Here is a 116,832-nt window from a genome sequence, read left to right on the forward strand (position 1 = left end):
CAGCTCTGACCTTTCACCGCCCCCCCCATTCCCGGCTCTGACCCTCCCCCCCCCCGCCCATTCCCGGCTCTGACCTTTCACCCCCCCACCCATTCCCGGCTCTGACCTTCCCGCCCCCGCCCATTTCCGGCTCTGACCTTCCCCCCCCCCGCCCATTCCTGGCTCTGACCTTTCACTTCTTCTCAGCTGCCTTCCCTTTCTCCAATGGTCCACTCTCCACCTCCAGTCAGACTCTTCCTTCTGCAGCCCCCTTGACCCTTCCCACCCACCTGGCTTCACCTAGCCTCCGCCCCCACCATTTTATTCAGGCATCGCCCCCCCCTTCCTTCTCAGTCCTGAAGACGACTCTCCGCCCAAAGCATCACCCGTTTTACTCCTTTCCATGGGTGCTGCCTGATGTGCTGCAGTTCCTCCAGCAGTTTGTGTGGGTTTACAATCGGTGGGGGCTGCTCGAAGGGCTATCTCGTGCTGTGTCTCTAAATCGATAAACCAATTACTATTTTGTATTTGCTGGGTGGGGAGGGAGGTTCTTACCTTGAAAATTCCAATCCAGTCGTTCTTATGGGGTGTGATCCTGGGGTTGCATTTTACAGCAATGTCTCTCGTGTACTGCATTTCTACGTTGACAGAGATTACTCGGACGAAGGTGCTGGAGTACAGTGAAGAGGTGCCAGTCAATGAATCTTCGTTCATGGTGTCCAGACTGAGCAATAAAGAGAGAAACAAAATGTATTTAGCCACAGTGTCTGAGATCTCCTTCCTAGGGGGAGAAAAACACCTTTATGATGCAAGACCACAGATGTAGGAACAGAATCAGGCCACTTGGGACTGCAGTTGGGAGGGTGAGTAGTTTCACGTTCCTCGGTATACACATCACCAAAGATCTCACCTGGATTGTACACACCGGCTATGTGGCAAAAAAAAAGGCACAACAGCGTCTCTTCCACCTCAGGCGACTGAAGAGGTTCGGCACGAGTCCCCAAATCCTCAAGACCTTCTGCAGGGGCACCATTGAGAGCATCCTGACTAGCTGTATCACTGCCTGGTACGGGAACTGCACCAACCTTGATTGCTGGTCACTGCAGAGAGTAGTACGGACAGCCCAGCACATCTGTGGATGTGAACTTCCCTCCATTGAGGACATTTACAGCAGCAGGTGCAGAAAGGAAGATCATCGGGGACACCAGTCACCCCCCACCCAACCATAAACTGTTTCTGCTGCTTCACTACCACAGCATTAAAGCCAAGATCAATAGGCTACGGGACAGCTTCTTTCTTCGAACTGGTGCTGGCATCCGTTAGTCTCACGAGACTATGGATCCACGCCTGGAAGGTTTCCAGGGCGCAGGCCTGGGCAAGGTTTTATGGAAGACCGGCAGTTGCCCATGCAGCAAGTCTTCCCTCTCCACGACACCAACGTTGTCCAAGGGAAGGGCAAGGGCCGATACAACTTGGCACCGGTGTCATCGCAGGAGTTGCCAGAATGAGGTTGAAGGCAGTGTCGGATTGCCTTAGGGACTCCAGCTCCCGATCTGTCCTCAGGATTTACTCTCGAAGCCTTTCCCATGAGTGGGTATGGCCACAAGGCAGCCGAGGTTTGAAAGCAGAGTTTTCCCCCTCTTAGACGGACTGTCTTCCCAGGCTGATGAGCTCAATCTACCTGAAGCACTGGTTTTAAGGCAGTAGGACCCGCCTTCGCCCCTTCTCCTGTCAGTACAAACAGTTCCGCTGGGCTTAGAGGCTAAACCACACGAGAAGGCCAGGAGTTGAACTTGGTTGTCAGAGGCTATTTGAGTCATATGCCGTAAGGAGCACCTTTAGGTAGTGGGAGCTTGTCCCCATTACCACTCCTCGGCTTGACAACCTTAAGAACCAAACTTCTTCAAACTATTAGACTTTTAAATTCACATGTCTGTACACTGCGATAGAGTCAAAGATTTTTACTCCCTCACGTTGTGGGATGGATGCAAGATTTAAATAGAAGCAAATTAAATTCAAATCTCCTCCACCATTCCATCGAGGCTGATATGAACCCAAGAAACAGGAGCAGGAGTAGGCCATCTGGCCAGTCGACCCTGCTCCACCATTCAATAAGATCATGGTTGATCTGGCCATGGACTCATCTCCACGAACCTGACTTTTCCCCATAACCCTTAATTCCCCTGCTCTGCAAAAATCGATCCAACCTTGTCTTCAATATATTTACTGGGGTAGCTTCCACTGCTTCATTGGGCAGAGATTTCCACAGATTCACCACCCTCTGAGAAAAGCAGTTTCTCCTCATCTCTGTCCTAAATCTACTCTCCTGAATCTTGAGGTCATGTCCCCTAGTTCTAGTCTCACCTATCAGTGGAAACAACTTTCCGGCCTCTACCTTATCTATCCCTTTCATAATTTTATATGTTTCTATAAGATCTCTTCTCATTCTTCTGAACTCCCGTCCCAGTCCCAGGCAACTCAATCTCTCCTCAAAATGTATTATTCCCCTCAACCCCATTCCCCTGCCTCCTCCTTGTATCTTTTGACACCCTTGCTATTTACAAGACTGGTGACCTCAGCCATTATCAATACTCTTCAGAGATTATCTGCCTGGCGTCAGTGGTCGCATAACCAGGACTTGTGATCTGCACCGGCTGCTCATATGACCATCCATCACCTGCTCCTGTGGCTTCATGTGACCTAGATCTGGGAGGGTGTGGGGGGGGGGGGGGGGCTAAGCAGGTGCTACACCCTGCCCAAGGGTGACCTGCAGGCTAGTGGAGGGAAGGAGTGCCTTACACCTCCTTTGGTAGGGACGTATCTCCACCCGCCACCCGGAAGGCGGCAGTGGCAAATTACTTCTGAGGAAAAGTATGCCAAGAACAATCATGGTCAAGGACTGTGATTCTGTGAAATAAATTCCATAGATTCATCACCCTCTGCCAAAAGAAATTCCTTTTCATCTCTGTTCTAAAGGGAGGATCTTCTCTTCTGCGGCTGTGCCCACCATGTTCACTCTGTCGAGGCCTTTCACTATCTGACGGGTTTCAGTCAGATCCTCCCGTCTCAACTCTGGCGAGTACAGGCCCAGAGCAGAGCATTCCAATGCTTCTCACACGTTAACCCTTCCATCCCTGGGATCATCCCCGTGAACCTCCTCTCTAATATCAGCACATCCTTGCTCAGATAAAGCTCCCAAAATTGCTCACAATACTCCAAGTGAGGCCTCACCAGTGCCCTATAAAGCCTCATCATCACATCCTTGCTTTCGTATTCTAGTCCTCTCGAGATGAATGCCGACATCATATTTGCCTTCCTCCCCGATGACGTATCCAGCAACTTATCCTTTAGGTAATCCTGTGCGAGAACCCCCAAGTCCCTCTGTACAGCGGGTTTTTAAAATTTTCTCCGTTTCGAAAATAGCCCATGCCTTTACTCCTTCTACCAAAGTGCATGTCTGTACACTTCCCGACACTGCATTCCATCTGTCACTTCTTTGTCCGTTCTCCTAATCTGTCCAAGTCCTCCCTGCTTCCTCAACACCACCGGCCCCCACTACCCATCTTTGTATCGTCCACAAACTTGGCCACAAACCCAGCAGTTCCGTCATCCAGGGATGAGAGCGGGAGAGGTGAGGGAAGGATCTGAACACACGGATTGCTTTTTAAAAAAATTAATCAAATCTGATCCTCATTTATCACCAAAGAAAATGAGACCAACTTGGATCAGTCTGTGCAAGGAAAGAAATTCAAACACAAGTGACATGAAAGGGAATGAAAAAGAAATTGCAGGGAACAAACTGTTTAAAACAGCCAGAAACACTGCAGCAGACCAGCATTCAAGATGGACAATGGTGGCAGACAGGATCTCATGAAAACCTGACATTCTCCTGCCATTAATCATTCGGCATCTATTCAGTCAAAAAGTTGGGACCAGGAATCAGACACAGTTTCTCATATGGAGAACAACAGATCTGACAACACACAAGGTGTACATTATGTGTGTGTGTATGAGAGAGAGAGACACACACACAGAGCGAGGGAGGTTAAAAATTTGCAGAACACTGCAGTAATTTTACATATTGTACTGCACTGTAGCCACACAAAATAAAACAAGTTTCATGACATATATGAGTGACGATAAACCTGATTCTGATGTGAGTCTCCATTGTGGACTGAGAGTGGGAAGGGGGGGCAGGGAGAGGGGAATCATGGTTGGGAAAAGGGTGGGAGTGGGAAGCATCAGAGAGACATTCTGTAATGATCGGTAAACCAATTGTTTGGAATCAAATGACCTTGCCTGGTGTCTCAGGGCCGGGTGTGTCGGTACCCCCGCCAGACACACCATCTCTGCCACCTGTCCCCGCACCCCTACGGCGGTATTCCACACGCAAAATTCCCAACATCCCTTTGCTCCCGCCGGATTTAAAAGCACGCTCTCAGTGCACATTGACAAACACAGTACTGTGTGCAGAAGTCTTGGGCACCCCAACTATATACAGGCGCCCGAGATGTTTGCACAGACTGTAAACAGCAGAATTAAGCCATTCAGCCCATCGAGTCTGTTCTGGAAGAGGAGAGAAAACAGGGGTACAGTTGAGCAGTGATAGGATCAATGTTCAGGCTGTGATACAACAGAAGGGTGTACATTTCATAGTGTGCCCAACTTGCTGGAACACAGATGGAAAAATCATATAACTCCCATGAACGGAAAATCCACCAGGGTGGGGCAGAAAAATCTGTAGCAGTAAAATTATATCCCAACAACTGCCCAACACATTAACCAAAGAGAATAAATGAAATGTCCAAATCACTTCTACTGTTTTTGTGTGGGGGAGATAGGGGAAGGGGGGGTTGTGGATTGATGTTCAATCTGACGTTTCCCTGTGGACGATCAGTTAGTTTTTGTGTGAGGGAGGGGATTGATGTTCAATCCGACGTTTCTGTGTGGTCAATCAGTTAGTTTTTGTGAGGTGGAGGGGATTCGGTGGGGGGGGCGGGTTTAGGGTTTGATGTTCAATCTGACAGTTCCGTGTGGACAATCTGTTAGTTTTTCTGTGAGAGAGGGGATTGGCGGGGCGTGGTTTAGGGTTTGAGATTTCTGTAATTCAACAAACCCCTCACATTCTTTCTCCTAGTTCGACAACCTCAGCTTCCAACAAACTCCCTCTGCCCGTGAATGGGCATTCTAGCCATGCCCAGGGTTTAGTCTCCTACCCGATGTATTCAGCGAGAGGCCACCTCCTGTGTCAGTACATGTATCCATACAGCACTCTATTTCCTCACTATACCAGACACGCATTGCCTGAGTACTCACCTGGATTCCGTGGCCTTCATCCTCTCGGCAGCCCAGCCACTTTCAACAACATGAACAACCTCAGCCTGTTTGGCAAGATGCCTCCAGTTTGTTGTGGCTTCGTCGTGGCAAACTGCCTCTCCAATGCCATGATGAGTCGGACTGTGTTGCCCGTCATGCTGCCTCCAGAAGAAAGGCAAACGGATCATGTTTCAGAGCAGCTAAAAGACGTTCTTATCTCTGCTCCCACCAGAGCCTCCTCACCCATGGCTCCAGGGGTGGGCTGAAGGAGATACCCCTCGCCCAGCCGTCAACTTCAGGTACCTCAATAAACTCAGAACCACCAATGCATCTGAAAGCTGCCTCATGTGCTCCAGGGAGTGAAGAGGCAATGAATCTGAGCAAACCAAAGACCTCTTCTGCAGGTCTCCCTGGTTTTCAGTCACTTCGTTACCCACTGAAAAAACAGAATGGGGAGATCAAATACGAATGCAATGTGTGTTCGAAGCCCTTCGGTCATCCATTTAACCTAAAAGTATGTATTTTGTCTACAATCTTTCTACTTGTAGGAACAGGCACAGGCTTGCACTCTCAGCTCGGGCTACTCTTTGCACTGGAACTCTCATGTGCTTCCTCACTGCTGCCAGGGGTAGGACATGCAGAAGCACATCACTACTTGTGTGAAGGGCATTGTTCCCTCCTTCCCTCCTCCAAGAAAGGGATTATTTGTGCCTGTTGCACCGCTGCCATTCCAACCCACCATTCCAGTGGGACTCAACTGTCAAACAGCTGGACATCAGCTCCCAGTTGTGGAGTCTTGACTGTCGGTGTGACAGGGGGTGGCTCGTCAAGAATCCTGTCAGGGCTCTCTCTCTCTCAGTCTTTTCTCCAGAGGGAGAGAGAACGATCAGAAAACTCGGGTCTGACGGGGAGATTTCTCTCTCTCTCTCGCTGATCTTTCGGCAGAATGAAACACTCTCTGAACGAGCTGTCCCGAGGCTCCTCAAAGGAGGATCTTCCAAAAGGGAGTTCGGGGGCTGTGACTGCCAGCCACGGGGAAGATGACTGCGAGACGCCGCAAGACGCTTCCCAAACCGACACCGTAATTCTCTGCCATGCCCGTGAAGGCCGGGCCAAGACGATGAGGCGGAAGAGGTAACGACCAAATAAATGGCAGGCAATCCGGTATTGGGTGGGTGGGGTGCGTCCATTGCCGGTAGTGTTATCGGCGGGTGGGAGGGTGTTTGTGGGTCGGTCCGCTCATCATCCAAGTCGGGTTCTTAAATTTAGCCTCAGAATACACGGTCGACCCTTGGGAGCAGAGATGAAGGAAAACATTTCCACCATGGACTAGATGGGCCGAAGGGCTCGCTTATGTACTGCAGTTCATAAGGAAGCGGGGTTTGGGGTTTGATGTTTAATCTGACGTTTCCATGTGGACGATCTGTTAGTTTTTGTATGAGGGAGGGGATTCGGGGGGGGGCGGTGTTTGGGGTTTGATGTTCAATCTGACGTTTCCGTTTGGACAATCTGTTAGTTTTTGTGTGAGGGAGGGGATTGGGTGGGGTTTGGGATTTGAGATTTGATGTTCAATCTCACGTTTCCATGTAAACGATCAGTTCCTTTTAGTATGAGGGAGGGGATTCGGGGGGGGGGGTTGGGTTTGATGTTCAATCTGACGTTTCCATGTGCACGATCTGTTAGTTTATGTGTGAGGGAGGGGATTTGGGGGGTTTCAGATTTGATTTTCAATCTGATGTTTCTGTGTGGATGATATGTTAGTTTTTGTGTGAGGGAGGGAATTCGGTGGGGGGGGTTGGGTTTGATGGTCAATATGACGTTTCCATGTGGACGATCTGTTAGTTTTTGTGTGAGGGAGGGGATTGGGGGAGGTTGGGGTTCGATGTTCAATACAACGTTTCCATGTTGACGATCTGTTAGTTTTTGTGTGAGGGAGCAACTGGGGGGGTTTGGGATTTGATGTTCAATCTCCCGTTTCCGTGTGGACGATTTGTTAGTTTTTGTGTGAGGGAGGGATTTGGGGTTTGATGGTCAATCTGAGTTTCCCTGTGGATGATCTGTTAATTTTTGTGTGAGGGAGGGGATTGGGATTTGATGTTCAATCTGACGTTTCCATGTGGACGATCTGTTAGTTTTTGTGTGAGGGAGGGATTCAGGGGGTGTTTGGGGTTCGATGTTCAATACGATGTTTCCCTGTGGATGATCTGTTAGTTTTTGTGTGAGGGAGGGGATTGTGGGGGTTTGGGGTTTGATGTTCAATCTGACGTTTCCGTGTGGACGATCTCTTAGTTTTTTTGTGAGTGTGGGGATTGGTGGGGGGGCAGTTAGGGTTTGATGTTCACTCTGATGTTTCCGTGTGGACGATCCGTTAGTTTTTCTGTGAGAGATGAGATTGGGAGGGGGTTTGGGGTTTGATGTTTAACCTGAAGTTTCCATGTAGACTATCAGTCCGTTTTTGTGTGAGGGAGGGGTTTTGTTGTTTGATGGTCAATCTGAAGTTTCCCTGCGGATGATCTATTCGCTTTTGTGTGAGGGAGGGGATTGGGGTGGATTGGGATTTTATATACAATCTGACGTTTCTGCGCGGACAATTCTATCTCCTGTGATCAGAATTCCTATCTCCTTTACCACAGCATTGGAGAGGGATAGTCACAGACAAGTTAGGAAAACGTTTAATTGGAGTAAGGGGGAATATGAGGCTATCAGGCAGGAACTTGGAAGCAGAAATTGGGAACAGAGATTCTCAGGGAAATGTACGGTGAAGTGTGGCAAATGTTGAGGGGATTTTTGCGTGGAGTTCTGCTTAGAGACGTTCCAATGAGACAGGGAAAGGACGGTCGGTAACAGGAACCGTGGCGTAGAAAGGCTGTTGTAAATCTCGTCAAGAAGAAAAGCTTACGAAAGGTTTAAGAAACTAATGATGGAGATCTGGAAGATTATAAAGCCAGCAGGAAGGAGTTTGAGAATGAAATTAGGAGAGCCGGAAGGGGCCATGAGAACTTCGGAGCACCCCGAGGTGTCATGGCGCCTTGCCGTTGGCGGCGTTACCGTGGCCCCCGTTTGAGGTTGCGAGGAGAGCGAGTCCCACCTGACGCGGAATTATTGGGAGCCCTTTCGGTTCCCGAGCCAGGCGCTCGGCCTGTGGCGGAGTCTAACTGGCCGGCCAACCATGCCTGGTGTCGGTGACTGGCCTCGGCCCCATTCGGACCAAAACCGCAGCCGAATCTGTTGCTTTGCCTCGGGTCTGACGGGGAGATTTCTCTCTCTCTCTCGCTCTGATCTTCCGGCAGAATGAGACGCTCCCTGAACGAGCTGTCCCGAGGCTCCTCAAAGGAGGCTCTTCCAGAAGGGAGCTCGGGGGCTGCGACTGCCAGCCACGGGGAAGATGACTGCGAGACGCCGCAAGACGGTTCCAATCCGACACCGGAATTCTCTGCCGAGCCCGTAAAGCCCGGGCCGAGATGATGAGGCGGGAGAGGTAACGACCAAATAAATGGCAGGCAATCCGGTATTGTGTGGGTGGGGTGCGTCCGTCCGTCGCCGGTAGTGTTGTGGGCGGGAGGGAGGGTGTTTGTGGGTCGGTCCGCTCACCATCCAAGTCGAGTTCTTACATTTAGCCTCAGAATAGACGGTCGACCCTTGGGAGCAGAGATGAAGGAAAACATTTCCACCATGGACTAGATGGGCCGAAGGGCTCGCTTATGTACTGCAGTGCTGCCTGCGGAGGGCCCTGCTCGGCCAGAGGGCGCCGAGTCTGTGGAATGCGTTGTCACAAGATGGCGGACGAGGCCAAGACATTGGGTGTGGCCAAAGCGGGGTTGGTGCCGCCTTGTTGAGTCAGAGCTTCAGAGGTTATGGGGAGAAAGCTGGAGACTGGCGTTGAGAGGGAAAATAAAGGATCAGGGATTAAATATTACGTTTTCCTGTACTAGGAACTTGCTGTGGTGTGTTTGTCAGGACTCAACATATGAAAAACATTCAAAAATTACAAAGAATTGACTTTATTTCTTACATCCTTCACATACATGAGGAGAAAAAAAATCCTTTACGTCATGTCTCTGTCTAAATGTGCCATGTGCAAATTATACACTAATTTCCTGTGCTCCTTCCTAATGGTTGAGGGGTAATAAATGTTTCTGAACCTGGTGGTGTGGGTTCTAACGTTCCTGTCATTCCTTCCTTATGTTTGAGAGGGTAATAAGTATTCCTGAACCTTGTGGGGTGGGACCTGAGGCTCCAGTGCCTTCTTGCTGATGGTTGAGGGGTAATAACTGTTCCTGAACCTGGTGGTGTGGGTCCTGAGGCTCCTGTTACCTCCTTCCTGATTGTTGAGGGGTAATAACTGTTCCTGAACCTGGTGGTGTGGGTCCTGAGGCTCCTGTACCTCCTTGCTGATGGTTGAGAGGCAATAAATATTCTTGAAACCTGGTGGTGTGGTATCTGAGGCTCCTGCACCTCCTTCACTTCTCGTTGAGGAGTAACAACTGCTCCTGAACCTGGTGATGTGGGTCCTGACATTCCTGTACCTCCTTCCTGATGGTTGAGGGTAATAAATATCCCTCACTCACTCTCCCCCTACCTCCTTCAATCTCCCATTTCCTCCCTCACACTCCCCCTCCCTCCCGCACTCTCCCTCCCTCCATCACTCTCCCTCCCTCCATCTCTCCCCTCCCTCCCTCATTCTCCCCTCTCCCCGCTTCACTCTCCCTCTCCCCCTCACTCTCACTCTCCCTCTCCCCCTTCCTCTCCCTCTCCCCCTCACTCTCACTCTGCCCCCCCCCACTCTCCCTCCCTCCCTCACTCTCCCGTCACCCTCTCTCCCTCACTGTCACCCTCTTCCACACTCTCCCTCCCTCACTCTCCCTCACTCCCTACCTCACTCTTCCCCTCTCCCTCCCTCCCTCACGCTCCCCCTCTAACTCCCTCACTCTCCCCCTCTCCCTCACACTCTCCCTCTCTCCCTCCCTCCCTCTCCCCCTCTCCCTCCCTCACTCTCCCCCTCTTACTCCCTCTCCCCTGTCCCTCCCTCCCTCACTTTCCCCCTCTCCCTCCCTCCCTCACGCTCCCCGTCTCTCTCACTCTCCCCATCCTCCTGCCTCCTTCACTCTCCCCTCCCCTTCCCTCACTCTCTCCCTCCCTCCCTCACTCTCCCCCTCCCTCACTCTCCCCTCTCTCCCTCACTCTCCCCTCTCTCTCTCTCTCACTTTCTCCTCCCTCCCTCACACTCCCCCTCCCTCCCTCACACTCCCCTCTCCTTCCCTCAATCTCCCCTCCCTCCCTCACTGTCCCCCTCTCCATCCCTCACCCTCTCTCCTTCCCTCACTCTCCCTCCCCCTGCCTGACTCTCCCACTCTCCCTCCCTCCCTCACTCACCCCCTCTCCCTCCCTCACTCACCCCCTCTCCCTCCCTCACCCACACCCTCTCCCTCCCTCACTCTCCTTCCCCCTCCCTCCCTCATTCTTACTCTCCCTCCCTCACTCTCCCCTCTCTCTCCCTCAGTCTTCCTCCCTCTCTTACTATCCCCCTCTCCCTCCCTTACTCTCCCCCTCTCCCTCCCTCACTCTCCCCTTCCCCTCTCTCCCTCACTCACCCTCTCTCCGTCCCTCCCTCACCCCCTCCCTCTCCCCCTCTCCCTCCCTCCCTCACTCTCCACTCTCCCTCACGCTCCCTGCCTCTACCCATCTCGTTCCCTCCCTCTCCCTCTCTCCGTCCCTCCTTCACTCTCCCCCTCCTTCCCTCACTCTCTCCCTCCCTCACTCTCTGCCCATCCCTCAATCCCCCCCTCCCTCCCTCAATCTCCCCTCCCTTCCTCTCTCCCCTCTCTCTCTGACACCCCCTCCCTCACTCTCCCTTCCTTCATGACTCTCCCCTACCTCCCTCGTTCTCCCCTCTCCCCCTCCCTCCCTCCATCCCTCAATCTCCCCCTCCCTCAATCTCCCTTTCCCTCCCTCTCTCCACCTCTCTCTCTGACTCTCCCTCCCTCACTCTCCATCCCTTCATGACTCTCCCCTACCTCCCTCATTCTCCCGTCTCTCCCTCCCTCACTCTCTCTCCCTCCATACCTCATTCTCCCCCTCTCCCTGCATCCCTCACTCTCCCTTCCTCCCTCCCTCAACCTCTCTCCCTCCCTCACCCTCTCTCCCTCCCTCACTCTCCCCCTCTCCCCCTCACTCTTCCCCCACTCATTCACTCTCCCCCTCCCTCACTCCCCCTCTTCCTCCCTCCCTCACTTCCCCCTCCCCCCTCATTTTCACCCTCCCTCCCTCACATTCCATCCCTCAATCTCCCCATCTCCCTCCCTCACTCCCCTGCCTCCCTCACTCTCCCCCCTCCCTCAATCTCCCTCTCCCTCCCTCTCTCCCCCTCTCTCTCTGACTCTCCCGCCCTCACTCTCCCTCTCCCTCCATCACTCTCCCCATCCCTCTCTCACTCGCCCTCTTCCTTCCAACCTCATTCTTCCTCCCTCCCTCACTTCCCCCTCTTCCTCCATCCCTCACGCTCCCTGTCTCCCTCTCCCTCTATCCCTCACCCTCTCTCACTCTCCCCTCACTCTCTCCCCCTCACTCCCATCTCTTCCTCCCTCCCTCCCCTCTCCCCCCTCATTTTCCCCCTCCCTCCCTCACTCTCCCTCCCACATTCTCCCCATCTCCCTCACTCTCCCCCTCCCTCCCTCACTCTCCCCTCCATCCCTCAATCTCCCCCTCCCTCCCTCAATCTCCCTCTCCCTCCCTCTCTCCCCTCTCTCTGACTCCCCCTCCCTCACTCTCCCTCCCTTCATGACTCTCCCCCTGCCTCCCTCATTCTCCCCTCTCTCCCTCCCTCATTCTCCCTCTCCCTCCCTCACTCTCCCTCCCTCCATACTTCATTCTCCCTCCCTCCCTCACTTTCCCCCTCTCGCTCCATCCCTCACACTCACCGTCTCCCTCTCCCTGCATCCCTCACCCTCTCTCCCTCCCTCACTCACCCTCTCTCCTCCCTAACTCTCCCCCTCTCCCTCCGTCACTCCCTCTCCTCTCACTCTCATCCTCCCTCCCTCACTCTCCCCTCTACCTCTCACTCACTACCCCTCCCTCCCTCAACCTCTGCTCGCTCCCTCACTCTAACCCTGTCCTTCCCTCCCTCACTCGCCCAGCCTCCATACCTCACTCTATCTCCCTCCATTTCCCTCTCTCCCTCCCTCCCTCACGCTCCTCGTCTCCCTTACTCTCCCCATCTCCCTCCCTCACTCTCCCCCTCCCTCCCTCACTCTCCCTCTCACTCCCCTCTCCCTCACTCTCCCTCCCACCCTCACTCTCCGATCTCCCTCCCTCCCTCACTCTCCACCTCTCCCTCCCTCACTCTCCCCCTCTCCTTCTATCCCTCACTCTCCCCTCGCTCCCTCACTCTCCCCCTCTCCTTCCCTCACTCCCATCTCCCCCACCCCCTCTCTGAGACCATGGACCGTCACATGTCCCCTGACCATATCCCCCCCCCCCCGAGAACATGGACCGTCACACGTCCCCTGACCGTGTCCCACCCCATCTCTGAGACCACGGACCATCACACATCCCCTGACCGTGTCCCACCCCCTCTCTGAGACCACGGACCATCACACGTCCCCTGATCGTGTCCCATCCCTCTCTGAGACCACGGACCAACACACGTCCCCTGACTGTGTCCCACCCCCTCTCTGAGACCACGGACCATCACACGTCCCCTGATCGTGTCCCATCCCTCTCTGAGACCACGGACCAACACACGTCCCCTGACTGTGTCCCACACCCTCTCTGAGACCACGGACCATCACACGTCCCCTGATCGTCCCCCACCCTTCTCTGAGACCACGGACCATCACACGTCCCCTGATCGTGTCCCACCCCCTCTCTGAGACCACGGACCTTCACACGTCCCCTGACCGTCTCCCACCCCTCTCTGAGACCACGGACCATCACACGTCCCCTGACCGTCCCCCACCCCTCTCTGAGACCTCGGACCGTCACACGTCCCCTGACCGTGTCCCAGTCCCGGGGTCAGACACAGAGAGGAGCTGTGCTGACTGAACTGGGAGAAATCGAGGCAAAACTACTGGATAAAGTTCGTGGAATACTTTGGAGGTGGCTCTAAATGTCTCTTGGACAACCGAGTGAGTGACGGTGCTGGTGTGGAAACTCGGTGTGGAGTTTTACTGGCGGTTTGGGCTGGGTTTGTTGGCGGCTGCTAACTGCGTAGCTCCCAGCTGCGGCCGCTGGCAACTCGCCAGGAAGCCGGTTCGCTCCAAAACCGGAGGCAAACGCCGTCGTTCCCCCCCATTGACAGCGGGGCAACGTTCCTCCTCCATTGTTTTCCTGATTTTCGTCCGGTGTTGGTGCCGGAGCATCTGGAAGGACGTTTCGGCCTCTCCCGGCCTGGGTCTCTGCAAGTCCGACGGAGCCTTTCCTGGCGTCGAGCCAGCGAGGCACTGTCGACTGCAAACTTTCCCGGCCAGTTATTCGACTCGTTCCAGGACATCTAACCGGCACCGCTGTAGGATTCTCGGACTGGAAAGAGCGCCAACATGCCGGACCGGTCTCCAGGGAGTCGCGGGCCTTCAGGGAGTTACGCAAGGGCGGCTGCCTCCCCGGCCTCGGACAACGCCCTTTTTCGGTCGGTGAAGGTGGAACGTGGGGTGCAATGTATTTTGCGCCCTGGAATGACACTAGAAAAGTGTACGGAGGCAATGGAGGACCTTGTTGGGAAAGGTGGTATTCTGGCCACCGAGAAGGAGTTCGGAAAGGCGGTGTTTTATCTGGCGAATGAAGAGCTAGTGCACCGGGCCCTAAGCAGGGGAGTCACGGTAGACAACATCTTTTTACCTATGGAGCTGGTGACGGCCCCCACGCAACGTATCGTGCTTGGGCATGTTAAGCCTTTCATTCCAAATGAGGACTTGCTACCCCCACTGGCCCGTTTAGGGCAAGTAAGGTCAGAGATCACTGCCATCCGACACAAATTTAAGAGACGCACCCTCCGCACCGTAATCTCTTTCCGGCGTCAGGTTTTCATGCAGCTGGAAAGGGAGGACGATGTTGAGGGCCGGTTTACTGTCCGGCACGAGGGAGTGGATTATCAGGTGTACTGGAGCTCCGAGCGCCCGCGGTGCCATGCGTGCAGGGGGGTGGGGCACTTTCGGAGGGACTGTCCTGCCGCCCGGAACCCGAGGGAGCCCATTTCGGGCACCAGTGCCCCAGCTACCTCTGCCCCTGATCCTACTCCTGCGCGTGCGTCTGCGCCTGCATCTGATCCTGCCCCCGCCCGTGATCCTGCCCCAGCCCCTCACCCTGCCCCTGCCCCAACCCCTACCCCTACTCCTACGGTTGGGTCGGTCCCTGCTCCTCTCCCTGTGGTTCAGGTGGGGGACGGGGTGGAGTCTGTGCGGAGTAAGAAGGCAAAGGGGAAATCCAAACACAGTAAGAAGCGGGCCTTTGAGGCTGCAGAGCTCACGCCCATTTCGCCTGAAGTGGAGCGTGGGGCTCGGGGAGGTGCACAAGCAGACGGGGCGATGGAAACAGAAAGCGCCGCCCCATCGGTGAAGCCTGCACCTGTGTGCTCCTCCGGTGTGAAGAGGAGAAGGGAACGTTCCCGCAAGAGGGCAGGGGATGTAGATGCGGAGGAGTCCCAGGAAGGGGTGGGAATCCGGGTAGGGGTTGGTTCTAAACCTGAGTCGCCAGATGTAGCCACCAGTCCTGGGGAAGATGGTGTGGTTGTGCAAAAAGCTTGTGATAGCCCTGTTTGCACAAATGAGGCAGCCCTGGAGGCCTCCACCCAGGACCTACAAGTCAGCGCCTCTCTGGAGGCCAGTGTACCGAATAATGTAAGAGGAGACGAGACAAAGCTCTCTCATTCTCAGCACCAGGCTGCTTGTGAATCCCTTGGACCAAAGGTGCCAGGTTCCCCTTTATGCCTGCCCCCTGGGGAGGGCGTTTTTCTGTGCACGTCGACCCCAGCAATTAATGACTTGCAGGGAGTCCCTGGGGATTGTCCCTCCACTGTCGCAAATGTGGATGAGGCTGATGCGACGGTAGAGCGGGCAGGTAAGAGCGAGGTGCCCGCTGCACGGTATGGGTCACAAGCGCAGCCATCTTTTGGAACATGCGGGGAGGCCGATGGGGATTCTGTCTGCAGTGACGGGTTGGAGGGGGACTCTTTCGATAGTGAAATAATGGACATCCTCACCCCTCCTGAGAAGTCCCCATTGATACCTGTAGAGGAAATTAAGCATTTTATTCTCACCTCTGAGGGTGCCAAGCACCGGCCTCAACTAGCCTCGCTACGCTGGCCCAGCATGCCGAGGCTGGTGAGGTCCCTGCGAGTCATCCTCGGACGAAAGGGAAAGAGGAATGCGGTGGCGGGGAACGACAGACGGCAACTAAAATCTTTCCTAGATGACGTAGTAAGGGACATTAGAGGAGAAGCAGCCTCGCTCCTACGGGGGATGGTGGGTCACAGGGTGTCGCTGGTACCGCTCGAGCCCGGAAGGCAAAAAGTAACCTTGCTTTCTTTCCGGACAGTGTGGTGGAGGGCGCCTCCGCTCTCACCGAAATGGGCACAGCTGCTGAGACCTAGTGTGCTCCCGCCATGAAGCTTACCATAGCTAGTCTCAATGTAAACGGCAGCAGGGGTCCTCTTCGCAGGCATAACAATCTCTCAGCCCTCAGGGATGGGAGGTATATGGTGAGTTTCCTGCAGGAAACCCATACCATCCCTGGGGACGAGTCTGCTTGGCTCCTGGAGTGGCGGGGCGGGGTCTACATGAGCCACCTCAGCTCCATTTCTAGCGGGGTGGCGATCCTGTTGGCCCCGACCTTCCAGCCAGTAATTGAAAGAGTCCAGGACGTTGTGCCCGGCCGTCTGCTCCACCTGGTTGTGCGCCTGGATGGCGTACCATTGCATTTTATCAATGTGTATGCTCCCAGGCGCGGTGTGATGCAGACGCGCCTATTCTGCCAGCTGTCCACCCTACTGAGCTCCATCGATCCTGGGGATTGCGTCATCCTCGGGGGAGATTTCAATTGTACCCTCGAGGCGGAGGACCGTTCGGGCCTCCAACGCGACCCAGCATCGGCAAAAAAGTTAAAGGAGCTAGTCGGCTCCTTTGACTTGGTGGACAGCTGGCGGAATCTTCACCCCAACTCTAGCGCCTTCTCGAGAAGGTCTAGAGAAGGAGGTTCCAGGATAGACCGCATTTACATCTCTCGGGCCTACGTCTCCCGCGTGTCGGCATCCTCCATGCGGCCGGTGTCGTGCTCGGATCATCACCTTGTGTGGATGGAATTTATTCCACTACACCCTCGGGTGGGATCCGGGTATTGGCATTTTAACAACCGGCTGCTGGAGGACAGCCGATTCCGGGATTCGTTCCGAGCTTTCTGGGTCTCCTGGAAGGAGAGGCGGAGAGAGTTCTGCTCCCTACGGCTATGGTGGGATGTGGGCAAAGCCCACATCCGGTTTTTATGTTGGGAGTACACTAGGGGGTCGACAAAGAGGCGGAGCTCTGAGGTTGAGCGGCTTGAGAGAGCGTTGCTTGACCTGGAGTCCCGCCTCGGTCCGACCGCTGGAGACCAGCAGCTGTGGCAGGAATACCAGGAGAAGAAGGACGCACTAAGGAACCTGCAGCTCCAGCAGTCCCGAGGTGCGTACGTGAGGTCACGGATCCAAATGCTGCAGGATTTGGACCGTGGCTCACCCTTCTTCTACTCGTTGGAAAGGTGGCGGGGAGTTCAAAAGCAGCTAGTGGAGCTGCTGGCTGCTGATGGCTCCTCCATCACGGACCCTGATGGAATTAACAACGAGGTCCGTTCATTCTATCGGTCCTTATTCTCGCCTGATCCGTCAAATGCGGAGGCGTGTAATGAGGTCTGGGAGGATTTGCCGAAGGTCAGCCCAGAGGACGCAGTGCGTCTGGATGCCCCCCTGACTCGGGAGGAGCTGTCCACTGCCCTTCGGCAACTCCGGAGGGGCAAGTCCCCTGGTTTGGATGGACTGAGTGTTGAGTTTTATCAGGGTTTTTGGGATGTCCTGGGGGATGATTACAGCCTTGTCCTAGGGGAGAGCCTAGCCACCGGAGAAATGCCCCTCTCATGGCGGAGAGCTGTTGTGGTCCTACTGCCCAAGAAGGGAGACCTCCGCCTGCTAAAGAACTGGCGGCCGGTCTCCCTCTTGTGCGTGGACTACAAGATCTTCGCCCGGGCAATGGCCAACCGTCTGGGTTCGGTAATTGGACAGGTGGTCCATCCTGACCAATCTTATACAGTCCCGGGCCGCTCCATCCAGGACAATGTCCACCTAGTACGGGACCTGATCCACCTACTCCAGGAGACTGGGACCCCGGCAGCGTTTCTTTCTCTTGACCAGGAGAAGGCTTTTGACCGGGTGGACCACAGTTTCCTGGTGGGCACCCTGCAGGCTTTTGGGCTCGGACCACACTTTGTGGCCCAAGTTCGGCTCCTGTACTCTGCCGCAGAGTGCCTAGTTAAGATTAACGGATCATTGACAGGACCTATCCACTTCCGAAGAGGAGTGCGTCAAGGGTGACCCATGTCCGGTCAACTGTGTGCGATCTGTGTCGAGCCATTCCTCAGCCTTCTTTGGCGAAGGCTGACAGGTCTGGTTCTGCGCGAACCGGACATGGGGGTCGTCCTCTCGGCCTACGCCGATGATGTACTCCTCATGATGACAGACCCCTGTGACCTGCGGAGGATGCGCGAGTGCCAAGATGTTTTCTCGGCGGCATCCTCTGCCAGGATCAACTGGGCGAAATGTTCCGGACTCTTAGTAGGCCAGTGGCAGGTGGACTCCCTGCCGGAGGAGATGAGAGCTTTTGAGTGGAGCACCAGACGTCTTCTCTATCTGGGAGTCTACTTGAGTCCTTCTGGGGAGACCTGGCTGGCGAACTGGCAGGACCTGGAGACAAAGGTCATGGCCCGGCTAGGGCGCTGGTCAGGCCTTCTCAGGGTGCTTTCCTATCGAGGCAGGGTGGTGGACATAAACCAGCTGGTGGCCTCCATGTTGTGGTACCGAATGGTCACCTTGGCCCCCCCCTGCCCCTTTTGTCGCAAGAATGCTGAGGAAGCTAGTGGACTTCTTCTGGGGAAACAGGAAGCACTGGGTCGCTGCAGCGGTTCTGAGTCTCCCAGAAGGAGAGGGCGGACAGTCGCTGGTGTGTGTACGCACACGACTGGTGGCTCTCCGCCTCAGGACGCTGCAGAGATTCCTGTACGCCGAGCACCCTCCCAGGTGGCACATGTTGGCGACTTTCTTCCTCCGGAGGGGCTACTGTCTTGCCGAAGATATGCAGCTACCACCGGCGGGCGTCAGCCGTGCTGCTTTGCAGAGGCTGCCCGGCTTCTATCAGGACCTACTGAGAGTCTGGAACATGGTTGCCTCAGGCCGGGAATCCCCTCCTCTGGCAGAGGGCGGGGTCCTGGCCGACCCTTGCCCTGTCTCAACGGATGTCAGTGCGGCTCAGGTGTGTGGAACGACTCGGGCTGAGCTGCTCGTCGGGCCCAGGCCCCGCAGCCTTACCCGAGAGACGAATCCACACAACTTGAGCCGTCTTTCATCAACACCCACAATCCCATTCAGGGATGCAGGCAGGAGGTACCTTTATGGGCTGCTGCTCCACACCCTCCACTTCCTAGCATTTGTCCACCGTCCCGACACGCCATGGCGGTCGGTCTTTCCACCTGGAGGTGAGGGGGGTCCCCAGTGGAAGTCCCTCAACAAGGGAGTCCTTCCCATGCACCTTGGGGATCTCGGCTGGAGGGTGCTGCATAAAGCGGTGCCCTGCAATAAGTTCTTTAGTTTGTACACGGATCTCCCAGCCGCGTGTCACTTCTGCGGGCTGGAGGAGACCGTGTACCATATGTACGTGGAGTGTGTGAGACTGCAGCCCCTTTTCGCGTATTTGCGTGGGCTGCTTCTCGCCTTCTGGTTGCATTTCAGTCCCACCCTATTCATATATGGTCATCCATATGAGGGGGGCACAGAGGGATGAGGATGTCCTTGTCAACTTGCTCCTGGGGCTGGCGAAAATTGCCATCCGTGGCTCCTGGAAAAGGGTGGCAGGAGGTTCTCCCCGGGCGGACTGCCTGGCTATGTTTAGGGGGTATGTTCGAGCCCGGGTGAACATTGAAAAGGAATACGCGCAGTCCACAGCGACCGTCGAGATGTTCCGGGACCGTTGGGCTCCGCGGGGTGTAAATGCCATCATTGATGAGGATGGCAATATATTGGTTTAACATGTATTGTTTGTTTGTAGTGTAGTAAATATGTTAGTCACTGGTTTTGTAAATATTGTATAGCACGGACATTTGTAATAAAGTTAAAAAAAAAAGAGGGTCAGACACAGAGAGGAGCTGTGCTGACTGAGCTGGGAGAAATCGAGGCAAAACTACTGGATAAAGTTCGTGGAATACTTTGGAGGTGGCTCTAAAAGTCTCTTGGACAACTGAGTGAGTGACGGCGCTGGTGTGGAAACTCGGTGTGGAGTTTTACTGGCGGTTTGGGCTGGGTTTGTTGGCGGCTGCTAACTGCGTAGCTCCCAGCTGCGGCCGCTGGCAACTCTCCAGGAAGCTGGTTCGCTCCAAAACCGGAGGCAAACGCCGTCGTCCCCCCCACCCCATTAACATCGGGGCAACATTCCTCCTCCATTGTTTTCCTGATTTTCGTCCGGTGTTGGTGCCGGAGCATCTGGAAGGACGTTTCGGCCCCTCCCGGCCTGGGTCTCTGCAAGTCCGACGGAGCCTTTCCTGGAGTCGAGCCAGCGAGGAACTGTCGACTGCAAACTTTCACGGCCAGTTATTCGACTCGTTCCAGGACTTCTAACCGGCACCGCTGTAGGATTCTCGGACTGGAAAGAGCGCCAGCATGCCGGACCGGTCTCCAGGGAGTCGCGGGCCTTCGGGGAGTTACGCAAGGGCGGCTGCCTCCCCGGCCTCGGACAACGCCCTGTTTCGGTCGGTGAAGGTGGAACGTGGGGTGCAATATATTTTGCGCCCTGGAATGACACTAGAAAAGTGCACAGAGGCAATGGAGGACCTTGTTGGGAAAGGTGGTATTCTGGCCACCGAGAAGGAGTTCGGAAAGGCGGTGTTTTATCTGGCGAATGAAGAGCTAGTGCACCGGGCCCTAAGCAGGGGAGTCACGGTAGACAACATCTTTTTACCTATGGAGCTGGTGACGGCCCCCACGCAACATATCGTGCTTGGGCATGTTAAGCCTTTCATTCCAAATGAGGACTTGCTTCCCCCACTGGCCCGTTTAGGGCAAGTAAGGTCGGAGATCACTGCCATCCGACACAAATTTAAGAGACGCACCCTCCGCACCGTAATCTCTTTCCGGCGTCAGGTATTCATGCAGCTGGAAAGGGAGGACGATGTTGAGGGCCGGTTTACTGTCCGGCACGAGGGAGTGGATTATCAGGTGTACTGGAGCTCCGAGCGCCCGCGGTGCCATGCGTGCAGGGGGGTGGGGCACTTTCGGAGGGACTGTCCTGCCGCCCGGAACCCGAGGGAGCCCATTTCGGGCACCAGTGCCCCAGCTACCTCTGCCCCTGATCCTACTCCTGCACGTGCATCTGCGCCTGCATCTGACCCTGACCCTGCCCCCGCCCGTGATCCTGCCCCAGCCCCTCACCCTGCCCCTACCCCTACCCCTGTCCCTACTCCTACGGTTGGGTCGGTCCCTGCTCCTCTCCCTGTGGTTCAGGTTGGGGACGGGGTGGAGTCTGTGCGGAGTAAGAAGGCAAAGGGGAAATCCAAACACAGTAAGAAGCTGGCCTTTGAGGCTGCAGAGCTCACGCCCATTTCGCCTGAAGTGGAGCGTGGGGCTCGGGGAGGTGCGCAAGCAGACGGGGCGATGGAAACAGAAAGCGCCGCCCCATCGGTGAAGCCTGCACCTGTGTGCTCCTCCGGTGTGAAGAGGAGAAGGGAACGTTCCCGCAAGAGGGCAGGGGATGTAGATGCGGGGGAGTCCCAGGAAGGGGTGGGAATCCGGGTAGGGGTTGGTTCTAAACCTGAGTCCCCAGATGTAGCCACCAGTCCTGGGGTAGATGGTGTGGTTGTGCAAAAAGCTTGTCATAGCCCTGTTTGCACAAATGAGGCAGCCCTGGAGGCCTCCACCCAGGACCTACCAGTCAGCGCCTCTCTGGAGGCCAGTGTACCGAATAATGTAAGAGGAGACGAGACAAAGCTCTCTCATTCTCAGCACCAGGCTGCTTGTGAATCCCTTGGACCAAAGGTGCCGGGTTCCCCTCTATGCCTGCCCCCTGGGGAGGGCGTTTTTCTGTGCACATCAACCCCAGCAATTAATGACTTGCAGGGAATCCCTGGGGATTGTCCCTCCACTGTCGCAAATGTGGATGAGGCTGATGCGACGGTGAAGCGGGCAGGTAAGAGCAAGGTGCCCGCTGCGCGGTATGGGTCACAAGCGCTGCCATCTATTGGAACATGCGGGGAGGCCGATGGGGATTCTGTCTGCAGTGACGGGTTGGAGGAGGACTCTTTCGATAGTGAAATAATGGACATCCTCACCCCTCCTGAGAAGTCCCCATTGATACCTGTAGAGGAAATTAAGCATTTTATTCTCACCTCTGAGGGTGCCAAGCACCGGCCTCAACTAGCCTCGCTACACTGGCCCAGCATGCCGAGGCTGGTGAGGTCCCTGCGAGTCATCCTCGGACGAAAGGGAAAGGGAAAGAGGAATGCGGTGGCGGGGAACGACAGACGGCAACTAAAATCTTTCCTAGATGACCTAGTAAGGGATATTAGAGGGAGAAGCAGCCTCGCTCCTACGGGGGATCGTGGGTCACAGGGTGTCGCTGGTACCGCTCGAGCCCGAAAGGCAAAAAGTAACCTTGCTTTCTTTCCGGACAGTGTGGTGGAGGGCGCCTCCGCTCTCACCGAAATGGGCACAGCTGCTGAGACCTAGTGTGCTCCCGCCATGAAGCTTACCATAGCTAGTCTCAATGTAAACGGCAGCAGGGGTCCTCTTCGCAGGCATAACAATCTCTCAGCCCTCAGGGATGGGAGGTATACGGTGAGTTTCCTGCAGGAAACCCATACCATCCCTGAGGACGAGTCTGCTTGGCTCCTGGAGTGGCGGGGCGGGGTCTACATGAGCCACCTCAGCTCCATTTCTAGCGGGGTGGCGATCCTGTTGGCCCCGACCTTCCAGCCAGTAATTGAAAGAGTCCAGGACGTTGTGCCCGGCCGTCTGCTCCACCTGGTTGTGCGCCTGGATGGCGTACCATTGCATTTTATCAATGTGTATGCTCCCAGGCGCGGTGTGATGCAGACGCGCCTATTCTGCCAGCTGTCCACCCTACTGAGCTCCATCGATCCTGGGGATTGCGTCATCCTCGGGGGAGATTTCAATTGTACCCTCGAGGCGGAGGACCGTTCGGGCCTCCAACGCGACCCAGCTTCGGCAAAAAAGTTAAAGGAGCTAGTCGGCTCCTTTGACTTGGTGGACAGCTGGCGGAATCTTCACCCCAACTCTAGCGCCTTCTCGAGAAGGTCTAGAGAAGGAGGTTCCAGGATAGACCGCATTTACATCTCTCGGGCCTACGTCTCCCGCGTGTCGGCGTCCTCCATGCGGCCGGTGTCATGCTCGGATCATCACCTTGTGTGGATGGAATTTATTCCACTACACCCTCGGGTGGGATCCGGGTATTGGCATTTTAACAACCGGCTGCTGGAGGACAGCCGATTCCGGGATTCGTTCTGAGCTTTCTGGGTCTCCTGGAAGGAAAGGCGGAGAGAGTTCTGCGCCCTACGGCTATGGTGGGATGTGGGCAAAGCCCACATCCGGTTTTTATGTTGGGAGTACACTAGGGGGTCAACAAAGAGGCGGAGCTCTGAGGTTGAGCGGCTTGAGAGAGCGTTGCTTGACCTGGAGTCCCGCCTCGGTCCGACCGCTGGAGACCAGCAGCTGTGGCAGGAATACCAGGAGAAGAAGGACGCACTAAGGAACCTGCAGCTCCAGCAGTCCCGAGGTGCGTACGTGAGGTCACGGATCCAAATGCTGCAGGATTTGGACCGTGGCTCACCCTTCTTCTACTCGTTGGAAAGGTGGCGGGGAGTTCAAAAGCAGCTAGTGGAGCTGCTGGCTGCCGATGGCTCCTCCATCACGGACCCTGATGGAATTAACAACGAGGTCCGTTCATTCTATCGGTCCTTATTCTCGCCTGATCTGTCAAATGCGGAGGCGTGTAATGAGGTCTGGAAGGATTTGCCTAAGGTCAGCCCAGAGGACGCAGTGCGTCTGGATGCCCCCCTGACTCGGGAGGAGCTGTCCACTGCCCTTCGGCAACTCCGGAGGGGCAAGTCCCCTGGTTTGGATGGACTGAGTGTTGAGTTTTATCAGGCTTTTTGGGATGTCCTGGGGGATGATTACAGCCTTGTCCTAGGGGAGAGCCTAGCCACCGGAGAAATGCCCCTCTCATGGCGGAGAGCTGTTGTGGTCCTACTGCCCAAGAAGGGAGACCTCCGCCTGCTAAAGAACTGGCGGCCGGTCTCCCTCTTGTGCGTGGACTACAAGATCTTCGCCCGGGCAATGGCCAACCGTCTGGGTTCGGTAATTGGACAGGTGGTCCATCCTGACCAATCTTACACAGTCCCGGGCCGCTCCATCCAGGACAATGTCCACCTAGTACGGGACCTGATCCACCTACTCCAGGAGACTGGGACCCCGGCAGCGTTTCTTTCTCTTGACCAGGAGAAGGCTTTTGACCGGGTGGACCACAGTTTCCTGGTGGGCACCCTGCAGGCTTTTGGGCTCGGACCACACTTTGTGGCCCAAGTTCGGCTCCTGTACTCTGCCGCAGAGTGCCTAGTTAAGATTAACGGATCATTGACAGGACCTATCCACTTCCGAAGAGGAGTGCGTCAAGGGTGCCCCATGTCCGGTCAACTGTATGCGATCTGTGTCGAGCCATTCCTCAGCCTTCTTCGGCGAAGGCTGACAGGTCTGGTTCTGCGCGAACCGGACATGGGGGTCGTCCTCTCGGCCTACGCCGATAACGTACTCCTCATGATGACAGACCCCTGTGACCTGCGGAGGATGCGCGAGTGCCAAGATGTTTTCTCGGCGGCATCCTCCGCCAGGATCAACTGGGCGAAATGTTCCGGACTCTTAGTAGGCCAGTGGCAGGTGGACTCCCTGCCGGAGGAGATGAGAGCTTTTGAGTGGAGCACCAGACGTCTTCTCTATCTGGGAGTCTACCTGAGTCCTTCTGGGGAGACCTGGCTGGCGAACTGGCAGGACCTGGAGACAAAGGTCATGGCCCGCCTAGGGCGCTGGTCAGGCCTTCTCAGGGTGCTTTCCTATCGAGGCAGGGTGGTGGTCATAAACCAGCTGGTGGCCTCCATGTTGTGGTACCGGATGGTCACCTTCGCCCCCCCCGCCCCTTTTGTCGCAAGAATGCAGAGGAAGCTAGTGGACTTCTTCTGGGGAAACAGGAAGCACTGGGTCTCTGCAGCAGTTCTGAGTCTCCCAGAAGGAGAGGGCGGACAGTCGCTGGTGTGTGTACGCACACGACTGGCGGCTCTCCGCCTCAGGACTCTGCAGAGATTCCTGTACGCCGAGCACCCTCCCAGGTGGTACGTGTTGGCGACTTTCTTCCTCCGGAGGGGCTGCAGTCTTGCCGAAGATATGCAGCTACCACCGGCGGGCGTCAGCCGTGCTGCTTTGCAGAGGCTGCCCGGCTTCTATCAGGACCTACTGAGAGTCTGGAACATGGTTGCCTCAGGCCGGGAATCCCCTCTTCTGGCAGAGAGCGGGGTCCTGGCCGACCCTTGCCCTGTCTCAATGGATGTCAGTGCAGCTCAGGTGTGTGGAACGACTCGGGCTGAGCTGCTCGTCGGGCCCAGGCCCCGCAGCCTTACCCGAGAGACGAATCCACACAACTTGAGCCGTCTTTCATCAACACCCACAATCCCATTTAGGGATGCAGGCAGGAGGTACCTTTATGGGCTGCTGCTCCACACCCTCCACTTCCTAGCATTTGTCCACCGTCCCAACACGCCATGGCGGTCGGTCTTTCCACCTGGAGGTGAGGGGGGTCCCCAATGGAAGTCCCTCTACAAGGGAGTCCTTCCCATGCACCTTGGGGATCTCGGCTGGAGGGTGCTGCATAAAGTGGTGCCCTGCAATAAGTTCTTTAGTTTGTACACGGAGCTCCCAGCCGCGTGTCACTTCTGCGGGCTGGAGGAGACCGTGTACCATATGTACGTGGAGTGTGTGAGGCTGCAGCCCCTTTTCGCGTATTTGCGTGGGCTGCTTCTCGCCTTCTGGTTGCACTTCAGTCCCACCCTATTCATATATGGTCATCCAGTAAGGAGGGGGGCACAGAGGGATGAGGATGTCCTTGTCAACTTGCTCCTGGGGCTGGCGAAAATTACCATCCGTGGCTCCTGGAAAAGGGTGGCAGGAGGTTCTCCCCAGGCGGACTGCCTGGCTATGTTTAGGGGGTATGTTTGTGCCCGGGTGAATATTGAAAAGGAATACGCACAGTCCACGGCGACCGTCGAGATGTTCCGGGACCGTTGGGCTCCGCGGGGTGTAAATGCCATCATTGATGAGGATGACAATATATTGGTTTAACATGTATTGACCGTTTGTAGTGTAGTAAATGTGTTAGCCACTGGGTTTGTAAATATTGTATAGCACCGACATTTGTAATAAAGAATTTTGTATAAAAAAAAAGAGACCATGGACCGTCACACGTCCCCAGACCATGTCCCATCCCTCTCTGAGACCACGGACCATCACACGTACCCTGACTGTGTCTCATCCCTCTCTGAGACCACGGACCATCACACGTCCCCTGACTGTGTCCCACCCCCTCTCTGAGACCACGGACCATCACACGTCCCCTGACCGTGTCCCGTCCCTCTCTGAGACCACGGACCGTCACACGTCCCCTGACCGTGTCCCGCCTCCCCCACCCCATCTCTGAGACCACAGACCTTCACACGTCCCCTCACTGTGTCCCACCCCCTCTCTGTGACCACAGACCATCACATGTCCCCTGACCGTGTCCCACCCCCTCCCTGAGTCCACAGACCATTATGACCAGGATGGATTAGAGGACTCGTCTAGGGAGGCTATTTGGACGTAATTGAGGAATGGAAAAGATTTAGTAACGCTTATAGGGGTGTATTATAGACCACCTAATGGGGAGCGAGAATTGGAGGAGCACATTTGTAAGGAGATAGCAGATGTCTGTACTAAGCACATTGTTGTGATTGTGGGAGATTTTAATTTTCCACCCATAGACTGGGAACCCATTCTGTAAAAGGGCTGGATGGTTTGGAGTTTGTAAAATGTGTGCAAGATAGTTTTTTGCAGTAATACATAGAGGTACCAACTAGAGACGGGGCAGTGTTGGATCTCCTGTTAGGGAATGAGATAAGTCAGGTGACAGAGGTATGTGTTGGGGAGCACTTCAGGTCCAGTGATCACAATGCCATTAGTTTCAATATAATTGACACAACAATTGTAGGTCATATCTCGGGTAATGATGAGTTTGAGTACAGAGAGGAGATTAAGAACCTGGTGGCATGGTGCAAAAACAATAACCTATCCCTCAATGTCAGCGAGACGAAGGAACTGGTTGTTGATTTCAGAAGGAGTAGCGGACCGCACGACCCAATTTACATCGGTGGTGCGCAAGTGGAAAAGGTCAAAAGCTTTAAGTTCCTTGGGGTCAATATCACAAATCACCTGAATTGGTCCAACCAAGCAGAGTTCACTGCCAAGAATGCCCACCAGCGCCTTTACTTCCTGAGAAAACTAAAGAAATTTGACCTGTCCCCTAAAACCCTCACTAATTTTTATAGATGCACCATAGAAAGCATTCTTCTAGGGTGCATCACAACCTGGTATGGAAGTTGTCCTGTCCAAGACCGAAAGAAGCTGCAGAAGATCATGAACACAGTGCAGCACATCACACAAACCAATTTTCCGTCCGTGGACTCACTTTACACCGCACGCTGTCGGAGCAGTGCTGCCAGGATGGTCAAGGACACGACCCACCCAGCCAACAGACTCTTCGTCCCTCTTCCCTCTGGGAGAAGGTTCAGGAGCTTGAAGACTCGTACGGCCAGGTTTGGGAACAGCTTCTTTCCAACTGTGATAAGACTGCTGAACGGATCCTGACTGGATCTGGGCTGTACCCTCCAAATACCCAGACCTGCCTCTCGGTTTTTTTGCACTACGTTACTTTCTATTTTTCTATTTTCTATTTATGATTTATAATTTAAATTATTAATATTTACTTATTTTAACTATTTTTAATATTTATAATACTTAGTATCTATAATCCAGGGAGTGTGAAGCGCAGAATCAAATATCGCTGTGATGACTGTACGTTCTAGTACCAATTGTTTGGCGACAATAATGTATAAAGTATAAAGTAATTATGGAGAAGGATAGGACTGGACCCAGGGTTGAGATTTGTGATTGGAGAAAGGCTAACTTTGAGGAGGTGCAAAAGGATTTAGAAGGAGTGGATTGGGAAGGATGTAATATAGAAATGGAGGTCATTTAAAGGTGAAATTTTGAGGGTACAGAATCTTTAAGTTCCTGTTAGGTTGAAAGGAACGGTTAAAAGTTTGAGAGAGCCATGGTTTTCAAGGGATATTGGAAACTTGGTTCGGAAAAAGAGAGAGATCTACAATAAATATAGACAGCTTGGAGTAAGTGAGGTGCTCGAGGAATATAAAGAATGTAAAAAGAATCTTAAGAAAGAAATTAAAAAAGCTAAAAGATATGAGGTTGCTTTGGCAAGTCAGACGAAAATAAATCCAAAGGGTTTCTAAAGTTATATTAATAGCAAAAGAATAGTGAGGGATAAAATTGGTCCCTTAGAGAATCAGAGTGGATGGCTATGTGCGGAGTCAAAAGAGATGGGGAGATTTTGAACAATTTCTTTTCTTCGGTATTCACTAAGGAGAAGGATATTGAATTGTGTAAGGTCAGGGAAACAAGTAGGGTAGTTATGGAAACTAAGATGATTAAGGAAGAGAAAGTACCGGCACTTTTAAGGAATATAAAAATGGATAAGTCTCCGGGTCCTGACAGGATATTCCCTAGGACCTTGAGGGAAGTTAGTGTAGAAATAGCATGGGCTCTAACAGAAATATTACAAATGTCATTAGAAACGGGGATGGTGCTGGAGGATTGATGTATTGCTCACATTGTTCCATTGTTTAAAAAGGGTTCTAAGAGTAAACCTAGCAATTATCAGCCTGTGAGTTTGACATCAGTGGTGGGTAAATTGATGGAAAGTATTCTTAGAGATGGTATTTATAATTATGTGGATAGACAGGGTCTGATTAGGAATAGTCAACATGGACTTGTGCGTAGAAAGTCATGTTTGACAAATCTTATTGAATTTCTTGAAGAGGTTACTAGGAAAGTTGACGAGGGTAAAGCGGTGGATGTTGTCTATGTGGACTTTAGGAAGACCTTTGACAAGATTCCACATGGAAGGTTAGTTAGGAAGGTTCAATGGTTAAGTATTAATATTGAAGTAGTAAAATGGATGGATTCAGTGGTGGCTGGATGGGAGACGCCAGAGAGTTGTGGTGGATAACTGTTTGTCAGATTGGAGGCTGGTGACTAGTGGTGTGCCTCAGGGATCTGTACTGGGTCCAGTGTTGTTTGTCATATGCATTAATGATCTGGATGATGCGGTGGTAAATTGGATTAGTAAGTATGCAGATGATACTAAGATAGGCGGAGTTTGGATAATGAAGTAGGTTTTCAAAGTTTGCAGAGAGATTTAGGCTAGTTAGAAGAGTGGACTGAAAGACGGCAGATGGAGTTTAATGCTGATAAATGTGAGGTGCTACATTTTGGTAGGACTAATGAAAATAGGACCTACATGGTAAGTGGTAGGGTATTGAAGAATGCAGTAGAACAGAGGGATCTAGGAATAATGGCGCATAGTTCCCCGAAGGTGGAATCTCATGTGGATAGGGTGGTGAAGAAAGCTTTTGGTATGCTGGCCTTTATAAATCAGAGCATTGAGTATAGGAGTTGGGACGTAATGTTGGAATTGTACAAGGCATTGGTAAGGCCAAATTTGGAGTATTGTGTACAGTTCTGGTCACCAAATTATTGGAAAGATGTCAACAAAATTGAGAGAGTACAGAGAAGATTGACGAGAATGTTACCTGGGTTTTATCTCCTAAGTTACAGAGAAAGTTTGAACAGGTTGGGTCTTTATTCTTTGGAGTGTAGAAGGTTGAGGGGGGACTTGGTAGAGGTATGTAAAATTATGAGGGGGATAGATAGAGTTGACGTGGATAGGCTTTTTCCATTGAGAGTGGGGGAAGATTCAAACAAGAGGACATGAGTTGAGACTTAAAGGGCAAAAGTTTAGGGGTAACATGAGGAGTAACTTCTTTACTCAGAGAGTGGTAGCTGTGTGGAACGAGCTTCCAGCAGAAGTGGTTGAGGCAGGTTCGATGTTGTCATTTAAAGTTAAATTGGGTAGCTATATGGACAGGAAAGGAATGGAGGGTTATGGGCTGAGTGCAGGTCGGTGGGACTGGGTAAGAGTAAGAGTTTGGCACAGACTAGAAGGGCCCAGATGGCCTGTTTCCGTGCTGTAATTGTTATATGGTTATTATATGTTCCTGAACTTGGTGGTGTGAGTCCTGAAGCTCCTGTACCGCCTTCCTGATGGTTGAGGGGTAACAACTGCTCCTGTATCTCCTTCCTGATTGTAGCAATAAGGGTGGGGGAGGGGTCCCTGATGATGGATGCTGCTTTCCTGTGACAGCATTTCATGTAGATGTGCTCAATAGTGGGGAGGGTGTTACCCATGATGGACTGGGCCATCTCCATTACTTCCTGTAGGATTTTTATTTCAAGGGCATTGGTGTTTCAATACCAGGCCATGATGCAGCCAATCAATATACTCTCCACTACACATCGATAGAAGTTTGTCAGAGTTTTAGATAGTTTGTATTTCAGCTATTCTAAGCAAAATATGTAAATGCTGTAAATCTAATAAAAAAATATAAAATGTTCAAAATACTCAGCAGGTCGGGCAGCATCTATGTTGAGAGATAAAGAGGTTATCTCGCCAGTTGAGCGACACAGTTGAGGAAATCAGCCGGTCAGGCAGTGTCTATGATGAGAGATAAAGGGGTTATCCAGCTGACTGGGTGACACAGTTGAGGCACTCAGCTGGTCTGGCAGTATCTATGGGTCTATGGAGGGGAATAAACAGTCCAGGTTTTGGGCCAACCTCCAAGAGGACCACAACCCTGTCATAGGGTTTGGCGGCTTGCGTGCCTCAATGACCTGGAGAACGACGTTGTCTGGAGACAGGGCCTTGTGTTTCGGCTTTTGGCAGGGTCACCCATGCCATACTGGTCAAAGGGTAAGGCCAGACTAAGAGTGGTCCGCCAGTCCCCAAATTCGAGGGTTCAGCTCAGGGCTGACAAACCTGAGTGGTAAAGCAAAATTGTTATGGGAACAGCGATGAAGAGTCCTTCTACACAGACAGAGATGGAGGACCGTCAATGCTGCTCTCAGCGCCAGTGGTGTAACAGGCAGTGAGTAAATAGGTTTTGTTCAGAGACCCTTCACTATTCATCCGCCATTTTGTGTGTGTCCTTCAAGATTTCCAGCAACTGCAGAATCCCCGTGTTTCTGATTTCACTAGTTGAGGAACTTCTGTCAAAGTCAAAGTCCAAAGTGAATTTATTATCTAAGTACCTATCTGTCGCCATGTCTCGTACTACCTTGAGGTTCATTTTCTTGCAGGCATTTACAGGAAAATAAAGAAATACCATCGAGTTTATGAAAAGCTGTAAATAGCACAGACTGACAAACAACCGATGTGCAAAAGAGGGCATACTGCGCAAATATAAAAAGTAAAGAAGTAATACTGAACATGAGTTGTAGAGTCCTTGAAAGTGAGTCTGTGGGTTGTGGAATCAGTTCGGTGTTGAGGCAGGTGAAGTTATCCACACTGGTTCAGCAGCCTGATGTTTATAATGTGATTGAACCTGGCAGGGTGGGACCTCAGGCTCCTGTGCCTCCTGCCCGATACTTTGGTCAAAACATTTGGAGTACTTTCAGCACCTGTTGCTTTTAGTTCTTCTGAACTCCTACCCGACATAAAGGCTGCACTGTGGGTGGGGTGTCAGCAGTCTGCTCGTCGAGGAGTGGGGATGGCATGGGAGACTAGAAGTGCAGCAACAGCACCAGAACGATCCCTTCAAAGTGTCATCGTTCAATGGTAGAATTGATTGTACTTCAGGAGGCTGTGGGTTTCAACGCTCATCAAGCAAAGGACTTAGTTTCCCTGTGGCACTGAGAGGCCTGTTGCCCTGTTGTGGGGCTTTTGGACAAAATGGGAAATGGAGATCCCATCTCCCCTTACAGCAGGGCATTATAGTGTATTTAATATTGGAGTAATGTTGTAAATATATTTTTGATTAAGCATTCTTCCTTGTTTACATAATCCATTACGGGTTATGCAAATGGCACACGTTATTACGCCACCGCATCACATGTGAGCGCCTCACAAAAGCAAAACGAAGTAGACACGTTTTCTCGCATATTTTTCTCTCGATTGATTTTTGAGTTACAAACATGACAGGCATAATCTTCTACCAACATTATTAAAAGGTGTTTTTTGAGTCCTTGGTATGTGATTGTTTTACAATCATAATCAGAACCAGATTTAATACCACTGATATATGTTGTAAAATATGTTGTTTTGTGATAGAAGTACATTGCAATGTATAAAATATACTATAAATAATAATAATATTGATAAGTACTTTATTGATCCGGAGTAGGAAATTCTTTCGTTGCAGCAGCAACATTTAAAAACACACTCATCAGTGTGCAGACTTAACTGATAATAAAGTACAGAATAATAATATACACAATAGTAATAAATTGCAATGAGGAATATATATCCTACTGTGCATCAGTCTTAGACACACAGAGCTTGGGTGCCTGAGATTTTTGCACGTACTACATTTGTCAACATGTAGCAGAGAGCAAGTTTGTAAATCTGGCAGGAGCACAAGATGTTGTGAATGGCCACGGGAGGGGTGTGGGACAAGTGGCAGAGGAGTGCCAGGAGCGGTGGGCAGTGCGGGTGCAGACACACCCAGCCCCGAGACACCAGGCAAGGTCATTTGCAGGGGTGGCGCTAAGGTGGTGCTAGCTGGGGCTATAGCCCCATCAGAAATTGCAATAGCCCCACCAAGACATTGACTGCAGCTGCTTTGCTTTCTCTGTATAGTTTTGAATACAGCTTGTTTCTCCAGTTGATGTAGTGAGACAGCGCCCCCAATTGCCATAGCACCCACGCAGCAATAAAGTTATAAACTCTGTCGGGTGCACTCTACACTTCTGCTTATCCGCTCGTTGTCACTGTCTCGCTGTCGCTGTCCTCAGATCAGTTCAGCTGATCTCAGGTCACTGGAGGTGGTGACGTCACTGACTCCATCCCGGCACAGACCCGTGGTCTCGCGAGACGAACTGATGCCACGCGCGCACGTGGTGCTTTTACACGCGATGGCGGGCCGGGCACGTGCACGGTTTTGGCGGGCGTGAGAAGTGGATGGATTTTTAGTCAGAAAACGAGCTCATCCAGAGGGATCAGCCTGAGCCGGTCTGAATTGAAAGTGAGATGCAGAAAGGAGTCAGTGGGGATGAGGACGACAGCAGTTCATCGGAGGAGGAGAGGGAGAGGAAATGGAGCGGGATTGGGAAGAGAAGGTGGATGAAGCCGCTGTCAGTCAGCCAGCAGCCTGAGGAAGGGCCCTTCGCAACAGTCTGGCGATCAGCAAAGGAGTTTGAATATTCACTCACAAAAGATGCTACGTTCTGCTTGGCGTGCAGGCATTTCCTGCGTGGAGGACATGGGCTCCATTCTGAGTCTCCGGTTACCGCAACTGGCGGAAAGCGACAGCAGCTTTCAAAACCCACCGTGTCAGTGCGGCCCATAAGTTTGCGATGGAGGCGCGGGCCGAATTCAGATTGAGAAAACAAGACGGTGCAAGACTGGGAAATATGCTTGATAAAGGACATGCAAAGATTGTCCAAGAAAATGGTGAGTATATGCGAGCAGTGGTTGGGTCTCTGCGCTGTACTGCGAGCCGAGGCGTTGTCCAGCGAGGACACCGGGAGAATGATGGATCTGGCAATAGGGGAAACTTCGCTGAGTTGCTCCCTGTAATTGGGAAGTTTGATTAGACTGCAGCTAAAAAAATAGAGGACAATCCTGGAAATGCAAACAACACCCATCACGATATCCGAAATGAAATTATGGGTATTATGGCAGATATGGTCAGACATCAAATACGTGCAGAAATTAAGGAGGCTGGATATTTTGCCGTCATGGTGGGTGAAAGTAAAGACTTGAGTAAAAAGGAGCAAATATCAGTGGTGGTGCGGTGTTTGAATAACGAAACAGTGCTTGAAGAATTCTTGCACTTCACTCCAGCTGAAGGGTTGGACGCAGAGTCGCTTCTTAAAGGCATCGAACAGACACTGGCCCGGCCGGTGTGTTATTGATGAGAACGCGTGTCTGGGTCAGTGTCGGTCCTCATGCGAACCGAGTTTCCCTCGCCTCAGACGCGTCAAAAACTACTTCAGGAACAGCAGCGGCGATGCTCGGAACAGCAACTTGGCTCTGTTGGCAGCAAGAAAAAATCTCCGGCGCTGCCACTGGTCATTTGATCCCAAACAATTGGTTTATTGATCATTACAGAATGTCCCTCTGGTGTTTCCCACTCCCTCCCCTCTCCCCCAATCATGATTCCCCTCTCCCGGTCCCCCCTTCCCACTCTCAGTCCACAGGAGACACCCGTATCAGGATCAGGTTTATCATCACTCCCATATGTCATGAAACCCTCCCTCCCTCTCCCTTTCTCTCTCTTCCTCCCTCTCACTCTCTCTTTCCCTCCCCTGTATCTCTCCCTCCCTCCTCCTCCCACTCACTCGCCACCTCTCTCACCCCCTTCTCCACTCACCTCTCCCCTACTCCTTTCTCACCCCCTCTCTCCCCTCCCCTACCCCTCTCCCTACCCCTTCTCCCCTCACTCTCTCCCTCTTCACCCCCTCTCTCCCCCTTCCTCCCTCCCTCCCTCTCTCTCCATGCCCTCACCCTCTGTTCCTCTCTCCATCCCTCCTCCTCCCTCTCCTCCCTCTCCCCCTCTCCCCATCTCCCTCCCCCTCTTTATATCCCTCCCCTCCCCTCCTCTTTATCTCTCTCTCTAACCCCTCCCCCTCCCTCTTTATATCACTCTTTATATCCCTCTCCCTCACTTCCTCTCCCTCCCCCTCCCCTCTTTATCTCTCCCTCTCCCTCTCTCTCTCTCCCCCCTCTCTACCCCCCCAACCTCCCTTTCTCACTCTCCCTCCCTCCCTCTCGCTCTCTTTCCCTCCCCTGTATCTCTCTCTCCCTCCCTCCTCCTCCCACTCACTCGCCACCTCTCACCCCCCTCTCCACTCTCCTCTCCCCCTTCCCTTTTGTCACACCCTCTCTCCCCTTCCCCTACCCCGCTCCCTTTCCCCCTCTCCCCCCCACTCTCCCTCTCCCCCCCCACTCCCTCCATCTCTCCCCCCACTCACCCTCTCCCCCTCCCTCTCTCTCACTCCCTCCATCTCTCCCTCCCTCTCCCCTCCTCTCCCCCCTCCCTGTCCCCCTCCCTCTACCCCCTCCCCTCCCCCACTTTATATCCCTCTGCCTCACTTCCTGTCCCTCCCTCCCTCTCCCTCCCCTCTCCTCTGCTATATCTCTCTCTCCCTCCCTCCATCCTTCCCCCTCTCCTCATCTCACCCTCCCCCCTCCCCTCTCCCCTCTACACCACCCTCTCCCTTTTTCCCTCCCTCCCTCTCCCTTTCTCTCTCTCTCCCTCCCTCTCACTCTCTTTCCCTCCCCCTCCTCTCCCCTGTTTCTCTCGCTCCCTCCCTCCTTCTCCCACTCACTTGCCACCTCTCTCACCCCCCTCTCCACTCACCTCTCCCTTACCCCTTTCTCACCCCCTCTCTCCCCTCCCCTAGCCCTCTCCCTTACCCCCTCTCCCCCTCACCCCTTGCCTTGCCCTGTCCACTAGCTCTCTCCCCCTTCCTCCCTCCCTCTCTTCGTCCGTCCTTCTCTCTCTCCCCCCTCTCTCCCCCCTCTCTCCCCCCTCTCTCCCCCCTCTCTCCCCCCTCTCTCCCCCCTCCTCTCTCCCCCTCTCCCCCTCCCCCTCCCTCAACCTACCTTTCTCACTCTCCCTCCCTCCCTCTCCCTTTCCCTCTCTCCCTCCCTCTCGCTCTCTTTCCCTCCCCTGTATCTCTCTCTCCCTCCCTCCCTCCCTCCTCCTCCCACTCACTCGCCACCTCTCTCACCCCCCTCTCCACTCTCCTCTCCCCCTTCCCTTTCTCACCTCCTTTCTCCCCTTCCCCTACCCCGCTCCCTTTCCCCCCTCTCTCCCCCACTTGCCCTCTCCCCTCCCTCTCTCTCACTCCCTCCATCTCTCCCTCCTATCGCATTATTCCTCTCCCCCCTCCCTCTCCCTCTCCCCTCCCCCACTCTTTATATCCCTCTCCCTCGCTACCTCCCCCTCTATATCTTTCCCCGTCCTCCCTCTCCCCCTCCGTATATCCCTTTCCCCCCCTCTCCCCCTCTTCATTTCAACTTCCCTCTCCCCTTCAACTTCCCTCTCCCCCTCCCATCTCTCCCACCCTCTTCCTCTCACCCTCCCTCTCCCTCTCGCCCTCCCTCTCCCATCCTTTTCTCTCCCTCCCTCTCTCCCTCTTTCTACCTCCCTCCCCAACTCTCTATCTGATTCGCTTCCTCTCCCTCTCACTCTCCCTCTGCCTCTCTCCTCCCTCCCTCTCCCCTCTACCCCCACTCCCTCCCTCTTTATATCCCTTCCCCTCGCTTCCTCTCCCTCTCCCTCTCTCCCACCCCCCCTCACCCTCTCTCTCTCCCGCTCCCTCCCTCCACTCTCCCCTCTCCCCTCCCCTCCTCCTCTCCCTCCTTTCAACTTCCCTCTCCCCCTCCCATCTCTCCCACCCATTTCCTCTCACCCTCCATCTCCCTCTCGCCCTCCCTCTCCCATCCTTCTCTCTCCCTCCCTCCTTCCCTCCCTCTCTCTTTCTACCTCCCTCCCCAACTCTCTGTCTGATTCTCTTCCCCTCCCTCCAACTCCCTCCCCTCCCCATCTCTCCTCTCCCTCACTCCCCCTCTCCTCCCCTCCCCTCCCCTCCCCTCCCCCTCTCCCACTTCTCCCTCCCTCTTTCTATCCCTCTGCCTTGCTTCCTGTCCCTCCCTCCCTCTCCCTCCCCTCCCCTCCCCACCCCTATATATCTCTCTCTCCCTCTCGCTCCCTCCATCCTTTCCCCTCTCCCCATCTCACCCTCCCCTCCCCACTCCCCTCTATGCCACCCTCTCCCTTTTTCCCTCCCTCCCTCTCCCTTTCTCTCTCTCCCTCTCCCTTTCTCTTTCTCCCTCCCTCTCACTCTTTCTCTTTCCCTCCCCCTCCTCTCCCCTGTTTCTCTCTCTCCCTCCCTCCTTTTCCCATTCACTTGCCACCTCTCTCACCCCCCTCCAGTCAGCTCTCCCTTACCCCTTTCTCACCCCCTCTCTCCCGTCCGCTAGCCCTCTCCCTTCCCCCCTCTCCCCCTCACCCCTCGCCCTCTCCACTAGCTCTCTCCCCCTTCCTCCCTCTCTTCGTCTGTCCTTCGCCCTCTCCCCCTCTCCCCCTCTCCCCCTCTCCCCCTCTCCCCCTCTCCCCTCTCCCCTCTCCCCCTCCCCCCTCCCCTCTCCCCCTCTCTCTCCCCTCTCTCTCCCCCCGTCTCCCCCTCCCTCCCCCTCCCCCTCCCCCCTCCATCTCTCTTCCTCCCCCCTCCCTCCTTTCAACTTCTCTCTCCCCCCTCTCCCTCTCTCCCTCCCTCCATCTCCCTCTTTCCCCATCCCCCAGCCTGAGAGAATTGCCCCTTGCAGCAAGAAATTGCCCTTTTTTACCCCGTATTTCTCTATTCATTGAGATACAGTGGGAAGTGGGCCGTTCCGACCCCACTGAGCCGCGCTGCCCTGCAACCCTCTGGATTTAACCCTGGCCCCATCACAGAACCACCCACCTACCCAGCGGTAGGTCTTTGGCAGTGCGGGAGGGAACCGGAGGGACACCCGCACGTCCACGGGGAGGAGACGGTACATCTCCTTACGGCAGCGGCGGGAATTGAACCCGCCGCCGGCGGCACTGTAATGCGCTGTGCTGACCACTACTCTACCTTGGTGGGAGGATGATTACCTGTCTCTGTTAGAATGTTCCCAGATGAACGGGGGGCGGGGGCGGGCGCGGGGGGGAAGAAAGAGGGAGAGGAAGAAAGAGAGGGAATGAGTGAGAGAGAGGGAGAAAGGGATAGGAATGGGAAGAGAGGGGGAGAGGGAGTGTGGGAGAGAGGGAGAAAGGCAGAGAGAGGGGAGAGGGAAATGGAGAGAGACGGGGAGAGAGGGAGTGAGGGAGAGGCAGGGAAAGAGAGAGAGAGAGAGAGAGACTCTGATCTCACATTACAGCACCTATGTTAAAGATGAAAGGTGACAGAACAATTTATTTAGTTCTAATGCCCTTATAGTGATTCTTCTCAACTACACACAACTTTCACCCCTCCCTCTTCACACCCACATTACTGACTTCCAGGTAACAAATACACATCAGCCCTGTCTTGTTTTCCATTTAGCTGTGCTTCATGCTTCTTAGGAACCCATTGTTTGGGGTTGCATTTTGAGTCTACTGTACAGTCCGTACTCAGATTGGCGGCTGCAGTCAGTTGCTGAAGTTATTTGCTCTTCATGCGAACTCCACTGATCCACACTGATCGTATGGAGGCCATTGGCCATTGTCGGTGGGAAAAATGTGGGGTATTTTATGAAGGAAGATATGAGGTTTAAGTAACTACTGTTGCCTTTCTGCTTTGAGGCAGTGTTCTTGTGGATGTGTCTGTCTCTCTGTATCTTTTATTTCAGATGAATATGGATTAATCTTTCCAACTGCAAGCAATCCAGTGGTGAGTATGTGCAGTTCCCTTCAACTCCGCGTGTAACCTGCATCCTATTTCTGGTTGTATACGTCCGTTTGTTCATTCGTTACGTGCCCTTCCTGGATGATGTGGGTGATCCCGGTCTTTCCGTGGCCATGACTGTCCTTGGCATGTTTCTCTACAGAAGTGGTTTGCCATCACCTTCTGGGCAGCGTCTTAACAAGATGGGTGAAATCCCAGCCATTATCAATACCCTTCAGAGACTGTCAGTGGCCGCATAGCTTGTGATATAGGCCGGCTGCTCATGCCTGTTCCCATGGCTTCACCTGACCCTGACTCGAGTGCGGGAGAGTGGGTGGGGGTACTGCTGAACAGGTGTTACACCTTGCCCAAAGGTGACCTGCAGGCTATCGAAGGGAAGGAACGCCTTCCACCTCCTTTCGTAGAGACGTGTCTCCACCCAAGTGTATACTGAGCTGTCGCAAAACCTGCGGAGATAATTGCCTGGTGTTGATAATCTACAGCCTCGGCGAGGCCACCTTCAGGATAGAGGACAAGCAAGCACTTTGTATCCCATCTGGGAAGCCTCCAGCATTGACCTGGAACTTAGAATATAGAACAGTACGTGAGTTCAAAGAAGAGATAGGCCATCCCTACTTTGTGCAGTTTCTGGTGATCTCTTTCGTATCAGGGTGCGCAGGTGTCCCCAGTCTGGATTAAGTTAACAGGGAGTAATCCTATTCTCAGTGCTCTAACTTTATGGACCCAATTCGTATTCTTAGGCCTAGTTATTAGGCTGAATTTGGGGAGTAAGTGTTGCTTTTAGGCTTAGTTCGTAGGCTTCATTTAGACTGTTAAAGCCCTTTTGGCCCTCAGCGTTGTGCTGATCCAGTGAAATGGTCAATTAAGCCAGTCTCCTCTGCCCACCCAATGTCCATATCCCTCTATTTTCCTCGCAGTCAGGGGCCTATCTAAACATCTCCAAAAAAATCCCTAATGTTTCTGCCTCTACCGCCACCCGAGGCAGTGCATTCCAGGGACCCACCACCTTCTGTGTGGGGAAAAATAAACTTACCCTCACATCCCCTTTGAAGCTACCCACTCTTACTTTAAGTGCATGCCCTTTGGTATTAGACGTTTCAACCCTGGGAAAAAGATACTGTCTGTCTATACTCTCCATGCCTCTCATAATCTTACACATCTCTATCAGATCTCCCCCGCGCCTCTGAAGTTAGTTTTCTCTAACTTCCAGTAATTTTTCCCCTCCCCCTTACCTCTTCTTCAATTCTTCACTCTGGCATCTTTTCTCCACCTCACCTGCCTATCACCTTCCCCTAGTTTCCCTCTTCCTTCTTTTTCTCCCATGGCTGTCTCTCCTCTCCTATCAGTTTCCTTCTTCTTCAGCCCTTTACCTTTCCCATCTATCACCTCCCAGCTCTTTATTTCATCCTCCGTCCCCGACCCCCCAACACACACACAGACCTGGCTTCACCTATCAACTTCCAGCTTGTACTCTTTCCCCTCCACACCTTCTGACCCATCCCCCCACTTTCCTTTCCAGACCTGATGAAGGGGCCTCGGCCCAAAACGTCGACTGTTCAATCCTCTCCACAGATGCTGCCTGACCTGCTGAGCTCCTCCAGGAGTTTGTGTGCGCTGCTCTGGATTTCCAGCATCAGCAGGATCTCTTGTGTTAAAGTTAGTGGGGGACCACAGCACCCGTTACAACAGGAGATTTTGTGTTCATGTGAATAGGGAGCTTAGTGTGTATTCCGTGGCTCACAACTGTTTAGTCTGAACAGATAAACCTGTCCCCATGCTCAATTGGGTGATTCATCGGGGGGAACGATAGGAGCACCTATGTTGGGAAAGAAAGAGTTGCCACTTCCGGCCGAAACCCTTTGTCAGGACTGGAAAGGAAGGGAGAAGAGGCCAGGATAAGAAGGAGGGGGAGGTGGAGGGAAGGAGGACAAGCTGGGACAGATCTTCCCCGGCTGGAGAAGGAAACGGGCAAGAATTTCACAGAATTTGCTCCAGAAGATGAGTTGGAAGGTTGCATCATCGTCATTCGCCAGCGTTCTTGCCTCCTCTCCTGAACCTGTGCTTGGAGATGAATGCCAAGACCCCAGAGTTGGTGCGCAGGAGATTTGTTCAAGGGCTTCAGCTGCAGGGAGAGAGACTGGGGAAGCTGTTGCATTGACGGAGGAGTAAACAAGGTTATTCTATAAATAAAGGACAGATTTTACTGTAAACATCTGAAAACGTTGCCACAGTGCCAGGGAAGGGAGCCATTTCAGCGTGAGGAGTACAAAGTCTGGCCATAATAATCTCTGCGGCATTCACTAAATGCTAGAGGAACTCAGCACGTCAGGCAGCATCTCTGCCGGCCGGTGGTGTGGTGGCATCCGCACCGGACTTCGAGCTGAGTGGCGGTTCGAGTCCGGCTGGCTCCTTGCACGCCTTCCATCCGTGCTGGGTTGAGCGTCAAGCTGGCGACTCGGCCTGGTAAAAAACAGACAGATGTGAAAGAAACGGCAAGGTTACTGCCCAATGTGCCATGAGCCGCGGAGAGGAACAACTAAAACAGTCGACGTTTCGGGCCGAGGGCCTTCATCAGGACTGGAAATGAGATGAGAAGTCAGAGGTGAGGGGAGGAGAAGAAGAAGTACAAGGTGGCAGGTGATAGGTGATAGAAGGGGTGGGGGTGAAGTAAAGAGCTGGGAGGTCGATTGGTGAAAGAGATAAAGGGCTGGAGAAGGGGGAATCTGATAGGAGAGGACAGAAGGCCATAGAAGAAAGGGAAGTGAGAGGAGTATCTGAGGGAGGTAAGGAGATGAGGTGAGAGAGAGAAATGGGGATGGGAAACGGTGAAGGGGAAGGGTGGTGGGGGGGTGGGAAATTCGCAGAAGTTCGAGAAATCAATGTTCATTCTATCAGGTTGGAGGCTACCCAGACGGAATATAAGGTGTTGCTCCTCCAACCTGAGTGTGGCCTCATCGTGGCAGTAGAGGAGGCCGTGACTGACATGTCTGAATGGAAATGGGAAATAGAATTGAAATTGGTAGCCACCAGGAGATTCCACTTTTTCAGGCAGACAGAGTGTTTATTGCTCGGCGAAGCGGTCTCCCAGTCCACATTGGGTCTCACCGATATACAGGAGGCCACACCCAGAGCAACAGGTAGTCGACCCCAACAGACTCACAGGTGAAGTGTCGCTTCACCTGGAAGGACTGTTTGGGCCCTGAATGGTAGTGATGGAGAGTGTGGGGGCAAGTGTGGCACTTGTTCTGCTTGCAAGGGTAAGTGCCAGAAGGGAGATCAGTGGGGAGGGACAAATGGACAAGAGAGTCATGTAGGATTCGATCCCTGCTGAAAGTGGAAAGTGGGGAGAAGGGAAAGGTGTGCTTGGTGGTGGGATCCCGTTGGAGATGGCGGAAGTTGCAGAGAATTATGTGCTGGACGCGGAGGCTAGTCGGGTGGTAGGTGAGGACAAGAGGAAATCTCTCCCTGCAGGGGTGGCATGAGGATGGGGTGAGAGCAAATATTCGTGAAATGGAAGAGAGGTGAGGGCAGCTTTGATGTTGGAAGAAGGGAAGCTCCTTTCGTTGAAGAAGGAGGACATCTCCTTCATTCTGGAATGAAAAGCCTCATTCTGAGAGCTGATACGGCAGAGCCAGAGGAACTGAGAGAAGGGGATGTCATTTTTATAAGTGACAGGCTGGGAAGAGGTATAGTTCAGGTAGCTGTGAAAATGAGTAGGTTTATAAAAGATATCAGTAGATAAACTTACTGCAGAGATAGAGACAGAGAGATCAAGGAAGAGAAGGGAAGTGTTGGAAATGGACCAGGTAAATTTGAGGGCAGCGTGGAAGTTGTAGGCAAAGTTGATGAAGTGGACGAGTTCAGCACTGGTGCAGGAAGCAGCACTAATGCAGTTATTGATGTAGTGTAGGAAGAGTTGGGGCATGATACCAGTGTAGGCTTGGAACATAGACTGTTCCACGTAGCCGATGAAAAAGCAGGCATAGCTGGGACCCCCACGAGTGCTCGTGGCTTCACCTTTTAGTTTGAAGGAAGTGGGATGAGCCAGAGGAGAATTTGTTGAGGGTGAGGAACAGTTCCGCCAGAGAGAGGAGAGTGGTGGTGGAGGGGAACAGGTTGGGTCTGGTGTCCAGAAAGAAGCAGAGAGCTTTAAGGCTGATGGGGGCTGGAGGTGAGTAGGGACTGGACTGGAGGTGTGTTGGGACTGGACATCCGTAGTGAAAATGAGACGACCAGGGCTAGGGAACTTGAAGTCATTGAAAAGATCAAGAGCGAGTGATGGGTCTACCTGGACAAGTAGGTTTGTGGATTTTGGGTAGGAGGTAGAAATGGGAGGTGCAGGTTGAGGGAATAATGAGGTTGGTGGTGGTGGGTTGGAGATCCCCAGAGTCAATATGGTTGGTGATGGTGTGGAGGACAATGGCCTGGTGCTCCTTAGTGGGGTCCTGTTCCAGGGGTAAGTAAGAGGAAGTGTCTGAGAGCTGGCGCTGGGGCTCAGCAAGGTAGAGGTCAGTTCGCCAGACTACTACAGCACCTCCCTAATCTGCAGGTTTGATGGTGAGGTTAGGATTAGTGCGGAGGCAGTGCAGAGCGGAGTGTTGAGAAGGAGTGAGGTTGGAAATGAGAGGAATGTTGAAGTCGAGACGGTTGGTGTCCCATTGGCAGTTGGCAATGAAAAGGTCCAGAGCAGGCAGAAGACCAGGGTGGGGTGTCCAGGAAGAGGAGTAGGGTTAAAGATGGGAGAAGGGGTCACTGGTGTGGGGTGGGGCATCCTTGCCTAAGAAATAGGCTCAGAGACGGAGATGGTGGAGGAAGAGCTCGGCATCATGGTGGGCACGGAACTCACTGAGGTGTGTGTGCGGGGAGATAAAAGTGAGACCCTTACCGAGGACAGAACGGTCTGCCTCAGAGAGGGAGGTTGGAAGGAATTGTGAAGACCTGGCATGGATGAGAGCTGGGATTGGAGTGGGGGAGGGGGTTGGTAGTGTGTGAGGAGGGGGAGGATTGAGGTGTTCAGGGAAGGTGATAGATGGGTGAATAGAAGAGAACTCGTAGGGGGGGAGCCAAGATGGAATATATTGTGTGTGCTGCTCTGAATTTATAGTATCTGTTGAACCTCTTGTGTTTAATCTCTGGTGTGTTTCTGGTTTTTAATTGTGAGGAGAGTTAATTTGCTCCAAAAACAATAATTCAAACTCAGGGATAGAAGAGCTTCAGGAGTCTATTCAGCAGTGGCGGGAATTGAACCCAGGTTGCCAGTACAGTAAAGCGTTGTGTGGACCGCTACGCTACCGGGCCGCCCCGCGGTTCACTTGGAATCCAGCACTGTGTATGGAGTATATGATCGACAGGATTGTGTTAAAAACAAATCCAGTGCACTCCTTGGCTGGCGGGGTGGAGACACGTCTCTACCAAAGGAGGTGTGAAGCGCTCTTTCCCTCCGCCAGCCTGCAGGTCACCCTTGGGCAAGGTGTAGTACCTGCCACCTGCCTAGCCCCCCAATCTGGGTTATGTGAAGCTAAGGGAGCAGGTGGTGGATGGTTGTATGAGCAGCCGGTGCAGATCACAAGTCCAGGTTATGCCACCACTGATGCCAGGCAGACAATCTCTGAAGAGTATTGAAAATGGCTGGGGGTCACACATCTTGTAAAGGCACTGGCCAGAAGGCGGCAGTGACAAACCACTTCTGTAGAAAATTTTGCCAAGAACAATCATGGTCATGGAAAGACCGTGATTCCCCACATCACACGACACGGTGCATAATGGTGACGTCATATGACACGGCACATAATGATGAAGCAGCTTAATTTCCAACTGACAAGTGCTGGAAATCCAGAGTAACACAAGCAAAATGGAGCAACTCAGGAGATTAGAGAGCTGGATAAAGAGCCAACATTACGGGCTGACCTCCAAGAGGTCCACAGCCTTGTTGTGGTTTGAAGGCTTGCATGCCTCAATGACCCAGAGAGCTATGCTGGCTGGGGTCGGGGTTTTGTGCTTTGGCTCTTGGTAGGATCGCCCATGCCGAACAGGTCAAAGGGTAGAGGTCAAACTAAGAGTGGTCCAGCAGTCCTCCGGATTTGGGGGTTCAGCTCAGAATTGTTACGGAAACAGTAGTGAAGATTCCTTCTACGTCTGAGTGCTGACGATACTCCTGAGTCTCCAGCCGGGGCTTGCATGGCTGACAGTAGTGAAAACGGAGAGAAGCCACGACGTGATGAAGGGAGTCCTGAAGATCGTCAGAGACAGAGGACCTTCATTGCAGAAAGTAAAGTCAGTTTGTCCGAGACCCTTCATTAGGACTCACTAATACTTTGTGATTTGTGAAACCGACCATTGTGTGTGGGACATTCTGACTCTGCCCAGCTGAAACTACACAGGGGGAAGGCATCAGATCGGTATCGGCACCTTGTGAAAGATATATCCCTGCCTGTTAAGGCCCAGTTCAGGACAGATCTGTTTCATCACTTAAACCTCTGTTTAGTTGTATATTCAGGGTGCCATGCGTCAACCCTGTAACAGAAAGGGTTCTGCTAGTTGGGACGTGCTACCATTGTAATTATGCGATTCTGTCAATCTGCCTGACTCTATTCAAAATGTTCACATTAAGTAGGTGATTAGTTAATCAATCATGGTGTCAACAAAGTCAAAGTAAAATTTATTATCAAAGTAGGTATGCGTTTCCATCTACAACCCTGAGATTCATTTTCAATAAATCTATGGAATAAAAACCTTAACAGAATCAATGAAAGACCGCGATAACTTGGGGGTCAGCCAGAGTGCAAAAGGCAACAGCTGTGTAAATCCAAAAAGAAAGAAACAGTAAACAATAAATAAGCAATAAATATCGAGAACATGAGATGAAGAGTCCTTGAAAGTGAGTCCGCAAGTTGTGGGAACATTTCAGTGATGGAGCAAGTGAAGTTGAGTGAAGGTAACCCCTTTGGTTCAAGAGCCTGTATCACCTTCCTGATGGTTGAGGGGTAATAACTGTTCCTGAACCTGGTGATGTGGGTCCTGAGGCTTCTGTACCTCCTTCCTGATGGTTGAGGGGTAATAACTGTTCCTGAACCTGGTGATGTGGGTCCTGAGGCTTCTGTACCTCCTTCCTGATGGTTGAGGGGTAATAACTGTTCCTGAACCTGGTGGTGTGAGTCCTGAGGCTCCTGTACCTCCTTCCTGATGGTTGAGGGGTAATAACTGTTCCTGAACCTGGTGATGTGGGTCCTGAGGCTTCTGTACCTCCTTCCTGATGGTTGAGGGGTAATAACTGTTCCTGAACCTGGTGGTGTGAGTCATGAGGCTCCTGTACCTCCTTCCTGATGGTTGAGGGGTAATAACTGTTCCTGAACCTGGTGATGTGGGTCCTGAGGCTTCTGTACCTCCTTCCTGTTGGCAGCAATGAGGGAGGGAGTTGGATGATGGATGCTAATTTCCTGTGACAATGTTTCATGTAGATGTGCTTTACCTGTGATGGAGTGGGCAGCATCCACTACTTCTTGTAGGATTTTCCGTTCAAGGGCGTTGGTGTTTCCCTACCAGGCTGTGCTGCAGCCTGTCAATATACTCTCCACCACACATCTATAGAAGTTTGTCAAAGTTTTAGAGGTCACGCTGAATCTCCACAGGCTCTCAAGGAAGTAGAGGCGCTGCCGTGCTTTCTACAATGGAATTTACAATAAAAACTCCACGTAAACACAGATTGCCAAACAACCAATGTGCAGAAGAATGCAAGTTGTGTATTAAAGAAAAGCAGGGAACTTGAGTTGTAAACTGTTCTTGAAATGTGAGTTTGCAGTTTGCAGGAAATCTGAAAAATAGTGCCTGGAGAGTAAGAATCTCTCGGATTCACCTGCACCCTACATGAGGACTGAAAAGGGTTTTCGGCTTGAAACATCGACTGTGTATTCAATACCTTAGATGCTGCCTGACCTGCTGTGTTCCTCCGACAGTTTGCATGTGTTGTCTGGGTTTCCAGCTTCTGCAGAGCCTCTCGTGTTTATGAAGACCCTCTTCATTCCTGCATTTGTTGCTCCGGTGTTTCTCCATTCTCCAGTCCGCCACCTTCCTTCCTTCCTCCTGCGACGGCGGCAATCTATTGGTCTCCAGTCTACAATCACATACTGAACTGGCATTATTTCTTTCGCAGTTTGCCGTGCAGCCGCACTCTTTGGGTTGAAAGAGGTCGGCGAAGATGAGCAATGGACATTGCTGTGGTCGGACAATTTCGTGTCACGGGATAAAGCCATGTCACTAAAGCGGTACCAGGTAATTGACCCACGGAAGAGCCAATGAGAAGCTCCCATTCCGCCCCCGCCCCCAGAAACTGCACCATTGTGAAACTCCACTCAGCTTTTAAATTTCATGATGTTGATGCTGTAGTTACAAGGCATTCCTTCCCTCCACTAGCCTGCATGTCAGCCTTGGGCAAGGTGTAGCACCTGGTTAGACGCCCCCCCCCCCCACCACTGATCAGGGTCACGTGAAGCCATGGGGGCAGCTGGTGGATGGTCGTATGAGCAGCCAGTGCAGATCAAATGTCCTGGTGATATAACCACTGACGCCAGGCAAACAATCTCCGAAGAGTATTGACAATGGTTTGGTGGGCGGGGGAGTGGGGATTAACCATAGAACATAGAATAGTACAGCACAGTACAGGCCCTTCAGCCCACAATGTTGTGCCAACCCTTAAACCCTTCCTCCCATATAACCCCACCACCTTAAATTCCTCCATCTCCCTGTCTAGCAGTCTCTTAAATTCCACCAGTGTATCTGCCTCCACTACTGACTCAAGCAGTGCATTCCACGCACCAACCACTCTCTGAATAAAAAACCTTTCTGTAATATCCCCCTTGAACTTCCCACCCCTTACCTTAAAACCATGTCCTCTTGTACTGAGCAGTGGTGCCCTGGGGAAGAGACGCTGGCTGTCCACTCTATCTATTCGTCTTAATATCTTGTATACCTCTATCATGTCTCCTGTCATCCTCCGTCTCTCCAAAGAGTAAAGCCCTATTTCCCTTAATCTCTGATCATAATCCATACTCTCTAAACCAGGCCCCATCCTGTTAAATCTCCTCTGTACCCTTTCCAATGCTTCCACATCCTTCCTAAAGTGAGACGACCAGAACTGGACACAGTACTCCAAGTGTGGCCTGAGCAGGGTTTTATAGAGCTGCATCATTATCTCGCAACTCTTAAACTCTGTCCCTCGACTTATGAAAGCTAACACCCCATAAGCTTTCTTAACTACCCTATCTACCTGTGAGGCAACTCATATTGTCCCCACCTTCATCAAGTTCCCTCTCATTGGTAAATACCGAAGAGAAGTATTCATTGAGGACCTCGCTCACTTCCACAACCTCCAGGCACATCTTCCCACCTTTATCTCTAATAGGTCCTACCTTCATTCCTTTCATCATTTTGTTCTTCACATTATTGAAGAATGCCTGGGTTTTCCTTTACCCTACTCGCCAAAGCCTTCTCATGCTCCCTTCTTGCTCTCCTCAGCCCCTTCTTAAGCTCCTTTCTTGCTACCCTATATTCCTCAATAGATCCATCTGATCCTTGCTTCCTAGACCATGTATGCCGCCTTCTTCCACCTGACTAGATTTTCCACCTCACTTGTCACCCATGGTTCCTTCAGCCGATCATTCTTTATCTTCCTCACCGGGACAAATTTATCCCTAACATCCAGCAGGAGATCCCTAAACATCGACCACATGTCCTAATACATTTCTCTGCAAAATCATCATCCCAATTCACACCCGCAAGTTCTAGCCTTATAGCCTCATAATTTGCCCTTCCCTAATTAAAATTTTTCCTGTCCTCTCTGATTCTATCCTTTTCCATGATAATGTCAAAGGCCAGGGAGCGGTGGTCACTGTCCTCCAGATGCTCACCCACTGAGAGATCTGTGACCTGACCTGGTTCGTTACCGAATACTAGATCTAGTATGGCATTCCCCCTAGTCAGCCTGTCAACATATTGTGACGGGAATCCATGCTGGACATACTTAACAAACTCTGCCCCGTCTAAACCATTGGAACTAATCAGGTGCCAATCAATATTAGGGAAGTTAAAGTCACCCATGACAACAACCCTGTTATTTTTGCACATTTCCAAAATCTGCCTCCCAATCTGCTTCTCGGTATTTCTGCTGATACCAGGGTACCTATAGAATACTCTCAATAGAGTAACTACTCCCTTCCTGTTCCTGACTTCTACCCATACTGACTCAAAAGAGGATCCGGCTACATTACACACCCTTTCTGTAGCTGTAATAGTATCCCTGACCAGTAATGCCACCCCTCCTCCCCTTTCCCCCATCTCTACCCCTTTTAAAGCACTGAAATCCAGGAATATTGAGAATCCATCTCTACCATCTTGTAAAGACAATACCCAGAAGAAGGCGATGGCAGACCACTTCTGTAGATAACATTTGCTGAGAACATTCACGGTCAGCAGACCGTGATTGCCCACGTCATATGACATAGTGGTTATGATGTGCACACAGTACTGTATTTGTCATCGTGGAGCAGAAAGCGAGTTTGTAACTCCGGCGGGAACAAAGGATTTTGGGAATGGCGAGGGTGGAGCACCCCAGGAGGGGTGTGGGACAGGTGGCAGAGAAGGAGTGCCAGGGGTGGGGGGGTGCAGACACACCCAGCCCTGAGACACCAGGCAAGGTCATTTAATTCCAAAAATTGGTTTATTAATCATTACAGAATGTCTCTCTGGTGCCTCCCCCTCCCTTTCCCTTTTCCCAACCATGATTCATTCCCCTTTCCCTGCCCCACTTCCCACTCAGTCCGCAATAGACATCCGTATCAGAATCAGATTTATCATCACTCACACATGTCATGAAATTAGACTTCTTTTGTGGCAGCAGTACATAAAATCACTACAGTACTGTGCACCTTTGATCTTTAGATGTGCTCCTAAGACTTTTGCACAGTACTCTACCTCATTATGATCTTGCATTTTGTCATTTACCTGTGCTGCATTTTCTGGGCAGCTTTTACACTTTATTCTGTACTTTGATTATTTTACCCTGTTCTGCCTCATTGTACTGATCTGTGTGAACAGTAGGCAAGACAAGCTTTTCACTGATTCTTGGTATGTGCATGAAAATCACAGGAGGTCAGCAGTTTCTGACATACTCAAACTGCCCCGTCTGTCACCAGCAATCATTCCACGGTCAAAGTCACTTAGATCACAAATTCTTCCCCCTCTATTCTGATGTTTGGTCTGAACAATGACTGAACTTCTTGACCATGTCTGCATGTTTTTATGCATTGAGTTTCTGCCATATGGTTGGCTGATGAGATATTTTATATTAAGGAGCAGGAGCACCTAGTAAAATGGTCACTGAACGTATGCCACGTCATACTGGTATACCGTCTGCATGGATTGATACTTCTTTTCCTCACACAGAAAATGAATTACTTTCTTGGGATGAACGGAATCTGTATGAAGGATTTGCTGGTCATGAACTTAAATCGCATGCTAAGGCAATACCCAGAAGATTACAACATCTTCCCAAAAAGCTGGCGTTTACCATCTGAGTAAGTTTAAAGACCACCTCGAAATGGAGTGGGGCTCTGTTCATGCGTGTGTGTGTTTCAAACTTTCAAAGTACATTTATTATCAAAGAATATGTAAATTATGCAACCCTGAGATCTCCTTGCTTGTCAGCAGTTGCAAAGGAAGAAATCCAAAAGAACCCAATTAAAACTAAAGGCCAACACCTGATGCGCGGAGAAAGGGAAAAAGCACAAATCATGCAAACAGTAGAAGCAGCGACAACGTTGTGAACCAAAATCTGTATGGTCTCTCTGAACCATAAAGTGTGTGTGTGTGTGTGTGTGTATAAGTTATGAAAAGATTAAAGATTAGCCTTACTTGTCACATGTACAGTACATCGAAACATGCAGTGATATGTGGTCTCAGGCACAGAGCCGAGAGTGCATCGAACCGGCAGAGCCCGGGTCACAAGAGCGAGGAACGACCTGAGATTTGGACGATTTAAGTGCCGGGCCAGATTGAAAAGGTCAGGAGGTGATGAATGGGCTGGTATTCAGCTCACTGCTTGGCAAGGTTTATTGAGCAGTGCGCTGAACTGAGGCCGTGGCCTGCAACGAACAGGCTCCTGGACTGGCTGCAGTGACGACTGGCTTCATGTCAGTGCATTCACTTCTGTCAGCTTCAGTTCTGAAAGTTATTTGCTTACTTTTATTGTTGGCACGATTTAATTTTGTTTCTGCCCATTGGGTGTCTGGCAGTCTTCACTTTTTTAATGGGTTCTTTTATGTTTCATTGTTCTGTGGCTGCCTGTAAGGAGACGATTCTCAGGATTGGATGTCGTATACCTACTTTGATAATAAATGTACTTTGAACTGCGTCAATGACACTTAGCACCACTTTCCCATCTCTATTACATCAAAGATTAAAGTTCAAAGTAAATTTATTATCAAGGTACATATATGATATGACCTTGAAATTTGTTTTCTTGCAAGTAGGATAGAATTTGTGAAAGACTATAAATAACAAAGACTGACAAACAACCAATGCGCAAAAGAAGACGGATTGTGCCAAGTTGCAGAGTTCTTGAAAAAGAGTCCATAGAGTTGTAGAATGAGTTGAGGGTGGAGGTGAGTGAAGGTATCCATGCTGATGGTTTAGGGGTAATTACTGTTCCTGAACCTGATGGTGTGGGACCCCAGTCTGCTTGGACCTCTTTGTCCAATGAGCTGAGAGCATGGGTGTGGATGTTGGATGCTGTTTTCTTGTGGCAGTTAAGTGTACTCAATGGTGGGGAGGATTTTGCCTGGCATGGACTCTCTATAAACTCTTCCATTAATGCACTTTGGTCTGAAGATGAGATACGTTTAAAAAAAAAACCTCAACATATTTCATCTTAGCAATCTTTGTTGAACATACACTCAAGTTGCAAGGGTCCATTAAGTTAACACCTAATGGAAAGAGATATTAAATGACCATTACCAGTCTCTCCTTCCATGTCCCCACCATCGCCCCCTCCCACTCTCCCTGTCACTTCCTCTGTTGCTTCCTCTTCCCACTCATCCCCACTCCCCTCTTCCAATACTCCTCCCACTCCCCTGCCACTCTGCTCTTGCACTCCCCTGCTCCCAATCCCCCATGCATGCCCTCCAACACACACCTCCCAATCCCCTCTTTCACTCCCCCCAACACCCCTCCCACTCCCCTCTCTGAGTCCTCTCTCCCACTCCTCCCTCCACTGCCGCCTCCCCTCCCCTCTCACATCTGTATCATACAGCTCTCCAGTGATGTGGATGCAGCGTATAAGATATAGCTGACCAATCCCCCATCATTGCCCAAAGGCAAAAGTACCCACATGATCCACCTCCAAGTTTGCGGATGACACAAAGCTGGGCGGCAGTGTTAGCTGTGAGGAGGATGCTAAGAGGATGAAGGGTGACTTGGATAGGTTAGGTGAGTGGACAAATTCATGGCAGATGCAATTTAATGTGGATAAATGTGAAGTTATCCACTTTGATGGTTAAAAACAGAAAACAGATTATTATCTGAATGGTGGCCGATTAGGAAAAGGGGAGGTGCAACGAGACCTGGGTGTCATTATACACCAGTCATTGAAAGTGGGCATGCAGGTACAGCAGGCGGTGAAAAAGGCGAATGGTATGCTGGCATTTATAGCAAGAGGATTCGAATACCGGAGCAGGGAGGTACTACTGCAGTTGTACAAGGCCTTGGTGAGACCACACCTGGAGTATTGTGTGCAGTTTTGGTCCCCTAATCTGAGGAAAGACATCCTTGCTATAGAGGGAGTACAAAGAAGGTTCACCAGATTGATTCCTGGGATGGCAGGACTTTCATATGAAGAAAGACTGGATGAACTACGCTTATACTCGTTGGAATTTAGAAGATTGAGGGGGGATCTGATTGAAACGTATAAAATCCTAAAGGGATTGGACAGGCTAGATGCAGGAAGATTGTTCCCAATGTTGGGGAAGTCCAGAACGAGGGGTCACAGTTTGAGGATAAAGGGGAAGCCTTTTAGGACCGAGATTAGGAAAAACTTCTTCACACAGAGTGGTGAATCTGTGGAATTCTCTGCTACAGGAAACAGTTGAGGCCAGTTCATTGGCTATATTTAAGAGGGAGTTAGATATGGCCCTTGTGGCTAAAGGGATCAGGGGGTATGGAGAGAAGGCTGGTACAGGGTTCTGAGGTGGATGATCAGCCATGATCATACTGAATGGTGGTGCAGGCTCGACGGGCCGAATGGCCTACTGCTGCACCTATTTTCTATGTTTCTGTGTTTTCTGTGATGGTTATAATGACTGCATCCCTCACCTGCTTAAAAAAATTATGGTGTCAAAGGCAAGTTCTCATTCAATAGTCAACAAATTAGGAAAAGAGGTGGCAAGGTGGGACTTGTGAGGCAAAGAGATGGCGTGGTGGGACTTGTTAGGCAAAGGGATGGCCCGGTGGGACTTGTTAGGCAAAGAGATGGCGTGGTGGGACTTGTTAGGCAAAGAGATGGCGTGGTGGGACTTGTTAGGCAAAGGGATGGCGCGGTGGGACTTGTTGGGCAAAGAGATGGCGTGGTGGGACATTAGGCAAAGGGATGGTGTGGTGGGACTTGTTAGGCAAAGGGATGGCGCGGTGGGACTTGTTAGGCAAAGGGATGGTATGGTGGGACTTGTTAGGCAAAGAGATGGCGTGGTGGGACTTGTTAGGCAAAGAGATGGCGTGGTGGGACTTGTTAGGCAAAGGGATGGCGCGGTGGGACTTGTTGGGCAAAGAGATGGCGTGGTGGGACATTAGGCAAAGGGATGGTGTGGTGGGACTTGTTAGGCAAAGGGATGGCGCGGTGGGACTTGTTGGGCAAAGAGATGGCGTGGTGGGACTTGTTAGGCAAAGAGATGGCATGGTGGGACTTGTTAGGCAAAGGGATGGCATGGTGAGACTTGTTAGGCAAAGAGATGGCGTGGTGGGACTTGTTAGGCAAAGGGATGGCGTGGTGGGACTTGTTAGGCAAAGAGATGATGTGGTGGGACTTGTTAGGCAAAGGGATGGCATGGTGGGACTTGTTAGGCAAAGGGATGGCATGGTGAGACTTGTTAGGCAAAGAGATGGCGTGGTGGGACTTGTTAGGCAAAGGGATGGCGTGGTGGGACTTGTTAGGCAAAGGGATGGCGTGGTGGGACTTGTTAGGCAAAGAGATGATGTGGTGGGACTTGTTAGGCAAAGGGATGGCGTGGTGGGACTTGTTAGGCAAAGGGATGGCGCGGTGGGACTTGTTGGGCAAAGAGATGGCCCGGTGGGACTTGTGGCCTCCAGTTAAATTGACAGCAACAAAAGAGAGTTAATTTAAAATAAGTCTCTGCAATCAGCAGCAAATATAATTCAGCCATGTCTCCTGACTAAAAGCAGTGAGTGAAGGAGAGCTGAACAAGGTACGGAGGGAATGGATCTTTGATGTAGAAAGGAAAGCTAAGGGTCCAAGTTCATAACTCCCTGCAAATGGCCATGCAGATAGGTAGGGTGGTCAAGAGGGTGTACAGAAGTCTTTGCCTTCTTGGTTGTACACTCAGTACCCGAGTAAAGACAACATTTCACAGCTGTATAAAGCTTCAGTCAGCCTCCATTTGGAGTATTGTTGCAGTCTGGTCACCCTATTGCAGGAAGGATACGGAGGCTAAGACTGCAGGACCATAAGACACAGGTGCAGAATTAGGCCATTTGGCTCATCGAGTTACACAGGCGTGGGGACACTTGGTTGGATTTTGAGGACGGGTAACTAGACCATAGACAGGGACTTGGCCTCCACAGCTGTCTGTGGCAACAAACTCCGCTGATTCACCACTCTAGCGGTAGCTCGGGAGTTACCAACCTGTTTTATGCCATTGAACCCTACCGTTAACCAAGGGATCCGTCGACCACAGAATGGGAATCTCTACAAGACTAGCTGAGAAATTCTTTCTCGTATCCGTTGAAAATGGACGTCTCTCTATTTTGAGGCTGTGCCCTTTGGTCTGAGACTCACTTGAGAGAGGATGCAGAAAAGGTTGGCCAGGATGCTGCCTGACTGAGAGAGTATAAATCTCCTTTGTCTCTACATTGAGGTTGGACAAGATTGGGATTTTTTTCTTGGGAGTGCAGGAAGCCGATGGAAGTTTATAAACATTGGACAAGATTAGATTAAGAGATTAGATTATGAGGACACTGAGTCCATGTTTATTGTCATTTAGAAATGCATGCATTAAGAAATGATTCAATGTGCCTCCAGCATAATATCACAGAAACACAGGACAGACCAAGACTAAAAGGGACACAAACCACATAATTATAACACATAGCTACAATAGTGCAAAGGAATACCGTAATTTGATAAAGAGCAGACCATGGGCATGGTTTAAAAAAAAGTCTCAAAGTCCCAATAGCCCCAACATCTCACGCAGACAGTAGAAGGGAGAGACTCTCCCTACCATGAGCCTCCAGTGTTGCAAACTTGCCGATGCAGCATCCTGGAAGCACCCGACCACAGCCGACTCTGAGTCCGTCCGAAAACTTTGAGCCTCTGACCAGCCCTCCGACACCGAGCACCATCTCTGCTGAGTGCTTCGACCCCGCCCCGGCCGCCAAGTAACGAGCAATGCCGAGGATTTGGGGCCTACCCCTCCGGAGATTTCAGATCACACAGTAGCAGAGGCAGCGAAACGGGCATTTCAGAAGTTTCACCAGATGTTCCTCCGTGCTCTCACGTCTGCCTCCATCAAATCAGAATTGTGCACGGCGCCCCACTTGACAGATAACAGATATTCATCACCGGAGTGGCCGCAGCGCGCTGTGTCGTGCCATCATCTTCTCCTCTGCAATTGGGTTATTTTATCTGGAGGATGAGGAAAGTTTATAAAGGTTGGACAAGTTTGGGTTATAGACAATGGACAATAGGTGCAGGAGTAGGCTATTCGGCCCTTCGAGCCAGCACCGCCATTCACTGTGATCATGGCTGATCATCCACAATCAGTACCCCATTCCTGCCTTCTCCCCATATCCCTTGACTCCGATATCATTAAGAGCTCTATCTAACTCTTTCTTGAAAGCATCCAGAGAATTGGCCTCCACTGCCTTCTGAGGCAGAGCAGTCCACAGATCCACAACTCTCTGGGTGAAAAAGTTTTTCGTCAACTCCGTTCTAAATGGCCTACCCCTTATCTGCAAGCCAAATCCTGAATATGACTGGCGTGACATCTTTTTGACCCAGGACATCAGAGATACGCAGTCCGGGAAGGACGCGATCTGCCAGATCTACATTCCGAAGGTACTTTACTGCACTCATGACTCTCTGCCTAGAACGTTAACTCTTTATCTGCATTCTGGTTTCCCTCTTGCCCCTTCTCTTCTCCTCCTCCTTCCCTTTCTCCCACAGTCCACTGTCCCCTCCTATCAGATTCCTCCTTCTTCAGCCCCTTGCTTCTTCCACCTATCACCTCCCAGCTTCTTACTTCATCTCCTGCCCCGTCCCCACCCACCTTTCTCCTCACCTGGTCTCACCAATCGAGCTCAGCTCTCCTCAGGTCTACCACCAGCTCCTTAATCTTTTTCACAGTAAGCTGCAGGTAATTCTGCTCACACCATGTGACACAGTTTCCTACTGTAGCCCTGTACTCAGCCTCATCTCCCTTGCTGATGCATCCAACTATGGCAGAGTCATCAGAAAACTTTTGAAGATGACAAGACTCTGTGCAGTAGTTGAAGTCCAAGGTGTAAATGGTGAAGAGAAAGGGAGACAAGACAGTCCTCTGTGGAGCTCCAGTGCTGCTGATCACTCTGTCGGACACACAGTGTTGCAAGCACACGTACTGTGGTCTGCCAGTCAGGTAGGCAAGAATCCATGACACCAGGAAAGCATCCACCTGCATCGCTGTCAGCTCCTCCCCCAGCAGAGCAGGGCGGATGGTGTTGAACGCACTGGAGAAGTCAAAAAGCATGACCCTCACAGTGCTCGCTGGCTTGTCCAGGTGGGCGTAGACATGGTTCAGCAGGTAGACGATGGCATCCTCATCTCCTAGTCGGGGCTGGTAGGCGAACTGGAGGGGATCTAAGTGTGGCCTGACCATAGGCCGGAGCAGCTCCAGAACAAGTCTCTCCAGGGTCTTCATGATGTGGGAGGTCAATGCCACCGGTCTGTAGTCATTGAGGCCGCTGGGGTGCGACGTCTTCAGCACAGGGACGAGGCAGGATGTCTTCCACAGCACAGGAACCCTCCGGAGCCTCAGGCTCAGGTTGAAGACGTGGCGAAGTACTCCATATAGCTGAGGGGCACAGGCTTTGAGCACCCTGGTACTGACACCATCCGGTCCTGCAGCCTTGCTTGGGTTGAGACGTTTCAGCTGTCTTCTCACCTGTGCAGCTGTGAAGCCCACTGTGGTGGTTTCGTGTGGGGAAAGGGTATCGTCATGAGAGCAGGGTGGGCGGCTGTGAGGAGGGGTAGGAGGGGAGAGTGGAATATGTGTTGGTTGCGGGCCGACAACAAGTGACTCATGTGGAGGATGGGCAGGGGCCACAATGTCAAATCTGTTAAAGAACAGGTTAAGTTCATTGGCCCTGTCCACACTGCCTTCAGCTCCTCTGTTGCTAGTTTGCCGGAACCCAGTGATGGTCCTCATCCCACTCCAGACCTCTCTCATGTTGTTCTGCTGGAGCTTCCACTCAAGCTTCCTCCTATACCTGTCTTTAGCCTCCCTGATCCTGGCTTTCAGGTCCCTCTGTATTGCCCTGAGCTCCTCACTATATCCATCTCTAAACACCCTCTTTTTAGCGTTCAGGATGTCCTTAATGTCCTTTGTTACCCGTGGCTTGTTATTTGAATAACGAAGGACAGTTCTTGTCGGAACATTGCAGTCCTTCCATGACCATGATAGTTCTTGGCCAATTTTTCCACCGAAGTGGTTTGCCATCGCCCTGTTCTGGGTAGGGGTGGGTGACCCCCAGCCATTATCAATACTCTTCAGAGATTGTCTGCCTGACACCAGCGATCGCATAACCAGGACTTGTGAACTGCACCGGCTGCTCATACGACCATCCACCCCCTGCTTCCACGGCTTCACGTGACCCTGATCCAGGAGCTAAGCAGGTGATACACCTTGCCCAAGGGTGACCTGCAGACCTTACATCTCCTTTGGTGGAGACCTATCCCACCCCGTTACTCAACCAAGATAATGGAAATTTTATTACTGCCCTGGTGGTAATTTTGTGTTTGGACCGGGTATCCACAGCATTCGGTCACTGTGAATGATAGGCTGGTGGGAATGGTGGAAATTTGGGTAAGAAGGAAATCGGGGGATTTGAAGATGTGTGGGTTGAGTGGGATAGTGGGGGGCATAATTCACGAATGGAATAAGGACTTGAGGGATAGGGTGGGCAGGAATTTCCATTAGCAAATCCCTTTTCTGATTGTTGAGCCAACTTCACATGCTAAACTGATTATGCATTGGAAAACCATAGAAAACTACAGCACAGAAACAGGCCTTTTGGCCCTTCTTGGCTGTGCCGAACCATTTTCTGCCTAGTCCCACTGACCTGCACACGGACCATATCCCTCCATACACCTCCCATCCACGTATCTGTCCAATTTATTCTTAAATGTTAAAAAAGAACCCGCATTTACCAGCTCATCTGGCAGCACATTCCATACTCCCACCACTCTCTGTGTGAAGAAGCCCCCCCTAATGTTCCCTTGAAACTTTTCCCCCCTCACCCTTAACCCATGTCCTCTGGTTTCTTTCTCCCCTTGCCTCAGTGGAAAAAGCCTGCTTGCATTCACTTTATCTATACCCATCATAATTTTATATACCTCCGTCAAATCTCCCTTCATTCTTCTACGCTCCAGGGAATAAAGTCCTAACCTATTCAATCTTGCTCTGTAACTGAGTTTCTCAAGTCCTGGCAACATCCTTGTAAACCTTCTCTGCACTCTTTGAACCTTATTTATATCCTTCCTGTAATTTGGTGATCAAAACTGAACACAACACTCCAGATTCGGCCTCACCAATGCCTTATACAACCTCATCATAACATTTCAGCTCTTATGCTCAATGCTTTGATTAATAAAGGCCAATGTACCAAAAGCTCTCTTTACGACTCTATCTACCTGTGACGCCACTTTTAGGGAATTTTGTATCTGTATTCCCAGATCCCTCTGTTCCACTGCACTCCTCAGTGCCTTACCATTAACCCTGTATGTTCTACGTTGGTTTGTCCTTCCAACGTGCAATACCTCACACTTGTCTGTATTAAACTCACTCTGCCATTTCTCAGCCCATTTTTCCAGCTGGTCCAAGTCCCTTTGCAGGCTCTGAAAACCTTCCTCACTGTCTACTACACCTCCAGTCTTTGTATCATCAGCAAATTTGCTGATCCAATTTACCACATTATCATCCAGATCTTTGATAAAGATGGCAAATAACAATGGACCCAGCACTGATCCCTGTGGCACACCACTAGTCACAGGCCTCCACTCGGAGAAGCAATTCTCTACTACCACTCTTTGGCTTCTTCCATTGAGCCAATGTCTAATCTAATTTACCACCTCTCCATGTATACCTAGTGACTGAATTTTCCTAACTAACCTCCCATGCGGGACCTTGTCAAAGGCCTTACTGAACTCCATGTAGACAATATCCACTGCCTTAAGTGCACTTAAAGGATTGACGGTGGATATGCAATGGCAAGCATTTAAAGGTTGCATGGATGAACTACAACAATTGTTCATCCCAGTTTGGCAAAAGAATAAATCAAGGAAGGTAGTGCACCCGTGGCTGACAAGAGAAATTAGGGATAGTATCAATTCCAAAGAAGAAGCATACAAATTAGCCAGAAAAAATGGCTCACCTGAGGACTGGGAGAAATTCAGAGTTCAGCAGAGGAGGACAAAGGGCTTAATTAGGAAGGGGAAAAAAGATTATGAGAGAAAGCTGGCAGGGAACATAAAAACTGACTGTAAAAGCTTTTATAGGTATGTTAAAAGGAAAAGACTGGTAAAGACAAATGTAGGTCCCCTACAGACAGAAACAGGTGAATTGATTATGGGGAGCAAGGACATGGCAGACCAATTGAATAATTACTTTGGTTCTGTCTTCACTAAAGAGGACATAAATAATCTTCCAGAAATAGTAGGGGACAGAGGGTCCAGTGAGATGGAGGAACTGAGCGAAATGCTTGTTAGTAGGGAAGTGGTGTTAGGTAAATTGAAGGGATTGAAGGCAGATAAATCCCCAGGGCCAGATGGTCTGCATCCCAGAGTGCTTCAGGAAGTAGCCCAAGAAATAGTGGATGCATTAGTGATAATGTTTCAAAACTCGTTAGATTCTGGACTAGTTCCTGAGGATTGGAGGGTGGCTAATGTAACCCCACTTTTTAAAAAAGGAGGGAGAGAGAAACCGGGGAATTATAAACTGGTTAGCCTAACGTCGGTGGTGGGGAAACTGCTGGAGTCAGTTATCAAAGATGTGATAACAGCACATTTGGAAAGCGGTGAAATCATCGGACAAAGTCAGCATGGATTTGTGAAAGGAAAATCATGTCTGACGAATCTCATAGAATTTTTTGAGGATGTAACTAGTAGAGTGGATAGGGGAGAACCAGTGGATGTGGTATATTTGGATTTTCAAAATGCTTTTGACAAGGTCCCACACAGGAGATTAGTGTGCAAACTTAAAGCACACGGTATTGGGGGTAAGGTATTGATGTGGATGGAGAATTGGTTAGCAGACAGGAAGCAAAGAGTGGGAATAAACGGGACCTTTTCAGAATGGCAGGCGGTGACTAGTGGGGTACCACAAGGCTCAGTGCTGGGACCCCAGTTGTTTACAATATATATTAATGACTTGGATGAGGGAATTAAATGCAGCATCTCCAAGTTTGCGGATGACACGAAGCTGGGTGGCAGTGTTAGCTGTGAGGAGGATGCTAAGAGAATGCAGGGTGACTTGGATAGGTTGGGTGAGTGGGCAAATTCATGGCAGATGCAATTTAGTGTGGATAAATGTGAAGTTATCCACCTTGGTGGCAAAAACAGGAAAACAGATTATTATCTGAGTGGTGGCCGATTAGGAAAAGGGGAGGTGCAACGAGACCTGGGTGTCATTATACACCAGTCATTGAAAGAGGGCATGCAGGTACAGCAGGCGGTGAAAAAGGCGAATGGTATGCTGGCATTTATAGCTAGAGGATTCGAGTACAGGAGCAGGGAGGTACTACTGCAGTTGTACAAGGCCTTGGTGAGACCACACCTGGAGTATTGTGTGCAGTTTTGGTCCCCTAATCTGAGGAAAGACATCCTTGCCATAGAGGGAGTACAAAGAAGGTTCACCAGATTGATTCCTGGGATGGCAGGACTTTCATATGAAGAAAGACTGCATGAACTGGGCTTATACTCGTTGGAATTTAGAAGATTGAGGGGGGATCTGATTGAAACGTATAAAATCCTAAAGGGATTGGACAGGCTAGATGCAGGAAGATTGTTCCCGATGTTGGGGAAGTCCAGAACAAGGGGTCACAGTTTGAGGATAAAGGGGAAGCCTTTTAGGACCGAGATTAGGAAAAACTTCTTCACACAGAGAGTGGTGAATCTGTGGAATTCTCTGCCACAGGAAGCAGTTGAGGCCAGTACATTGGCTATATTTAAGAGGGAGTTAGATATGGCCCTTGTGGCTACGGGGATCAGGGGGTATGGAGGGAAGGCTGGGGCGGGGTTCTGAGTTGGATGATCAGCCATGATCATAATAAATGGCGGTGCAGGCTCGAAGGGCCGAATGGCCTACTCCTGTACCTATTTTCTATGTTTCTATGTTTCCCTTCATCCACTCTCCTGGTAAGCCCCTCGAAAAACTCCAACAGATTGGTCAAACATGACCTACCACACACAAAGCCATGTTGACTCTCCCTAATAAGTCCTTGTCTATCCAAATGCTTGTAGATTCTGTCTCTTAGTACTCCCTCCAATAACCTACCTACTACCTACGTTAAACTTACCGGCCGATAATTTCCTGGATTACTTTTCGATCCTTTTTTAAACAACGGAACAACATGAGCCACTCTCCAATTCTCCGGCACCTCACCCGTAGACAGCGACATTTTAAATATTTCTGCCAGGGCCCCCGCAATTTCAACACTAGTCTCCTTCAAGGTCCGAGGGAACACCCTGTCAGGTCCCGGGGATTTATCCACTTCAATTTTCCTCAAGACAACAAGCACCTCCTTACTTTCAATCTGTACAGTTTCCATGATCTCACTACTTGATTCCCTTAATTCCATAGACTTTATGCGAGTTTCCTTAGTAAATACAGATGCAAAAAACCTATTTAAGATCTCCCCCATTTCCTTTGGCTCCGCACGTAGCCGACCACGCTGATCTTCAAGAGGACCAATTTTATCCCTTACAATCCTTTTGCTCTTAATATACCTGTAAAAGCTCTTTGGATTATCCTTCACTTTGACTGCCAAGGCAACCTCATGTCTTCTTTTAGCCCTCCTGATTACTTTCTTAAGTATTTTCTTGCACTTCTTATACTCCTCAAGCACCTGATTTACTCCCTGTTTCCTATACATTTCATACAACTCCCTCTTCTTCTTTATCAGAGTTGCAATATCCCTTGAGAACCAAGGTTCCTTATTCCTATTCACTTTCCCTTTAATCCTGACAGGAACATACAAATTCTGCACACTCAAAATTTCTCCTTTGAAGGCTTCCCACCTACCGATCACATCTTTACCAGAGAACAACCTGTCCCAGTCCGTGCTTTTCAGATCCTTTCTCATTTCTTCAAATTTGGCCTTCTTCCAGTTCAGAACCTCAACCCTAGGACCAGATCTATCCTTGTCCATGATCAAATTGAAACTAATGGTGTTATGATCACTGGAACCAAAGTGCTCCCCTACACAGACTTCTGTCACTTGTCCTAACTCATTTCCTAACAGGAGATCCAATATTGCATCCCCTCTAGTTGGCCCCTCTATATATTGATTTAGAAAACTTTCCTGAACACATTTTACAAACTCTAAACCATCTAGACCCCTAACAGTATGGGAGTCCCAATCAATATATGGAAAATTAAAATCCTCTACCACCACAACTTTATGTTTCCTGCAGTTGCCTGCTATCTCTCTGCAGATTTGCTCTTCCAAGTCTCGTTGACTATTTGGTGGTCTGAGTGGGATTGATCAGAGGGAATTTTGAGGGTTTCTGCGTCGAGGGCTGGAGTAGGGGTAAGTCTGAAGGAAAGAACCAGATGCAGGTAGACACAAGAGTTTCTGCAGGTCCAAAATGCTGGGGGAAGTTAGCAGGTCAGGCAGCATCTATGCAAAGGAAAAAAGAGTCGACATTTCAGCCCAAGACCCTTCATCTGGAATGCAGACACACATTTCAAAAATTAGTTACCAATGCGGATGGCAACCGGATGCCTGCGTTCTGATCACTGATGGGATCCCTCTGCCTCCAGGGAAGGAGCCTGTGGCAGCCTATCGCTGTGTGGTGGCTCAGGTGGCCAGAGGGTAGGCCTCTACAGTGTCTCTTTCTCTTTTGACAATGGATTTTATATTCTGGGTTTTTCCCCATTCTTTCCTGTTTTTTATTTGAGTGGGCAGAGGGTGGGGGGATTTGGGGGTTGATGTTCTGTGTTTTGTGCAGGGGGTGGGGGATTTGTGGGGGTTGATGATTGTGTTGCTGTTCTTTTTTCTATGGGGGGGTGGGTGCATGTGTTTGATGTTTCTCTTTCAATGACCTCCATGTTTTTTCCTTTGTTTCGTGGCTATCTGGAGAAGATGAATCTCAGAGTTGTACACTGCATACATACTTTGATAATAAGTGAAACCTTTGAACCTCACAGTGTGTTAACTCTTCCTCTACTTGTGCAGCCCTTCACTTTGGATGGTTTCAAGTTCAACCTCAGGCTCTACGTCTTGGTTACTTCCTGTGACCCTCTGCGGATATACCTCTACAATGAGGGTCTGGTCTGCTTTGCCACTAAAAAGTATTCCGAACCGACCGAAAAGAATTTAGTAAGTGACACATTGACTTATCTTGAAGACATACAGTTAATTCTCTGAAAGTACGATCCTACTTTTATAAGAGGTTAATTCTTGCCTAATTCACTGTTGTATGGAAGTAATCGACTCGGGTGGGATCTTGCTGTTACGTTCCCAACCCCAGCCAAAAGCTGACTACTCTGTCTGTGGGGGCGGGGAGTGGGAGGTTGGTGTGGTTACAGAAGCATCTCCTAACGAGTCTAGTTCGCAAAGTTTACAAGACAAGGTCAGGAAAAGCCCTTCCCACCATTGAGCATGTCTACAATGAGCGCTGCCATAAGAAAGCAGCAACTATCATCAGGGATACCCACCATCCAGACCATGCTCTCTTCTCATCAGGAAGAAGGCACAAGAGCCATAGATCTGTCACCGTAAGTTTCTGGAACAGTTATCACCCTACAACCATCAGGCTCCTGAACCAGTGTGGATAACTTCACTCAGTTCAACACTGAACTGGTTCCACAACCTATGGACTAACTTTCAAGGGCTCTACAACTCATGTCCTCAATGCTTCTGTCTGTCTTTATGTATTTGTGCAGTTTGTCTTCTTTTGTACGGGTTATTTGGCCGTGTCTGTGTGTTGTTTTTCGTCAGTTCTATTGTATAAGACCATATGAGATAGGAGCAGAATGGGCCGTTCAGCTCATCGAGTCTGTCACCATTTCATCATGGCTGATCCACTTTCCCTCTCAACCCCAATCTCCTGCCTTCTCCCGGTAACCTTTCACACCCTGAGTAATGAACAATCTGTCACCTCTGCCTTCAGTATACCCAATGACCTGGCCTCCACAGCCCTCCATCTGCACAGTTAATTCCACAGATTCACAACCCTCTGGATAAAGAAATTCTCTTCATCTCCATTCTAAATGAACGTCCTTCTATTCTAAGGCTGTGCCCTCTGGTGCTGGAATCCCCCACCATAGGAAACATCCTCTTCACATCTAATCTGCCTATGCCTTTCAACATTCAATAGGTTTCTTTTTTTTTAAATTTTATTTTTATTTGGATAAGGAATTCACAAATATCATGTACTTTTTTCACACATATAACCTTTTCCATTTTTTATATGTATAAAACTACAATTATTTATACATTCTTAAGTACGCATTGAGATGATATAAAAGGAAAATAAACATTTAAATAGATAATTATGTACTGTGGTAAATCTAACCTATTAGGCTAAGTAATGGAATTAGTTGTTAAGAAAAATGGTAATAATAGTTTCCATATAACCCCTCTGGACCATTTCCACTGGTCCAAAATGTTGTATATAAGCCTATATATCAACCATTGTAGGTGTTTATATCCTAATTTGTTCATGCTTGCTCCTGCCCGCAGACATAATTATCCAATCCCTATGTACTTATTTACTTAATTTTTTCATTTTTTTATCCCTTTCCCAAATCTTTCCCTTTACTTGTGTTAATTCTCTATTTTCCAAAAGAAAACAAAAAAAAAAACAAACATTTAGACTAGGGGTGCTTACGTTAGCAATATTACTGTGTTGATGAGAAGAGCAGTATAAATCATTAGGAGAGTCATCTAAAGTCTGCTCGCATTGGGGTTATATATTCAATCCACTTATTCCAGATTTGATAAAATTTTTCTTTTTGAGTTCTCAGGGAGTAAGTCAACTTTTCCATTTTAAATATTTCCAAGATAATTTCGTACCAATCTTCTAATGTAGGTGGTATTGGATTTAGCCATTCTCTAGTGATTGATTTCTTACTTGCCGCTAAGAGGGCCTGCAGCAACTTTATATCTTCCTTCTGTTCAAGAAACAATACATGCCCCAAATAGAGCGTCTCAAAGTTCAGAGGTATCTGGGACCTAAGCACCTTAACTAATGTTCTATGAATACCTTCCCAAAATAGACTTAATTTAGGGCAATCCCAAAAAATATGAAAATGATTTGCCTCCTTGGAGCCGCACCTTCTCCAACACATCACATTTGTATCTTTATATTTTTCCTGATATGGGGTCTTGAAGTATCTTATAATGTTTTTCCAACAATGTTCCCTCCAAGTCAAAGAATTAGTCGAGGACCATTGAAAGCTGCAGATTTTCTCCCAAGCCTCCTCTGAAAGTACCAACCCCGCTTCTTTCTCCCACTTCTCTTTAATATACAGTGTATTTACATTTTTAGCGTGGGAGAGTGCATTATATAATCGAGAAACTGATTTACTAGGTATTGAACTGCAAGCCGAATTCAGAATCTTGAAAAATTCTAATTCTACTGTTGATAGGTCTGTATATCTACAACTCTGGTTAACATAGTTTCGTACTTGAAGGTACCTAAAAAAGTCATTATGTTCTAGGCCATGTTTGTCCTGCAGGATTTGGAAACTTTGTAATACTCTTTTATCTATAAACGAGAGGTAGGTTGTAAGACCTTTCTTTATCCATAGCTCAAATCTTTTATCTCCTCTGTTGGGAAGGAATTCGGTATCATATGCACACCATCTAAAGAGTTTTAACATGTTATTAATTCCACGTGAGTTAACCACCTTCTGCCATACTTTTAATGTAAGATCTATCCAAGCGTTTTTAAATTTTTCCAACTGGGCCATCAATCCTTTGTCAGCTATTGAGGCCTGAAGAGGAAAACTGTCAACTAATCCAAATTCTATTTCCTTCCATCTAGCCTTATATTCCCTATTACACCAATATAACAGAGGGGTTATCATAAAAATAATTTCTCAGGCAAGGAAGAACCATACCTCCTCCTTCCTTCCCTAACTGTAAGGTGTTATATCGAACTCTAGGTTTCTTTCCTTGCCAAATGAAGCGGGAAATCCATTTGTCCCATTCCCTGAATTGATTATTATCCACCTCCACCGGTAAAGTACGGAAAAGATACAATAACCGAGGAAGAATATTCATTTTTATAGTATTTATCCTTGAATTTAAACTTAAAAAGGGGATAAGATTCCATCTATGCATATCTGCTTTTATCTCTGAGATTAATGGCCCATAATTTCCCTGTGACTGTGTTGAAAGATCCTTCGGCAGGGTTATTCCTAAATATTTTAATGATTTAGCTTCCCACTTAAGATCATATGTATCCTGCAATTTTTTGGATGGTGTATAATTTAGGGACATAACCTGCATTTTCTTTACATTTATTTTATAACCTGATATTTTCCCAAAGTTATCCAACAGTGTAAACAATCCTATAAATGATTTTTCTGGTTCACTCAGATAGACCAAAACATCATCTGCGAATAACGCCACTTTCTGTTCAATCCCTGCCACCTTGATACCTTTTACGATTTCGCTCTGTCTTATTAGTTGGGCAAGCGGTTCAATATATAGCGCAAAAAGGAGAGGAGAAATTGGGCATCCCTGTCTAGTGCTTCTCTCTAAGATGAAGGAGTCAGAGAGGTCCCCATTTATCTTAATTCGGGCTGTAGAGCTGTCATATAGAGTCTGAATTACTTTAATAAACTTTTCTTGAAAGCCGAATCTTCCTAACACTCTGTGTAGGAATGCCCAACTAACCGAATCAAAAGCTTTCTCAGCGTCCAATCCTACTACCATTGTCTCTGTCTCGTTCTTATTAACCTGTTCTAATATGTGCAGAGTTCTCCTTATGTTGTCCTGTGTTTGTCTTTGTTGAATAAATTCAGTCTGGTCTAAGTGGATTAGGCCAGGTAAAAGCTTTTCCAATCTGCGTGCTAATATAGATGTAAATAGTTTGTAATCTAAGTTAAGAACACTAATTGGCCGATAATTGCCACATTCTAGTTTATCTTTACCCTCTTGAGGAATAACCGAAATAATCACTTCTCTCCAGGAAGGTGGAGTTTCTCCTCTCTGCAAGATCCAATTAAAGGTGTTAAGTAGTAATGGGGCTAACTGTGTCTTCAGGGACTTGTACCACTCTGAGGTAAGCCCATCAGAACCCGGGGACTTTCCAGCCTTTAACCTAGAGATGGCCACGTTCAGTCCTTTGACAGTTACTGGTTCTAATAAACTTTCATTTTGTAAATCTGTAAGTTTAGGTAGATCTAAAAAATTCAATACACTGTCTATATAGGGCTCATTGGGGGCCCGGGGTTGGGAGTACAGCTCTCGATAGTATGTTTCAAAACTCTCTTGAATTTTCCCTATTGTACTCTCCACAAGCTTTGTCTTTGGATTCTTTATTTTATGAATTGTATTGTCTGCTTGTTGTTTTCGTAATTTATATGCTAATAATCTAGCTGATTTACCTCCTACTTCATAATTCTTTTGTCTCAGGTAAAGAAAGTTTCTTTGAGTTTCCAACGTATAAATATCGTCAATTTCACTTTGCAATTTCCTAATTTCCTGTTTTCGATTTGAATTACTTTTGTTGCTATCTACAACTTGAAGTTGTTTTAATTTTCCTTGATGGTCTGCTAATTTTTGTGCATTGATTTTTTTCATGTGAGTGGTAATGGAAATAATTTTCCCCCTCAGTACAGCTTTCAATGTATCCCATAAGATCACTGGTGATGTTTCTCCCGTGTCATTAAGGTCTAGATATTCTTTGATTTCTCCCCTTAATCTCTCCATTACTTTCGGGTTATTGAGTATATGTGAGTTTAGCCTCCATAGTGTTTTCCTCATTTTCCTTTCCAGGATTAGAGACATAGAGACTGGGCTATGATCCGACAGATCAATTGTTGCAATATTACAGTTTTTTATCCTGAGTCTATCTGTATTAAAGATAAAGAAATAGTCTATCCTTGAATAGGCTGAATGAGGGAAAGAGTAATATGTATAATCTTTACTAGTAGGGTGTAATTCCCTCCAGACATCTATAATTCCCAACTCCTCCATCAATGAATTCACTTTCCGAGTCAGAGGTTTATTCTGAGTAACTGTTCTTGAAGGATCTAATATAGGATTTAATCTAATATTAAAATCCCCTCCACAAATTACTACCCCTTGAGAACTGACCATTAGGTCAAAAGTGTGTCTATAAAATGACCATTCACAACCTGGAGGAGCATAAACATTCAGCAATGTTATTTCTGTACCTTCTATTCTTCCTGTGATTTTTACGAACCGTCCTTCTTTGTCTCTAGTCTCTGAAATATGTTCATAATTAAGAGTACTTGATATTAAAGTAGCTACCCCTCTTTTGTGATTCAATTTATATGATAAATAAAATACATGCTTAAAGCCCATTCTTTTTAATTTTCCATGTTCAGATTGGCTAATATGTGTTTCCTGGAGGAAAGCTAATTGTGCCCTCTCTTTTTTCAACTTAGACATAATCTTATTTCTTTTAATTGGATTCAAAATCCCATTAACATTATAGGAAATTATTTTTACCAATTCAGTTTGCATTTTTCTCTAGTAGAAAAGAAAACACTCTCCTTTTCTAACCAAACAGTAAGCAATCCCTTCTCAACAGTAAACCAAGACATATAACCACACCCTAGACATTTTTGAACGTGCAACATTTGAAAATTTTTCCCGACTTCCCACAGTGAGGCCTGAGCACCGACCCGCCTCAGTTCAGAGGGATAACCTTAGAGGGCCCTCAGCAGTTTGAATAATCATAGAGAATTCTCTCCTATTTATGTCTCGACCATATTGCTATCATTCAAGTTATTCCGTCTAGTTTATTTTCAGTTACCAGTTTTCATTTTACCTTTAAGTCCGATTTACTCTTTTCAGTCATTTCTCTTAATTAATCTGTGTTCTCTGTACATTTGCGTCTGAATACTTGCAGCTTTTCCTTGTAGTTTGACACTCTGGTTCGTGTGGAGCGTCCTCGCCGCACTAACTGCCACGACTTCTGCCGAATCCTCTCCAGTAGCGACTCCGGTTAGGTGATAACTTTAATCGGTAGTCCCCGGTCCGCCAGGTCCAATGTTGCCTCCTCCACTGTAGCGTAAGTTTTTGTCCCTTCGTCGTAAAAGACTCTCAGCCAGCTGGATACAGGGTCTGGAATCTGATGTTGTTTTCCTTCAGGACTCTCCATGTTTCCGTATATTCCTTCCGTCTGGCAAGAATCCCCGGTGCGTAGTCGTGGTCTAAACTGATTTTACAGTTGTTCCACATGAAACCTTTCTTTTGCCATGCCCTTCTAAGCACCTCTTCCTTCGTTCTGTAACTGAGAAATCTGACCAGAATCGATCTGGGCTGGGCGCCTGCTGGAGGCTGTGGTGCCAACGCGCGGTGAGCTCTTTCTATCTGTAGGTCTTTTGCGGCCGGTATATCAAGGTTCTCTCTAAGTAGCTTCTCCACGAAGGGAATCATCAATCCGGGTTTACCTTCAGTTCCTTCGGGAACTCCGTAAATCCTCACATTTTCCCTTCTCGAGCGGCCTTCTTGATCTATTAGTTTCCACTGGAGCTGGTCTTGCAGCTTCAGCATTTCTGCTATCACTTCCTCTGCGTTTTGTAGCTTCTCTTCAATTCCAACAATCCTCGCTTCGGCTTCATCTATCTGTGAGTTAGTTTTTACTATTTCTCCTTTAATATCTTCCAGCTGTTTGCCGTTATCTTGTTGGAACTCGCGAATCTCTCTCAGAATCAAGGACAGAGTCACCGATTCCCCCTCATTATCTCCGTCCTGGCTTGCTGTGGGGGAGCTAGGCCCGTCTACATTCAATAGGTTTCAATGAGATGGCCTCTCAGTCTTCTAAATTCTCATGCGTACGGGCCCAGAACCATCAAGCGCTCCTCCTGTAGTCATTCTGGTGAACCGCCTCTGAACCCTCTCCAATGTCTGCTTATCCTTTCTTGGATAAGGGCTCACGATACTCCGTGAGGCCTCACCAGTGCTTTATAAAGCCTCAACATTAACTCCTTGTTTTTATATTCTAGTCCTCTCGAGATGAATGCTAACATTGCATTTACCATCATCACCACAGACTCAACCTGCAAACTAACCTTTAGGGAACCCTGCATGAAGGCTCTCTCATCCCTTGCACCTCAGGTTTTTGGGTTTTCCGCCTGCTTAGAAAATAGTCTACCCTTTTGTTCCTTCTGCCAAAGTGTATGACCATAAACTTCCCGACACTGTTATAGGACGCTCAAAGCAGCTGTGCAGGTTGACTCTGTGGTTAAGAAGGCATACGGTGTATTGGCCTTCATCAATCGTGAAATTGAATTTAGGAGCCGAGGGGTAATGTTGCAGCTATATAAGACCCTGGTCAGACCCCACTTGGAGTACTGTGCTCAGTTCTGATCGCCTCACTGCAGGAAAGATGTGGAAGCCATGGAAAGGGTGCAGAGGAGATTTATAAGGATGTTGCCTGGATTGAGGAGCATGCCTGATGAAAACAGGTTGAGTGAACTCGTCCTTTTCTCTTTGGAGCAACGGAAGATGAGAGGTGACCTGATAGAGGTGTACAAGATGATGAGAGGCATTGATCGTGTGGATAGTCAGAGGCTTTTTCCCAGTGCTGAAATGGTTGCCACAAGAGGACACAGGTTTAAAGTGCTTGGGAGTAGGTACAGAGGAGATGTCAGGGGTAGGATTTTAGTGAAAGTGGTGAGTCCGTGGAATGGGCTGCCAGAAAGAGTGGTGGAGGCGGATACGATAGGGTCTCTTAAGAGACTTTTGGGTAGGTAGATGGAGCTTAGAAAAATAGAGGGCTATGGGGAAGTCTAGTAACTTCTAAGGTAGGGACATGTTCAGCACAACTTTGTGGGCTGAGGAGCCTGTGTTGTGCTGTAGGTTTCCTATGTTTCTATCCATGTGGCAATCTAAGTGTTTCTTAAATGCCTTTCATGTATCTGCCTCTACCAGTGCCACTGGCAGTGCATTCCACACACCCATTGCTCTTTGTGTAAAAAGATTACCTCTGACCTCCCCCTTCCCCATACTTTCCTCCGATACCCTCTTGCTTTAGCATTTCCCTGGCTATCCACTCCATCTATGCCTCTGATCAGTTTCTACACCTCTATGGAGTCACCTCTCATCCTCCTTCACTCCAGGGAGAAAAGCCATAGCTTTCTCAACCTATCTCAACTCTGTGGCTAAGAAGGCATACGGTGCATTGGCCTTCACCAATCGTGGGATTGAGTTTAAGAGCCGAGAGGTAATGTTACAGCTATATTGGACCCTGGTCAGACCCCACTTGGAGTACTGTGCTCAATTCAGGAAGGACGTCGAAACCATAGAAAGGGTGCAGAGGAGATCTACAAGGATGTTGGGGAGCATGCCTTATGAGAATAGGTGAACTCGGCCTTTTCTCCTTGGAGCGATGGAGGATGAGAGGTGACCTTATAGAGGTGTTTAAGATGATGAGTGGCATTGATTGTCAGAGGCTTTTTCCCAGGGCTGAAATGGCTAGCACGAGAGGGCATAGCTTTAATGTGCTTGGAAGTAGGTACAGAGGAGATGTCAGGGGTAATTTATTTACTCAGAGAGTGGTGAGTGAGTGGAATGGGCTGCCGGCTGTGGTGGTGGAGGCGGAAATGACAGGGGTCCCCACCTTTTTTGCACCGCGGACCGGTTTAAGATTGACAATATTCTTGCGGACCGGCCAACGGTGTGGGGGGTGGGGGTTGTTCAAATTCGACAGTGTGTGACAGGGAATGAGGAAAGGTGCAGCTGACTCATATCGTTTCATATTGCCAAATCATATCATTTCCTCGCGGCCCGGTAGCACATGCTTTGTGGCCTGGTACCTTTCCGCGGCCCGGTGGTTGGGGACCACTGTTTTAAGAAACTCCTGGATGGATACATGGAGCTTGGAAAAATAGAGGGCTATGGATAAGCCTAGGTAATTCTAAGGTAAGGACATGTTTGGCACAGCTTTGTGGGCCGAAGACCTGTGTTGTGCTGTAGGTTTTCTGTGTTTCTATCCTCATAATCCAATCCAGGCAGTATCCTGGTAATCCTCCTAAATATTGAAGAAAATTGATGATTCCATCGTAAGTCAGATTGAAAATGGGAAGTTGTCCGATATAACACTCAAGGATATATCTAGCCAGGGTTATTGGCCCTGCATCTTGCCCGGAGTTAATCTGCCTTGATTTCAAGAAAAAGCAATAGAGTCATAGAAAAGTACAACACAGAAACCGGCTTTTTGGCCCGTCTAGTTGGTGCCAAACCATTTAATCTGCCAAATCCCATCAACCTGCACCCGGACCATAGCTCTCCATACCCCTCCCATCCAAACTTCTCTTAAATGTTGATATCAAAATCATATTCACATGAGGTTACGCATTGTATCGGAGGGATAGGAAGGTAGGCAGAGGGGGTGGTGTTGCTCTGCTGGTAAAGAACAGCATCAAATCAGCAGAAGGGTGTGGCATAGAATCAGAAGATATTGAATCCTTGTGAGTTCAGATAAGAAACTGCAAGGGTAATGGCAGTTATATACAGGCCTCCCAACAGTAGCTGAGACATGGAGCACAGATTACAACAGGAAATGGAAAAAGGTGTTTCAAAAGGGTAACGTTATGGTAGTCATGGGAGATTTTATCATGCAGCTCGATTGGGAAAATTAGGTCGGTAATGGATTTCAAGAGAGTGAGTTTGTTGAATGCCTAAGAGATGGATTTTTAGAGCAGTTTGTCATTGAGCCTGCTAAGGGATCACCTACACTGGATTGGGTGTTATGTAATGAACTGGAGGCGATTAGGAAGCTTGAGGTAAAGGAACCCTTAGGAGTCAGTGAACACAATATGATTCAGATAGGGAGAAAGTAGAGTCTGATGTAGCGATATTTCAGTGGAGAAAAGGAAATTGGAAAGGAAAGTAAAGTAAAGGTATGAGAGAGGAATTGGCCAGAGTAAATTGGGAGGAGATGCTGGCAGGGAAGACAGCAGAGCAGCAATGGCACAAGTTTCTGGGACAAAATGGGGAAGGTGCAGGATGAATGTATTCCAAAAACAAAGAAATACTCGAATGGCAAAATGCTACAACCGTAGCTGACAAGGGAAGTCAAAACTAATGTAAAAGCAAAAGAGAGGGTATACAACAGAGGAAAAATTAGTGGGAAGAAAGAAGGCTGGGAAGCTTTTAAAACCCTAGAGAGAGCAACTAAGAGAATCATTAGGAGGGAAAAGATGTAATATGAAAGCAAGCTAGCAGATAATATCAAAGTTGATAGAAAAAGCATTTTCAAGTATATAAAAGATAAAGGAGAAATGAGATTTGATATAGGACCGCTGGAAACTGAGCCCAGAGAAATAATAACGGGGGACAAGAGGTGGCAAATGAACTAGGTAAGTATTTTGCACCAGTTCTCACTGTGGAAGACACTAGCAGTGTGCCAGATTTGAAGAGTGTGAGGGAAGAGAAGTGAGTGCAGTTTCTATTACAAGGTTGAAGGTGCTCAAAAAGCTGAAAGACCAAAAGGTACTTTTTTTACCTGGACCAGATGAACTGCAAACTGGGGGTTTGAAAGAGGTAGTGGTAGCGAGTGTTGAGGCATTTGTAATGATCTTTCAAAAATCATTGGACTCTGGTATGAAAATTCCAAATGTCACTTCACTCTTTAAGAAAGGAGGGAGGCAGCAGAAAGGAGATTATAGACCAGTCAGCCTGACCTCAGTGGTTGGGAAGATGTGGGAGATGATTGTTAAGGATGAGGCTATAGAGTACTTGGTGACACAGGACAAGATAGGACAAAGTCAACATGGTTTTCTTAAGGGAAAATACTGTCTGACAAACCTGTTGGAATTCTTTGAGGAGATTACAAGTAGGATAGATAAAGGGGACGCAGTGGACGTTGTATATCTGGGCTTTCAGAAGGTGCCACACATGAGGCTGCTTACCAAGTTAAGAGCCCATGGTATTACTGGGAAGTTATTAACATGGTTAGAGCATTGGCTAATTAGTCGGAGGCAGCGAGTGGGAATAAAAGGATCCCTTTCTGGATGGCTGCCAGTGAGTAGTGGTGTTCCGTAGGGGTCGGTATTGGACCACTTCTTTTTATGCTGTATATAAATGTCTTAGATGGTGAAATAGATGGCAAGTTTGCAGATGATACGGAGATTGGTGGAGGGGCAGGTAGTGTGGAAGAAGCAGGTAGGATGCAGAAGGACAGATAGATTAGGAGAATGGGCAAGAAAGTGGCAAATGAAATACAATGTTGGAAAATGCATAGTTGTGCATTTTGGTAGTAAGAGATAAATGTTCAGATTATTTTCTAAATGGGAAGAAAAATTCAAAAATTTGTGATGCAAAGGGACTTGGGAGTCCTTGTACAGAACACCCTAAAGGGTAACTTGCAGGTTGAGTCAGTGGTGAGGAAGGCAAATGCAATGTTAGCATTCATTTCAAGAGGTCTAGAATACAAGAGCAGGGACAGGATGCTGAGGCTTTATAAGGCACTGCTGCGGCCTCACCTTAAGCACTGTGAACTGTTTTGGGCTCCTTATCTAAGAAAAGATGTGCTGGCATTGGAGAGGGTTGAGAGGAGGTGCACAAGGATGAATCTGGGAATGAAAGGGTTCACATATGAGGAACATCTGATGTATCTGGGCCTGTGCTCGCTGGAATTTAGAAGGATGAGAGGGGATCTGATTGAAATCTTTCGAATATTGAAAGTCCTAGGCAGAGTAGATGTGGAAAGAATGTTTCCCATGGTGGGGGAGTCTAGGACAAGAGGGCAGAACCTCAAGGTAGAAGGGCATCCGCTTAAATCAGAGATGCGGAGAAAGTTCTTCAGTCAAAGGGTGGTGAATTTGTGGAATTTGTTACCACAGGCAGCTGTAGAGGACAGGTCGTTGGGTGTATTTAAGGCAGGAATTGATCAGTTCTTCAATGGCCGTGGCACCAAAGGTTATGGGGAGAAGGCTGTGTGGTGGGGTTGAGGAGGGGAGGAAAAGGATCAGCCATGATTGAATGGCGGAGCTGACGATGAGCCAAATGGCCTAATTCTGCTCCTGTGACTTATGATTTTATGGTAGTACAGAGAATTTAACACTGTGAACGTTAGGACTGAGAAATGCATTGAAACAGAGAGATCCGTAACTTCTTGAAAAAGAAATCACAGGTAGGTAGGGTCGTAAAGAGAGCTTTTGGCACACTGGCTTTCATAAGTCAAGGTATTGAGTACAGAAGTTGGGATGTTATGTTGGAACCACTTCTTTTTACATTATATATCAAGGATTTCGATGATGGAGTTGATGGCTTCGAGGCTAAGTTAGCGAACGATCCGAAGATCGGTGGGGGTGGGGGGTGCAGGTAGTATGGAGGAAGCAGAGAGGTGCAGAAGGATTTAGACAGTGTAGGAGAATATGCAAAGAGGTGGCAGACGGAAAACAGTGTTGGGAAGTGTATGGTCATGCACTTCGGTAGAAAACTTAAAAGCATAGACAATTGTATGACTGGAGAGAAAACTCAAAAATCAGAGGTTTTTGTTGGTTAACTCAGTGATAAGGAAGGTGTTAGCATTCATTTTGAGAGGAATAGAACATAAAAACAAGGATATAATGTTTTATATGGAACACTCGCAGAATGCTGGAAGAACTCAGCAGGCCCAGGAGCATCTATGGAGTATTTGGGGCCCTGAATGGAAGTGAGAGAGGAGGTGTAGGGCAAGCGGGTGGAACAAGCATTGCACCTAACACTACACCTCGTCCTCACTGCCATTCAGGAGGCAAAACTTCATCTGTGAGTGTGTTGGGGTTCATCTACTGTATCTGATGCTCTTGGTGTGACCTCCTGTATGTCAGTGAGACCCGACGCAGATTGGGAGACCGCCTTGCAGAGCACCTACACTCCGTCTGTCAGAAAAACCCATTTCAAGTCTACTTCCCATTCCCATTCTGACATGTTAGTCCTCGACTGCCACGATGAGGCCACACTCAGGTTGGAGGAGCAGCACCTTGTATTCCGTCTGGGTAGCCTCCAACCTGATGGCATGAATGTCGATTTCTCTAACCTCTGGTAATTGCCTCCAACTTTATCATTCCCATTCCCGTTTCCCTCTTTCACCTCATCTCCTTACCTGCCAATCACCTCCTACTGATGCTCCCTCCCCTTCCCTTTCTTCCAAAGTCTTCTGTCCTCTCCTATCAGATTCCCCCTTCTCCAGCCCTTTACCTCTTTCACCAATTGACTTCCCAATTCTTTACTTCACCCCCTCCCCCTCCAGGTTTCACCCATAACCTGCCACCTTGTACTCCTTCCTCTCCTCCCCCCCCACCTTCTTGCTGTAACTGCTCATCTGTCCTGATGAAGGGTCTTGGTCTGAAACATCAACCTCTTGCTGTTTCCCATAGATGCTGCCTGGCCTGCTGAGTTCCTCCAGTATTGTGTGTGTGTTGCTCAGATTTCCAGCATCTGCAGGGTTTCTCCTCCTTGAGGCTTTAGAAGGCACTGGCGAGGCCTCCCTCCCTTGGGGTATTGTGAGCTGTTCTGGGCCCCAGAAAGGATATGGTGACACTGGAGAGGGTTGAAAGGAGGTTGACAAAAATGATTCTGGGATTGAAAGGCTTATTATATGAGGAACATTTAATGGCTCTGGGCCTTAACTGACTGGAATTTAAAAGAATGAGGTGTTGGGGGAGGGTGTGAAATCTTATCAAAACCTATCGAATGTTGAAAAGCATTGACAGAGTGGATGTGGAGAGGATGTTTCCTATAGTGGGGGAGGCCAAGACCAGAGGACACAGCCTCAGAGTAGAGGGACGTTGACTTAGAACAGAGATGAGGAGGAATTTCTTTAATTTGTAGAATTCGTTACTACATGCTGTGAAGGCCAAGTCGTCGGGTATACTTAAGGCAGAGCTTGTTAGGTTCTTGATTAGTCAGGGCATAAATGGATACAGAGATTGGGGCTGAGAGGAAAATAGATCAGCCATGACGAAATGTCAGACAAGACTGGATGGGTCAAATGGCCCAATCCTGCTCCTACATCTTACAATCTTGTGACGTGGACTACTCCGAAAAGAAAAACTCAGCCCATATTTCATAACCAGAATTGGAATCAGAATCAAGTTTACTATCATTGTCATTTGCCATGAAATTTGAGGTTATGCGGCAGCAGTACATTGCAGTACGTAATAATGAAAGTTATAAATTACAAAAAGAAATATATTTTAAAAATTAAATAAGTTGTGCAAAACAAGACCAAGAGACAAATGTTATTGAGGTACTGTACATGGGTTCATTGTTCATTCTGAAATCTAATGGCGGAGGGGAGCAATCTGTTCCTGAATTGTTGAGTGTGTGTCTCCTCCCTGACGGTAGAAATGAAAAGAGGCTTTACCTGGGTGGCGAGGCTCCCTCAAGATGGATGTTGCCTTTTGAAGATGTCCTCGAAAGTGGGGAGGATTGTGCTCAGGATGGCTGATTTATTATCCCTCTCGACTGTTTTCTCCTGCCTTCTCCTGTTAACCTTTGATGCCCTGACTAAACAAGAACCTATCAACCTCTGCTTTAAATACACTCAATGACTTGTCCTCCACAGCGGTCCGTGGCAGCAAATTCCACAGATTCACCACCCTCTGGCTAAAGAAATTCCTCACCTCTGCCCTAAAGGGAAGTTCTTCTATTCTGAGGCTTTGCCCTCTGCTCTTAGAGACAGCCGTCCCCCCTCCCACTACAGGAAACATCCTCTCCACGTTGATTTTCAATATTTGATGGTTTCGTTGAGATCCCCCATCATCCTTTTAAACTTCAGCGAGTACAGGCCTAGAGGGAGCAATGCTCCTCAAATGACAACCCTTTCATTCTCGTGAACCTCCCCCAGACCCTCTCCAATACCAGCTCACCAATTCTTAGATAAGGGGCTCAGAACTGCTCACAATACTCCAAAGTTCGGTCTGAGTTATAAAGCCTCAGCCTCACATCCTTGCTCTGACTGACAGCACCCATCCTTCTGCACTGCGCTTCAGGTGAGCGATCCTTTGACTTGGCGATGTTTTGGGGCTGCAAAAACTGCTTTAAGATGCAAGGCTTCCTTCAGTTTCACCTTCTTGCCACCTGCCGACTGCTCTTCATCACCGCAGGAAAAGTGAAGCCGAGAGGAATGAGGAAAATAGCATTTGAGCAGCATCTGGCTGGGGTGGCGTTAGTGTGACGCAATAACTGAGGGCAATGTCCCTGACTGAGAAACCAACATCTTTATCTTCTGCCTCTCTCACAGGATGACGTCTGCATGCACCTCACCAATTACGCCATCAACAAGCGTATCATGAACTTTGTCCCGGATGAAAAGAAAGGCAGTAAAAGGTGAGACCATATGCAGCAGGGTGCACCCTTCACCACAAGCAGGCACATTATAGAAGGTCAGCGTTGGAGTGATTTTTGGGGTTAGGACATAGACATTTAGCAATTGAATTTGGCTACCAGTCTTCATATCTGAATATGTGTTGTGGATTTTATTTGGAGTGCAGATCTGAACTTTATATGTAGGCGTCTGTCTTGTGAGACCATGGAAGGTTCCCCTTGGAAGTTTACACCTTGGAAGCTTTCCAGGGCTCAGGCCTGGGCAAGGTTGTATGGAAGACCAGCAGTTGCCCATGCTGCATGTCTCCCTTCTGTCTCACCGATGTTGTCCAAGGGAAGGGCATTAGGACCCATACAGCTTGGCAGTGGTGTTAATGCAGAGCAATGTGTGGTTAAGTACCTTGCTCAAGGACACAACACGCTGCCTCGGCCAAGGCTCGAACTAGCGACCTTCAGATCACTAGAGGGACACTTTAACCACATGCCAACACGTGACCAAGTCCGAACATGTGGCCAGCTCTGAACAATGGGTTCCTAAAACCCATGAATCCCAGCCGACAATGGTGATTAAAATTCATTTGGATGTGTGTGGTGTGGCTGTGAATCAGGAGGCGTGAAGGTCGAATGTAGTTTCAAAGAAAACATTGTCCATGTGTTGTATGTATGGAGTTGCCCTTTGCCGTTTGGCACATAAAATATCGAGCCCCACGTCAGGCCGGCCAGACCTTTCGACCAGAAGTGTCTCCATAAAATGCCTTCTCTACCTTGCTTTGTCGAATAAAGAAGCTGCTTTGTATCTACCAGTAATTTTCTTCGCTGGCTTCATTCACGCAACAACCTTAGCGAGCAGGCACATTGTAGAAGGAAGGGGCACACAGCAGCAGCTTAGTGAAGCCCTTAACTCTGTTGCCACTACTTTAGGTTGTCATAACTGGCGGAATGCTCCCAATGGCATGCTATAAGACCGTCAGATATAGGGGCAGAAGTGGGCCATTTGGCCCATTGAGTCTGCTCTGCCATTTAATCATGGGCTGATCCAATTCTTTCAGTCATCCCTACTCCCCTGCTTTCACCCCATACTCTGGCTAATCAAGAATCTATCTATCTCTGCCTTAAATGAACTCAATGACTTGGCCCCCACAGCCGCTCATGGCAACAAATTCCACAGATTTACCACCCTCTGACTAAAGTAATTTCTCTGCATCTCAGTTCTAAATGGACGTCCTTCAATCCTGAAGTCACGCCCTCTTGTCCTAGAATCCTGTACCATGCCCTCCAGTAACTTCTGACAACCAAGTCTAGCTCCTGGCCTTCACATGTGGCTTAGCCATTAAGCTGGGCAGAATCATTTCTACTGACAGGAGAAGGGGCAAAGGTGAGTTAATGGCATCTTAAATCCAGTCGCTTCAGGCAGATGGGACTCATCAACCATGGCTGGCCCCTCATCTAGGAGAAGGAAAACTCTGATCTCAAACCTCCCATTGCCCTGCGACTACACCCACTCATAGGGAAGGCTTCAGGAGTAAACCCTGAGGGAGAACATCTGCGGCAGTCCCACGTTGAGTTCAACACTGACTGGCAACTCCTGCGATGCTGCTGGTACCAGGCTGTGTTGCTCTCTGCCGTTCTTTTGGGTTCATCAACTGCGTGGAGATGGGGAGCTTGCTACATGGGCAACAGCTTGCTCTCCATATCCGGGCTTAGTAGCTAAGCCACACGTGAAGGCCAGGAGCTGTGACTTGGTTGTCAGAGGCAATATTGAGGCACTCGCCATTGGGAGCATTTAATAGGCAGCGGGAGCTCGTCCCCATTACCACCCCATGGCTATAACAACCTTAAGGAACGGAGTGAAGCTGAAATTGTTGCAATGGACGACTGGAAGTGGACCCAAGTGCAGAACATCGACACGGAGGTAGAATTAACAGAAGTGTGTTTATTAATAGTTGCGAGGAAGGCCGGAGAGTGAGGATTAGATGCTTACATGGACAACAAACCGGAGTAGCCTGGACCCAGAGCTTGGTTATGCAGCTTGGACACGGAGCCCGGACTCGGACTCGGACTCGGACACGGAGCCCGGACTCCGACTCGGGCTCGGACTCGGACACGGAGCCCGGAGTCGGACATGGAGCCCGGACTTGGACTCGGACACGGAGCCCAGAGTCGGACATGGAGCCCGGACTTGGACTCGGACACGGAGCCCGGACTCGGACACGGAGCCCGGACATGGACTCGGACTCGGACACGGAGCGCCCGGACTCGGACACGGAGCCCGGACTCGGACACGGAGCCCGGACTTGGACACGGACTCGGATACGGAGCCCAGACTTGGACTTGGACTGGGACTGGGACACGGAGCCCGGACTTGGACTCGGACTCGGATACGGAGCCCAGACTTGGACACAGAACAACAAAACCAAACAACAACAGACAATTTATATCTTGATTCGGAGTAGCAGCAAACGGCCAGCAATACTCAGCAGGACACGAAACTACAAAACCAAACAATGACGGTCCGTTCGTATCTTGACTTGAAATAGCAGCAAACGGCCGGCAATACTCAACTGGACACGAGACAACAGAATTCCCAAAGCAACCCCAGGCACCGAAGCAACTTAGAGTCGACTATTCTTAGTGGCCCGGAACGTGCTTTGCCGCACTGGCTGAGGTGACGGTCCAGTCCCAAGTAGATATAAGCCGGAGTTATTATGTTTCCAGTTCGGATGGGAATCAGGTGCCTTAGTCAAGGAGGTAAAACACGGGGAAAAGGAAATGAACAGAAATGAGGAGTCAACTGACTGGACCGTGACTGAAATGACAGATAAAAGTGAGTGGAAAGACAATGCTAAACACTCTCTCATTCAAATCTGCAGACAGGAGTCATTATTAATGATGAATAAATAATGACAGTAATGAGCAGGAGTCAATTCTACGTCCCTTGCCACAGGGAATGTCCCTGGACTGGAATATCTCTTAGGATGTCCTGCTAATTGGGATCGTCCCAATCTGGTATTTCGTGTCCAGCAAGAACCATGGACCTAGAAAAAAGAAATGTGAGCTAAATCCCATGAAGGCAGACAAATTTACATAAGTGATCGGATAAATCTGGAATAAAGGTCTGTAAGACATGGCAACTATTGAGCTGTTGTTTAAAAGCTCTTTAGTGAGGGAAATCTCCCATTTCCTCTTCATATTTGAGGCCTACAACACTGCTGTGGCCTTACCATTGCTTGCAATGGGCCGTAAATTCATGGACCCTATGCAGATTACAGAGAAGGAGATGCTTGCTGTCCTGAGGAAAATCAGAGTGGGTAAATCCCCAGGGCCTGACAAAGTGTTCCCTCAGACCCTGGGGGGAGGCTAGTGCAGAAACTGCAGGGGCCCTAGCAGAGATATTTAAATAATTCTTAGTGACAAGAAAGGTTCTAAACATAGACCAGGAAATTACAGACTGCTCAGTCTGTCATCAGTAGTGGGATAGTTATTGGAAAGTATTCTAAGGGACTGGATATATGAGGATTTGGATAGACATGGGACTGATTCAGGATAGTCAGCATGGCTTTGTGCATGGTAAGTCATGTCTAACCAATCCTGGAGAGTTTTTTGAGCAAGTTACCAGGAAAGCGGATGAAGGCAAAGCAGTGGATGTTGTCTACATGGACTTTAGCAAGGCATTTGACAAGGTCCCGTATGTGAGGTTGGTCAAGAGGGTTCAGTTGCTTGGCATTCAGCATAGGTTGTAAATTGGATTAGACATTGGCTTTGTGGGAGAAGCCAGAGAGGGGTAGTAGAGGTTTGCCTCTCTGACTGGAGGCCTGTGACCAGTGGTGTGCTGCAGGGACCAGTGCTGGGCCCATTGTTGTTTGTCATCTCTATCAGTGTTCTGGATGATAATGTAGTTACCTGATCAGTAAATTTGCAGATGACACCACGTTTGAGGATATAGTGGACAGTGAGGAAGGCGGTCATGGCTTGCAGAAGGATCTGGATCAGCTGGAAAAATGGGTTGAAAAAATGGCAGCTGAAAATCAATGCAGACAAGTGCGAGGTGTTACATTTAGGTAGGACCAGCCGGGGAAGGTCTTACACAGTGAATGGTAGGGCACTGAGGAGTGCGGTAGAACAAAGGGATCTGGGAATAGAGGTCCAAAATTCGTTGAAAGTAGTGTCACAGGTAGAAAGAAAGCTGTTGTCACATCGGCTTTCATAAATCAATATATCGAGTACAAGAGATGGGATGTTATGTTGAAGTTGTGTAAGACATTGGTGAGGCCTAATTTGGAGTATCGTATGCAGTTCTGGTCACCTACCTACAGGAAAGATGTATAGTAAATAAGGTTGAAAGAGTAGAGGAAAAATTTACAAAAATGTAGCTGGGTCTGGAGGACCTGAGTTATAAGGAAAGATTGAATAGGTTAGGACTTTCTTCCTCAGAATGTAGAAGGTTGAGAGGAGATTTGACAGAAATATTCAAGATTATGAGGGGTAGAGATAGGGTAAATGCAAGCAGGCTTTTTCCACTGAGGTTGAGTGTGACCACAACCAGGGATCATGGGTTAGGGTGAAAGGTGAAAAGTTTAAGGGAAACATGAGGAGAAACGTCTTCACTCAGATGGTGGTGACCAGTGTGGAATGAGCTGGCAACACAAGTGCTGCATGCGTGCTCGGTTTCAACGTTTCAGCGAAGTTTGGATAGGATGGAGGACTATGATCCTGGTGCAGGTCAATGGGTGTGGGCAGTTTAGCAGGTTTTGGCATGGACTAGATGGGCCAAAAGGCCTGTTCCTGTGCTGTACTTTTCTATGACAATGACTCTAGAAACACTGATTCGTTACGTCAGGCTTGTTACACGGAGCTTGGGAGGGTGAGACAAGAACTAGAGCTCGTGGGTTAAGGGTGAAAGGTGAGAAGTTTAAGGGGAACATGAAGGGAAACTTCTTCACTCGGAGGGTGGTGAGAGTATGGAGCAAGCTGCCAGCAGAAGAGATAGATGGAGGTGTGATTTCAACATTTAAGATAAATTTGTACATGGATGGCAGGGCTACAGACTGGGTGCCGGTCAATGGGACCAGACAGATTAATGATTCAGCATGGACTAGATGGGCCAAAGGGCCTGTTTGTTTACTGCAGTGCTTTCTGACTGTGAATGTAAACCACCAGACAACTTCACAAGATGGAATATCGTGGGTTCAGGGTGCGGTCAACCTTTTCAAAGGCAACTATGAATCGGCAAGAAATCACTTCCAATAAATCCTGTCAAAAAGGGGGGAAATTAATCAAGAGAGCTGATATTTCCTTCAATGGATACGCAGTCTATCTTGTGGCTTGCAGTGCTATTGACCTGTCACACAATAACACAAATGGTGGGGCAGAGTACTTGATCAGCGAAGTCACTCGGCAATGCCATCCGATGGATGAACGGTGGCCTGCGATAGATTAGAACTGACGGCTGTGTAAAATGTTGTTCCTTGCAGAAAGCTGTCTTTCTTTAACCAGTACATGGAGAGCAATGCCTATGACCTGGAGGTGCTGTGGAGCAGTATTGAAGACGTGATCATCAAAACCATTCTGTCTGTGTATCCGGCCCTGAGGAACACCTCCTTCACCTGCTTCCCAAATCACGTGTCTGGGAGTGCTTGCTTTCAGCTCCTCGGCTTTGACATCCTGCTGGACCACACCTTGAAACCCTGGCTGATGAAGGTACGCGCGCCTCTGGGATACATAAAGATTAAGCAGATAATTTAGGTGACCGCATAAAACATGCAAATGTAACATCATGATGGGATGGCCAGTAATATCGTGAAGGATCCCACCAACCCTGCTCACTGTTTGTCCCCACTCCCATCAGGGAGGAGGCTCTGTAGCATCCACACCAGGACCAGCAGACTCAAAAACTGTTACTTTCCCCTAGCAGTCCTCCAAAAGGACCACAACCGTGTTGTAGGGTTTGGAGGCTTGTGCGCCTCAATGACCCGGAGAGGTCTGCACGCTGGAGCCGGGGCTTTAGGCTTTGGCTCTGGATAGGGTCACCCATGACAAACAGGTCAAAGGGTAGAGGCCAGACTGAGAGCGGTGTACCGGACCTCCAGGTTCGAGGGCTCAACTCAGCACTACCAGCACTGACCACTAAAACAAAACCGCTACGCAAACAGCAATGAAGAATCCTCCTACATCTGAGTCTGGCGGTGTTCCTGAGTCTCCACCTGGGATTTACATGTCCGACAGTAGTGAAAACCGAGCGGAAGCTACGGGCATGATCAAGGAATCTCTGAACACCACCACAGATGGAGGACCTTCACCGTTGTCCTAAACACCAGCGCTGTAATGGTCAGTCAGTAATTCCCCAAGTACTGAGGCTGATCAACACCCCCACCCGCTAACCCACCCCTCCACATACCCGCAACCACCACTACTTTATCATTTCCTGTCAGAGTCACCTTATGTACAGAAACTCCTGTGCCCAGCGTCACTTTATGGACATACAGTCAAGCTATGCATATAAGCTATCTAATGTATTTATATTTACTGTGTTTTTTCCCATTATTATTGTTTTTTTTCCACTTTTCCATTATTATTGTTATCGAAAAGGTGTTATATTTGGACATGTGCAGTGTACAGAATAAGGTCGATGAACTAGTGGCACAGTTGCAGATTGGCATATATGATCAGAATTAGAATTAGGTTTATTATCACCGGTATGTGTCGTGAAATTTGTTAACTTAGCAGCAACAGTTCAATGGAACTGTTCAGGAACAGTTATTACCCCACTCAACCATCAGGAAGAAGGTACAGGGTCGTGAACCAAAGGGGATATCTTCGCTTAACTTTACTCACCACAGCATTGAACTGCTCCCACAGCCTATGGACTCACTTTGAAGGACTCTTCATCTCATATTCTTGATATTTATTGTTTGTTTATTTATTTATTCTGGATGTTTTGTTTGATTCCTTTTAAATACTGTGAATGTCCTCAAGTAAGTGAATCTTAGTGAATCAACATATGCCTATGGTCATATGTACTTTGATAATAAATTTACTTTGAACTTGACTTTGAGTAGAAGAGTGAACACAGTGCAGAAGCAGTTTGACAATGACAGCCTTGAAGTAAAAAAAAGTTAAACCAACTTTCTGACTGTTATCCCAAAATCTGCTCCCTGTGGAAACAGATAGATGGGTTCATAAAGAGAGATTTTGGCACATTGGTCTTCATTAATCAAATTGTTGAGTACAGAAGCTGAGTTGTTAGATTGAAGCTCTTGAAGATATTGGTGAGGCCTACTTTGGAGTATTCTGGTCACCTAACTACAGGAAAGATATCAATGATTTGAAAGATAGCAGAGAATATTCACAAGGATGTTGCTGAGTCTCGAGGGCCTGAGTTACAGGGAAAGTTATTCTCTGGAGCACAGGGAATCAAGGAAGATTTGATAAAGGTGTACGAAACCATGAGGAACATAGAGTAAATGGAAGCATGCTTTTGCTGCTGAGGATGGGTGAGACTAGAACTAGAGGTCATGGGTTAATTGAGAAAGGTGAAATGTTTAAGGGGAACATGAAAGGGATCTTCTTCACTCAGAGAGTGGTGAGGGTGTGCCAGCGGAAGTGGCGGATGCGACATTTAAGAAAAGTTTAGATAAGTATGTGGATGGCAGGGGTATCGAGGTCTATGGTACAGGTGCAGATTGATAGGAATTGGCAGAATAATATTTTGGCATGGACTAGATGGGCCAAATGGCCTACTTCTGTCTTTTAGTGCTCTTAGACTATGACACAATGGAAGATATGCATCTGTAGATGGGTGGAAGACCATGGTCGTTTATGATAGTTCCCATAGACAAAGACCTGGCATTTGTCCATAGTTAAATCCACATTAAAATGGTTCCAGAGAGGAAGACACCAGAGGGTGATTAAAAACAAGAGAAAATCTGCAGAGGCTGGCAATCCAAAGCAACACACACACACACACACACAAACACACACACACACACACACACACACACACACACACACACACACACACAGACACACCCAGACGGAATAAGGAGTTGTTCCTCCAACCTGAGTGTGGCCTCATTGCGGCAGTAGAGGTGGCCATGGACTGACATGTTGGAATGGGAATAGGAAGTAGAATTAAAATTGGTGGCCACCAGGAGAAGTGCCACACCTGCACTTGGATCTCCTCCCTCACTACCATTCGGGGCCAAACGGTCCTTCCAGGTGAGGCGACATTTCACCTGTGAGTCTGTTGGGGTCATCTGTTGTATCCGGTGCTCCTGGTGTGGCTTCCTGTATATCGGAGAGACCCGGCTCAGTTTGGGAAACCGCTTCAACGAGCACCTACAGTCCATCCACCAGAGAAAAACGGGACCTCCCGGTGGCCACCAATTGACCTGGATGAGGAAGTGGAGGGATGGGTTAGTAAATCTGCTGATGACACAAAGGTTGGAGATGTTGTGGATAGTGTGGAGGGCTGTCAGAGGTTACAGCAGGACATTGATAGGATGCAAAACTGGGCTGAGAAGTGGCACCCTACCTGGGTCACCTTCTTAATGGCTCTGGTCCAGGGCTCCAGCCAGCATTGTTCAATGGTCTTTACCCCCAGACCCGTGCCTTTGTTTTTTTCAACTCGGCCTGGTTCAAAGCAGCTAAGGTAGCTGACCCAGGCACTGAGCCTAATGAGGTTGTAGATTTCTTCTCCAAGTCTGCCACTTTACATTATAAATAGCTGCTTGTCTGAGAGTGGTCCCGGGTTAGCCGGTCGTTAGCTGAAACTCCTTGCGTCCACATTCAATTGCTCTGATTCGATAATCCCAGAGCTAGAATCGAAGAGTTCACAAAATGGAGGGTGTGCAAGGACAGTCTCACAAAATGGCCACCTCCACCTCCTTTCAGCATGTGGTAAGAACAAAGACAGTTTGTTTGCCTACTTCCACTGCCCTTGATTCATTTGAATTCACTGATTTGTAGACTGTTGTTCTTTTTGGCCAACACTATTAATTTTTAATTATTAATGTTGCAGGTTAAGCATTCCCTGAGCTCTGTGATGGACTCCAATCTTGATCAAGAGGTGAAGGAGGATCTTCTTTATGATACACTCTGCATGATTAACCTTGCAGCTTGTGGCCGGCAGAAAGACATGGAGGAAGAGAGGCCGCGAAAGAAGGAACAGCTGCCTAAGATCTGGTGGTCGCGGGAGTACAGGTGACTGAAAGACTGAAGAGTGCCACGTTGGGCAACGATAATTAATGAATATTCCTGCTGTCAAATTCAGCTGCACACACAAAGTGCTGGGGGAACTCAGCAGGCCAGGCAGCACCCATTTAGAACAGAGATGACGAGAAATTTCTTTCGCCAGAGGGTGGTGAATCTGTGGAATTCATCGCCACAGATGGGAGTGAAGGCCAAGTCATCGGGTATATTTAAGGCAGAGGTTGATAGATCCTTGATTAGTCAGGGCATGAGGGGTTATGGGGAGAAGGCAGGATATTGAGGCTGAGATGGGAAGGGATCAGTCGTGATCAAATGGCAAAGCAGCTTCGATGGGCCAGATGGCCTAATTCTGCTCCTCTTACGCAAATGAACAAACAGTCGCCATTTTGGGCCGAGACCCTTCTTCAGGACTGGAAAGGAATAAAAAGGTGTGGGGAGGGAGGGGAAGGAGGATAGCTAGAAGGTGATAGGTAAAGCCAGGTGGGTGGGAAAGTTGAAGGGTTGGAGAGGAAGGAATCTGATAGGAGAGGAGAGTGGACCATGGGAGAAAGGGAAGGAGGAGGAGTGCCCAGGGGAAGGTGACCGGCAGGTGAGAAGAGGTGAGAGGCCAGAGTGGGAAACAGAAGCAGAGGGAAGGGGGAAGGACTATTTCCCCAGAAGGGGAAGCCGATGTATGCGTTCAGAATAAAGAAGTGGGCAGGAAAATCACTGAAGACTGTACCCACCCTGCAAACTCACTTTTCCAAAAGCTCCCTTCGGGAAATCACCTTGGGTTTCTGAAAACGAGACCTCATGCCATCTCAAAAGATTTTTTCCCCTCAGGCAGTTCATCTGATCAACCATCCTAGTTACTCCCCCACCGACCCCCAACCCCCTCTATTACCCTGTCACTGCACTGAACTGTAAACACTATAAACCACATTTTGATACGCTGTCTACTTTGTAAATCCATACTAGTATTTATATATTTATGCACATTATATTCCATATCCAAACTTTAACCTCTGGCTTACCTTTGTCTACTTCCTGATTCTTTAATGGAGTGTCTTGGCCAGAAACATTGACTGTTTATTCCTTTCCGTAGATACGGCCTGACCTGCTGAGTTCCTCCAGCATTTTGTGTCTGTTACTTTGGATTTCCAGCACCTGCGGAATCTCTTTTCTTTATTCTGTATAATTGTTGTACATTGTTGGATTTTGTCGCCTGTCATGCCCTGATCAACACCATGCAGTGAATTCCAAATACGTGCAAACTTATCTGGTGCATAAAATTAATCCTCGATCTTAATGTTAGCCTCTCCTATCCTTTTATAAAAACCTCCCCTCCAATGTATCGCTGCTATTCCCTGCACATTTTAAAGTTCCACATTTTCCCACTGCTCAGGCATAGCCGCCGAGCGCGTCTGTGCCATCCGCCACCAGCGTGACATTCTGGTGGCCAAAGATTTTAATTCTGATTCCCATTCCCAGGTGTCAGTCCACGGCCTCCTCGTGCCAAGGTGAGTCCACCCTCAGGGTGGAGGAGTAACACCTTATATTGTGTCTGGGTAGCCTCCAACGTGACAGTATGAATATCGATTCCTCCTTCTGGAAAACAAATTTCGACCCTCCCCCATTCTTCACTATTCCTTCCTCCATTCCTTTCTTCTCACGTGCCTATTACATCCTTCTGTGGCCCCTGCTCCTTCCCTTTCTCCTGTTGTCCACTCTGCGCTCCTATCAGATTCTTTCCTCTCCTGCCCTTGACCTTTCCCACCCACCTGGCTTCACCTATCACCTCCCAGCTATCCTCCTTCTCCTCCCCTCACCTTCTTATTCAGGCATCTTCCTCTTCCTTTCCAGTCCCGATGAATGGTCTCAGCCCGAAATGTCGACTGTCTATTCCCTTCCACAGATGCTGCCTGACCTGCTGAGTTCCTCCAGCATTTTGGATTTCCAGCAACTGCAGACTTTCTTGTGTCAGAAGTTCCTCCTGCTGCTTAGAGCTGCAACAAAGGGGAAAGGAGGTGGATTCAGCAGGCATGCAGAGGTGGAGTGAGGACTGTGGGCTAGACTGCGCTCAAGAGGACTAGAACATATCACCAAGGAAGTAATGCTGAGGCTTTATAAGGCACTGGTCAGACCGCACTTGGAGTATTGTGAGCAGTTCTGGGTGGCAGGCGGAGTTACGTTTCTACCAAAGGAGGTGTAAGGTGCCCCTTCCCCCCTCTAGCCTGCAGGTCACCCTTGGACAATATGTAGCACCTGGTTAGCCCCCTGATCAGGGAGTAGGTGGTGGACAGTCGTATGAGCAGCCGGTGCAGATCGCAAGTCCTGGGTATGTGACCACTGACGCCAGGCAGACAATCTCTGCAGAGTATTGATAATGACTGGGGTCACCCGTCTTTTAAAGACACTGGCCCAGAAGAAGGCAGTGGCAGACCACTTCTGTAGATAACTTTGCCAAGAGCAATCAATAGACAATAGGTGCAGGAGTAGGCCATTCAGCCCTTCGAGCCAGCACCACCATTCACTTTGATCATGGCTGATCATTCACAATCAGTACCCTGTTCCTGCCTTCTCCCCATATCCCTTGACTCCACTATCATTAAGAGCTCTATCTAGCTCTTTCTTGAAAGCATCCAGAGAATTGGCCTCCACTGCCTTCTGAGGCAGAGCATTCCACAGATCCACAACTCTCTGGGTGAAAAAGTTTATCCTCAACTCCGTTCTACGTGGCCTGCCCCTTATTCTCAAATTGTGGCCTCTGGTTCTGGACTCCCCCAACATTGGGAACATGTTTCCTGCCTCTAGCGTGTCCAATCCCTTAATAATCTTGTATGTTTCAATCAGATCCCCTCTCATCCTTCTGAATTTCAGTGTATACAAGCCCATTCGCTCCAATCTTTCACCATATGACAGTCCCGCCATCCCGGGAATTAACCGCGTGAACCTCGACTACACTCCCTCAATAGCAACAATGTTCTTCCACAAATTTGGAGACCAAAACTGTACATGATACTCCAGGTGTGGTCTCACCAGGGCCCTGTACAACTGCAGAAGGACTTCTTTGCTCCTATACTCAACTCAACTCCCCTTGTTACGCCATTAGCTTTCTTCACTGCCTGCTGTACCTGCATGCTTACTTTCAGTGACTGATGAACAAGGACACCAAGATCTCATTGTACTTCCCCTTTCCTAACCTGACACCTTTCAAATAGTAATCTGCCTTCCTGTTCTTGCCACCAAAGTGGATAACCTCACATTTATCCGCATTAAACTGCATCTGCCCACTCACCCAACCTGTCCAAGTCATCCTGCATTATCTCAACATCCTCCGCACATTTCATACTGCCACCCAGCTTTGTGTCATCTGCAAATTTGCTAATGTTACTTTTAATCCCTTCATCTAAATCATTAATGTATTATAAATAGCTGTGGTCCCAGCACCGAGCCTTGCAGTACCCCACTAGTCACTGCCTGCCATTCTGAAAGGGACCCATTAATCCCTACTCTTTGTTTCCTGTCTGCCAACCAATTTTCTATCCCTGTCAGTACCCTACCCCCAATACCATGTGCTCTAATTTTGCCCACTAATCTCCTATGTGGGACCTTATCAAAGGCTTTCTGAAAGTCCAGGTACACTGGCTCTCCCTTGTCCATTTTCATAGTTGCATCCTGAAAAAATTCCAGAAGATTAGTCAAGCATGATTTCCCCTTCGTAAATCCATGCTGACTCGGACCAATCCTGTTACTGCTATCCAAATGTGCCGCTATTTCATCCTTTATAATGGACTCCAGCATCTTTCCCACCACTGATGTCAGGCTAACTGGTCTATAATTCCCTGTTTTCTCTCTCCCTCCTTTCTTAAAGAGTGGAATAACATTAGCTACCCTCCAGTCCTCAGGAACTGATCCTGAATCTATAGAACATTGGAAAATAATTACCAATGCATCCAAGATTTCTAGAGCCACCTCAAGTACCCTGGGGTACAGACCATCAGGCCCTGGGGATTTACCATCCTTCAGTCCCATCAGTCTATCCAATACCATTTTCTGCCTAATATGAATCTCCTTCAGTTCCTCCGTTACCCTAGGTCCTCCGGCCACTATTACACCTGGGAGATTGTTTGTGTCTTCCCCAGTGAAGACAGATCCAAAGTACCTGTTCAACTCATCTGCCATTTCCTTGTTCCCCATAATAAATTCACCCGTTTCTGTCTTCAAGGGCCCAACTTTGGTCTTAACTGATTTTTTCCTCTTCACATACCTAAAGAAGCTTTTATTATCCTCCTTTCTATTCTTGGCTAGCTTGCCTTCGTATCTCATCTTTTTTCCCCATATTGCCTTTTAAGTTATCCTCTGTTGCTCTTTAAAAGTCTCCCAATCCTCTGGCTTCCCGCTCATCTTTGCTATGTTATACTTTTTTATTTTTATACTATGCTTGACTTCCCTTGTCATCCATGGTCGTCCCTTACTCCCCTTAGAATCTATCTTCCGCTTTGGAATGAACTGATCCTGCACCTTCCCAGAAGTACCTGCCATTGTTGTTCCACTGTCATCCCTGCTAGGGTATCTTTCCAGTCAACTTTGGCCAGCTCCTCCCTCATGGCTCCATAGTCCCCTTTGTTCAACTGCAATACTGACACTTCCGATTTTCCCTTCTCCCTCTCAAATTGTATTTGAAAACTTATCATATTATAGTCACTACCTCCTAATGGCTTCTTCACCTCGAGTTCCCTTATCAAATCCAGTTCATTACACAACACTAAATCCGGAATTGCCTTCTCCCTGGTAGGTTCCAGTACAAGCTACTCTCAGAATCCATCTTGGAGGCACTCCACAAACTCCCTTTCTTGGGGTCTGGACCAACCTGATTTTCCCAGTCTACCTGCGTGTTGAAATTCCCCATAACAACCGTAGCATTACCTTTGCGACATGCCAATTTTAACTTTTGATTCAACTTGCACCCTATATCCAGGCTACTGTTTGGGGCCCTGCAGATAACTCCCATTAAGGTCTTTTTGCCCTTACAATTTCTCAGTTCTATCCATACTGACTCTACATCTCCTGATTCTGTGTCGCCCTTTGCAAGGGACTGAATTTCATTCCTCACCAACAGAGCCACCCCACCCCCTCTGCCCACCTGTCTGTTCTTTTGATAGGACGTATACCCTTGAATATTTATTTCCCAGCCCTGGTCCTTTTGCAGCCATGTCTCTGTTATTCCTACAACATTATACTTGCCAATTTCCAACTGAGCCTCAAGCTCATCCACTTTATTTCTTATACTCCGTGCATTGATATATAATACTTTTAATCCATTAGAGTACTCCCCTCACCTTTCACATCGATTCCTATTGCACTTGGCCATATTCTCCGATCCCTTCCTGAGCTTTCTGCCCTGTTAATTCTGTTGTCTTTCTTAACTTTCCTTATTCTCTCTTTCCCTTTAACTCCATCCTTATATTTCCTCTCTTCCCCCCCCACTATTTAGTTTAAACACACCAGTGTAGCAGTGGTAAACTTGCCTGCCAGAATGCTGGTCCCCCGCCTGTTAAGGTGCAACCCGTCCCTTTTGTACAATTCATCCTTGCCCCAAAACAGATCCCAGTGGTCTAAGAATCTAAATCCCTGCTTCCCATGGGGCCGTGGCCCAATCATGGCCATGGGACCAAGATCGCCCATGTCATACAGCACGGCACATAATGATGATGTCATATGACCCAGCGCATAATGATAGAAACATAGAAACGTACAGCTCAATACAGGCCCTTTGGCTCACAGAGCTGTGCCGAACCTCGGGTTACCCATAGCCCTCCATTTTTCTGAGCTCCATGTACCTATCCAGGAGTCTTTTAAAAGACCCTATCATATCCGCCTCCACCACCGTTGCCGGCAGCCCATTCCACGCATTCACCACTCTCTGTGTGAAAAAACTTACCCCAACATCTCCTCTGTATCTACTTCCAAGCACCTTAAAACTGTGCCTTCTCGTGCTAACCAGTTCAGCCCTTTAACATCAAAAAAAAGATGGGCTGGCATTGGAGAAAGTCCAGAGAAGGTTCAAAAGAATGATCCTGGAAATGAAAGGGTTAAGTTTTGAGGAGCGTTTGATAGCCCTGGGCCTGTACTTGCTGGAGTTTAGAAAAATGTGGGAGGATCACATTGAAATCTATCAAATATTGAAATGCCTAGGCAGAGTGGATGTAGAAAGGCTGCTTCTTTCTGTACGGGAATCTAAAACCAGAGGACACAGCCTGAGAATACAAGAATGTCCCTTTCGAACAGAGACAAAGAAGGATTTCTACAGTCGGGGGTGGCGAATCTGTGGAAATAATTGCAAAATATGGCTGTGGAGGCCACGTCATTGAGTAAGTGGAGGTTGATAGGTTCTTGTTTAGTAAGGGGGGGTCAAAGGTTATGGAGAGAAGGCTGGAGAAAGAAAATATCTCAGCCGTGATGGAATTCTGGAGCAGGCTTGATGGGCTGAATGGCCTCATTTTGCTCCTGTGTTTTCTGGTCTTATGGCAAGAGATCGATTTTCAAAAGGAATAACTGACACCTCCTCTTTGCTTTCATATTAGAGCTGACGAGACACGAAACAACCAGGCTACCTGGGTGGAACAGGTGGAGAAGTACGAAGACGAAAAATGGGGAACTTCAAAAGGATCTACCCGAGCTCCACTTCAGAGAAATACGAGAAGTTCTTGGGAACAGTTGACTCCAAGGCTCGGGAAGAATATGTCAGGCAGGTTTATACTGCCCCTCCCAGTCCTGCCCCCTCCCTCCCTCCCTCTCCAGTGACCCACAGCCACCCAGTGTGCCATCACCTGTCAAACGGTGAAAGGCCTCGAAAGAGTGGATGTGGGAGATGCTTCCTATGGAGGGAGAGTCTTGGACCAGGGAACACAGCCTCAGAACAGAGGCGGAGGAGTGTCCTCTTAGAAAGGAGGAGAGGAGGAATTTCTTTAGCCGGAAAGTGGTGAATCCGTGGAATTTGCTCCACAGGTGGCTGTGGAGGCCAAGTCATTGGGTATATTTAAAACAGATGCTGATAGATTCTTGATTGGTCAGGGCATGAAGCGATAAGGGGAGAAGGTAGGAGATTGTGGCTGAGAGGGAAAATGGATCAGCCATGATGAAATGGCAGAGCAGACTTGATGGGCCAAATGGCCTAATTCTGATCTGCATCTTATGGTCTTAACCACATTCTCTACTACCCCTCTATAATCCCTCCCCAATCCTTTTACCCTCTTTCTAATCCCACATCACTTCCCCACTACCCACAACGCAATTGTGTCGCGTTCTGGTTGCCTCATGATTGGAAAGGTGCAGAGGAGGTTTACCAGGATGCTCCCCAGATCAGAGAGCATGTCTTTATGGGAATGGGTGAACGAGTTAGGGCTTTTCTTTTTGGAGCAAAGGAGGGTGAGAGGTGACTTGATGAAGGTGATGAAAAGGGCATAGATCAAATGGGCAGTCAGAGACTTTTTCCCAGGTTGGAAGTGGCTAATGGGGAAGGGGGGCATCATTTTAAGGTAACTGGAGGAAAGTATAGGGGGGATGTCAGAGGTAAATTCTTTACACAGAGAGTAGTGAGTGCATGGAACACCCTGCCAGGGGTGGTGGTAGAGGCAGATACATTAGGGACATTAAAGAGACTGTTAGATAGGCACATGGATGATAGAAGAATGGAGGGCTCTGTGGAAGGGAAAGGTTAAATTGACCTTAAAGTAGGTTAAAGATTAGCACCACATCGTGGGTGAAGGGCCTGTACTGTGCTGTCAGGTTCTATGTTCTGTCCCTCCACAGCTATATATTCTTACCATCATTAAGGACCCCCACCACCCAGGACATGCCCTCTTCTCATTGCTACCATCAGGGAGGAGGTACAGGAGCCTGAAGACCCACAGTCAATGATTCAGGAACAGCTTCTTCCCCTGTGCCACCGGATTTCAGAATGGACATTGAGCCCAGGAACACCACCTCACTGTTTCGTGCAGTCTTTTTGCACTACTCATTTAGTTTAATTTTTAGTATGTTTCCTATTGCAACTTACAGTGTTTTTATGTCGCAAGTTTTGCAACAACTTTCCCAATATATGTCAATGATGTGAAACCTGATTCTGATCAAGTGTGGTGATTCATCACTGGTGATACGGAACAGAATCAGAATTTGGTTCATATCACTGGAGTACGTCGTGAAACTTGTTGTTACGTGGTAGCAGTACAATGTGATACATAATAATCAAAACTGTGTATATATATAATAGTTAAATTAATGAAGTAGTGCAAAAAGAGGGGGAGAAAAGTAGTCAGCTCGTGTTCATGGTTTCATTGTCCATTCAGAAACCTGATGGCTGAGGGGAAGGAGCTGTTCCTGAGTTGTTGAGTTTGTGCCTTCAGGCTCCTGTACCTTCTCCCTGATGGTTGCAATGAGAAGAGGGCATGCCCTGGGCGATGGGGGTCCTTGATGGTGGAGGCCGTCTTTTTGAGGCATCGCTCCTTGAAGATGCCCTGGATGCTGGGGAGGTTAGTGCTCATGATGGAGCTGACTGAGTTCACAACTTTCTGTAGCTCCTTTCGGTCCTGTGCAGTGCCCACCCCCACCACCATACCAGATGGTGATGCAGCCGATTAGAATGCTCTCCATGGTACATCTGTAGAGATTTGCAAGTGTGTTTGCAGACCTACTAAATCACCTCAGCTTCCTCATGATATATAGCCGATGTTGTGCCTTCTTTGTAACTGCATCGATATCCTCAGAGATGTTGACACCCAGGAACATGAAATTGCTCACTCTCTCCACTTCTGATCCCTCTGTGAGGACTGATGCGTGTTCTCTCGTCTTACCCTTTGAGGTCTGCAATCAGTTCTTTGGTCTTACTGACGTTGAGTGCAAAGTCAGGTACACTTCCCATTCCTATGTCAAAGAGCACCCCACCCCCCTCAATGTTAGACTCGCCGGTGATTCTTGCCCCCGGTACTGCTCCCTCTGGAACAGCCGAGCGTGCTGGCCCTACTGGGCATGAGGTTGGAACATTGAAGGGGTGGGAGAGGGCATTGTTAATATTGGTGCAATGGCTTGGTATTGAAAATCTCGCTATCTCTCCAGGCAGATGCACGGGGAAATTCAGCAGAGTCAGGAGCAGAAGGAAATGCTCCTCAAAGAACGGGGGTTCCCTGAAGAGAACCTGCAAGAAGAGTCCCAGTTGCAGGAGAATCCAACCCTGTTGATCTTGGTGAAGCCAAAGTCACCAGAAGGACTGCAGACGTCATCATCCTCCACTCCTGTAAGAGTTTCTCTTGGTTGACGTGCTAAGTCGCCTTAGGTGGGACTAATGATTTAATCTACGAGATGTAGATGATTTCAGCTGAGCTGACATCTTGTAGATGATTTACAGCTCAGCTCAAAGCAACCTCTCAGCTAGGTCAAGATTGGGAATTAAATATCCAAGGATATCAGGTTATACGGTATGATAGGCAGGAAGGTAAGGGAGGTGGGGTAGCGCTCTAAGGATGAGATCAGTGCGACAGTGAGAGACGATATAAGATCTAAGGAGCAGAACGTTGAGTCCATCTAGGTAGAGATTAGGAATAGTAAGGGAAAAAAAATCCCTGGTGGGAGTTGTCGATCAGCCACCAAATAATCACATTACAGTGGCACAGGCAGTAAACAGAAATATCTCAGGCACGTGAGAATGGAACGGCAGTTATCATGGGAGACTAACTTGCACATAGATTGGGTGAATCAAGTTGGTCGAGACAGTCTTGTGGAGGACTTCATTGAACGCATAAATGATGGCTTTCTTGAACAGCGTGTTACTTAACCTACAAGAGAATGTGTTATCTTAGATCTGGTCCTGTGCAATGAGAAAGGTAAAATTAGTGATCTTGTAGTTAGGGATCCTCTTGGAAAGAGTGATCACAGTATGACTCAGTTTCCCATACAAATGGAGGGTGCAAAAGTAGTCTGGGAATACAGGCTATATGGTGGAGCAGTGGAAGTCTTTCAAAGAGATTTTTCCCGGTGCTCAACAAAAGTATATTCCAGTTAAAAGCACGGACAGTAAGGGTGGGGAGAGCCAGTCTTGGATAACTGAGGAAATTAAAGAAGGCGTCAAACTAAAAGCGTGTGAATAGAAAGCCTCCAAGAGTAGTGGGAAACTGGAAGACTGGGAAAATTTCAAACAGCAACAAAGACCCATCAAGCAATTAATAAAGAAAGGGAATAAGGAAAGAAAATAAACTAAAATTCTCTGGACTGTGGGCAGGTTCTGGTGGATTAGAAGACGGCGAATGTCACGCCACAGTTCAAAAACTGATGTCGGCAAAAGCAGGTAACTACAGGTCAGTTAGTTTAACATCTGTAGTTCGGAAAATGCTTGAAGCTATCATTAAAGAAGAAATAGCAAGACATCTGGCAAGAAATGGATCCATCAGGCAGATGCAGCATGGATTCAGCAAAGGCAGATCCTGTTTGACAAAGTTACTGGAGTTCTTTGAGGATATAACGAGCACAGTGGATAGAGGGGAACAGATGGACGTTATTTACTTGGATTTCTGGAAGGTGTTTGATAGGGTGCTGCATAAAACACTTATCCATAAGATAAGGATGCAAAGAGTTGGGGTGATGTATTAGCATGGATACAGGATTGGTTAACTGAAAGAAAGCAGAGTTGGGATACATGGGTGTTACTCTGGTTGGCAATCGGTGGTGAGCGGTGGTGCCATACGGGTCGGTGCTGGGCCCGCAACTGTTCACAATATATATTAACGATCTCGAAGAGGGAACCGGGTGTAGTGTATCGCTTAAGTTTGCTGATGATACCAAATTGAGTGGAAAGGTAAATTGTGCAGAAGATACAGAGAGATACATATTGATAGGTTAAGTGAGTGGGCAAGGGTCTGGCAGATGGAGTACAATGTTGGTAAATGTGATGTCATCCACTTTGGAAGGAAAAATGGAAGAGCAGATTATTATTTAAACGGTAAAAATTTCCAGCATACTGCTGTGCTGAGGGACTTGGGAGTACTTGTGCATGAATCACAAAAGGTTGGTTTGCAGGTGCAGCAGGCTATCACAAAAGCAAATGGAATACAGTATTGGCCTTCATTACCAGAGGGACTGAATTGAAGAGCAGGGAAGTTATGCTGCAACTGTACAGGGTACTGGTGAGGCTGCACCTGGAGTACTACATGCAGTTCTGGTCTCCATACTTGAGGAAGGACAAACTGGCTTTGGAGGCAGATTGATGGTCAGGTTGGGATTGGTGCGAGGAGAGTCGAGGGCAGTGCATTCAGTGGAGGAGTGATGAAGTCGATGTCCTGTCGGGAATTCGAGATGAGAAGATCCAGAGCAGGCAGAGAACCAGAGCGGGGAGTCCCAAGGAGAGGAGGAGGTGAGTGAGGGTAATTTCAGAGATGTGAGAGCGGATCTTTTACACAGAGAGTGGTGGGTGCCTGCGGTGGTGGCTGAGATAGATACATTAGAGATTTTTAAGAGACATTTAGAGAGGCACATGAATGTGAGGAAGATGGGAGGATATGGACATTGTGTAGGCCGGAGAGATGAGCTTAGTTAGCTATTTGATTACTAATTTAATTGGTCTGGCACAACATTGAGGGCTGAAGGGCCTTTTCCTGTACTATACTGTTGTATGTTCTATTAAAGGACTCCTGACCTCAGCTGCAGGGATATCGTTGAAGGAACGTCTGAGGGTCACGCCAATGGGTCTCTTCACTGCTTTAGCCTTCAGCCCAAGCGGGGCTTTGGTTTGGAGGTTGGGAACGTGAGCTGGCTTTCAAGTTAGCAACCAAACCTGGTGGCAGATGTTTGCCCTGGCCAGACAGCTTGGTGTCAGCGTGAGCGAGAGAGAGAGAGGATTCCAGTCTTTCTGCATGTAAGGATGTAATGCTGAGGCTTTATAAGGCAGTAGTGAGGCCTCACCTGGAGTCTTGTGTGCATTTTTGGGCCCCTTATCTCAGAAAGGATGGACTGATATTGGATGTTTGAATAGGCAACTCAGGCAACACATCACCAAATAATTAGATAGGGCGTCAGAGGTTAAAGGAAAAATGGGTTTGAGAGGGAAATGGATCAGCCATGATGAAACAGCGGAGCAGACTCGATAGGCTGAAAGGCCTAACTCTGCTCCAATGTCTTAAGTTCTTCCGGTCTTTCATATGGAGACTGTCCTCCAGTCGGCTGAAGGAGTCTGTTAATGAGCTAGACCTGGAGGTCCTCCATTGGTTGGAATGGACCATGGATGTTGTGACCTAGCTGTCTACATGATGTGCAAGCCAGGGAAGTACAACACGGAGAGCAAGTTGTTGCCCACACAGCAGACGAGCTCTCTCCGTGCAGCTGATGAATGCAAAGGAATGGCAGAGATTGACAGTTTGGCATCAGCCCAAAGCGACTGGTTTTAAGGCATCAGTAACCCACCTGGGTGCCTTCTCCTGGCAGTAGAAACTGTTCCGCCAGTCTTAGTAGCTCAGCCAGATGTGAAGGCCAGGAGCTGGACTTGGTTGTCAGAAGCCTGCCCTGCCGTGCAATGTGATCATGTCTGCTCTATGCTGACTACAATTCTTTTTTTCTTGTACTGGTTTACGTATTAATAAACAGCCAGTAGGTGGAGATTGTGTCTCTCTCAGCCTTTGGCAGTCCATCAGGGTCAAGCATATTTTGCTTCCAACCCACAACACACACACCAAGTGCTGGAGGAATTCAGCAGGTTAGGCAGCAACTCTGATGAGGAATAAAGAGTCGATGTTTCAAACCGAGACCCCCTCATCAGGACTGGAAAGGAACTGGGAAGAAGCCAGAATAAGACTGGGAAGTGGTGGGAGCGTGGAGGGAAGGAGTACAAGCTGGCAGGTGATAGGTGAGACCAGGTATGGGGGAAGATGGATAAAGTTGGAAGCTGGAAGGGTTTAGGTCAGGGGTTCCCAATATCATAAAACCACAAGATATGGGAGCAGAATTAGGCCATTAGTCTGCTCTGCATTTCATCATGGCTGATCCATTTTCCCTCTCAGCCCCAATCTCCTGCCTTCTCCCTTTATCCCTTCATGACCTGACCAACCTCTGCCTTAAATATACAAAAATACTCGGCCTTCACAGCTGACTGTGGCAATAAATGCCACAGATTCACCACTCTCTGGCTAAAGAACTTTCTTCTCATCTTCCTATTCATCTCTAAAAGGACACCTCGCTATTATGAGGCTGTCCTCTGGTCTTAGACTCCCTACCATAAGAAACATCCTCTCCACATTCACTCTGAGACCCCTTGCTTAATTGGACTGGTCCATGGCAAGTAAAAGGTTGGGAACCCCTGGTAGAGGTGGAAGAGTTAAAGGGCTGAAGGAGGAGGAATCTGATGGGAGAGGAGAGTGGAGCATGGGAGAAGGAGAATTAGGAAGGGAAGAGGGTGAAGATGGGAAGGTCTTCATTGAGTTCACAACATCCAATCTGCTCTGGTACCTCATGTGGGCTGTCCTGCTGAGACTCTGAACAATGTTGGCCCCTCCAGGACATTGATAGTTGGGTCTTAAACAACTGTTGGGTTATTGAATATCAGGGGTAAGCAGTTAGATGCCCTCTTGCTGGAGATGTCATTACCTGGTGTACTGGTGGCATGATAACTTGGCTTCCTGGTGTCTGGCTATAACACTGAAGAGTCCCAAGCCTACTGTCTCCCCTGTACCACTGGGACTTTTCTTACCTGTCTGCTGTAGTAGTGAAATCTGCCCCAAAACCTTGTAAATTATAATTCTTTGAGGACAAAGAAATCTGGCTGTGGGAAACAAGCTTCGATTGTGTAGAGCTTTTCATTGATGACATGAACTTCTATTTTTCCAACTACCGGTAATTTTTCCCTCCTGCTTCCAATTCCCCATTCTGGCCTCTTTTCCACATCTCCCTATCACTTCCCCTGGTACCCCTCCCCCTTCCCTTTCTCCTGTGGTCCACTGTCCTCTCCTATCAGATTCCTCCTTCCCCAGCCCTTTTACCTTTTCCATCTATCGCCTTCTAGCTTCTTACTTCATCCCGCTCCCCCACCCACCTAGATCCACACATAATCTTCCAGCGAGTCCTCCTTCCCTTCTCCCCACCTTTTTTATTCTGGCTTCTTCCCCCTTCCCTTTCCAGTCCTGATGTAGGGTCTTGGCCCGGAAACGTCAACTGTTTATTCATTTCCGTAGATGCTGACTGACTTGCTGTGTTCCTCCAGTATTTTGTGTGTTGAATTCCATTTGCCTTTGCCATTATCTACATTACTCACAGCTAACTTTCTGTGACCCCCCCCAGCTCTCCCTGTACAGTAACATTCTGTGATGTCGCTCTCTCTCTCTCTCTCTCTCTCTCTCTCTCTCTGTTTAAAGGATATTTTACTTTCTTACTCCTTTCACCATCATCATTATGTATCATGCCGTATGATGTGGGCAATCATGGTCTTTGGCACTGTGGGCAATGGCAAACCTCTTCTGGGCCAGTGTCTTTACAAGACGGGTGACCCTAGCCTTTATCAATACTGTTCAGAGACTGTCTGCCTGGCATCAGTGGTTGTATAACCAGGACTTGTGATATGCACCGGCTGTTCGTACAACCAACCACCACCTGCTTCCGTGGCTTCATGTGACCCTGATCGGGAGGGCTAAGCAGATGCTATTCCTTGCCCAAGGGTGACCTGCAGACTAGTGGAGGGAAGGATCACCTTACACCTCCTTTGGTAGAGATGTATCTCCACCCCACCACCCAGCTACACCTTTAACCACACATTATAGTCCAGCTCCCCTGTGGCGTTTACCCTTCAGGGAAATATCTAAAATAACTCACACAAAATGCTGGAGGAACTCAGTAGGCCAGGCTACAGTGAATTCTAAATCACAACTGTCTATGTTAAGAAGAAATTACTTCATTGCCCCTCTGACCCAGGCCTAGGCTGATTCCAGACCGAACAAGAGGCCTGAGCGGAAATCCAGGAACTGGAATCTCAGTAGCCAAAGTGAAGAGATTTATGGCAACTTGAGAATTATCCTCAATCTCTTTCCTCCAGTTATTGACCCTCCTGCCACTGAAAGCAGTTTCTCTTGACCCACCCTCCAGTATTTGATTGCCTCTAATAAATCTGCCTTTATCACCTGTCTCAAAGGGCAGTAGCACTGGGGCTTCTCACATCTCACCACATTAAATGGTCCCCTCTCCCTGGGCCAGCTGCTCACTGACCTGTTCCGGTATCAGGAATGGCATTATTAGTGTCATGTTATTCTATAATATCATGGAAATAAATCTTTGACTACATCGTGTTCTTGTCACTGGTGCCATTGTCAAGGATTCTCCTGCACGCCTCTCTGAGTCTTTGAGGCGAAACTGAATGGTATTCTGAGCGTCACAAGTTCAGGAAGTTCATCTGACACTGACTGCCAAGATTGTTTTTTACTGAGTGTTTTAAAATGCCAGCTGTTTTCAAAGTTTTTTTTTCTTCTGTATCCTTCAGACCAGCCAAGTGCTAGGAATTGTCTCCAGCCCAAGCCAGCGAGCAGGCGGCTGGGAGGAGAAGAATGTGGGCCACAGCTGTGAGTTGTCTCCAGGAAGAGCAGATGTTGAGCCAGAGCTGGTTTCTGAACAGAAGGCTGATGGCACAGAACACTGCTCGCTGCTCCAGAACCAATTCCAAGCAGAGCAGAAAGAACCAGGCCAGAAGCAGGAGCAGACAGAGGTTCCATCGGAGATCCCTGCTGAAGCACAAGAGGGAAATGCTGTGAGTGAGGCAGTGAACCAACCGGAGGCCAATGTGCAAAAGTTACAACAGCAGGCCCAAGTCCTGGATAACCAAGAGGCCGAAGACGGGGATCAGCAGCAGGTACAAGATCTGGTCCCACTGGAGCCCCAAGCTGTGAAAGAGGCCAAAGACCTGGCGCAGCAGGAGGCGGGAGATGAAAATGGGCAGGAGTCACAATCTCCACCTCTACTGGTAATGTTGCAACTCTAACAAAACCCTAGTTAGACTACGCTTGGGAGTATTGTGTTCAGTTCCAGTCACCTCATTACAGGAAGGATGTGGAAGCTTTAGGTAAGGTGCAGAGGAGATTTACCAGGATGCTGCCTGAACTGGAGGGCATGTCTCGTGAAGATAGGTTTAGCCAGCTGAGGCTTTTCTCTTTGGAGCAAAGAAGGATGAGGGGTGACTTGATGGAAGTGTGTAAGACAGATCAATTGGACAGCCAGAGTTTTCTTCCCAGGCAGAAATGGCAAATGCCAGGAAGCATAATTTCAAGGCGATGGGAGGGAAATATAGAGGGGATGATAGAGGCAGAGAGTAGTGGGTGCATGGAACACCCTGTCATGGGTGGTGCTAAAGGCAGATACATTAGGGGCATTCAGGAAATGCTTAGATGGGCACATGATGATGGAAAAATAGAGGGTTAAGTAGGAGAGAAGGGTTAGATTGATCTTAAAGTAGGTTAAAAGTTGGTACAACATCGTGGGTGAAAAGGAATGCACTGTGCTGTGGTGTTCGATGATCTCTGTTCTAAATCACACATAGGCAAGTTGAGAATTTGAATTGACCAAGGCCTGTGTCGACAGGAAGCCCAAGTCATAGTCACAGAGCTATCGGTCCCTTTGCCCTAATGCCAACCACGATTACAGGGACTTGAGGACCTGAGTAATAGGAAAAGACTGAATTGTTTGGGTCTTCATTCCCCGGGGCGTAGGAGGTGGAGGGGAGACTTGATTGAGGTATACAAAATGATGAGAAGTATCCATAGTGTAAAGGCAGGCAGGCTTTTCCCACTGAGATTGGGTGGCACTGAACTGGAGGTCATAGGTTAAGGGTGAAAGGTGAGTGTTCAAGGGGAACCTGAGGGGAATCTTCTTCACTCAGGGGGTGGTACGAGTGTGGAATGAGCTGCCAGCGGAAGTGGTAAATTGTGGTTAGATTGCAATATTGAAGAGAAGTTTGGATGGGTCCATAGATGGGAGGGTAGGGATGGCTACAGTCCAGGTGCTGGACGACAGGACTCGGCAGCTTAATAAATTGGCACGGCCTGGATGTGCTGAAAGGCCTATTATGAACTAAATGACTCTTTGGCTGCTAATCTGTACTCAAATACTCTACCACTGAGCTTATAAAATTAATTTTAAAATGACAAAATTTTAGAAAATACTAGAAACTGGAGCAGACCATGAATTTTTTGGCCTCTGTAAGACCATAAGACATAGGAGCAGAATTAGGCCATTTGGCCCATTGAGTCTGCTCTGCCATTCCATCGTGGCTGATTTACTATCTCTCTCAACCCTGTTCTCCTGCCTTCTCCCCATATCATTTGACACCCTGACTAATCAAGAACCTGCCAACCTTCGGTTTAAATATACCCAATGACCTGTCCTCCGCAGCCGTCTTGTGGTAACAAATTTCACAGATTCACCCCCCAATGACTGGATGCATTCTATGACCCTTATAGGATTCCATGCGTTTACAGGCTCTCTCAGGGTTAAGACAGGGTTCAGTTCCTGAGAACGGTCTGTAAGATGGAAACGAACAGAAATAGTGCACGGGACAGGGTCACGGGAAAAACTACGACAGGGGAGCGAACAGGTGTGGCAAGAGCAGCTGCCAGCCCGTCTCACTGACCCAGTGAGAGGCCGAATTGAATTTGATTGAATTGAATATTATTTCTTATATCCTTCACATACACAAGGAGTAAAAATCTTTATGTTACATCTCAGTTTGAATGTGCAAGGTGTAAATTGTAGTAATTTGTAATAAATAGTATGTCCAGTAAGTTATACAACAGTACAGTCAATATAGCTCAGAAATACAGTTGTGTCAGCGTGAATTAATCAGTCTGATGGCCTGGTGGAAGAAGCTCTCCTGGAGCCTGTTGGTCCTGGCTTTAATGCTGCGGTACCATTTCCCGGATGGTAGCAACTGGAACAGTTTGTGGTTGGGGTGACTTGGGTCCCCAATGATCCTGCAGCCCCTTTGTACACACCTGTCCTTGAAAATGTCCTGAATCATGGGAAGTTCACAACTACAGATGTGCTGGGCTGTCCACACCACTCTCTGCAGAGTCTTGCGATTGAGGGAGGTACAGTTCCCATACCAGGCACTGATGCAGCCAGTCAGGATGCTCTCAGTTGTGCCCCTGTAGAAAGTTCTTCGGATCATGCCGAATTTCTTCAACCGTCTGAGGTGAAAGAGGCGCTGCTGTGCTTTTTTCACCACACAGCTGATATGTACAGACCACGTGAGATCCTCGGTGACGTGTATACCGAGGAACTTGAAGCTGTTCACCCTCTCAACCCCAGATCCATTGATGTCTCCATTCCTCCTGTAATCCACAACCAGCTCCTTTGTTTTTGCGACATTGAGGGAGAGGTTGTTTTCTTGACACCACTGTGTCAGGGTGATGACCACTTCTCTGTGGGCTGCCTTGTTATTATTTGAGATCAGGCCAGTCAGTGTATAGAGAGTCTGTTCAGTGGTCCCATCACTGCTCGGCCTGAACCGGCCCCCTGATTGTAGTGGCTTGGCTGGATCGAGAATGCAGTGTGGGGAGTGAACACCAATTTACAGAATCACCAACGCCATCTGGGGCACAGGCCTTTGACAGCAGCTCACCAGAGTCCTCCATCCTGGGAGTCTTTCAACCTGTTTCCAGGTGTGGCCCATCTTCTTGGCATATCCTTCCTCTCCCAGGGATGGAGCTTCTGTTGGGGTTTCTGTAGCTCTGGGTTTTTAACCCCATGCCCAGGTGGGAGGGTTGGTGGGAGTGAAAGCAGTTGGGAAAGCTCCATTCCCACAAGGTAGAAGATTCCTGCGGCGTCGGAGAGTCATAGAAAAATACGGCAGAGAAGCAGGCCCTTCAGCCCATCTAGTCCATGCCGAGCCATTTTAAACCGTCTATTCCCATCGACCTGCACCAGGACCATTGCCATCCATATCCCTACCATCCGTGTACCTATCCAAACTTCTCTTAAACGTGGAAACCGAGCTCGCATGCACCACTTATGCTGGCAGCTTGTTCCAAGCTGTCCCCACCCTCTGAGTGAAAATGTTTCCCCTCATGTTTCCAGGTGGCAAATGCAGTTACTGCTTTGCCCATCCTGAAAGAAACTGTCCGAGTTTTGAACAGATACTAATGGGTCCCTTGCAATTATTTCCCGAGAACATTAAACTGATCCAACACCGTGCCTTTTCTTTAAAATATCTCAGTCAGGTTAGACTGGAATGTCTAGACAGAGCGGACGTGGAGAGGATGTTTCTGAAAGTGGGAGAGTGGAGTACCAGACAGTGCAGCCTCAGAAATGAGGTTCGTCACTTTAGAATAGAGATGGGGAAGAATTTCTTCAGCCAGAGGGTGGTGAATCTGGAATTCATCGTCACAGGCGGCTGTGGAGGCCAAGTCATTGGGGATATTTAAAACCAGAGTTTGATAGGCTCTTGATTAGTCAGGGCATCAAAGGTTATGGCAAGAAGGCAGGAGAATGTGGTTGAAGTTATAAATCAGCCATGATGGAATAGAAGGACGTCCCTTTAGAACGGAGATGAGAAGGAATTTCTTTAGCCGAAGGGTGGTGAATCTGTGGAATTCATCGCCACAGACGGCTGTGGAGGTGTACTTAAAATGAAGGTTAAGAGGCTCTTGATTAGTAAGGGTGTCAGAGGTTACGGGGAGAAGGCAGAAGGCTGGGGTTGAGATGGACAATAAATCAGCCATGAAGGAATGATGGAGCAGACTCGGAGGGCCAAGTGGCCTAATTCTGTTGCTAAGATTTATGGTCGGTCTACGAATAGGTTATGAGGTCAGCACAACATCGTGGGCTGAATGGCCTGCAAAATTATGTGTTCTAAACCTTTCATCTATATTTCTGTTTTCTTCAGAATACCCAGTCGGAGATCTTTGAGGAGCTTGACCAGAAGAGTACAATTGTTGCGGAGGAAACCGAACCAGCGGATGCGTGCAGCACGCTGCCAGCCGAAAGCACAGAGCAGAATGGGAGCTCGAGGCAATTCCTCCCTGAGGTCCAGAGTCAGCCCAGGAGCCAAGGTGGCCTCGAGGCCCAGGCGTTCCCCCAAGAGGGGCAAAAGGCCGCAAGAGAGACGCTGAGCGCAACGGGCAACCCGCATGCCACCTCGAAGGCCATCAAGAAGTTGTCTAAGGTCCTGAAACGCAATCGCAGCCAAGTGGGCCTGGCAAGCAATGTGAATTGTTCCAGACAGACTGATGCTGCAGGGCACGCTAATGTCACTGAGGAGATTTCAAATGCACCTCGGGATCAGCGTGATTCCTGTTGCAACTGCTGGGGTTACAGTAAGTGAAATACAACCTTTTAGCCTTCTAAACTCGAAATCTGGGTTTCCTCACTTGCAGGGACTCCACAGTTTGTGTTCTCAGTATTACTTGTTTAGTCTTTGTATTTGCACAGTTTGTCTTCTGTTGCACATTGGTTGCTTGTCAGCGATTGTATGTACAGTGCCTCCAAAAAAGCATTTGTCCCCCTTGGAGGTTTTCATGTTTTGTTGTTTTACAACACCGAATCATAGTGGATTTAATTTGGCTGTTTTGACACTGATCAACAGAGAAAACCTCTTTTGTGACCAAGTGAAAACAGATCTCTACAAAGTGCTCTAAATTAATTACAATTATTAAACACAAAACAATTGACTACATAAGTATTTTTCCCCTTCAAGTCACTATTTAATAGATGCACCTTTGGCAGCAATTATAGCCTTGAGTCTGTGTGGACTGGTCTCCATCAGCTTTGCACATCTGGACACTGCAATTTTTCCCCTTCCCCTTCCTTCTTTACAAAACTGCTCAAACTCTGCTGGATTTGCATGAGGATTCCGTGGGGCAACACCGTAGCGTAGTGGTTAGCGCAATACTTTACGGTACCGGTGACCCCAGTTCAATTTCAGCCGTTGCCCGTAAAGAATTTGTATGTTCTCCCCATGACCACGAGTGTTTCCTCCAGGTGCTCTGGTTTCCTCCCACAGCCCAAAGACCTACCAGTTGGTAGGTTGATTGGTGGTTGTAAAACTGTCCTGTGATTGGGCTGGGATTAAATCGGGGGATTGCTGAATGTGTGCTAGATTTTATTACAGCCTTGTGGACTGAGCAAAACTGAATTATTAGTTGTTGAATTAAGTGTTTCAGGAAACAATTAAGTGCCCAACGTGTCACCAGCACCAGACTACCAGCCATCAAGGATGTATTCCAAGTTCAAAGTACAAAGTACAGTAATTATCAAAGTATGCTTACGGTGCACAGCCTCGAGGTTCATCTTCTTGCAGGCAGCCACAAACAAAGAAATGTCAGAGAACCCACTTAAAGAAAGCACCCCACGAAACAAGACCATCAGACGTGCAAAGTCACGCAAACAACAGAAACAACAAACGAGTAACGCTCAGAACATCAAACATCAGAACGCAGGATCCCCAGAAGTGGGTCCACACCCACGAGCCACCGGGGGGTGAGTGAAGCCGGTCCAGGAGCTTACCCACCATCAAGGGCCGGGAAAGGGCCAGTAACGTCAGGGAGGATCCCACCCACCCTGCTCACGGACTGTTTGTCCCTCTCCCATCGGGGACGAGGCTGCATAGCATCCACGCCTGGACCACCAGACTCAGAAACAGTGACTTTCCCCAACACTAACCCACACCCCAACCACCACCACCTGATCATTTCCTGTCAGAGTCACCTTCTGTACAGACACTGAGTGATTCAGGAACAGCCTCTCCCCCGTCATCAGATTTCTGAATGGACATCGAACCTGTGAACACTAACTCACTATTTTCTTTTTGTCTTTTTGCACGACGTGTTTAATTGTTTAATTTTTTAATTTTTTATATATTTACTGTAATTTACAGCTTTTATTTTGAATTGCAAGGTACTGCTGCCGCACAACGACAAATTTCATGGTATATACTGATTGATTGTGATTTTGAGACACTCCTGTGCCTAGAGTCACTTTATGCACGTACAGTCAATCCATGTATATAAGCTATCTTATGTATTTATATTTATTGTGTTTTTATTATTATTATTATTGTGTTCTTTATCTTATGGAGTTTATCTTAGTAGTGAGTTAAGCATCGATTTGTCGAACTTCTAGTTTTCTTCTTCACCATTCCCCATTCTCATTTCTCTCTCTCACCTTATCTCCTTACCTGCCCATCACCTCCCTCTGGTGCTCCACCATCGTCCCCTTCTTCCATGGCCTTCTGTCCTCTCCTATCAGATTCCCCCTTCCCCAGCCCTTCATCACCTCCACCAATCGACTTCCCAGCTCTTTACTTCACCCCACCCCCTCTTCCGGTCTCACCTATCACCTACCACCTCGTACTTCTTCCTCTCCTCCCCCACCCTCAACGTCTTCCCCCTTCCTTTCCAGTCCTGATGAAGGGCCTCAGCCTAAAGCCTCGACTGTTTACACGTTTCCGTAAATGCTGCCTGACCTACTGGGTTTTTCTGGCACTTTGTGTGTGTTGCCTTGGATTTCCAGCATCTGCAGATCTTCTTGTGTTTGGCTTGGTGTGCTTTATTTATCTCCTGCATCCCATCCAGAGTTACGATTATTTCGTTCTCCTTGACACTTGTGTACTGAAAATGACACTAAACAATCTTGAATGTTTTTCGTTAGCTAAAGTATTCAGTTCATACCCCAGACAGGATCTGCTGCAGGAGCTGGTTACGGGACAGTGCCGTGGAACGCGACTGCAGGAACCCGCCCGAGCACCAGCAGAATCAAGTTGCCGAGAGGTTTCCCAACGCGTCTGCCTATCCCGAGAGGGTGACCGAGGACAGGAGCAGAGGGAAGCTCTGCGTGTCCTCCGAGCCCCCAACTTTGCACCTCCGTGGCTCTACCTGTTCCACAAAACCCAGGATTAGACAAAGGGACCTCAACAGTCATGGCAGGTAAAAAAAAAAGGTGAACGCCAGAAGTTTTCTCTAGGGTTTCCTCTGGGTGCTCCGGTTTCCTCCCACTGTCCAAAGACATACCGGTCAGTAGTTTAATTGGTCATTGTAAATTGCCCCATGATTAGGCTGGTGTTAAATCGGGAGATCGCTGGGCGGTGAGGCTCGAAGGGCCGGAAGGGTCAATTCTGTGCCTTCTCTCAATCAATGAATCAACCAACCTAACCCTCCCCTCCCGCATAGCCTGCCATTTTCCATCATCCGTCAGCCTATCTAAGTGTCTGTAAAGCACCACAGTCAGCGTAATGCCTTCAGTGCCACCAGGTTCAGGAACAGTTATTACCACTCAACCATCAGGGTGAAGGTACAGGAACCTCAGGACCCACACCACCGGTTCAGGAACAGTTATTACCCCTCAGCCATCGGGAAGGACGTACAGGAGCCTCAGGACCCACACCATCAGGGTCAGGAACAGTTATTACCCCTCAGCCAGGGGTGCAGTGCTGCTGGATCTCACCGGAGTGCCACTCCGGCACCTCTGTAAAAAAATGTCAAAATATACAAGCGGGGAATTTAACAGCGGCCGCTATAGTTGATTGGAAAGAGGCTCTTTTTCTCTTTGTGTTGATAGGAAAAAGAGTAGTGAGCAATGAACGAGACGAAATACATTTCCAAATCTCCCAAATGGCTGCTCTCCTCCCCTGTTAACATTTCTCACTTACAAAATACGATATTTTCTATTCGTACAGATACAATTATAATTTCTGTAAAGATTCAAGCTTCTTTCACTTTTTACATACTTAAAGACTAAACAGGATCTGTATTGGTCTAACCATGTAATACCCGATGTGTGAGGATATTGTGAATATCCAGACACACAGGTACACTTCCTGTCCAACCATTTCTGCGAGAGAAACGGTACGAGGCAGAGTTGCCAACCTACCGCTTTTGATACTAATATTCACCAATATTCGTGGCTTTACCAATCGTTCATCAGGCGTTCTTGTTTCATACTTGATTACTTGGTTCCAGTTTAGGTGGCTGAAAGTGTAAAAAACTTATTTGCTTTGTTTCTGTTATTTTGATACCTGCTTAGGAACACTGCTCAGCACTGCGGGCCCTGCTGTCTGCTCTGAATCAGCCGTAGAAGTAAGCCTACATCTGTGGTGGTCGCCAATACAAAAGTAAATTTTTCTCACTAACAACCCTATGGCTTCTAAGCAAACAACGTTACCTTACTTGCTTGATAATTATATTTTATGATAATTAGTAATACTTTGTCATATTATTAAATTAAGTATTATATGTTTTATTGTACCAGTTATACACTGAAGTGTAGTGATAGGCTATAATCTTGTTAATGTCGTAACTATCACTATATTTCTGTGGAGCTTGGGAATTCATGTATTTCTTTCATCTTGGTTCAGTGCCTGACATTATAAGAAGCCCTATTCACATATATATGTCACACCCAATTTGTGTACCTGCTCAAGGCGAGTGAAGAGGACGGACGAGTGCGGGAGCGGTCGGCGGTTCCGGGATGGCGGATACCGGAATTCGACGGTTCGGAGGTTGTTGGAGGTTCGGAGGTCGTTTGTGGACGGATCGGGGAGGTGTGAGCTCCAACGACTTAATTTGGTGCACAAAACTGACAAATTTACTGAGTGGCACCTTTGTTTTTTTTTTTGTGTCCACTAACCACACCACCAAAAAGAGTTATAAAGTGTAACTTAACTGTACATTGTGTATTGTCTGATATTTTACAGTGTGGGCTTGTATCGGGGTGCATTACGTAGCGTCTACGCAAACGTGAGTACACAGTTTGGTAGGGCCTACGGCAGTTCCCCTAGACGGACGTGAGTTGATCGAGCCGAGCGTTACATATCTATCTAGCTGGGGTGCCTGAGACTTTTGCACACACCGCTGTATTTGTCAACATGGAGCGGAGAGCGAGCTTGTAAATCTGGCAGGAGCAAAGAATGTTGGGAATGGCGAGGATGGAGCACCGCAGGAGGGGTGTGGGACAAGTGGCAGAGGAGGAGTGCCAGTGCACTTGGATGGCATGGTTGCAGACACACCCAGCCCTGAGACACCAGGCAAGGCCATTTGATTCCAAACAATTGGTTTATTGGTCATTACAGATGTCTCTCTGGTGCTTCCCACTCACTGCCTCTCCCTTCCCCTATTCCCAACCATGATCCCCCCTCTCCCAGTCCACAATAGAGACCCACATCAGAATCAGGTTGATCATCACTCACATACGTAATGAAATTTGTATTTTTTTTTTTGCAGCAGTACAGTGTAATCCATAAAATCACTACAGCACTGTGCAAAAGTCTTTGGCACGCTATTTATATATATGTTTGTGTGTGTGTGTGTGTCTGTCCCTAAGAATTTGGCACAGTACTGTACATACTTTGATAGAAAATTTTTCAAAGTTCCAAGTTCAAAGTAAACTTTCACTTTTCATCTTGCAGGCGGTAACAGTCCACGTTGGCAATGATCTGCAGAAAAACCGCTTCAGCCGTTTCTAGGAGATTCAACGCCTCTACAGTGCACTGATGCCCCTGTCCACTTACGCTCCAGCCTCTTCCGTCTTGGACGTGATACGACGCCGCTTAAATTTGAGAAGAAATCATTTTATAACTTACTAATCTACTGTGTGGAAATTTTAGTCTTTAACTTCCTACTTTTTGTAAATGTATCTGTTTCCAAAACGTATTAAATATATTTAAAGCTTGCAAACCACTGTAATGTTGCATCAGTTCTTTTGCCTCCCCAGTAGATAACGTGTTGATGATATTTTACCTGTATGGTTGAGAGAGGGAGAGATAGCGGTGGGAACATTGACACATAGAAACAAAGAAAATTTACAGCACAATACAGGCCCTTTGGCCCACAAAGCTGTACCGAACATGTCCCTACCTTAGAAATTACCTAGGGTTACCCATAGCCCTCTATTTTTCTAAGCTCCATGTTCCTACCCAGGAGTCTCTTAAGAGACCGTTTTGTTTCCGCCTCCACCACCACCGCTGGCAGCCCATTCCATGCACTCACCACTCTCTGCATAGAAAAACTTACCCCTGACATCTCCTCTGTACCTACTTCCAAGCACCTTAAAACTATGTCCTCTCGTGCTAGCCAGTTCAGCCCTGGGGAAAAGCCTATGACTATCCACACAATCAATGCTTCTGATTATCTTGTACACCTCTATCAGCCACCTCTCATCCTCCGTCGCTCCAAGGAGAAAGGGCTGAATTCACTCAATCTATTCTCACAAGGCATGCCCTCCAATCCAGGCAACATCCTTGTAAATCTCCTCTGCACCCTTTCTATGGTTTCCACATCCTTCCTATAGTGAGGCGACCAGAATTGAGCGCAGTACTCCAAGTGGGGTCTGACCAGGGTCCTAAGGAGCTGCAACATTACATCTCGGCTCTTAAACTCAATCCCACAATTGATGAAGGCCAATGCACTGTATGCGTTTGTAACCATAGAGTCAACCTGCGTAGCAGCTTTGAGTGTCCTGTGGACTCAGACCCCAAGACCCCTCTGATCCTCCACACCGCCAAGAGTCATCATTAATACTATTTTCTGCCAACATATTTGACCTACCAAAATGAACCACCTCACACTTATCTGGGTTGAACGCCATCTACCGTTTCTCAGCCCAGTTTTGCATCCTATCAATGTCCCACTTTAACCTCTGACAGCCATCTGCACTGTCCACAACACACCCAACCTTTATGTCATCAGCAAATTTACTAACCCACCCCTCCACTTCCTCACTTCCTCATCCAGGTCATTTATAAAAAAATCACAAAGAGTAGGGGTCCCAGAACAGATCCCTGAGGGACACCGCTGGTCACCGGCCTTCATGCAGAGTATGACCCATCTACAACCAGTCTTTGCCTTCTGTGGGAAAGCCAGTTCTAGATCCACAAAGCAACGTCCCCTTGGATCCCATGCCTCCTTACTTTCTCAATAAGCCTTGCATGGGGTATCTTATCAAATGGCTTGCTAAGATCCATGTACACTACAACTATGGCTCTACCTTCTTCAATGTGCTTAGTCACATCCTCAAAAAATTCAATCAGGATGTAGGGCACGACCTGCCTTTGACAAAGCCATGCTGACTATTTCTAACCATGTTATGCCTCTCCAAATGTTCACAAATCCTGCCTCTCAGGGTCTTCTCCATCAACTTACCAACCACTGAAGTAAGACTCACTGGCCTATAATTTCCTGGGATATCTCTACTCCCTTTCTTGAATAAGGGAACAACATCCGCTACTCTCCAATCCTCCGGAGCCTCTCCTGGCCTCATTGATGATGCAAAGATAATTGCCAGAGGTTCAGCAATCTCCTCACTTGCTTCCCACAGTAGCCTGGGGTACATCCCGTCTGGTCCCGGTGACTTATTCAACTTGATGCTTTCCTAAAGCTCCAGCACATCCTCTTTCTTAATATCTACATTCTCAAGCTTTTCAGTCCACTGCAAGTCATCCCTACAATCGCCAAGATCCTTTTCCGCCAAGACTATATGGTCAGTAAAGAAACGAAATAAAAACAAGGGCCCAATCTTATCAAACAGACTGTTGCGCAAAGTTGGAACTCACTGATAAGTCGATCGTTCAACTGCGACTTCCTCCGACCGTCGCTGCCCTTCGGACTCTCGCTCCACGTCCGGCGGTCTCCCAACATGTGTAGATGTAATCTAAGGCGGGGGGCGGGGGTTGTTGTCCCTGATGATGGAGACTGGTTCCCTGTCACATCGCTCTGGGTAGTTTTTTTCTGGATATCCGTTCTGACACGTGATGTCCGGCGCCGAGAGGAAAACTTCCAGGAGCTAACCTGGCAGGGGAGAGACGGTGATGAAGAGCTAAGATCAAACGTTCTTTACCGGAACGCTCTGATCGCCGGTGGTCATTTCAGCACACAGAGAGCGTTGGCAGGGGAGCGGCCTCGGGCTGACACGGGGTGGAATGTGGAGGGAATCGGCTCCGAAATCTGGCCCTTTCCCCCTGTGCAGCGGCGATGGAGGGAAGGATGGCTGGAGAGACGAACGCATCGGAGAAGAGGAAGGCTGGAGAGACCAGCGCTTCGATTCGTGGGGCTGGGGTCAAGAAGACGGTCAGACTGAGCGTTCGAGATTTGAAAGAAGGCAACGGTTTCAGTAGGGAGACCTTCATTTGCAGGGTGCTACCGGATTGCCGTGGCTTCAAGGTGGACGATCTTTACAGCGTCCGGGATTTCGCCGGTTACTACGACGTCACCTTCGGGCATGCCCCAGGGTGGCAGAAGTTACGTGACTGCTTCAGTGAGAAGGGGAGTGAGGCGCCGCTGTCGCTACTAAAAGCGCAGCCCCTCTACGCCGACGTAACGCAGCAAGAGAGAACGGTTCTGGTACTAATGTGCAACCCCTATGTACCGGTCGTTGGCATCCTCACATTCCCAGCGCATATGTGGAGAGCGTGGGCAAGTGTGAGAACGTCAACGACAGTCTGGGAGTATGGACAAGTAAAGGGCAGGTCAGGGTGAAGCTGAGGGTGGACACCAGCGGCTGTGTCATCCATCCATCCTCAGTGTTCGCAACAGGAGGGAACCGGGGCTTCCTGGTTTATGCCGGGCAACCCAAGGTGTGCCGGAACTGCGGTAAGGCGGAGCACATCGCAGCCCAGTGTAAGGCTGTGCTGTGCAGAAACTGCAAGGTGGAGGGACACGGAGGCCAAGTCCTGCCACCTCTGCGGGCAGGCGGACCACCTGTACAGGGCCTGACCGAAACGGGCGGGCTCCTACGCACAGGTGGCCGGGAGAGATGATAACATCGGAAAGGCCCGGGATGAGGAAGAGGCACAAAGATCTTTCTTTCTTTTTAAATCTTTTTATTGAATTAGTACACAAAGAGTAAAATATATAGCAACCAATACATTGTTAGGATATAAATATAAAAGTAATATTAATACAAAAGAAAACAACACAACGTATGTTAATTATAGAATAACAAGGTAATATAATTGCATACTAATTTTTCATAGATACCAACAAAACGAAAAAAAACAGAAAGAAAACCTACCGTGCAACTAACCTAACAAAGCAAAGCAATAGGCTAACTGGGTA

General features: G+C 48.7%; 1 protein-coding gene and 1 long non-coding RNA gene across 2 annotated transcripts; one reads left to right on the forward strand and one right to left on the reverse strand.

Annotated features, from left to right (window-relative positions):
* Positions 1-52,747: 52,747 nt before the first annotated feature.
* LOC140203591 (uncharacterized) lies at positions 52,748-110,716 on the forward strand. Its single transcript, XM_072269638.1, is given in 12 exon segments — positions 52,748-52,759; positions 55,608-55,706; positions 63,302-63,445; positions 78,510-78,595; positions 84,064-84,289; positions 87,609-87,790; positions 94,366-94,421; positions 94,424-94,529; positions 96,896-97,073; positions 103,284-103,760; positions 107,676-108,105; positions 110,463-110,716. Coding segments are annotated over 12 exon segments (2,250 nt in total).
* Positions 110,717-110,718: 2 nt separating this feature from the next.
* LOC140204480 (uncharacterized) lies at positions 110,719-115,491 on the reverse strand. Its single transcript, XR_011887640.1, has 3 exons — positions 115,332-115,491; positions 113,459-113,520; positions 110,719-113,329 (listed from the first exon to the last, which is right to left on the reverse strand). It is a non-coding gene; the product is annotated as an uncharacterized lncRNA (long non-coding RNA).
* Between the last annotated feature and the right edge of the window lie 1,341 nt (positions 115,492-116,832).

Source organism: Mobula birostris, chromosome 10 (assembly GCF_030028105.1).
Source record: "Mobula birostris isolate sMobBir1 chromosome 10, sMobBir1.hap1, whole genome shotgun sequence".
NCBI lineage: Eukaryota > Metazoa > Chordata > Chondrichthyes > Myliobatiformes > Myliobatidae > Mobula > Mobula birostris.